The 119,836-nt window shown below is 42.5% G+C and overlaps 9 protein-coding genes and 1 pseudogene across 13 annotated transcripts; 6 read left to right on the top strand and 4 right to left on the bottom strand.

Moving 5' to 3' along the window:
• Positions 1-22,811: 22,811 nt before the first annotated feature.
• Positions 22,812-32,866, bottom strand: tmem120aa (transmembrane protein 120Aa). 2 transcript variants are annotated; one of them, XM_084564724.1, is made up of 12 exons: positions 32,625-32,866; positions 30,955-31,073; positions 29,335-29,466; positions 29,158-29,217; positions 28,976-29,071; positions 28,807-28,896; positions 28,209-28,274; positions 27,994-28,055; positions 27,559-27,654; positions 25,637-25,701; positions 25,335-25,403; positions 22,812-23,751 (listed from the first exon to the last, which is right to left on the bottom strand). In XM_084564724.1, exons 1-12 carry the CDS (start codon positions 32,700-32,702, stop codon positions 23,638-23,640), a joined length of 1,047 nt encoding a protein of 348 aa, XP_084420850.1. In that variant the 5' UTR covers positions 32,703-32,866; the 3' UTR covers positions 22,812-23,637. The 2 variants fall into 2 exon arrangements, with proteins under 2 accessions (XP_084420850.1, XP_084420851.1); XM_084564725.1 differs by having other exon boundaries at positions 27,559-27,651.
• Positions 32,867-33,720: 854 nt separating this feature from the next.
• Positions 33,721-37,374, bottom strand: styxl1 (serine/threonine/tyrosine interacting-like 1). The gene is made up of 8 exons (XM_084564728.1): positions 37,100-37,374; positions 36,934-36,995; positions 35,958-36,057; positions 35,748-35,881; positions 35,120-35,265; positions 34,935-35,038; positions 34,630-34,742; positions 33,721-34,036 (listed from the first exon to the last, which is right to left on the bottom strand). Exons 1-8 carry the CDS (start codon positions 37,200-37,202, stop codon positions 33,902-33,904), a joined length of 897 nt encoding a protein of 298 aa, XP_084420854.1. The 5' UTR covers positions 37,203-37,374; the 3' UTR covers positions 33,721-33,901.
• A 955-nt stretch (positions 37,375-38,329) lies between these two features.
• LOC311502481 (hepatic and glial cell adhesion molecule-like) lies at positions 38,330-44,655 on the top strand (the record flags this gene model as incomplete). The annotated part of the gene is given in 8 exon segments (XM_084564723.1): positions 38,330-38,357; positions 38,360-38,455; positions 39,742-40,083; positions 42,655-42,936; positions 43,363-43,456; positions 43,539-43,609; positions 43,710-43,783; positions 43,995-44,655. Coding segments are annotated over 8 exon segments (1,173 nt in total). The 3' UTR covers positions 44,181-44,655.
• A 1,319-nt stretch (positions 44,656-45,974) lies between these two features.
• Positions 45,975-61,073, bottom strand: ap2b1 (adaptor related protein complex 2 subunit beta 1). 2 transcript variants are annotated; one of them, XM_084564715.1, is made up of 22 exons: positions 60,868-61,073; positions 59,066-59,120; positions 58,849-58,954; positions 58,301-58,436; positions 57,950-58,195; positions 57,585-57,775; positions 57,239-57,460; positions 56,878-56,998; positions 56,567-56,662; positions 56,122-56,237; positions 55,747-55,912; positions 55,476-55,574; positions 55,045-55,304; positions 54,708-54,897; positions 54,048-54,089; positions 53,108-53,260; positions 52,453-52,598; positions 52,234-52,363; positions 50,425-50,509; positions 50,020-50,106; positions 49,339-49,493; positions 45,975-47,845 (listed from the first exon to the last, which is right to left on the bottom strand). In XM_084564715.1, exons 2-22 carry the CDS (start codon positions 59,100-59,102, stop codon positions 47,771-47,773), a joined length of 2,859 nt encoding a protein of 952 aa, XP_084420841.1. In that variant the 5' UTR covers positions 59,103-59,120; positions 60,868-61,073; the 3' UTR covers positions 45,975-47,770. The 2 variants fall into 2 exon arrangements, with proteins under 2 accessions (XP_084420841.1, XP_084420842.1); XM_084564716.1 differs by lacking the exon at positions 54,048-54,089.
• Positions 61,074-64,482: 3,409 nt separating this feature from the next.
• Positions 64,483-70,677, bottom strand: mks1 (MKS transition zone complex subunit 1). The gene is made up of 18 exons (XM_084564731.1): positions 70,280-70,677; positions 69,989-70,110; positions 69,363-69,415; positions 69,012-69,179; positions 68,146-68,246; positions 67,784-67,912; positions 67,334-67,438; positions 66,951-67,059; positions 66,780-66,836; positions 66,646-66,688; positions 66,478-66,540; positions 66,324-66,394; positions 66,165-66,234; positions 65,979-66,086; positions 65,580-65,713; positions 65,379-65,461; positions 64,875-64,972; positions 64,483-64,689 (listed from the first exon to the last, which is right to left on the bottom strand). The coding sequence occupies exons 1-18, from the start codon at positions 70,354-70,356 to the stop codon at positions 64,586-64,588; spliced, it is 1,695 nt and encodes a 564-aa protein (XP_084420857.1). The 5' UTR covers positions 70,357-70,677; the 3' UTR covers positions 64,483-64,585.
• An 816-nt stretch (positions 70,678-71,493) lies between these two features.
• On the top strand, positions 71,494-78,419 carry zw10 (zw10 kinetochore protein). Its single transcript, XM_084564717.1, has 16 exons — positions 71,494-71,665; positions 72,449-72,583; positions 72,707-72,808; positions 72,973-73,050; positions 73,575-73,734; positions 74,065-74,217; positions 74,327-74,524; positions 74,624-74,760; positions 74,921-75,103; positions 75,191-75,414; positions 75,623-75,694; positions 75,796-75,965; positions 76,245-76,375; positions 76,506-76,637; positions 76,872-77,074; positions 77,636-78,419. The coding sequence occupies exons 1-16, from the start codon at positions 71,561-71,563 to the stop codon at positions 77,754-77,756; spliced, it is 2,304 nt and encodes a 767-aa protein (XP_084420843.1). The 5' UTR covers positions 71,494-71,560; the 3' UTR covers positions 77,757-78,419.
• Positions 78,420-81,253: 2,834 nt separating this feature from the next.
• LOC311502479 (G protein-activated inward rectifier potassium channel 3-like) lies at positions 81,254-83,078 on the top strand (annotated as a pseudogene). The gene is made up of 2 exons: positions 81,254-82,495; positions 82,873-83,078. The product of its transcript is annotated as a G protein-activated inward rectifier potassium channel 3-like (transcript).
• A 1,405-nt stretch (positions 83,079-84,483) lies between these two features.
• Positions 84,484-92,871, top strand: pom121 (POM121 transmembrane nucleoporin; the record flags this gene model as incomplete). 2 transcript variants are annotated; one of them, XM_084564713.1, is made up of 13 exons in its annotated part: positions 84,484-85,055; positions 85,534-85,740; positions 86,623-86,772; positions 86,881-86,961; positions 87,092-87,263; positions 87,347-87,435; positions 87,517-87,596; positions 87,819-87,940; positions 88,041-88,140; positions 88,267-88,539; positions 88,671-90,152; positions 90,421-90,522; positions 91,020-92,871. In XM_084564713.1, the coding sequence occupies 13 exons, from the start codon at positions 84,484-84,486 to the stop codon at positions 91,127-91,129; spliced, it is 3,540 nt and encodes a 1,179-aa protein (XP_084420839.1). In that variant the 3' UTR covers positions 91,130-92,871. The 2 variants fall into 2 exon arrangements, with proteins under 2 accessions (XP_084420839.1, XP_084420840.1); XM_084564714.1 differs by having other exon boundaries at positions 84,490-85,055; positions 87,062-87,263.
• Positions 92,872-93,994: 1,123 nt separating this feature from the next.
• tbl2 (transducin beta like 2) lies at positions 93,995-98,467 on the top strand. The gene is made up of 7 exons (XM_084564729.1): positions 93,995-94,141; positions 95,768-95,889; positions 96,188-96,372; positions 96,688-96,839; positions 96,922-97,048; positions 97,252-97,404; positions 97,878-98,467. Exons 1-7 carry the CDS (start codon positions 94,015-94,017, stop codon positions 98,335-98,337), a joined length of 1,326 nt encoding a protein of 441 aa, XP_084420855.1. The 5' UTR covers positions 93,995-94,014; the 3' UTR covers positions 98,338-98,467.
• A 1,151-nt stretch (positions 98,468-99,618) lies between these two features.
• On the top strand, positions 99,619-115,484 carry mybbp1a (MYB binding protein (P160) 1a). The gene is made up of 27 exons (XM_084564712.1): positions 99,619-99,838; positions 100,251-100,346; positions 100,708-100,791; positions 100,880-100,954; positions 101,247-101,354; positions 101,460-101,650; positions 101,769-101,936; positions 102,302-102,419; positions 102,670-102,953; positions 103,043-103,150; positions 103,235-103,360; positions 103,471-103,677; positions 103,774-103,882; positions 103,986-104,076; positions 104,523-104,683; positions 105,192-105,284; positions 105,363-105,554; positions 105,958-106,131; positions 106,229-106,386; positions 106,690-106,824; positions 106,996-107,077; positions 109,448-109,579; positions 109,671-109,739; positions 111,823-111,936; positions 113,016-113,117; positions 113,195-113,319; positions 114,892-115,484. The coding sequence occupies exons 1-27, from the start codon at positions 99,662-99,664 to the stop codon at positions 115,247-115,249; spliced, it is 3,837 nt and encodes a 1,278-aa protein (XP_084420838.1). The 5' UTR covers positions 99,619-99,661; the 3' UTR covers positions 115,250-115,484.
• Positions 115,485-119,836: the final 4,352 nt, after the last annotated feature.

Raw genomic sequence — 119,836 nt, 5'->3', positions numbered from 1 at the left:
AGCAGTTCACACCAATTAACATTATTTATTTTGTTGGTTTAATCAAAAAAACAAACAACAAAAAGGAGTAAAAAGGAAAAAAACTGGTGCTATATCTATGTTGCCGACTATTTGCTAGCAGGCCTAAGATACTTCCTGAAGTCTGGTCATCAAGTTGCCAGGCAACCACAAGAAACTTAGGAAACTTCTCTGTCAATTAAATAGATTAAATGATTACCTACATAACTCTGAAATATAAATTTGATTACTATTGTTCTTAATGACATTTTGGGACATATATAGCGAGGCTTGCTATGTATAAGATGAATTACAAGCAGTTAGCCTAGCTTAGCACAAAGTCTAAGCACCAAGCGGCTCTGTCACAAGTTGACAAAATAATCCTACCAGCTGTTCTCACCAATTAACACTTGTTGTGCGGTTTGTTTAATTCAAAAACAAAAAAGCATAAAATGGAAGAATGTTGTGGTTTTAAGTAGACATACATTGAAGACTAGTTGCTTGCCGATCAAAGTGACTTGCGGGAGTCTTGTAGTCAATTTGCTGTTGCCAGGCAACCAGTAGACATCGTCAGGACATATTAAGGGAAATATGTTAATTGAGTAATTCTGCTCAAGATTAATAGCATTTATAGCCAGCAGGCAGTTAGCTTAGGATACAGTCTGAAAACTAGATGAAGCACTTTGCCTGACAGAAAAGGCTTTATTAATTTCCAAAACACACCAATGTATGGTCTTTATCTTGTTTTATTCAAAAGCCAATCCAAAAAAAAAAAGAGCATAAACAAATTACATTCATATCTGAAGATGTGCATGTCATGGACTATTTGCTAGCTGGCTAATGGGGTGTGAGTGACAAAAGCTACTTGTTTAGAGTTGCCAGAGACACTGTCACAGAGTTGCCTAATAGCCAGTAATCAACTAGCTTAGCTTAGCATAATGTCTGGGACAAAGTAAATGGCTCTGTCCAACGTCCTTAGAAGAAGGGGCGGTGGTGGTAATCGACTTTGCTAGCATAGGCTACTGACTAGCAATCCTATGCTGGCAACTACCCTCATAATGTTAACAACAAGCAACGCTAGGCTTGCAAATTACATCCTGTGACTGTATTCGGGTACATTTAAATATACACCATTTTATACAGGTTTGATGCAGATTGGGTAAAATAATTTAAGGTGAGAAAGGTAAGAAGCTGATAGAAACATATGCCCCTTTTATTTTTAAAGTCTGTCTTCGTATCATCGTATCGTCTTTTAACAGACTGGTTACATCACAAGTATACCTTGATGTTCATGACATCCCATCGCGGAGTTTGAGTGCAAAGAAATGTTATTGACAAGCTGTGAGCTACCATCCTCGTGTTGTTTTCACTTTTGTTGGTTAAAACTGTTGACACTAAACTGTGACTGCAGAGACAGCAACCTGGTGTGTGTTTGCTTGTCACTGCATGTCAGTTGAAGTTAACTGCTCTTTGAGTTACTGGTGCAACAGCTATTCAAAAAACAAGTACTCTGCAGCAGCTTGGAGTACCATTAACTAGATTTAGATCGCCAGCTTCTACTTTCTTCTTATCTGTAGTAGTATGTAGTGTTGTAAACATGAAAAATACAAGCTATCTGCTACTTTTACGGATCACTCTCAGCGCTCTTAGAGCTATGGGCTGTTGTCAAGTATTTGCCTATAAGGATGTACGGCTGTCCTATATCACCCTTCGGACTTTAATCGCCTTACTAAGGAAATTCTGGTTCTGAGGCTTAAAAATAACTCTGGAGATGGATTCAAGATCTATAGACATGCTCTGTAGGTCTGTAGACTCCCCAGAATAAAAGCTCCTGGTTCTGCAGCTCTCATAGTTACAGTTGCCGGCTGATATATCTTTGTTTGTACCCTTTTACACTGTTTATTCAACCTTCTTCCCACTGAGGGATAAACTAAAGGATTATCTTATCTCTTACTAATGTTTCCTTGGTCTGATTTTGTTTACCGACTTTGTTGTTACACCCATGTGTTGATTTTGTCTATCTATGAAACTCTCCTACTAACATATAAACCACAAATTGCCTTGGTCGTCCTGCAGTATGTTAAGTTATAAATTAGCATCCTCTAAGTAACACCATAGCAACCGTCTAATGATCAAGCACACCCTAGCAACAATTACCTTGAAGGATTAATAAAGTATTCTGATTCTGATTTAAATATGATGTTTTATAATATTTCCAGAAGTTTCCAGCTCGCCCAAACATTATCACATGTGGCCTAATTAATATTTTTCTTCATATAAAAGCATATCTATCAAGAGAATAAATTACAGACAAAATAAAGTAAAATAAACAGCTATGATGCAAAAAAAAATAATTAAAAAATCCAGTGTTCAGAGTGAGGGTTGAGCGATGTTTACGTGCACTGGATCAGGTTTGAGTGTCGGGTCACCTTGACAGCTGCAGCAGAAAAGCTTCCTGGAGTTGGTCACCCAGCTGTCCTACCTCCATCACAAATGAGCGCACAGTACAGCTGTGGACACAACGCAAGGATTAGACACGGAGAAGAAAATCACGCAGTTGCAGAGCACTTACAGCCCACTATAGCTTTACCAGAAAGTGCTTCCAAACGTAAACCAACCACAGGGCACTCATGTTGTGAAAAAGTGATAAGTGACACAGCAGCAAGTAAAAAATAATAAAGAAAAGTGTGTACACTGTGAATCTTGCAGTCACAAATCATCACCAGTCTGCAAATCCAAAGAAACAAACACAAGTTCCACGTCAGTTGTTTTGTTTGCATCGTTCATTGTATGAACAGCATCAGACTTATGAGAAAGTACCCACGCTTTGAGTCCGTTTGAGTGATGAGCATTAGTTCACAACAAAACAGCCGTAACTGATGAGTTAGATGGTAAATGGTCTCCACTTATATAGCGGTTTTGACTCAGAGCGGTTTACAGCCGTTCTCATTCATCCATTCACATACACGATAGACAGGAGCCGCCATGCAAAGTGCTCGTCTGCCATTGGAGACGACTTTGAGTTCAGTGTTTTCACTTCAGTTGGACAGAGATTATGCCGACAACCCTGCTCTAACGACAACATGCCTATCTTGAATATTTGATACTGCTTTATGGATGTAGTATTGGCTGGTTTAGGGGTATGAGCAGATCTGCTGTGTGAAGAAATCAGTTAATATGACTGTAAAAAGCTTCGAGTACCAGTAGGTAGGAAAGCCCTATTTAAATACAAGAGCATTTATCATTTAATCTAATTTTTGTTCTCATAATTGAGGGCTGCAAAGGACAGTATACCACAGTTTCTCACAACATAAGTATTAATTTTCTAAAGATATTCACAGGCCAGGCACTACTAGGATAAGGAAGGTGTTGGCACATCTTTAATTGAAACGGATCATTTAGATTTTAAAGTCTAAACAGCACGTTTGAAATATAAGTACCCGTGTGAAAGACTTGAACTAGACAAATGTGGACAGTTTTGGACTTTAAAATGTGAATTATTTTGTGGGGAGAAGCACCATTGTTCAGAGTTATAACATTTTATATAAGAATTGTATTTCAATTTATGTAAATATTCCAGGAAGTCTGGAGCCCAGGTAAGGAACCGCTGAACTTTCCAGTGCGACACACTTTCTGCTATGTCTTGATTCTATACCGGGGTATCACCTATATAAATCCTTACTCAATCTGCCTTTGTCTACTCAAAATAAACCAAATATGAGCTTCGTGCTGAAAAGGGCACAGCAGCAGCTGCGCACAAGCATAAAAGAATATCTTGCACCTCATATCTGGGTGAATTTGTTTTGGAGACAAGCCAAGTTCTTTAGAGGAACCCATCTCTCACATGAAATCTATCTACCACTTACTCATACGGTGATTCTAACCAGGCTTCACCCAGAAGAGTTTTTCTTTCTGTCAGCCCACACATTTTCTCTTTTGTTAATACCACAGGCTCACCATCCACCAGCTTCTCTCAGCCTCAGCCCAAAGCCTGCCTTAGCTACCCTGGAATATGTGAGCTCAGGCCTCCTTTGAGGTAGAAAAACCTTACACGTCTGACTGAAAATTTCAGAGATCTTTCATAATTAACTATATTTAAGAATTTCAACATCAATAGTAGCTGCTTCAAAACACCTTTGTTCCTCGGCGGTGTGCTCAGACAGATGCCATGCATTATTTGCCTGAATTTGACTGCCAGACAGAGTGTCTGCAGGAATCTCTCCGAAAGTCAAAGCTCACCAGTGACGGCTGCTTTCTTTCTGTAATTTCCCTTCCAATCCCCCTCACTCTCACTCTCTCCCTCTCTCTCTCTCTGACGCAGACTGACAGGCACACATTTTTCAGTAACTATCACCTTGACATCAATTTTTTTTTGCTTTATTTGCATGCCACAGCTTCCCTTTCAGACTCAGTGCAGTTGGTTTTCCATCAACACTGAGGCTCTCCCGAAAAAAAAGAAGCTCTTCAGAGTACAGACAGATGTGTGAGGAGCGCTCTCGCACTAATGCGGGCGCGGAGAACAAAGCGTTTCCATAATGATGACATATGACTTCTCAGGTGTTGTGTTAAAAAGCGTCTTTCATCGCTCATTTGAACACAGAAAGTACTTAACATCCCCAACAGCTATTGTAAAGTCAGTTGTCTTTGTCTGAGCCACCGTATTCTTCAGTTTTCTAATAGAAACTGGACAAAAATCTCAATTATTAATTTACGTTTTGCATTAAAGGCACAATAATCTACTGTAAAGCATTGTTTAGACACTGAGAGACGGATCCACGTGGTGTTTGCCCCACTTCTTACCAGATACTGTTTCCCAAGCCAAATAAGAAGCCAATGGGAAGATGGGAAGAGGGGAGATTTAACGCCTCTCCTTTTTTAGTTTTTGTTTTAATTGTGGGTCAAGAACTTTTCCACAAAGTGCAGATATTTCCTTAATTCTGTCTTTAACACTACTGACTTCAATATCTTCCTCACTTCTCGGTTACTTTGTGCACCGGTAGACATGTGGATATATATTTTTATATAAGACCAACCTTCTTCAACAAAATACCTATAGGCTAATATTGGATTTTAAACCTTATATTTTAAAGAATCAAATATCTTTAAGAGTTTTGATCTTATTTTCTATGTGCAAATAAATTTTTATAAACCAGATCCCAAGCCAGCACTGAAAATGCCTCCTTACTTGTACCTCAGTCAATCTAACGAGTCAATCGACTTCCTCCTACTGACTTGTGCAATTATTAATAAAGCCTTAACAGAAATTAAACTGCTTTCTGATCTGATAGGGTTGAGATTAAAAAAATAGGCAAATCAATAGGTGCTTTCGTTAAGAGACATTCTCATTTAAATGTAGGAATAGTGGTTAAAGGAGTTGGAAGGAAACAGGAAGTGAATAGCAATATAATAGTTTGGTTCCTGAATCTTTATTCAACCGAGGTTCTTCTACTCAGTTTAGCCATAAATTCCCACTACACTGCAGTCATTTAACTCCGTTGTCCCGGGATGGGTGTGGACAGGCATGTGCTACACCCGTTGACAGATGGCATGACCGGCCACTTCGTTCCACCTGCCACAGAAGAGGAGCTTCCACCGAGAGAGCATTGCATGCCGGAGCTTCCTTGCTTTCCACTCCCCGCCTCCCGCCCCCCAGCTGTGCAGGCGTCCCGACAAAACCATGTGCCCTCATAACTCAACTTTGACTAGATGTTTTCAGTCAGGGCTTGTGAATTTTTTTTTTGCCAGAAGGTGTGCTTGGGCATGTCCGTCTCCTCAGAAACATACCCTCTGATTTAAATCGTTTTAAACATCTAAAACAACCCAGTGTTTATCTGCTTTTTTAGCTTGAATGTTTAATTTAAATACAGCGGCAGGTTAAAACAATATAGTCACATGATATCCTTTATCCTTAGACTCTATAGTTTATGACGTAAGTAAATATTCCTCCCTAAGAGTTTTGAAAATGATGCCTGCAAAAGTGTTAGAGCCAAGGTGGCTGGGTTGAGTTGCGATATTGCAGTAAAACTCTACACTTTCCTCTTTAATGCTCAGATCACAGACATGAAGGGAGGGCCACATGAATATCACTGCCGCTCGGAAATGAGGTCTGTTTCATATGAGAGCGAAAAGAAAGCCAGAAACTTGTGGGAAATGGTCTTTGAAGTGGGCAGAAATCCCCCCGTAATGGCACTGGGAAGAGACAGAAAGAAAGAGAGATGATTCGCCCCTGCCAAATCTTTCTTCTGTTGTAGTTTAAATCCACCGTGCCTCTTTATTATATTCCCTCCCTTCAACTTTTTCCTCACTTCTCTTTTTTCCTCCCCACCCCACCCCACCCCACCCCCAGTCATCTCTGATGCCATTAAGTGGATAGAAAGCAAGAAGAGAGAGGGCGGAGGGAGAAATACTGTGTCACATGTCAATGTGTCAGACGGGAGAGTTAAACTTTGTGTACATGTAACCAGACCAGACAGGAGTCATGTGATACTTTCCCGTCAACATGCTGCTTTTCCATAAACGCAATAAAAATCTAAATTTACATGTTGAAATGTGTGAAGCTAGCTTTGGATGTCGTAAACCCAAATATTTTTGTCAAAACAAATGCTTTTACTTGATGTCTGACACCTTCACATCAGCCTGGAGACTTGAGGTGTAACCAACCAAACTTAATTTACCACATTATTCACCACTGACTCTATAAACATGTTGAAAATCACTTTGAAGAAATGTCAAGTTTCACCATGAACCAGTCCAACGCTGGCCACGGGTTTGAAGCCCGTTATCTAACCCTTGCAAGACAGCAGACTCTTGTTTTGATCTTGCATAAACCAGATGAAATACAATCACATCCTTAGGATTTAAAAAACGACACAGAAGAAAAAACTGGTATGAAAAGAAGAATCGACGCGATTGCAGATTTATACATTAATGGTACCTCTGATACGATTTGCCGCTTTTGGAAACATATCTAGAAAAATCTATGATTTTAGATGATGCTATGTATGGGATCATTGATGACGCGAAAATGGGAAGCAGATTTAGGTTGTACTTTTGATCGTACGAAACTGCTTCTCAGCTATTGCAGAGAGCTCAGACAAACATTGACAAATTCATCTACCCTCCATATAGATTACACAATGTTTACAGTACCCCACGTGTCAGAGATGCAAAATAACAAAAGGCGACCTCCTACACGTGCTTTACAGTTGCCCCGAGATAGAAGATTCTTTGGAGAAACTCTTATGGCTTTAGCTTCAAATGTAACAGGACTGGGGGACATTCATTCATTCATCTTCTGTAACCGCTTGTTCCTGTGAAGGGTCTCTGAGGAGCTGGAGCCTATCCCAGCTGTCAACAGACGAGGGGCGGGGTACACCCTGGACAGGTCTCCAGTCTATCACAGGGCTAACACAGAGAGACAGACAACCATTCACACTCACATGCACACCTACGGCCAATTTAGAATCACCAGTTAACCTAACGAGCATGTCTTTGGACGGTGGGAGGAAGCTGGAGTACCTGGAGAGAACCCACGCAGACACAGGGAGAACATGCAAACTCCACATTTTGCAGCCCTACTGGGGGACATGAACTGTGTAAATGTTAACTATTACAAAAGATATTTTAATCCGCAAGAAAGAAATGCATCTGAGCCAAATGGAAATGTGAAGATCTACCATCAAAAAAGACAGTGGATCAATCAATGAGATTGTGCTTCTCAAAAAAAAATTAGGGTAAGATGATTGTACTTCGAGCATCATTCAAAAAGTAAATCTTTGCACAAAAATAAAAGATGTCTGGACTGGTAAATTGTAAACTTGGCTGGTTTGTCCAAGAACAGGAGAACGATATAAACACCAGTTTGAAATGAACAACCCAAACTGCCACACTTACATGTCGTTCGCATGAGTCAAACCAGTGAAGGGTGGAAGCAGCCACATGAGGCCGGCAAGTTTCTTTGCTCCGAGGGGTTTGCCCACAGGTGAACGCGCTTCCTGTGTAGATTCTGTGGCTCCGCCCACTCAGGAAACCAGTGGAGGCGGAAGGTCAGAGTGGAGTTCACGGCGTTGTGAAAGAGTAGCTGCGTTTAAATGTGATGGAAATGAAACGAAATATGAACTCGTGCCTGTCTGATCTTGATTAAGAGTATATTTTTCAACGATTATTTTTAACTTCATTGTGTAGTAGATTGTAGTTTATTAAAAAAAAAAGGAAAAAAATGCATCAACAATGCAAAACATGTAAATTTAAGCATGATTTACCAGGTACATTTTTAAAAAATTGAGTTAAAAACAATGTGAATTTTGATTGGCTGCACAGTAGCATGATTTAATAGCACCTCTTTTCTTGTAATGTCTGCTGGGGTCTGTGCTATTAAACAGAAAATCAGCCGGAGGTGAAACGTCCTATCTTTCAAGGGTTTATTATTACACTTCCTGTGATCATCCTGCCTGACCATTATGTGTACAGTCACTGCCCCTTTAACATTATTAGCATCACTTCATATCTCGTAGAAATGTCTTTGTTCTTCCTCGTAACCGTGTCTCAATACAGTCTCCAGGACAGGGTTGTCATGTTAAGCAGCACAGGGTTACACACAGTATCATATCTATTAAATCCAGTGGTTTAACTGAAGTGGGTTTGAGTTGTTCAAAGTAGAACAGAAATTAAATGTGTGATCTCGTTCCGGCTAACGTACGGGTAATCATTCATTCTTTTGAAGTAGCCAGGATGATGTACTTCCTCCTCTTCATCGTGTCCCTGTAGCCCGAGGTGAGTTCACAGACCGGCTGCTACGCTCACACAGATTGGGGGCAGAGTGATTCACCGCAGGAGTGCCAGACAAAGTCAAGGACCGATGGTTCGCGCAGACCCCGTCAGACGAAGGGGTGGGAAATGAAAGGAGAGGTCTGCCAAGGGGCTTCAAGTGCGCACTCCTGGATTTTTATTTAGCTTTTTAAAATGCCGTGCGAGAAAGAAAAAAAAAACAAAAAAAAGAAACCATTCATGTCTGCGACGCCTTTAAAATTGCAGCAATCACACTAACAAGCTTCCAAATGGGAACGGGATGACTGCTCGGGCAGAAACAACACGATCACACGGGGGATTCTTGTGTGAATTAATCGCTTCAGACTGCAAAATATTACACAGCATTAAAAAGGAAGGAAGATGGTGCTGCAGGTTGCACAATATGAACCAGGACGTCCAGTTTGAGTGGGAAAACGTGAGAAAAATTCACCTGTCAGGCTTTTTGCCGGCTTTATTTTTCAGTTTTCCATACTGATACCATGTTTTATACAATTATTCTGCTACAGTTTGTTTTAGAGGAAGTGAAAAACCGATGAGCAGCGTTTATATTTTGTTGCATGTTTGCTTTTACCTTAATAAATGCATCTGTAAGAATCTAAGATAAGCACTTGCTTCAAACATCTCTTTACTGCCATTTGGTTGTATTTATCAAACCTAATAATGGTAATGCTTACATATTATTTGCATTTGACCCGCTGCATGCAGGAGCAGACCCGTGCGCTCACATGGGCCTTAATATGGAAAAATGGCGAGAGTAGACTTTAATTTGTTCCCAGTAAAATGCATTCACCCGCTGCAGACACTGAATAAATCACGTTAACAGCCTGAACTGATTCTGAGGAATACAAAAAAAATTACAACCGTGTGCCCTCTCCTCCAGTTTAGCTGCTGTGATTTTTGCTTGGCTTGCTTGGAGGCTTACTGGAGCCATTCAAGATAAAGAAGCCACAACGTCTGATTAGATTACAGTCGGAGCGTTGCGTGTTGAGGAGGCGTGCCGTTGTTTTTGTAAGGCGGAGGGGGCATAAACGGGTTATGGGACCTCAGGATGTTTTAAGATTGGGGGGGAGGGGTGACTGATTGGACCCCCTGCCGTTGCTCAGATCCGGTGACAAGGTTTGCCCTGAAGGAGGCTGTCATGTTACCCGCTGACCCCTTGGAAAGATTGTTGCCATGGCCACAAGACGCCCCTAATGAACTAATGAATCACTCTGGCACACCTCGGCCCCCGACACATCAGTGTCTCGTTGAGGGCGCAGAAGGAGGGAGGGAGGGTGGGAGGGAGGGAGAGAGGGGAATGGGGGGGTGGCGTCTGAGCACCATAGACACAATGCTGGGTTGGGTTGGGGACTCAGGTGGCCGATTGTACCCAAAATCAAAATCCGGTCAGGGCAGCTTTTAGCCACCCGCAGACAGCACAATTCTCGCTGATTCGCCTCTGATTACATTAATAAGATGTCCGAGAGTGCGCCATCTATTTCATACTCACATAATAGAGAGGCCGGGACCACTTATGTGTGCACTGTGGTACAGTATGTCAAAAAAAAGAAGAAAAACATACTTAATTATAAGACAGGTTTAGTACCTGTGGTCACACCTAGTCTCCACATGCTCTCTGTATGCAAATAAACACAGAGATAATTTGTAGAGCGTATAATATATAAAGCTGCAGTCTCCCTTTTTTACTATTTAGTTACAAGACATCACTTATGGTTCTTTTTCCTTCTCAGGTGTTCATTAATTGTGTGTTTTTCTAAATGAACGAGGCAAAGGGCACGCAAAAGCACCCCGTTGTCGAGTAGGTGGTCCAGGACACAATCTGTGTTCACACTACCAAAGGGACAAGGTCAAATGCAGACCACCTCCAAATGTTGTGTGAATGCGACCCATACTTCTGCTCTGGGCGGGCGTTAATGCGAGTCAGGGCGCGGTTAGCTTAGCACAAAGACGAGGAGAAGAGCGTTTGTGATTCAGCTAGACGAGCTGCAAACGTTTACTCACAGCTAAATCACAGATTGTCGTGGAGGTAAGTCGACATACAGCTGCGTCGGAGGCCGCCGTGACATAAAAGATTAGAGTCCCATGCTGAGGGCTCGAGCTATCAAGCCTCTCCACCGGCTCTGATTACCTTCTTATAGTATAAGTAATGTTATCCTACTTAGCGAGGCTGTAGAAAATCAGGCTACAGATGCCTTGTCTTGGTGTCTCTCTCTGCACTCCGTGATCTGCATGTTTACGTCCAATCCAATCAAATAGAAACGCGGACCACAAGACAGAGCTACGCATCAGTGGGAAGGGTCAGATGAGAGCAGTGAAGAAGCTGATCATCATTCTCAGGGAGTTTTCAGTGCAACAGAATCTATAGATTCAGTGTCCTTGTAAAGATACTGCTCAGACCAGGATGACCTCTTACAGCACACGTCAACTCAAACGATTTCTTCTAAAAATGTATAAATAAGAAGGGAGTCATGCTCAGGGGGGTGCCATCATCTCATCCATAATAGAGACAGCTAGAGCGATTTGCTCGTCGCCCATCGTTCTGTGGTGCGACGCCAGAGGACGTTCCAGCCTCTGGTTGCCTAGGTAACCATCTTGTGTATTTGCAACCCCCAATTTTTTATGGGCGAAACCAGCAGGACGTATAAATCTATCTATGCATCTATCTATCTATCTATCCGTCTGTCCATCCGTCTGTCCATCCGTCCATCTATCTATCTATCTATCTATCTATCTATCTATCTATCTATCTATCTATCTATCTATCTATCTATCTATCCGTCTGTCCATCCGTCCATCTGTCCATCCGTCCATCCATCCGTCCATCCATCCATCCATCCGTCCGTCCATCCGTCCTTCCATCCATCCAACCATCCATTCATAAAGCTATCTATCTATCTATCCGTCTGTCCATCCGTCTGTCTATCCGTCTGTCCATCCGTCCATCTGTCCATCCGTCCATCCATCCGTCCATCCATCCATCCATCCGTCCGTCCATCCGTCCTTCCATCCATCCAACCATCCATTCATAAAGCTATCTATCTATCTATCCGTCTGTCCATCCGTCTGTCCATCCGTCTGTCCATCCGTCCATCTATCTATCTATTTATCTATCTATCTATCCGTCTGTCCGTCCGTCCGTCCATCCATCCATCCATCCATCCATCCATCCATCTATCTATCTATAGCTATCCGTCTGTCCATCCGTCCATCCGTCCATCCGTCCATCCATCCGTCCATCCATCCATCCGTCCATCCGTCCGTCCATCCATCCAACCATCCATCCATAAATCTATCTATCTATCTATTCATCCGTCCGTCCATTCATCTATCCATCTATCCATCTATCTATCTATCTATCTATCTGTCCGTCTATCTATCTATCCATCTATCTATCTATCTATCTTGGTGTATTTGTTGTAGGAATCCAACTTGTGCATGGTGTTTATATATCAATCAGCTGTTTAAACCTCTTCCAAGCGGAGATAAATTCAACTCGGTGTCCGCCAACTTCACGTCGCCAAAAAGATTTTCCGCCTATCATCGCTACAACTCGCTGGATTTCTTAAACATTTCACGGTCTCCCAGTCTCTTCCCCTTCAAAGTCCCCAAAGCTGCCCCACTGGTGTTGCTCTTGAATGTTTGCACATGCTCAGTAATCCTGGTGAAATCTAATTTAGAAAGGGAAAAAAAACGGCATGAGGGCATGAATTTATTGAGTTAAAGCCTTCGGTTCGTTCAGCTGTTTACAGCTCTACAGACAAGAAGTAAGAGTTACACTTCCTTCTCACCGACCCAACCCTGCGCTCACGAAACAGAATCTATAAAATGTAAGCTATGTCTTAAGCAGACCTGCTGACAGACCTTTTAACATCTCACGGACTAATGCGAGGTACTGTTTCTTGTTTATGCACAGAAAGGCATGTTACAGGGTCAAGACCGGCCCCCTTGAAAGCGGCCCCCACTGCACGGCAACTTGACCCCAAGTGCAGTGGCTAACACAGTTAACCTTAAACCATTAAATTATCCAATCACATAAAAAAAAGTCAAGTGTGTTGTGTTCCCAAAGGTGCTAACGATTCGTGAGTTCAACAGGGCGGCGTTTTTAAATCAGGTCAACGTTTGTCTTATCCTCTCATGCAGTCATTGTATATTCTTCTTATCAGTGTTCATGCTGCAGGCTAACACAAGTTCCCTTTAACCTCTAACTATTGGGTTAGCTGAAAGAAGTCCTCCTGTTGTTATTCCTGACATTACAGCCTAAATCCCATTGTGCTGTGCTGCTGGTTTATATTGTACTGTTAGTTCAGCGTTGTAGCACTGTTTGGTTGCCCCGCCTGTGCACCGCAGGCAGCTGTGACACAGCAGTGGCCCCATGTCTGCATTGTCCGGAGGGCTTTTTATAGTGTTTTATAGAGCCTTGCAGCTGCCAGCCATTAAGTGTTTGCTTGGCATGTCATTTGTGGCGAGTGAGTAATGTCTTAGCCGCAACGTGCGATTTTACATAACTCGGCTTATTTACGTCTTTTAGATTTACTCGATTTTGCATAAAAAAAAGTTAGTCACCGACCGACTAAGTTTCTCCTTGAATTGTGAGCTCATTGTGCAAATCCTTCACCTCGTGATGTATGTGTTGTCATCTTTATGTGGCAAAGTGGAAAGTAATAGTCTGGAGGTTGTCTAATTAGAGGAGACTCACAAACCTTTTTTTAAACTTAAACCAAGAGTTTTAGCAGCTTAAACTAAAATATTTCCCTTTACACATGGCACAGAAAGCTAGGCTTTAAAAAAACAACAACAAAAAAAAAAAAAACGCTGGCACCGGACCAAAGGAAAAGTTCTGTCTGAATGCTATTTAGGATTTTGCAGAATTAGATTTGGACATAAAGAGCTGCCTACAGTACCTACAGCTTGTCCAGATCAAGATAATTCAGCAAATATCGACTACACCAGCATTACATTTGCTGTGGTAATCAAATTTCTGCAAAGAATAAATGCTGATGTTTCTGGTGACCTTTCCCGACCTGTCCTCGGGACAAGAAACACAATCGTGAGAGGAATTTTAAGGTCCAAGGCCAGATTGCCCTAAGATTTACAGATGACATTTCGTTCCCAAGAGGATGAAGTGTATTTGTTTCCTCGCCATTCACCCTGCATATTTCCCTGGATATTTTGTCATGTCACAAATTAGCACAAATTAGTGGAAAAACACTTAAGACTACATTAGTTAAAGGGGAACTACTGTTTTTTACAACCTGGACCTTATTTCTGGCATAAAATATGATCGTTTACTCACCCATATAACTTTTGTGTAGTTTGTAGTCCTTCTGAAGATATTTAGATCTGCGTATATCGTTACAGTGGGAGTGACTGGGGCACCGAAACGTGAGGTTAGAAGACATCATCCAGGGTTTGTAGGTCAATCTACAGACCCCGGATGATGATAACAGGTAACTCCGGACTCAACGGGGAATAGCACTAGCATACGATAACAAAATATTGGTGAAATGAACTAGTTTCGTGGTGGATAATGCGTTATTTAGAGACTGCGTTTCGGTGCCCCAGTCACTCCCACTATATGGATATACGCAGATCTAAATATTTCCCAAAGGAATACAAAGTACACAAAAGTTATATGGGTGAGTAAACGATCGTATTTTATGCCAAAAAATAAGGTCGAGGTTGTAAAAAACGGTAGCTCCCCTTTAAGCAGTTGGTATATTGGTAATTTATCTTTTTTGAGAATATTTGAGAACCACTATGCAAAAAAATTGACTTAATATTGGCGTGTCCTGGTGTGCACTGAGTAAAAAATAATTATGTTGGTGATGAGTTGACTAAAAGTATGAAAAGCACTTAGTAATTACCTTGAACTTGATGAAATATGTGCAGTTTTCTCTTATATTTTATTGTATTTTATTGTATAATCTGTGATATTCTAAATGTTGCACCAATTTTTGTCTTGTACACCAGTCTGCAAGCTGGGTACGTATGTTTCTGTTTCAGTTCTGGTTGCTTTCCCTTCTAACTGTCTGCAGGTTGAACACAGGTAACATCATTTGTATTTACCTAAAGTCTTTGTTATGAATGCTTGTTTTATTTGCATGTTTGCAGCTCAGCTCAGTGTGGGGCGCACAATGATTTAAAAGGGAAATGGTAACCAGGGGAAACTGGAAATAGCGGTGGGCAGCGTTCACCAACAATGGCAGCAGTGAAAGAAACAAAAAAACAAAACAATGAGGCAAATGGAGGTCTTTTCACACCCCAAAAAAATGGAGACAAAGGCAATAAACCGGACAGTGGAAAGAAAACCCTTTCAACAATGCAATACAAATGGGATATTTTAAACCTGTCACGGGAGGAACAATGTGAGCATTGCAGCCTTTCAGCATGTCCTGCGGTCGCTTGTTCTCTTAAAGTCCTCAGTGGACGCTCAAAGTTGCTGCATCACAGTTTTTTTTAAATGTGTGATGGGCTCCAGCCTCTCAGTAACCCTGCAGGGTCAAGTCCTCCAAAATTGTCTTTGGGAACATTAGGAATTTAAAGACAGGACAGGACAGCTTTACATTACCCAGCCCCCAAAAAAGAATGTGCTGACAGCGATTTTTTTTTTTTCCTTTAGAATTAATATCTTCAAATTTCACAGTCTTTAGGCAGAGACTATTAAGTTTAATGAAATTTTAATAAAGGCATGCCATAGCTCTAAAACACAATTATAATCCTGGCAGTGTGAGGATGACTTTGAATGAGGATTTACAGTAGATCATCACGGGGGGAAAAAAACAAAGAACGAACCATTCAACACTTAAAGGAATAAATACAACAGGAAAACATGTCACAGGAACATTGCTGCACACCTGAAACACCATAATCAAGATGTTAAATGAGGAAATGTGTTCTGGAGGGAGAGTTCAGCGAGTTCACAGGTGTCAAACATACAGCCTGCGAGTCAAAGCAGCCCACCAGAGGGTCTAACCTGGCCTGCAGCATGAATTTGTGTGAAAAATTACATAGAAGACTGCAATTTGTCCACTGTTTTAGAAAGAGAAGTGGGCAGAACACAACACTGAGACCCAGGACTAAACAGCAGACAGCAATGTGCACAAATTGCACTTAGTTTTCTTAACAAATTTAATTTTTACTTGTTCTTCTTCTTTGCACTTAAACAAATGGAAAAAGTCTGGAGTTGTCGTTACTTATAGGTTATTATTCTGTTATCTTACTGGTCCAGCCCCGCTTGAGATCAAACTGGGCTGCATGTATCCCCCGAACTAAAATTAGTTTGACAACCCTGCTCTAATGGCCAAGGAGAAGTGAAAGTTATTCTGGTCATGATTCTGTGTGTCGCAAAAACAAAATCAAAAAAATCTAATTTCAAACCATTTAAAAAGAAGTTTTTTAAAACGAACAATCCACTTTCTTCTCCATTTCACAGCTAAATCCTGAATAAATATATTTCTGGGCAACACAATAGAACAAGAGGTGGAGTAATGAGTGTGGAAGCTACACCAAAAACAGCCCGGGGCTCCTCATTCCTCCTCATTGTTCCAGAAAACTCAGACAGACGCCACTTTCAGAAATCGCCTGCTGACGTAAAAACTCATATGAGCCACGATTGAGAAAGAATCATCACGAAATGAAGTGTTACACAGAGCAGCGTAAGGCTTTCCTCTGGTGTTTCACCGTGGACTGCTGTGCATGTAATTGTACGGTGAACTTGCTGCACCTGACTGCTGGGGCGAGCTGCAGGGGGCTGCGGGGTGTTTATTCCGCACGGTGCGGGGTGATTGCATTCAATCAGACGGAGGACGAAATGTGTTGAGATTAATTTTTTTTTTTTGTCTTGGTTGAAACCAAATTGGCCATCTGGTTCACAAAAACACAGTGTGTGTGTAGGAGTGGGACCTATTGACCCACTTCATTCTTCATTCCTTGGCCCCTCAGGGCCTCACATTTCTGATATGTGGGTCAAGGACTCTGTGGGATGCAGAACGTGTTTGATGCCATATTTTAATATGAAATCTATGTATTTATATGGATATACAGCTTGAGCTTTGTCTATATTTGTGTGCACTGCTGCTGATGCACAGAAGTCAGAGAAAACAGCCAGAACACCGTTTCTAAATTCCTCTAAAGCCCAATATTTCAACGTGACACGTGCATTTGTGATTGTATGGGAATGGGTCATGACTGTGTGCAGGCCTGCTGCACGGATGCACAACCGTCTGTGCAGCCAGCTCCTTGAAACAAACCTTTACATGTGTCTGTTAACTCCCTACAACTGACTGTGGCAGTTCAGAGTGGTGATAAAGTATCTTCACCTACCTGTCCCGGTGTATTTATGTGAAGTTGCAGATGTTTCAACAGAAAGAGGAACATTATCACCACTCTGAACTGTCATACAGCTGTAGGGAGTTTAGCTACATGCAAACTTTTACAGTATTTCCAAAAGACAGTTGCGTGCAACAGTTCATCTGCCCCCCTCAGCCCTTATGTGCAGAGGGTCAGCTATAGTTCATGTTTGTTCTCCGGAAAGTCACAAAGTAAACGTCTCTTTCCTCAGCTGTTTGTGAGCTGGAACACGTCACATTGTTTTCTTAGATGATTATTATTCTCGCCATGTGTTCTTATGTGAACTTGCTTTAATATAAACTGATAAATATATAAACAGATTTGATGAATAGATAGATGGATTTTCAAGTCGATGCACTTTGCTGTTCAGGTGGTGGCCATTTGTACGCGTTCAGCTCACGAGTCCTTTCAACCTGTTTAGAGGGAAACTGAGTGAGTGTTTTGATTCAAATCTCAGATCTGGGGAGGAGATTCTGGAGAGCTGTCATGGTTTCTTGAGCTGAGAATTGTCTTTGTTCGTCAACGACGTGGAAAATGTTGACTACTGGGTTGGGGTTCATGCCACAACTCATAGTTCCAACCAGTCCAAAACACAACAGATCTTTCGTAACTTCCCCTTCCTTTTCTTCTTCTTCTTCTTCTTCTTCTTCTCCTTCTTAGGAGTCCAAGCAGGTTGATGATTGTAGGCTGACCTGAAAAGAGTATGGCTGGGAGGATTACCAGTCATGCTCAACATCGTCATCATTCTACTTCACCTGCTTCTTCTTCAGTTCCTGCTTCTTCTCCTTCTCCTGCTGTTTCTTCTTCTTCTTCTTCTTTTGCTGCTTCCTTTGCACCTTCTTTTTTCCTTCTAAGGAGTTCAAACAGGAGGTTGATTCTTCTTCTTCTCCTTCATCTTCTTCTTCTCTGGGTTCTCCTTCTCCTGCTTCTTCTTCTGCTTCTCCTTCTCCTGCTCCTGCTTCTTCTTCTTCTAAGGAGTTCAAACAGGTTGATTCTTTGTATTCTTCTCCTTCATCTTTTTCTCCTTCTTTCTTTCCTTTTCTGGTTTCTCCTTCTCCTCCTGTTTCTTCTTCTACTTCACTTATTCCTGCCTCTTCTGCTTCTTCTTCTCCTTCATCTTCTTCTTCTCTGGGTTCTCCTCTCCAGCTTCTTCTTCTGCTTCTCCTTCTCCTGCTTCTTCTTCTCCTAAGGAGTTCAAACAAGTTGATTCTTCTACTTCTTCTACTTCTTCTTTTCCCCTTCCTTCTTCTTCTTTTCCCTTTCCTTCTTCTTCTTCCTCTTCTTCATCTTCTTTCGTTATTGTCGTTCCCCAGAGGATGAATCCCTCTCAGGCTGATCGTCCTCTAACCTTTCATCCGGTGGCATCATCAGCTCAAACTTTTAATTTGTCCGGCGCACTTTGGACATAATCAACCTCAGCTTCACTTTGACCAAGAAATCATTAAAAATACTTTAGAAGTATTGTCAGTTAGTAGAAATTTCTGGTACTCTTAATTTAATTGATTAAATCAGTTTCACAGTTTCACAGAATAAAAGAGTTTTATCGCCACGCCTTTTTTTTTTAAAAGGCAGACCGTATATGTGTTTAATATAATATGACACAAATGTAATTTTCTTTTTCATCAGCGCTGCTCTGGTTGGATTTTAGGGTCTGACAAAGAAGAAACACTTTGAGCAGAAGAAGGCGCTTGGCAGCACCGAGCCTGTTCCAAAATGCTGTTTGATGGTTCAAGAGGTGGCGAAGGCGCATGCAGGCAAGCCGGGCTACTCCTTACCCATCTGCTTTCTGTGGTTGCTATAGAAACCCGCAGTCCAAACCCCAAGAAAGGCAGAAAGTGTGTAATCAGCTCGGCGGAGTGGGGGAAGTCCTGCTACGGTTACTCCCAAAGAGCCGTGTTGAAATAAAGATGAATTCTCTTTTTTCTTTCTAACTCTGCAGGCCATGAAGCTACAACTCTCCCTCTCTCCCTCTCTCTCTTATATTTCCTCATTCCTCATGCTCCCATTTAACAAGTGGATGCAATCATGTTCCCGTCTTATGAAATATGCATGCTTAATTTGTCTCAGTTCCTATTTGAAGAGGTGAAGGAGATGCTGTCGTGGGACTTAATTTACTAATGAGGAGGGTACAGATCTGAATCTCCTATCTGTCAGAGCATGTTTTCTACATCAGCCTTATTTTGTTGAATCGTTTACTTCAATTGAACTGCATGCATTTCACTTTCTCATCTCGCTGGCCTTGCATATAATCCATATGCATGGAAGACGCTCCGTGCAGACCGCTGGCTGCTCTTAACCTGGAGTTGGAGTTGAACGGCTGAAGCTGAACGGCCAGATCTGAACGCGGATTCTTTAGGTTATCGTGAGAGCACAAGGGCATGTTCACACCCGCTTGGACTCATGAAAACCACCAAGAATTTACCCCTCCGGCTTTTATGATTCGGCTCAGGAAGACTCAAAGGCGGCTACACGGTGAACTTGAATAGCTGCAGAATTGACAGATGCCTGAATATCGAGCTGGTGAATTATTCGAACCGTTCGCAGAATCGGCTTGTGTTTTTTTTACGGGATGGAGGATCAGCGTTTAATAACAGATTTCTTTGTTCACGTGACAAACCTGTCAGATACCTGCAGAAAAAAATATGATATCGTGTTCCTCTACCGCCGGTTTGCACAAGAACAGAAATTTTTAACACTCCCACATAAGTTTACAAGCTGAATTTAACCCCGTAGCAGCCACTTTTCCCCATTTGGCTTCATCCTACGAGTATAATAACAGATTTCTTTGGCCATGTGGGGGCAGCAGAAAGTTATTATGTGTTCAGGCCTGCTGAACCCTTGTTGTCTAGGAGTTAGAGAAACTGAACCAAAAAAAATCACACAAATCTGCACAACAGGAAGTTTTCAAGGAGCTGAAGAATAAACCAACATGTTATGAAACTTAATTCAGTTGATCCCCGGCATAAATCTAAACATTTTAGTGTCACTGGAAGCTTCTCCGCTTCTCCTGCATCAGCCTCTTTCTTCAGAATCACCTTCTCCTGTCACGAGCTACTTCCTCTCCTCCCCTCTCCGTTAATCAGCCTGTCCCAGATGGAGGCTCATCAGCGCTGCCCTCCTCCTTCATATTCGAGAGAAAGCTTCTGCATCTCAAAACCCATTCAACCGCAGACGGCCCCCTCGGCCTCCCCGCAGCTGCTCGAAGTCGTTCCCAGGCCGGGAGAGAAGGTGACCACAGATAAGAGGTCTTTATCTGGGCCCCGGAGGGAGGCAGGTTAAGTTGAAGGTGAGGGGTTTGACATGGCCGCCCGTCTGCTCGCCGTGGCTGCTCCCTCCCTCCCTCTCTACCTCCCTCCTCCACCTCCTGATGCGAGGCTCAGGCTCAGCCCCCCGATCCCCACGTCCCTGGGCTCATTCTTGACGGCCCCCACTGCTCCGGCTTTAATGAGAAAGATGAAAGAGGTGCAGAGGCTGGGAGAATACCCCCAGCACCCTCCCTTTTCCACCACCCCATTCACTTTGCTCCTCGTCCCGTTTGTGCAGCCCAACCTCGCTCTCTCTCTCTCTCTCTCTGGCCCTGCAGCACTTACACATCCAACACTTCTTTTTCTCGGATGGGGGAAGTTTTACTGTTATAAATTGGCAGCGAGGCTGGTTTCTATTTTAAATTTTTCAGGTATTATTCCCTCTGATCTTGTGTGCAAATTTTTTTCCCCATCCTTTATTTCTCTGTGGCTTTGCTGGAGGTATGTTTAAATCATAAAGCCCAGGAAATGCAGCTTTTTTTGGGGGAATTAGTCTTCTTTTCTTACAAGATCCTGTAAACTACAGTTTTATCCCGATGACAATAACAAAAGAAGTTGGTAATTTACATCGTGCATGAAATTACTTCAAAAATAACCGGCGTCCATGATTGGTAACGACCTTGATGGTGTCTGAACAGTAATTACTCCTCTTCATCACTCAGAGTCCCGCGGCACCAGATGGTAAACTGTAATCACCCTAAATGGAGTCATTTCACAAAATGAGTTTCAGTGTCTTCATATAACAAGACCTCAAATAAAGGAAAGTGTGATATCTAAAAGATAAAGACAAGCACACAAGTTTGGATGGGGTGAAATCTTATCACTGTCAGCAAACTACGACTCAATGCTGCCACCTTGGGGTTCATCTTTGCATGAAGACTGTAGTTTTTGTGCTCTGTTAGACTATTTTACTTGCTTTCATTGAATTGTTCTGAACTGTATTTGTGTGTGTTTTATTGCCTTAATTTTTATTAAGTGTATTTTATGCACCTGTTTTTAAAAATTGCAGTTTTTATGTTGCTGTGCAGGCTTGAAAAAAATTGTTAATTGCTCCTTTAAATGTGTGTTTTGAGTCCCACGTCTACGTTTAAAAGCAGAAACACCAGGACGGGATGAGGTCGAGACACAAGTGTCCCAGAGAATTCTAAGTTAATAATAAAGAAAAGTGTGCTGACCAAAAACATGGATTAAATCCACTCAATGTCAACAACTAAAATTCAGTGCCTCCACTTTGGGATCAATTTGCGTAAAGCACAAAATAATATAATATATATTGTCCTCTGGAGGGCTGTTGGGGGGCTGGAGCCTATCCCAGCTGTCATCGGGGCGAGAAGCGGGGTACACCCTGGACAGGTCTCCAGTCTATCACAGGGCCAACACAGAGAGACAGACAACCATGCACACTCACGCCTGCGGCCAATTTAGAGTCACCAGTGAACCTAACCAGCATGTCTTTGGACGGTGGGAGGAAGTTGGAGAACATGGAGAGAACCCACGCAGACACAGGGAGAACATGCAAACTCCACACAGAAAGAAAGGAACCAGATGGAATCGAACCCAGAACCTCCTTGGATCCAGAGCATGTTCAGTGCGCTACTACAGCTCAATTCTCCCACCTTGTGGTTAATGTATGTAATGTATAAACTTCATCTAAACTTGTAAGTGCAGCTTTGCAGGAAAACTGTTGGTATTGTCTTCCATCGTTGTCTCATACTGGAATCATGTTAGGTTAGGACGGGATCTCGTTACAAGTGGTATGAGCCAGACTAATTATAAACACAAGAAAAACTTATTTCCTTTGTCTGTTTTTAAGTCACTTCTTAAAACCCATCTCTTGTGCTGTAAGATACTGACACTAGTTTATTTTATTGTTTTAATTGTCTGGCTGCTTTTATGTTTTTTCATTTATTTCTTCTGTACAACACGTTGGTTAACTTCAGCGGTTTTTAAAGTGCTTTATAAATAAATCTGGATTGAATTAAACATATTTTGTGCCCATGTCTATATTTAAAAAACTCAAAAACTGCAGAAGGATAGATTGAGGTTATACCAAAGACACATTGCTAGTGTCCAAGGAGTGTCAGTATCCTTGTAAAACAAGACTTCTAATACATAAAGGCGACTGTGTTGTCCAAAAATTTAACTTTTGATGGATGAAATCTACTAATTCCTATTACAGCTGGATCCAGATTGCGCTCAGGAAGCCCCTACAACTCAGTGCCTCTATCTTTTAGTCGTCATTAAATGCACCTTTCACGAAGATAAGGTCCAAGGCTCCAAGTAAAGAAACAAAAGGCACAAAATAAGTTAAGTTTTGATGGTTGACAGCGTCTTAGTGTCTTAACAGCTGGATCCAAGTTGTGTTCAATCAGCTGATACAAATCAATGTCTCCACCTTGTGGTTAATATATGTAATGCAAATGTCCTACAACAAGAAGGTTCTGGGTTTGTATCCAGGTTGACTGGTTCCTTTCTTTCTGTGTGGAGTTTGCATGTTCTCCCTGTGTCTGCGTGGGTTCTCTCCAGGTACTTCAGCTTCCTCCCTACGTCCAAAGACATGCTCGTTAGGTTCATTTGTGATTCTAAATTGGCTGAATGGTTGTCTGTCTCTCAGTGTTAGTCCTGAGATAGACTGGAGATCTGTCCAGGGTGTACCCCGCCTCTTGCCTGATGAAGCTGGGATAGGCTCCAGCTCCTCCTGCAACCCTCCAGAGGACAAGCGGTTACAGAAGATGAATGAAAAGATGAATGATTCACAGGTAACGAGTACACTTTCCACCTCCGGCAGTGAAACCCAAAACACACCGAGGTACAGAGGAGTGTTTATTTCAGCAGAGCACTTTCTGTGAGGCTAAAATACATCACACATACATGACGGCTCCTGAGTAACAAAGATTTTCCTAAATAAATAGAATAATCAGTAACACTTCCTTCAGAAACATAAAAAAAAAGAAGCTGCTGAATCAACCTCACAGTGTAACTTAGACCCACAAAGTCTCTGGTTGATTTAGTTTTGAGGTCACGTGAAACATAAAATGAAAAGGACTCAGATAAAAGTAGCAGTACGTGTAAATGGTCCAGAGGGACAACGATCCTATCGCAGCTCTAGCGTATTAAAGTTCCTTAAGCAGGCTGGGTGACTGTTTTTGGTGATTCTGCGCTGTTCTTTGTACCTCTCTTATATGCTCTTGGACTTGTCCTGGTTGTTCATGTATTTCTGGTAAACCACAGCCAGCGTGGTGAAGAAGTTTCCCGTGAAGAGGACGAGGTACGAGCAGCCGCACATCAAGACCTACACGGCAGCATAAAGAAATACACATTTATAGACATATAATACTGAATAATATAAGATCTTATACAGTTTTAGACACAAAAAATGTTATAGTACTCTGTTTCTTAAGCTATTTAACTGCAATATACACTGACCAGCCATAACATTATGACTATCTGGTTATTGTAAGACCTGCCAATAGGTGGAAATTGTCAATTTGTCCTCAACACTGATGTTAGAAGCAGAAAAAATTGAAGTTATAAGGATTTGAATGACTTTAAGGGGGTGCTACTGGTCTGCAAAGGTCAGTATCTATCAAAAGTGGTCCAAGGAAGGAAAAGAGGTGAACTGGTGATGCATATTGGGGAGTGAAGGCTGGCCGTGTGTGGTCTGATCCAACAGACGAGCTACTGTGGCTCACACTGGTGAAAAAAATGCTGGTTCTGACCGAAAAGTGCATCACGGTTTATTTTTGTTTGCGGCTGTGTGGTTGCAGGGCGTCCATGCTGACCCCTGTCCACTGATAAAAGCTCCTACAACGCACATGGTGAGCAACAGAGCTGGACCCTGGAGAAATTTAAGAAGGTGGCCTGGTCTCAGAGTAACATCCACATAAAAGCCAGGACCCGGATTTCCCAGAAGAACTTCACGTCGTCAATTAGAGCATCAGCGTTCTGTGGTTTTAATGTTGTGGCTGATCGGTGTAGACACATACCTCACATACATAAATTAAACTGGATGATTTATTTGGATTTAAATCAAATTGTATTTGACCTACATCTCTGACCTACAATAAATCCGCTTCTGTTGCAACAAAGTGGAAGTACGACCCAGAATTTCTTAAGAGCTTTGGTTAGAAAAAGAGGCAGATGAGTAGAGGAAGGGTCAGTGGGGGGAAAAAAAGAAAGACAATGGTGTAGCTTCTGTAGAAAATAGAGGAAAACTCAAAAATAAACCAAAATCTGTTATATAGAGATGATCCCTGAATTATAATTCCCACGTCTGTAGCTCATCGTTCACGTTCACATAATCCTAAATGTAAGATCTTAAAGGTTTTCAGATCTTACAAGGAGATTTCATGGTCAAGAGTGAGTTTATACAACATGAGGATGAAATAAAAACGTATTGTAATCGAAACAGGAAGTCAGATAAGACGAGATTTAAATACTTAACATAAATTACCTAAAAAAGTAATTGGGGCTTTTATGATACTGTTTAGTGAAACTGCATATGATTTATAGATATTGTAATAAATGAATCATGAGATAAGATGTTATGACTCTATGAGGAAGTGGCTCCAACCTGTGGGTACTAGTGCCGCTTTCAAATGCAACTCGGGAACTCGTGCTTACGACATGAGAGGATGTGCAAACGAAATTGTTTGTCGTTCAAGTGATAAGATCAGCTGTGTGTCATGAGAAGACGCCTGCTTGGCACCAGCAGGACGTGTAAAAGCATGATAAAAGAATGACGCCGCTGGCTGGAAATTTTCATCAGACGTATTGTGAAATTATTCGAAAAACGGCAAGCAGCACATCCAAATTAGCTTTTGGAGACGAGGCACAAGAACACCTTTGACGAGGAAGCACTGAAGGTGTACAAACCTGCCACTCTTTACACTCTGGGAGTTGGAACATCTCGAAGAGCGTGATGCTGTTGTAGAGCTGCCAGAACTGTAGGAGAAGGAAGAGTCGACTAAGGGGTCAGAACACGTTACTACCTGCATGCTCCAAAAATGTGATGAACCCCTTCCTGCTCAACTAGTTTTGTTTCTGCTCGCCATCCGCACCATTACTGCTGTATGTCTTCCTGAATAAATGTCCACAAACTTTTGACAGCCCTGGTTTCCTTGAATACAAATCTACAGAAAGTAGAAGAAGAAGAAGAAGAAGAGGTAGCGACTCACGTGACCAAAGAACAAGAAAGGAAGGAGGAAGGTCAGGCCTCTCCACATCCACGACTGGAAACCCTCTGAACGCCGGCAAAGAGAAAAGAGAAAGACATGAGTTCAGATGAAATTAATCTGACGCATCGCTCCGCTGTTGTAGTGAATCATCCGACAAGAATTTAATTAGTTCAGGGTTTCAAGGCATAAACAGCAAACTGTGTATATTTTGAAACTGAGACTGAGACACCATCGATGACTGATTACAGCTTGTCATGAGGGGGAAGCACCAACTTTAGGTACTTCTGCGAAAGTCACATGGATTCATTCATGAAAATCCATGTGATGTTTGGGGACATTCAACACATGCTGTCAAAACTACAGACATACGTAGCGGCCACACTGTCCCTGTGACTTCAAACCAGTAGTTAGTTAATAGCAAAAAGACGAGAAAACGCCAAAGTCAGATGACAACAAACAAAAGACCGGACAAAGTGGGCCAGCTCCATCCTGGGTTGTCCTCTGGACTCAGTGGAGTAGGTGGGGGAGAGCATAGACATATATAGATAGACGCGTCATTGAGCGCTGCCGTCTACTAGAGCGGCGTGCCTACAGGGCGGCCATCTTGGAACAGGGCCACTCGCTCCTACAGTGCATTACATCTATGGAGGAATGGGGTTTCTACACAATAAAAGTGATCATAAATCTCTCAGTTCAAGTCCGGCATCTTTTCTTTACAATCCTCTGTCAGAAGCTAGTCTGCTGATAACATTAAGTAAAAATTGTATTTGGATAGTAAAACCATATTTTTATCATAGCTACATGTGTGACGTTTTTAACAGTTCAATACGTTTTGAAATCGGTCCAAAATTCAGCGAATAGTTCTACTTTGAGATTGAGGAGTACCTCTTTCCTTCGTATGTTCATGCACCACTGCCTCTGCGAGCCCTGTACCAAGATGGTGGCGCTTTAGGCACATCCCTCCATAGTCAGTGACACGTCTATCTATATATGTCTATGGGGGAGAGAAGGATGTTGGCCAGACTGTCAAATATCAAGAGCAACCCCTCTCACCCCTCTGTATGAGGCAGTTGGGACTTTAGGTAGCTCCTTAAGCCAGAGACTGCTGCACCCACAGCGCAAGAAGGAACGCTTCAGGACGTCCTCTGTCTGTCTCTTAGCAGTCAGACTCTTTAACATCAGCATTTCTTAGCTCTGCTGCTGCTGAGCTTCTTTCTTGGACATATAAAGGACATAATACATCTGTCGATACCAACTCATCCCTGTATTACTTCACGTCATTACCTCATATTGCCGTTTGTCTTTATCATGTTATTCATGAATGTCGTTACGTATATTCAGCCTCCTTTAACCACTTCAAACTAATTAATACTGGTTGGATCATTCAACTTTTTGGTTAGCTACTTAAACCTGATGCAACATATTTACTTTCATATAGTTTCTCTCGTCTTACCTTATTCTATTTTTTGTATTTTGCACTGTTGTTCCCTGCTGCTGTTAACACCTTAATTTGCACACAGGGATAAATGAAGTCCTATCATCTTATCTGATCTTTCATTCATTCATTCATTCATTCATTCATCTTCTGGAACCACTTGTCCTGTGAAGGGTCTCGGGGGGCTGGAGCCTATCCCAGGGCTAACACAGACAGACACTCACACCTACGGCCAATTCAGAATCAATGAACCTAACCAGCATGTCTTTGGACGGTGGGAGGAAGCTGGAGAACCTGGAGAGAACCCACGCAGACACAGAGAGAACATGCAAACTCCACACAGAAAGGAACCTTCTTGCTGTGAAGTATCAGCACTAACCACCACGCCACTGTGCCGCTCCTTATCTTATCTTATCACTATCAGCCTGCTCACGCTTTCATATCTTCCCTCATGTTGTTGACTGACATTAGTTTATGGTGCACTCACCGACCGTCAGGTCCATGTTATGTCTTTCTCCCAGCGCTCTCAGTCTGTACAAACAGCCACTCTGGTAGTAGTACTGCAGGAACTGGACAAAGCCTACTTTGCAGACAGAAACAGAGAAAAATAACATCTAAGCAACTGATTTAATTCAGTTACACAGCTCCCACTGCTCTGTGCTATTTGCCTCAGAGCAGAGAAAGGCAGTGTCTTTCTAAAAGGTAAAGTCAATTTATATTCTGGTGTGAGTCTTGTGCAGATAATTTTGGCGTAAAGTAAATTTATAGAATCCGGTTCTTCGTAATAGGGCTTGAGTATATTTACAGAACAAAGAAATAAATCCAGTTTTTGTCAAATGTTTTTCCTGGTGGTTGCCAACCTGCAAAGAGGTTAATGTATGACTAATGTCAGTACGTAGTGTGGATCTGTAACATCTCTTACTTTGGTACATGCAGTAGGTTAGAAACTGGCTCCTGAACATCTGGTAGAGCGTGCCCTCAGGCCTGAGAACCGAGACAACATTTGGTTAAAGCAAACGCAAACTTTTACAAAGTTAAAGAGCGTTTATTTTCAGAACCAGACCGACAGTATACTACTATAAAATCTTATACAACTGTGCTGAAAGCGCGCGTCACCGCTCGAATAACATCGCTCACCAAGTCAGCATGACTCCAGACAGGAAGGCTGACACGTAGTGATGGAAAACCCACCAACCTTTGATCCTGGAACAACATGGAGGACAGACAAGGTTATATAGTTTAAGTTATATTATTAGACCCAGAAAATACAAAGAAGAATTATAATGAGGAGAAGATTTTAATGTAATTTCTTATTTTTCTTCTGCCCCCCTGATGATTTTACACCATTTTTTTGGACTTGTTGGGTTTTCTTGAAGATGTTTTATCTAAGTAGCTTCTTCAGTTATAACTGACTGAGAGGAGGTTCAGTTGTGTTTTTTTAATAGGAACATTTCCTGTTTCCTGGTGATGTAAGATTGTAACTCACATGACCTGGGTTTGTTCACGATCAGATCCACAGAGGAAGTTGTGGTTCTCAAACAACCTAATAGTGGTGAAACATTTACTCCTCTTTTAAAACATCCTTCTTCTTCTTCTTCTGTGGCTAAAATGCAGATGTTGTTATTTAGAATTGAAGAAGCTACTTGGATGAAACCAAACTGGCGTTAGATTTAGCTTTGGATATAGCATGACCTAGATGAACCTTCACAGACACACGGGTGACATAGTTTCACACCTTGAGCCATTGCTGATGAGGATGCTCTCCCTGATGGTGAGCGTGCAGTAGTACCACACCAACAGGAAGTTGAAGAGAGCGTCAAGGAGTCTGAAACGCAACAAAAAGAGACTGAATGACATGTTCCACACTTTAAAATCAAACTGATCGTTTTCACAAACACGGTTACCTGTAGCTGAACAGAAAGCGACACGTGAAGGAGAACACGAAGAGGATGACAGTGAGGATCAGTTTAAACTTCTCGTATTCATCTTTGTAGGCAAATCTGTTTGGTGAAACGAACGGAAACAATGTTAACGCCATGCGGCACTTTAAAAATTATTTTTTAGGTGGAAATAAAATGCGACTTACTTGGACTGTTTGTTGAGGAGTGTTACGTTGACGTTTCCTAAAACTAGAGTGAGGTACAACCTGAGGAGGAGAAAGCGATTTTAAAATGTGTGTAGCTTATAAATAAACTGCACTGTGTAGGTATAATTTATTGTTCTCATCCAGATGCACGCAATAAATCTCACGACAGATCGTTACCCGTTCTTCTTTGGCAGAAAAGCTTCCATCTCAAAGAAAGTGTCCGTTCTGTCTTTGATGGAGTTCTCGATCTCAGCGATGCCATCCACCTCTTCTGGATCTAATTTGTGTGTCGGAAGGTTTTTCTTGCATCTGATCGGAGAAAAAAATAATTATTAGCTATTACACAGATCAGGCGTAACATTATGACCACCTTCCAAATACTGTGTAGGGTCACCCTTGTGCCTCCAAAACAGTTGTGACTCATCAGAGAATGGACATGGGCCTTTTTGTGTGTCTGCCTGTGTCAGGCTGCATCCTGCTGCCATCAAGGAGTGTAATTGCTATGGGGTGGGGGTGTCTGGTCTGGTCTAGGTGGGTGCTACATGTCTAAGTAACATCTACACCAATGAATGCCAGGTCCAGAAGTTTCCTAGCAGAACATTGAACTGTCACAAGATGGTCAATGTTATTTACTTCTCCTGTCTCCTCCTTATTCGCTGGGTTCTCATACATGAACGGGTATCAGGTTCTGATATGAATTTGGATTTATTTGTCGACGAATTAGCTCAGACACTAACATGGCTTGAGAATTGCTGGACAGATTGTAAAACATCCCCGAGACAGGTTTGTGACTGTGAATAAAACTAATTTGACTTGACAAACTGAATCTTTTTGCACACCGTCCATCTTTCCCCACTCGTTAACAGACTGATAGAAAACGTATAGGCGAGCATTACGAGCCGTATGACCCCGGTTACAATGACAGAGGGGCTAATGTCATCACTGCATGACAGCGAGCAGCAGTGTGCGCTTTTGTGGCCCAACAGGGACCAACAAAGGCTCTTTCTAAATCAGCTTTATTTGGGACAAGTGTGCACACATGCTTTCTTTCCATTTCAGCCATCCGTTCTCACACACACAAAGACTAGTGAGTGGACTCGGAGAAGTGACTTTAAAAAATCTCCCAGTTAAACTTTGATTCATGTCTCAATAAAAGTTTAGTCTGATCAGCTTAATAGTTCTGAATCTCCGGCTGTTATTTATAATTTCATAACTTTTGCTGCTTGTTCCATTTTCAGGTTGTCCAGATTAACTGGAAATACTAAAAAGCAAACCTCTACTGAACTTAAACTCTACACAGACACACTGCCTCTTAACACATGACCAATCTAACACAACCACTGCAATGAAAATGACCTCAGGGTCACAGCAATGCTTGTGTTGCAATAAAGTCTTATCTCGTCTTATGCTAGACGCACTTTCGATAGGCAAGTCTTCTTATCCATCATTACAAGTTCTGCTTCCTGTTATTGAAACTTTTTAGATAATTTGAATATTTCACAAAGACATAGAGCAGCAGAAAGGAGAAAGTAAATGCTAACCGAAACAAAAACAGATGCTGTTACCCTTTAAAGATGGACGTCTAATATATCATCAGGGCTCAGACCTTTAAAGACCAGGCGTAGAACTGGTAGAACAATGAAAAACTGAATTAAATGTTTAAATTTTAGAGCCTTTCCTGAATATGTCAATGCATGCCGGAGCAGCTGACGACATTTAAAACCATTAACGTGGAATTTAAAGTCGTCTACCAAGAAAACCCAGCATGCGCTCGGTTAATTTCTGATCAATACTCACTCTTGTAGTGACACAGTGAGCTCTTTCAGTCTCTTCCTCTGACGTGCGATGGCACTGGAGCAGCTGTTTTGCAACTTGGTGACTTCCTCAAGCTTCTGTTTGTATAGACGGTGGGTGTCCTGGGAGGGAGGGGGAGAAAGATCACACAGTAATAATACATAAAGACTAACTGTGCAGTGTGGTTGTCATGTAAATAAACTGACAAGTGGCTCTGTTCATCTGGCTTTAACATTACTGATAAATTTGATTGAATACGTGGTGATAACTTGATTTTGATCCATGCAGATTTGTTTACTTTTAGCACTTTCTATCAATAAGTTGTACAGCAACAGTGATGAAATGTAACCGAGTACAGTGCTACCATGTTTTTAAACCATTTTCAGATACTTTTAGAAGGATACGTGATCAGTTATTGGCGACACAATCTCTTTTTGTGGACAACATGATCATTAGTTAAATGAATTCTATAAAAGTGGGGTATAAATTCACTTTTAAGTCCTTGGCTTCATGTTATTTTGCCTAAAAATTATGATCATAGCAAGGTACGTTTGGAGAAAAGTGATCATTAATTTCCTACTGGTATTAGATATTGGTAGAGAGCCTGAACGAAGGTATAAGAATTTCAACTGGGAGAGAAAATCCCTACTGCACTTCATAGAACATATTGTAGGCTACTTCTGCAATACATATAATTGGCAGCTATAAAGATTACAGTTGTATGCAAAACAAAAAAGCAAACATTAAAACTGAGTATAAAGATCCTATACTTGTATGTTAAAGTATTAATAATAAACAAAAATACTGTAAAACAATACAAGTAAGAGTCCTTCATTCAAACAAACAACAAAGATGTCACCGGTCACTAAAAAGTCATAGTTCATGCAGCGTTTTATTACTGTGGCTAGATGAGGTGGAGATAGTTTTAACTACTTCATAAGGAGCTGGGCAGATCAATGTAGTGTTTTGCAACCCATATGGACATAACGATAAATCTAGATATGATTACTGGTGTAGGAAACAAATAAAATCAATATTAATGCCAAAATACTTTATCTTTAATCGATGATTTAAATCAAACCATCTGAGAAATCCAAAAGGGAAATGTCTCAATCAATGATTAACACATTATATTAGTGTATCGTATAAGTTTAGTCAATATTTTGAATGTATAATCTCAACCTGACAGTATTTTATACAGTGTTTTAATCTGATATGCTAAATATAAACCCAAAAGGGTCAAAAGAGTTTTCAGTTTTACACTTTTAAATGTTGTTGATAATAAAATGTCGTTTAAAGTGTGCTTTAAATCAAATTGAGCATTTTATAAATCACATTAATCACAGATGATTCATGGTTTTTAACGCCGAAAAAAAAATAAAATAAACAAAAACAGCTGGGTGCGCCCCCCAAAATAATGTCGTATTGGGACAAATGTGACAACGGTTCCGGTGAGAGGAGTGGTAGCTCTCCATGCTGTAATACTAATTAAAATATAACTGAGTTTTTTTTCCTTTTTCTCTTAGCTGTCTCAAGACAGTTATCTTTAGCTGCTGAGGGCGGCTCCCATCACCGCCTGTGAGCTCACCCACCCCGGCTGTCAGCTTACCCGGGGCAGGGCACACATCCATAGGTAAAGCCGTAGCTTCATAAACAAACGCTGCTTAACGTACCTGGATTTGTTGGTGGTCCTTCTCTAAATCGCCCCATTCTCGCAAACACTCGGACACACCCGTCGGGCTGGACAACATTTTCTACTCTGACATTAGGAGACGTAGCTGGAGTTGGGAAATACTCAAGCTCCGCTGTGCAACAGTTGTTTAGCTGTCAGTCAGTGTCAAGAGCAAACCGACGAAGAAGATGAACTTCCTGTTAACAACTTCAAAATAAAAGCCGCAAAGTATTTTCGCACCGTCAGTTGTGAAGCAAATTATAATAAAAATACATGTAAACTGTATGAAATGAGAAAAATAATAATTACAAACACACACACTTCGAGCTTGAGTTGGCAATTGCCCCTGGTTAAATGTTTCATAAATATTTCGTAGTGTTGTTTCATGTGGTGTTATTGTAACACAAAACTATTCACTTTACTGTATTGCTGTAATTAAACCGTCAGGTTTAACTGAATGAAACTGAAATTTATAATGTAATAGAACTTTATTTATTTACTTTACAATTTTAATGTCGTTTTAAGCGTCGGGACGTTGGTGCTTTTATATTTTAAAGGCATATCCGGTTCACCGCGACTAACGGTCTTACGTTGTGTTCGCTGGACGTGCTGCTTTGCCCAATCAGATTTCACGCTGATGATTTAGGTGAGCGTCTCAGCCAATCAGCACCAGCACCTTTAAATGACCTCATAGAAGATATCCTGCCCTGAGTTCAGCCTCTCAGGCAACGCCACCTCTCTTATAAATCTGATTACACCTCTCATCACAGCCACGTGTAAAAAGAAACGTTGGCGTTTTTGTGACGTATATTTTTCTATGCAAGGAAGGTGTGATATTCCCAGCAAGGTGAATTTTAGGACAGCAAAGTGGTCACACGTGTCCTGTGGTCTGTATTTTTAGAGGTGATGTTATGTAACTGGCCTCCCAAGTATTGTTAGCACCTCTGGAGGAGCCATATATGTACTGGACTAATGTGCAGAGAAACATGTGCAGAGAAAAACATTAAATATCACTTACTTTTTGCCTCCTTACAATTAGTTAATTCTGTCCACATTAAGGAACAGAATCACGGTGACACTGACTGACTTGTGTGCAAGCAGCACGGGTACATCAGGCAATGTCAACATTGAATGGTAAACATGGATTTAATCCAGAACCCAGACAGTTTTTCGTGAAAGGCTTTGTGTCTGATCTAGACATGACAAGGCTGCAGATGCTCTTCGTCTCTTTGACTGGTCGCCATGACAACACATCACAGTCTTCGCTGTTAGGTTCTTTCACTGAAAAGGAGGTCCAGAGAAGTCAGTCCGTTTGGTTCCCGTGGTGTGAAGCTCCCAGTCAGACAGCTGCTGCAGAAACCCAGTGTTGGGCCTCATGCTAGGTTTACATTTGAGCATGAGCCTCCAGGCCTCCTGAAAAAGTCAAACCAGTGACATTAAATGTTGTGTTTCCGTGGCCAAGTTCATGTCTACATACATATACTGTTCACTAGAATTAGACTTATGAGGCAGGCTGTTTCCTGCAGCCTTTTTATCAAACTCTCTTTCCAAGTGTTTCCAGTAAAATGCCAAACTATTCCTTCAAGTGAGGACCTGGAGACAGGAGGCAGTTAGCCTAGCTTAGCATAAAGACACTGAGTAAAGGGATACAGTTAGCATCTGTCCAAATTTCAGACATGCTCAAACATCTCAAAGGCTTGCTTAGCATTTTGTTTGGCTAATTCTTAGATAAACTGATCATGATATGAATGATAATCTGTGGTTTTGTGGGAGTTATTTACTGGATGAGCAATAGTTCAATAGTTTCAGGTAATTCCAACATGTAACTTCAACTAAAACTACAAATAGTCTTTCTTGTCCTGTTATAAATAAAGAAAATACTAAGTAGATTCTTGCCTCTGGCTTTTTAAACAAAAACATTTCACCTGAGCATTTCAAGACTCTTCTAGCAGAAGTAAGACCATAATTTGTCCACACACACTCTAAACTAAATGAACCCCACTTGCCTCCAGGGTGTATTTGAGGTGGTGCATGAGGAAGGCAATGGTGACAGCGCTGCAGCGGCTCCTGCCCTGTCTGGAAACTATCAGCACACGAGAGTCCATCTTGATGTGTGAACCTGAAACCAATCAACCAATCTATGCATCACATTTATGGTAAAAACTTAAAGTTTATTCCCAAATCTCTGAAGGAGACATCTTGGAAATACGGTGCACATGTAGGAGTTTGCATTTTGCATTTATGTCTGCATTAATACTGTTAACATGCTGCTTCTATCGATGAAGTCTCTTTAATTAAAGGGATCACCTACCAATAAAACCACAAATCCTTTCAAAACTTGAATATAAATCAGACGTCGCTGAGTCGGCCACCGGGATGTCAAGGATCGTCTGGTTCCCCTTTACGGACCTAGATCTAAAAGGAGTCAGAATTAATAAACTGAAATTAAATGTTCAGTATTTTCTGTGATACTTCAAACCTCCGGTCCTGCCTTACTCCGGAGTGTCGCTCTGCGAGATGCTGACGACGGCGCTGATTTTCAGGTCTTTGAGGATACTGGAGTCCATGCCTTGCTGCTGGTCACCCATATACAGCAGCCCTGCTATGATCTCCACTGGGTAAAGCTTCAGGTTTTCCAGCTCCTGATACAGAAAGATATTAAACTGTTGTTTTTAATCAGCAGCTTGAATCAAATGACTTTTGTTTGTATGTGAGAAACTGCATGTCACTTGGTTTGTGGTCATTTTGCGCAATTTACATCAAATATAGATATGTGACTGCATGAGTCTGGGTTAAAAAACATCTGAGCATTTACCATCTAGTGAGCCATTTGGTGAATATAGATCCACATGTAAACTGGAGATACTTGCAGGAATTCAGACTATGTAAACTATGTAGACTCTCGAGCCCTGTGGCAAGACTTCACCTACTTACAAGGCGCATGGAGGAGGACAAAAAAAAGTGAAAATGTCAGGACTAGAACAAGTCAGTCCAAATCACTGGACTGACAGATTCAGGTTCAGCGAAACGTGTCCCGCTTTCTTCTGACTTCGTGCCACACAGACCATGATAAGTGGCTCAATTAACGTCTGAATGCCCAGCTCATGAGTTTGTTTTGTCTTACTGTGATAGTGTAAAGGATTTTCTCCGTCCTTAAAAAAGGGTACAGAGCTGAGAACCTCTCGAAGCCTCCTCTTACTATCCGGACTGGATTGAGGCTCGCCTTAGCCAGGACCTGAGCACAGCCGGCTGCCCTGCCTAGAAAACGGAGAGAGATGAGATCACAGTGCAGACATTTGTGGCTGAAATGCATATGAGGAGCATCCAGGAGTACCTCGTTCCTCTAAACATTTTGTGTTGCTGTCGTAGACCACCACATGCTGCATGCTGTCCACCTCCACCGCCTCTGGCAGGAGGAAGTTACCACCTGAACCCTAAAAAGAGTCATACATTAATGCAGTTTTTAATGCAGTTAACAGGCTTAAGTGTTGGATGTTCAGTAGTCCAGGGATTTCAAATAAATTGCACTGCTTAAACTGCACCCAAATCCATCTGCTAAACCTTTTACGCATTTACAGTTCAAGTTAAATGAACTCCGTCCTCAAAGTTTTCAGAACAATCAGAGTCTGGGTGGATTTGTTTCCCAGCAGTTACACTGGATAAGTAAATGTTTCCTCAGAAAAGTTCTAACTTTACATTAACCCCCCCCCCCCCAAAAAAAAGACAAACCTCTTTATTTAGAATTCCTGAAAAGAGATCAAATCTGATGATGAGATCCTGATGCATGACTTTAAACTGCACTAACAGATGTCAGGACCTTATTCCAACTCTAACAATGTCTACAAACTGGAATATTAGATGTCTTTTGTAGGAGTAGGTGCATATTAAGTCTATTTAAATGGCTGCTCTTTGTACTAATCCTGAACTTCCTGCAGCATTTCAAACTACCAGACTTCTGCACGTCTGTACCCATTGGTCGTTGCGTCTACCTGTGCGATAACTAACTTTTCCTGGCCGACTCTTTTCTCCTCGTACTCAAACTTTTTGTAACTCGTACCTCCTAGCGCTCCAGGATTATTCCATAACTCAACGGCCAGATCTCCAGCCCAGATCTCTCAGCACCAACTCTCAGTGAGCCATTTCTCAGCCTTCTTCCTACCTGCCTTCACCTTAGCCCGCCTGCCACAACCAACCACTCCCATCAGTCTTGCTCAGCCTCGTCTTTAGCTTTCAAGATTAAAATAGATATCACCAGACGTCTGGATCTGTGTTTAGCGTACATCGGATACAGTGGTTTATACTGCACGTACCGTTTTGACGTGTTTAGCTGCTAAGATGTGACTTGTGTAGTAATCTTGGATTTTCCGAGCATCTAGAAAAAGAGATAAACAATACACAACTGAAGCATAACATATGTGGACACACACCCACCATGCTCTGGCTTGATTATTGATTAATGTAATAACCATCTCTTACCAATCAGACAGAGGTAGTTGATCTCCGCCAGCCTCGACACACAGCGGCGCTGGTTGAGGAGGTTGTAGAGCTCAAAGGGCTCACACATTAAGATCTGAGCCATCGCAGGAAGAAAAACAATCAACCAGAAACAAATATTAAGAGGAGGTGAGCGTGATCGTTGGGGGTAAACACACAGTAGCAGCTCCTGCAAGTGGGCATGCTGTCTTCACTGTTGTTGTTGTTTGCATGGGTTCTGTTGCCAAGCAACTCCGTGTCTTCCCTCATTGGTGGTTGGAGATGATGTAATGTCTTAAAGGTACAGCCACCAGTTTTTTGATAGCTTAAGACATTACATCATGTTGAAAGTTGAATTAAATAACAAAACATACACAATGCGTATGGTTAAATTTTAAAATTATGTCAAGATAAACTTAAATTCATTCATTCATTCATCTTCCGTAACCGCTTGTCCTGTGAAAGGTCGCCTGAGGGGGCTGGAGACTATCCCATCCCAGGTCTCCAGTCTATCACAGGGCTAACACAGAGAGACAGACAACCATTCACACTCACTACAGCCAATTTAGAATCACCAATTAACCTAACCAGCATGTCTTTGGACGGTGGGAGGAAGCTGGAGAACCTAGAGAGAACCCACGCAGACACAGGGAGAACATGCAAACTCCACATAGAAAGGCCCAGTTGACCCATGGATTCGAACCTTCTTGATAAACTTCAATATAATTTGAAACTGAGACTAAAACATAAATAAAAAGTACTCTAAAGTCATGTTTGTCCATCACTCATCCAAGAACTGAAGAAGCTACTTGGATGAAATGTCTTCAAATGTCTTCAAGACTTTTTATTTGTCAAGCCTTTAACTGTCTGGTCTCATTTTATGTCTTGTTTCTCCCGTTTCAAACTCTGATTGACCCATGACGACCCACCGAATGACTTTTAATAATCTCAGAAATGTCTGTTTGCACTTGACAAATGTCAAAGCTCATAATATGCCGTTCTAGTTTCTGAATACATTCACCCTTTCATCCTCGTATTGTGGGTTTGTTTTGTTAAAAAATAGTTATTCCGATAAAAATGCACAGCTGACACAACTCACAAAGCGGACGTCTGGACACACACACACACTTTTGTCCCGTCTCTACAGTGGCTTTCGAGAACAACACGTACTCAGTCCCAGCAGAGCCTTGAATGAATGACTGTGTCCTCCCGTCCTGCCCAGAGTCGCAAATCATGCTGGTTGTCCGGGAGGAAAACAAAGCTTGAGACCCAAGATGAAGGCAGAGAAGGACGCTCCTTCAAAAGCCAAAATAATTTACCAGATTTTACTGCTCGTATGTCTCGGTTTCTTAAATTCAGGTAGGTCACAACTTGTTAAAAACTTTAATATCTGATGCACGAATGACGAAATAGTTTTGCTGCTGTGTCCCAGGCATTGTGTCTGCAGGATTTTGTGAAAATTGAATTGCAAATCAGTTCTTTTGCACGCTCCTAAGTTTGTGCCGTGCAGATATAAATTTGGAAATGCTTATTTGCTTCTTAGATGTTTACATGATATTATGATTTCCAGCTCAAATTGATTAATTATTACTAGGGGAGAGAGGAAAATGCTAACAAGTGAAGCTAACTGGACTGTGATTTTATAGTTGCATCCTTTTTCTTTATTCATGTACAAACAGGGAATGTAAACTATTTGACACGGTGGGATGTGACCACAGATTTCTGGTCGTTTCTGGTATTTTGCATAATCCAACACAACTAAAATTGACTAAATTCCCTGAAAAGTGAACTTTGGAGCCCTCACAAAGGTAGTATTTGTCATCGGGGTGCTGGATTGTCTCAGACTGTGTGGGTGTTTATACAGTCCCGAGCCCACCCCCCTTGTAAGTAATACTGTAATTGTGCCTTGGGGGCTGTAGCAGAAGCAGCGTTTTCAGATGTTTTCGTCTGTGGCCGTGTGTCATCATCACTGTCCTGCCATTGTTGCGGTCAGCGGCGGAGCTCACTGGGCCGCTCTGTTTCTGCGGAGCCAGCATGGCCGTCTGGATTGCTCGCAGCGCTCTTTTCATGAACTGCCAAGAAGGAAATTTTAACAAACAATCCCCACTTTTGTTGGCCCATCCCAAAGACTGACAGCTGTTTCCATGGTGATGTGGATCTGCCATGAAAACTGGCTCCAGTGTGCAGCAGTGACGGGGCGCGGTGCCCACGTCGTGGGTTTTACCACAGAGATAGTCAGGAAAAAGACTGACGTGCATTAAAGACTAACTGTTCATAAAGCTTCCTGCAACAGAAAGCCCAGTTTTCCTGCAAATTAAAGCTGCAATTTAAATATAAGAGGATATAAGAGAAAGTAAGAATGTGCAGCTTAAACGGCACACCAATATTTCAAGCTCAGGACATCAAGACTCCTGAACAGTTCATGCAACTACCTCACTTTCCTGTAGCACAATGCACAGAGCATTTTCTTTCTTTCTTTCTTTGTATTTATTGTTTTTTGTAAGGTTGGCTTGCAAAGTAAGAATTGCACTGCATGCTCTGAGCTGCTGTTTTTATCGTGCATATGACATAAAACATCTTGAATCTTTGCAGAACTTCCCAGTGTCAGCTTTCGTCCGTGACCTCTCTTCTTTGTTCCTCTGCAGGTCAAGTGCTGGCAGTGAACATGACTATCCCAAACGCTCTCATCAGAGGCACAGTAGGAGGGGAGGCCCTCATGTCCGTCCGCTACAGCAGCTTCAGCTTCGACCCGCCGGTCATCAAGTGGGAGCTCCGGAGGGAAAAGGCCGTCACGGTGGTCCAGTCGATCGGGACGGACATCATCGGGACCCTGAGGCCCGAGTATCGCGACCGCATCCTGGTGTTTGAGAACGGGACTCTGCTTCTTCACAACCTGAGACTGTCTGACGACGGAACTTATGATGTGGAGATCTCCATCACGGACGACGGCTTTGCAGGAGAGGGGAGCATCACGCTGACTGTGGACGGTAGGGAGATAAATGCTGTTGCGTGATTCTGCAAAGTTATCACAAGGGTATGAGCACATTTTACGTCATGGGCTCGTCATGCCTATCCTAGCCTATCCCAGCTGTCATTGGGCAAGAGGTGGGGTACACCCTGGACAGGTCTCCAGTCTATCTTAGTCTATCTCAGGGCTAACACAGAGAGACAGACAAGCGTTCACACTCACACCTACGGCCAATTTAGGGTCACCAATTATCATCTTTGTGGGTTTCTGGGAACTTGCAGGTTTTCATTCTTCCTCTCCAAGTTCAGGAGTAGCATCTGGATTATTGCAGGTTCTGGAGGTATCTCAGACTAGACTCAAATATTTCTGGAACTGTTTTTCTGGACCTAAACCTACGATTTCCTTCAGTCTGACTCCGAAAGCTGAATTGCTCCACTGTTCTAGCAGATCTTTCACTCACTGCCTCACATTTAAAGGCCTTGCTCATCCACAGAGGTGTCTTCTATTTGGCTGGTTGTACGTGGGTGAAGCTATGCTGGGAGTCACACGAGGTCGGGCTCCATGAATCGGTGGCGGCGCTCCATTTGGCCGTACTCACAGGTTGTTTGTCACATAGAGGATAAGGTATTGTTAAATGTGGATTTTAAATAACCTTTAGTTTAAGTTTACATGGGTAGCACAAAACAACCAACACAAACTGACGTAACGGCCCGAGTGAAGGTCACCTGGAGAAGAGTAGGAGGGAGAAACAATGTCCCACAGGAGACATTCTGTCCAAAAGACCTTTTCTTCTTATTTTACAGCAGAGAATTTAATCCCCTGCCAAACGGTGACATAACGACTTCAACAAAGGAATACAATACGAACATTCATGTGAAATGTCTCCATTTGCATTTCGAAATTTACTTTTGACTCGCGTAACAAAAGACATGGTTCGTCCTCTGTGATGCATCCTACTGTGAGACGGGGACTAAACAAAATGCAGGACAGCTCCTTGTGATTTATTTATTTTTATCCTTTGAGTTTTCCAGCATGTGTGCAGATAAAATTTGAAGTTTACACATTTGAAGACCCAAAAAGTCCCAAAGATGTAGATAGATAGATAGATAGATAGATAGATAGATAGATAGATAGATAGATAGATAGATCGATCACACACAGATGAGGAGTTACAGACTGATGGCTTGAGGCAGGAAAGATTTCCCGTAGCATTCTTTGAGATGTCTCCTGGAGAAGGTGCTCTGTTGTCTGTCTATTATCTGGTGGAGAGGGTGGTCAGGGTTATCCAGGATTGATGAGTTTATTTAGTGCCCTCCTCCCCACCACCACTTCTTCAAGAGTTTCCTGACTGCATCCAATGACGGAGCCAGACCACAGCAGAGAAAAGGGCGCTGGTCACAACAGACTGGTGAAAGATCTCCAGCGTCTCACAGCACACGTTAAAGGACCTCAGCTTCCTCAGGAAATAGAGTCTGCTGCAGCCCTTCTTGTACCCATCTGTAAATAGGGATGCACAGGGATAATTCAATTAATTAATGCACAGGATTAGATGTAACAATCCCTTGTGCCAAAATCCCAGGCAAAACACATTTAGAGGCCCTGTCCAGCTGAGAAATCCTAACAAACCTACAGTCATATAATATGACGCTTAACCTACAATCTAAATAAACTAAGTAAATGCTGCTGGCTTGTATGGTCCACTCAGCAGCAGACGCTAACTCAAACCTTGTGAAATATAAGCTAACGAAATGCTACTGGCTAGTTTAACCTAAAATCTAAATAAACTAAGTAAATACTGCTGGCTTGTAGGCCCACAGAGCAGCACAGGATAATTCAAACATTGTGAAATATAAGCTAACCTAACGCTGCTGGCTTGTATGGCCCGCTCCGCAGCTAACCATAGCTACTAAACAATATGAAGACATCAGGAACCTGGCCTAAACAACAGCAGTATGCAGCATGTCATTGGGGTTTTCAAGTGGGCACCTCCCTTCACCGATGTTTCGTTAGCAGATTTTGAAGGAAGCATTTTGTAAGAACCCAAATAAACCAAGGGCCCAATGTGGATCCTTGGGGTACACCTTAGATACACAAGCAGGAGACTATGAACAATTATCAATCATTACTGAGAGCAGACAATTAAACTGGCATGGTTTATTAGTAAGAATCACAGAAATGCAAATTCAGAGATTGGAGGCATGTTATTAGGAAGATCAGGTCTAGGTTTGGATTTTTGACAGAAGGTCAAGAAAGAGAGAATAAAGACTCTAAATGAATACTAATTTTGCAGATTATCCACTGGGTGTTTGAATTAGCACTATGCAAGCCTTTAAATATTGATGATGGTGCTGTAGTGTTGGGTCTTCAGCTTGTTCATGATGTCCAAGGTGGCCTAAAACCTGCCAGTACATGTTTATCAAGTAAGTAAGGGTAAATCATTGCATGTGAAACCACAACAAGCATCTTCTGGTTTGTGAAATGACTTTTCAATCTTTTAGGAGTCACCAGATCATAATGCATCAAACAGCAGTTGTTATTTTTGTCTATTTACATGTTAAAATTGCATCTTCTGTCCCTCGTGTACATCCAGAACTTATATCCAGACCCTACATCGACATGGAGACCTCCTCGGTGCTGGAGCTCAGTCAAAACGTCGTCCTCAACTGCTCCCACGAGAACGGGACCAGGACCACGTACAGGTGGTTCAAAGGCGGAAAGCCGCTGACCAACGAGACGAGGTTCGTGTTGTCCGCTGACCAGAAGCTCTTGACCATCACGCGGGTGCTGATGGCGGACGATGACGTCTACATCTGCACGGTGGAGAACCCTGTGGGCAACATGACGAGCCTGCCCATCAGACTGACCGTCTACAGTGAGTTATGCTGTCTTAGTTTATAAGTCGCAGCACAATCTTGTTAGTTGTGCAGGTATTTAGTTGTGGGAGGGATTTAGTTTCAGATTTCATGACAAACCAACTAATAGTTGTTGAAACATTTCTGCTATAGGGCCCAAGACTGACATCCATACACGCATGGTAATACCTTTGCATAACGTAGCTTTACTCACAGATTATTTTAATAAACTGTGTGGTTTGCATGTTCTCCCTGTGTCTGCGTGGGTTCTCTCCAGGTACTCCAGCTTCCTCCCACCGTCCAAAGACATGCTAGTTAGGTTAATTGGTGATTCTAAATTGGCCTCTCGCCCAATGACAGCTGGGATAGGCTCCAGCCCCCCTGCAACCCTCCAGAGGGGGGAAGCCTGATGTGATCTGATCCTGTGTGTTTCTGTTTCCTACCAGAAAGAAGCTCCGTCTACATCATCCTTTCCACTGGAGGCATCTTCCTCCTCATCACTTTGGTGACAGTATGCGCCTGCTGGACGCCCTCTAAAAAGTAAAAACTGACTTTTAAAACAACTCTAACTGATTTTTTTTGAAAAAGACAAAAACATTAATGGTCAATTTTGTCTCGATAGGCCCAGACATCCACCTAGAAAGTCCATCTCCAGGTTATATGACTCTCGCCCCGTGCCAATCAATCACACAGGTGAAGCTTCTTTGTCACAAACTGTAATCTAAGAATAATAAATAACGAGGACAAGGAAATAAGGAAATGTGCATAATGTGTGTTTAATGTTTTGCTGCAGATGACGTGCTTCCAAAAATGACTGAGCATAATGGAGTAAATGCGGTGACTTCACTTTACATCCTCCAGCAAAAGGTACGTGACATCTACAGAATAGCATCCTTCTCTTGCTCAAACTGTTGTTGTGTGTTTCTGTTCAATCCAAAGAGGTATATAAATATTAAAATAGCTACTCGCACACACCGGCAACAAGCCAAAGCTGCAAAGACTCTACTGTTCTGTTTAATTTAATGCAACATGTTAGTTTGCTCGGACAGAATTGAGCTCATGTCGTCTTGTTTTGCAGGATCCCTCCACGGACGACTCGTCCAGCAACAGCATCGGTTCTCCGTCTGAACTTGACAACCCGCCGTGCTACACCATTTCCCCCAAATACTCTGGCCCCCTTGCCCAGCCTGCTGGGTCCCCTGCTCGTTCCCCCGCTCGTTCCCCCGCTCGGTCCCCTGCTCGTGGCTCACACAGATATACCTGAACAAAAAATAAATAAATAAAACGCAGCCTGTGAGAGGTCACGCCGTCCTACCGAGGTCTGCACCTGACTCTGAATGGTCCTGCACATCCGGTTGGGAGTTTGGGGAAAGATTTCAAATCTGAAGTTTTTATGTCATTACTGTCAGTAACTTAGATATAAGTTGTTTTTAAGGTGAGCAGCAAAAAGACACCGTAGACAGTAGAGCTTAAAGCCGCTCGTCGCCATTGTTGTTTGGTGACATTATGGAGTCTGAATGAAGTTGGTTGGTGGAATGACATAGTGAATTACAGAAATGCTACTCTATCACTGCTTTGTTTTGTGTGACACTTTCTGTTCTGTGAATTTCAGTGTGATATTTTGTGATATTTTTAGTTTTACTAGACGATTTAATAGCAACATAAAGACAGACGTTGGAGTGGGGCTCATGGAATTTGAATTTTATACTGTAGAAACTGCAATAAAGTACAGATTTTAATAAAATGTGACATTCTCTGTTGGTATCTCTGTGTCCGTTATGAGCTCTGTCCCTTCAGCTAAGGTAAGTGGGAGCTGGTGTAAAGCCTCAGCTACTGGTCGCGGCTCATAAATAGACTCAGCAGCTCTTAGTGACCCCTCAGGTTGTTGTCTTCAAGAAACACAAGCAAGACCAGCTGCTTTGGTTTTAGCACTAGATAAAACTAGTTTTAGAAAGATCTTTTTAATTGCACCACGTCTGTGTGGTCTGTATTGGACTGCATGTGAAATAAGGCATCCAGAGAAAGTCAGCTAGAGGACTGGGTCTTTCAGATCAGATCAGTTTCTGCATCAATGCACGAGTGCTCTGTCTGCACAATTTGATAGTTCAGTTGCTAGAGGAGAGGTATGCTGTAGAGGTATGAAGGATGCTGCTTTGACTCCGGCTCAGTGGATGAGAGTTTAATATGTGAGGACACTGATACAGCCTTCAGTCTGTCGGCCTCGGGCTGGAAATGTCTCGACATGCTGCAGAAGGGTGTTAGTGGTGGTACTGACCAACTTAGAAATGTGTAAACTACAGGATTAATGAAAGCCTCGAACCATGAACGTTCAGCTCCGGCCCCAAGGAAACAGCTTTTGATTACACAACACACAATAACGTGCAGTGGAATAATCCTAATCAAGCCTTTACCAACTGAGCTATCGATTACAGACACTTTATTCATCCCGTGGTGAAATTAGGTATCCGGTCGCATCGTTACAGAGTCAGGAGGACTTAGTCAGCAAAAAGAGAACAAAAAGTTTGAATCAGCTTTTTTGCATGTGTCTCTTTTCAGATATGAAAATATGTCGAGGTGCTACTACTACTCATTTCCACAACCGTTCTCATCCTCAGCTTCTCGCTAACAGCTGTTCGTCTTTTGCATAGATTCAAAAGAGGCCGTGATCCTGACGTCATTGAGTCAAAGGGTCATTGTAAAGCAAAAAGCTGGCAACTGACCAACTTAGAAATAAGTAAAGTACTGTATTAACCCCTCTGATTTGGAGTTTTTGACCAAATAAGTCGCTGGTTCAACTCCAAGGATTTGTTTTTGACAGGCAGAATGGCTTTTTTTCCTATTGTTGATTGTCTTTGAACTTCACTTTTTATGTTTCTTTCAAGCTTTTTACATGCCACACCTCCAACAGTTTACCTCAGGTGCAATGGAAAGAAACTAATCTATACCGTCACGTGTTAAAAGCTCTTCCTTTGAGCCGGAGTCAAACTGAGGACCAAGTATCACGATGCACCTACGTACATCTGTGGTCAGAAACCATCAGTGTAAAAACCACACAGGACGTGTTTGACAATTTATTGACATAAAGATGTGATACTATGACAATAACAAATCATTTACAACAGGGTTACAGCGATGATGCTAGAAACATTTCATTTCATAAGATGCTATGACGGATCTCACCGTACGCTCCGTACTTTTAGCGACAGTCCTGGAGACGAGTCTATTCGTGGGAGTGCTTTGGGGGGAAAAAACATGAGCTATCTACTGCGGAGGCGTCGGGTCGCGTTAAACTGAAGCAAATCCACAGGCGGAGTGAATAAAGGATAAAATGACAGCGAGCGCATGCAGGCACATTAATGTATATAGCGCTGACCGTTGAATACGTGAAGGCAGTGCTTCATTTTTATTTCCAGGGAAGTAACAAAACATTTTAAAGTCATTAGCTACACAAACTACACCATCACTGGACACTACACTACAGCTCTGCAACTTGGTATGCATCCTAACGCTTACATTGCACACACACACACACACTACGCCAACTTCTGGAGGCTATAATGACACTGGAGGAGCGTTAAAACATAAGCTTGGCGTTAAATTTTGCCGCGAATGCTTGGTCCTGTGAGTTTGGTTTGGCTGACCTGCCACAAATTTGGACTGGCATGAAGATTACATGAGAAAAAAAACAACAAAAACAACACTGGCGTTCAAAGAAAGTGTGATTTTTTTAAAGCACAGCACTGAAGAAGAAGCGACTGCAACAAAAGGAAACACACAGAGGTAGATGCACAATAAATAGGAATGCCGTTACAGGTGTACTAAGCCGTGTATGTGGTTGCAGTGAACGGGGCTAAAGGGCGACACGTGGAATAGATTCTTGAAAAGGGAGTGGCACTGGTGAGATGACACAGAATCAACAGCTGTGGCGGTTTATGTAGTGGTCGTAAAAGCGGTTGAGTACAATGGCGACATCAGACAAGAATTTGAATTCGCAAATGTGGCGCCTGCCCGATGAGAAGCTTCTCAAACGTCTCTCCTGCTGCACGTACAGCCTAAAAGTTTATTTAACTTTTAAAATTCACAGTTTCCCACGTATTTGCTTTTTTTTTAATTTGAACCTTAAATCACCAAAAACACCAAGTAGCTGAGATGAAGTGTTAATAAAGACAGCATGTGATAATAATGCCTGTTAACGGGAACAGATGCTTCTTCTTTTTTTGTCACGTGAACCATAAACGCAGCCAATTTTACATAAACCTCAAATGACAAGAGGAAAACAGAGCAGACTGGAGTTACTCAAGCTCTTACTCGCCACCTCTGGTCTGCATTTTCTCTAAAAAGTTTTGTTTGAATCTAAATTTTAAATGATCCCATTAAATCCGAGAAGACACCCGCGTCTTCACATCAACGCCAAACATCAATCACTGGAATTACTCTGAAGGTACAGCGGAAGCAACGACGGTATCAAAAATAAATCAGAACCGAAACAGGTGCGAGCCACGTTGAGTACAAAATAAAATTAAATAAAATAAACCAATGGCTTCATGGAAACTGGAGAGGACAGTTTTATCATCGGTCACATCTGAACAACATTAAGACACTAAGTTAAGGATGGAATGGAGTTTTCTCTGGGAGGTAAAAATCTAAACGTGGAGTCGAGTGAAGCTTTCAGCTGCCAAAACAAGGGAAACACGTGTGTTTAAAATGTGATCACGACACCGTTAATTACCGCCCCGTCCGGATTATTTAATATTTTTTATCGTTTAGCATTTGGATTCTCTTGTTTTGGCAGTGAAATGATAAAACACTGTGGTTTGCTGTCAGGGTGAAGCAGGATTTGCCAAGTGGAGCAGATCAGTTCTTCAGCACTGAGTCGTACATCTGGTAGACGTACTGGGACACCTCAGGGGCCCGACACTTGAGAGACAGCTGTGGAAGGAGAGAGAAGACGCACTCAGTCATACATAGAGTGAAAACTTAACTGTCTAGAAAGTGTTGATCACCCGGATGTGGGAGAAAACGGGAGAAAACAACAGGGCTGACTTTGTCTTCATCGGCACAAAAATTGAGAAACGCATTGACAACAAACCATTTAAGTAATTACGTGAGGCAATATGAATATTGGTTGCAGGTCAGAAAGAGAAGTAGGAGTCTGTCGTCTAAAAACTGTTAGTTAAATCCCATCCTAGTGTCAAAGTGTCCTGGAGCAAAGCTATAATTCTGAATAAGGAATTAAAGTGCAATACAAATGGAGTCCATTTACAATTTTAACATGAATCTTACATCCCACGTTTCCTCTAATATCTGAAATAACTGGATCTATCTCTCTTCTATGTGGAGATGTGCTGCTTTTCGCTGTTTTAAAATCAATATGAAGTAAAAATGTTTGGGTTTTGGAGCGTTGGTGGGACAAAATTAAAGAACGCTTGGAGACGCTAACGTACAGTAAACTTATCGAAACCCAAGACTCGTATTAAACAGATGAGATGTTTTATCCGTCCAGCAAAGTCTGGGGTCTCCTCCCGCTAAACTCCTAACGAGACTCGTTGTCATTACCTTTGTCGACCTTCGTTACGCGACTGGCACGGTCAGGGGGCAGAATTCTTTGTGTATGTGTGTTTTTTCCCTCCTGTTCTCCTCTTCCCCTCCTCCTTCTCACTCCTCTCAGGTTAACTTAACCCATTTAAGGACACCTGTGGATCACACCTGGCCAATCACCCCGGGTTCTGCTATAAAAGGACCGCGCCTGCAGTGACGCTCGGTATTCTCTGCCTGCCTGCATTGTTGGTTTCGTGTTCTGTGCAGTACTTCATTTAGTAAACTTCGTAGGTAAAAACAATAGGTTTGTGGAGTGAGTAAGTTTGGAGTACTCTATACATTTTCTCATTCATGTAGTACTTCCTTGTATTTACACACTAGGTTTTAGGGTTGGTGCCACTTTTGTATTTATTTTTGTTAAACTCTATTTATAGATAACAGAGACAGGTTATTTGTTTGTAGTTTGTTTCAGTTGTAGCCTCAGTATTGGCCTAGTTTTGTTGTATGTTTCTATGATTATTTGGCACAACCACACTGTCTCACACTCCTCCACAGTTGTGTTTTTGTATTAGTAGTGTTGCGTGGTTAATAAAGCATTTTTCTTTTCTTCACCACACAAACTCTGGCATCATTTATTTTGATTGTTGTGTTTATAGCCTTTAAAACATCTAAGGAGACGTAACAACCTTTAAAGCTTTTAGATTTTATAGTTTTTATATCAATAGTTAATGGTCGACCTTTTAAAACCATGAAATCCCTCTCAGAGTTAGATTTTCTGTCCCCTTCTATCCGAAAAAACACACACTGTATGGGTATATGGGCATGGTTCCACACACAAAGCTGCAAACAGTAAAAGCTTGTCACAAACAGTTTGGACATTATACCGTGTAGTTGGGGTTGCCAGGCTGAATGCGGAGCTCGGCCAGGATCCAGATGCCGTTGGTCAGCTTCAGGGACTGGTAGAGCATGTCCTGGCCTTCTACGTTTCTTTTGGCGATGGTGTAGATGTTGTTGTTCTGCAGCTTCCCTGACACTGTGTCTGCAAGACCAGAACCAAGTTGTGAGTGCACCTCGCCACCTGGTGCTATCATCGAAGTACCGAGAGAAGAGACGCCACAGGAAACACACACACACACACACACACAAACACACACAGGAGGCTGTATTCACTGGTGACACTAGAACTAACGTGGGCACAAACTAACGCAACGCTACTACTAGAAAAACGCAAACAAGCTCTATGAGGATATTAATGAAGTTTGTCTGACCAGCTGTTCTAACTGTAAGCTATCCTGCTGCCAGCGTGACAGCAGCACAGTAGCTGGCAACTTCTTAAAGGAAGTCAGGTAAAAAGAAGGATTGTCCAGAGATGAGCATGTGGATGGAGAAAGAAAAAAAAACACAAAGAGAGAAGTGTAAGGTCTTGTAAGGAGGTGTAAGGAGAAACATGTTGTGGGAACAGACGTGACTTGATTCAAATAATGTGAATGAGGCAGGAAAACAACCAGATCAGCTTCACTCTTTTGTTGTTTAAGCCGTTTACGCTGACTAACAAATCCACCAACCTGCATTTAGATGACACTCCTTTATCTGGTACTGCAGCTCATTCTCATTGGGGATGTCTTTCCAGGTAGCCAGGAACACCTGTCGCTCTGTAGAGGGAAAAACAAACAACCTTATCACCGTGTGCGATATTAAAATTCATGGACGCAATAAAATAGACAGTTTTTTCACATAGCAACCGTGCTGTAGTAGAAGTTCTTCCCGAATAATAAAGTTTCAGTTACACATCTTGACTTTTAATCTTTAATACTTTCATTTAGATGCTGACATTAATAATCTGTAGTTATTAAACTTCACTATTAGGTGTTCAGTTGATCGTACGAAACTATGAAGTATATTCTATCGACCATTTCAGACGACTCAATAAACATTTACGACACACTGTAGATTATATTTTATTAACATACCCATTTTTCCATCCTCAACAAAGAATATGTTGAGAGGGATGAGTACGCTGAAGTAGAAAACATCAATGCTGTTCTTTACGGCCACCTGTAAACAAAACAGAACGAGGGATTAAGATTAAATCTCTTGGGTTAAACAGCTGCAGTAAGAGAAATGTACGTGTAAAAATGTGAATTAAACATCAGCTACCTAAATGTTAAGTGTTCTGGCTAATGAAGGAGTGTTAATATTTGTTAATACTAATGTGGATAATGTGGATAATGCTGGATTCTGGACTTCCTAGAACGTCAGGATGGGGGACATAACATCATCCACCCTCATCCTCAACACCGGCACTCCACAGGGCTGTGTCCTCGGCCCTCTTCTCTACTCACTATTCACCCATGACTGTGCCACCAACACAATTGTCAAGTTTGCTTACGACACCACCGTTGTAGGACTGATATCTGTGTGTCCACATCTCTGCTGATCTCACCTGGGCTTCACACATCTCCCACCAGGTGAGCAAAGCACGACAAAGACTCTACTCCCTTAGGATGCTACGGTACGTTCACCTCCCCCAGCGCCTCCTGACAGATTTCTACAGGTCAGCTATAGAGAGCATCCTGAGAGCTGCACAGAGGAAAACAGGAAGGACCTGCAGCGAGTGGTGAGGGCGGCTAAGTCTAACCCCACTTAAAGACATCTACACGGGCTGGCTCCAAAAGAAAACCAGTCACATTTTATTGTGTATAGCTGCTATAGTTTCTATTTTTATCTTTATGGTGCTATAGTTTCTATTTTTATTGCTGCCAAACTGTATTTCGTTGTTTCTCACCGGATAATGACAATAAAACTACTTATTCTCATGTTTATTTGAGCTTGCCTGCGTCTCTACTAAACGTACCTATTGCGTTACTGCTAGCAGCTTCCCAAAGCTTTTAATCCTTCTTCATTCTAAGAGCTAACACACGCTAAAAGATTTAACCGTTAACAACTGCCATATCAAGCCGACGAGTACAGGTTCCTGTGGCTGAACAGCCTGAAGTGAATGCTGCGTTCAAGTGGCATCGGTATAATCGGAAAAACAACATTCTGGCTGGGAAAAAAAATCATTAAAATACTCCCTCATGTCGGAAAACAACTCGTCAACTCGGTCATGATTTTGGTAGTAGCTGCCATTACCCAGGATGTTACACATAAACCACAGAAACATAAAAGGTCGGAAAAATGACTCTAAAACCGGGAACAGGGAACTTCCGTCACCACTTGAATGCAGCACAACGTGCATACGTTTGTAAACAAACAACATGGCGGTGGCGGCGGTGGCGGTGTGGGACTTTTTCAAAGTTTCCGAGGATGACGTTTCTCTGGCTGTTTGTAATAAATGTTTAAAGAAAGTGCCACGAGGTGGAAAAATTCAGCAACAGCTTTAATACCTCGAACATGAAAAGTCATTTTAAACGTAGCCATCGATTCGACGGGGTTTTGAAGGCGTATGAGGACGCCAGCGCGGCTAAAGAAGGTAGCAAGCTAGCCGGAAAGAAGACACCTGGACTTGTACCCATTGGTACATATGTTATCGGTATCGGCATCGGCCTTTGGAAGCGGAAAGTTATCGGTTATCGGTATCGTTTTTTTTTTTTAAAGTTATCGTGCATCCCTAGAAAGAACTGTACTAAATGGAAGAAATTACTGGTTCTGAGCAGATGTTAAGCAGCTTTCTTCCACTGACTATCTCCATACAACGTGCTCAGTTGGAGGCTGACTGACAGCGTTGTGTAAATGCTGTATGTGCTGCTTAAAGGTGTGTCGAGTGAGTACGTCTGTACCTGCAGATTGTTGAGCGGGTCCATCTTCATGACTGGCCCAATGGTGTTAATAGGTAAAGAGATCTCAATGCTCTGACTGGGCATCAGTGGAGTGTGAATGGGCAGAGGACTAGTGGGGATCATCCCAAAACTGCAAGGAGGAAATAAAACGAATCAAACATTAGCGGGCTGCACCTCGCTAAAACTAAAACGCCGACTCCTCCGAGCGACCTCACCGACCTGTTCTTGTTGAACTGGACAGCGAAGTCGGTCATGTGTTGCAGGGCCTTGTTGGTGAAGGTCATGTCCATGTACATGTGGCCCTGACGGCGGGAGAAGGTTCCAGAGATCTCCAGTCCCTTGGCTTTCACGGCAGGCAGCCACACCTGTAAAATAAAAACACAAAAACAGTGTAATCAGTTCTCTAATTTATGCTGGATAATCTCACATTTCTACAGAAGGCTGTGAATGTTTTCAGGTGCACCACCTCTTGTTGATTTAAATGAGTCATCCTGTGTGAAATATTTCAAGGCTGTCTGAGAGAAAAATGCACCTGTCAGATGGTTTAAAAAATAGCAGCACCATTCAGCAACACACCATGTTACAGAATAGCTGAACTGCTTTAGCACCTTGAAAGTGGCCACTGTATTTTATCTCCTGAATAACACCTGAAACAACAAGGCCACATAGATCTGCTAAGAAATTCATGAACCAATAGGGAACATGTATTTTTATTAATTTTAAAAGATCAAATCAAACACCTCTCGTTTCTGCGGCTCCATTTACGTCATCATTTTCACTCGGCTGTCAAAATCACTTCATTCGTGTGCATGCGCGTTCACTCCTTTCAGCGGGAAGGAGGGTGTTTTTCGGGCTTAACAACGAGTAAACTTACTGCCTTCGGCGCAACGTATCCGCCAGTGGTGACGGCCATGCCTGTGGAAAGCTCAAACAAGTCGTTGAGGCCGCTGCTGACGGCCGGAGGCGCAGGTGTAGGCGACGGAGCGAAAGTACTGGGGACGGATGACGGGATGAAGTTCTGTCCCACCTAAAGCAAACACACGCGCACACACGTATATATATATATATATATCTGAGCAACGGCACTTTTAAGAGGCATCACAGACAACTACACAGGTTTACTATAAACCTACAAAAAAAAAATAATAAATCACACTGAGAAGCATGCCAAAGAAAGAAATGATTAATAAAAGTGATTAGAGGAAAACAAGAATTCAACAATATCAAGACTGTGACTAGCCAAAACCAGAGAAAAGATGACAAAGACCAAATTTGAGGTTAATTTATAGCACTATAGCTGCGGTTTGGGATGTTTTAGCCCATTAATTAACTTAAATAAAAGTCATATTGTCCCTATTATCTATGGACGACGGTTTTCCAGATTAAAACTAGAAGCAAATTAGCAAATTTGAAGGGGTCATCGGATAATATGATGAGTCTAGAGCCAAGCTGAAATAGTTAAAACAGGTAGACGCAACAAAAGGCTTAACATGGGAAGTAAAAGTGGGAACTAGACACATACCAACAGCTTAAATGACTGTTGGCTGGTGTAAAAAAAGATTATTTTGAATCAAGGAGAAATCTGTCAGCCACCTACAGAAACTTATCCTGTTTCAGGTTCATGTGTGGCCTCCCCACACCAAGATGGGCGCCAATGAAAATGTTGGGCTGCCATATCCGAGCCAGAAAATGGGCTAAAACATCCAAAACGCGTGTGTGTAGCTATCTAACCGTGTGTGTGTGTGGTGGGTTAAATTCTGGAAGCATGCAGCATGCAGACAAGCAGGCGGGCCAAACAGAAGGGCTTGACTTACTGCTGGACTTCCCCCAACACCTCCGCCCAGGTCTCCCCCCAGCTACAGGAGAGAGGAAGAGGGGGCCCCCCCGCCCAAAAAAAAAAAAAAAAAGACAGCGTCCAAACGTCACAGACAAGACCAAACACAGAAACACAGACAGAGACAGAGACTTCCTTAGCAACCGCAACCCATCATGAGCAGCCCTCGCTGTGCTCTGCATGGTATGTTAGACAATTAATCTGCCAGAAGAAGAGTGTGAAGAGGTCCAGATATTCCAGCAGCTTGGGAGGCACGTCCAGTAACACAGGAAAGATATTTAGGTTTGTGAACAAACGTCATTCATGGTTTAAGATATTTTAAAGCATTTTTCGATATATTTGTTAATATTTTATACAGAAAAGGTACAAAACTATTACTTAAATGAATTTTCAAGCATACTTACATGAATAAAGGAACCACTGTGGAATGGACTTTAGTTATATTCAACAGTAACATAAAATCTACTATATTAGTCTGTCAGTGAATAGTTTTCTGACTTTCAGCTGTAATCAAATTATTGATAAAAATACTATTCAAGGTAAAACACTCCCATTGGTGCAAATACAAGGAAGAACAAAAGCCGATTCCATCTTCAGCAGCGGTACAGCAGAATAAATAAGTCGTTAACTTCAAGCTCACCAAACTGTCCAGGCCTCCTCCCAGAAGGTCCACCGCCCCCATCTGCATGGAGGAGACCTGGGGCACATTGACCGGAGGGCCCAGGTCCAGGTTGAGCAAGTCTCCCAGCAGGTCGCCCTGGATGGGGATCACATGCTGCTCCATGTCGGGTGCCGCCCCGCTGCTCACCGGGCTCTCGCCTGTATCGATGCTGTCAGAGGAGAAAGAGAGAGGCGTTTTAAAAAAAGCTCAAAACGTCCTGCATGGAAAATATCAGACTTAACGGGAAGTTGCGAGAGGATGCGGTAAAAGTAATTTGGGTGTATCGTGACGCGCACGGAGGGTTAGTGTGTCCGACCTGCTGTGCTGAACGGGGAGGTGTTTCCGGTGGATCCCGTGGCTCCCCTCCACAAAGGCGCTGGGGGGTTTGTGGTAGACGGAGGCCAGGGAGCCGATGTGGCAGATGAGCTCGTCCAGTAAGGTGGGCTCGATCAGGTCGGTCTCCTCTGAGATCAGGGGCTTCTCGGACAGCACCACCTCTTTGGCAGTCACGGGGTCAGTGGACAGCAGGCGCCAGTAAATGTATCCTCTGTCACGCAGGTCAGGGTTGTCAGAGTCCTGCAGGAGAAGAGGTGGACACGTGTGCTTTAAATCATATTGATTCAGAGTAGGAAAGAGATCTTGAAGACCTCAGATGGATGAGTTATTATGGCAGGTAAAAGGGGTCCCACTTAAATGAAATAAATGCAGTGTGTGTTTATGTGAGCTAAGGAAAAAGATGGCACTCACCTGAGTGGCCAAGCTGAGGACCTGCTGCACCAGCTCCTGGGTCTCTGATGGCTTCTTAAGGAACAGCTTCACAATGGCAGTCAGCAGAGTGAGCTGGACCTGCAAATCAAAGCACAAGCTGTCACGATATGGTCGTCATTTCCAGGGTGCAGAGTCCAACCCCTCGTCATCGCTGTGAGAGATCTAGCCATCTAAATGAGCATGATTTAAGCTATAGACAGCCTCAGGTTTAACGAGAATAAATGTTCTTGTGTCCTTTTTGTGACCCCACCTGGGTGCTCTCATCATGGAAGCCCTCGAGGAAGCTCTCCAGCAACTCGTCGGCGTTGTCGATCCTCTCGGCGTACTCGCCAACAATCCAGATCATGGCGGCTCGAGCGTCAGGCTCGTCCAGAGAGTCCAGATTCTCACACAGCGTGGCAATGATGCTTTCATACCTGAAGAACACCAGCAATTCAGTGTGGTCAGAATGACACCACACAAAATAAAGTATATTTAACAGTAGAAGGATGTAGAGGTCAGAATATATACGATTGCTAGTCAGATCCCCTGATAAATGACCTGGCTGGAGTACACTCGCAATGAAAATTCACATCAAGGACTAAATACTTGCTTGTCTTTCTCAGGAGCTCAGTGACAAACGTACTTGTTAGGGTACTTGCGGAAGATGTCCCTGATGACCACGATAGCTTCCTGAACCACATAGTTGACCTTAGTCTGGATCAGGTCCAGCAGGGTGCTGACGCAGCGCTCAGCCGATTGCTGTAGAGGAACATGACAGAAGCACAATGTCAATGTGGGAGGAAAAGGTCACGATAACTCAGAACATAACAAAATAATCTGTTCAGCTGTTCTACACTGGTGCCGCCAGCCACGACCTGACAAACCTGATCCATGAATCCCATAGTCTCTCAGGAGGATTAGAGCATCTCTTCATGAAATCATATACAAATTCTAATCACTAATCATTTGGTACTGAGCCTCCTGCATTATTACATTCCCACAGGGCAATTCTGTGGTACTACACTCTTGTGCTGAAATGCTCATGAGAACTCTTCAGCGTAGAGATAAATAAAGACGGCATTTATCACCTCCACTTTGATGGCACAGCGTCCGATGGCACGTACAGCCTTGCGCACAAAGTCGACATCTACCTCCGTGGCGTATTCCTTCAGCTCAGCCAAAACCTGCAGGTGACAAAATGATTTAGAACACGGAAAACGTAATCTATTTATAAAGAAATGCTCAAATCTTATACTTGTTTGCTCGCCCTGATATTCAACATATCTCACTCCCTCCAGTCGTGCACAAATCAAAAGTTTGTTTATCACTGTAGATTGTTAAAAACAGGAAACTGCTCATCATAAAAAGTTCCCATGCGGTGGCGTTAGGTTTCAGGTACCTGGGCGATGTTGGCCTGAGAAGCCAAGCGGATCATGATGTCCAGTTTCTCCAGTTTCACATAGATGGGATCGTTGTACTTGACGAAGAACACCTTGATCTCCTGCTTCAGGATCTCGGGCCTAAACAGAATCGGCACGTAACACATTAGACCGTAGAACCTGAACCCAAAGGAACAAGACCTGGAGGAATCTGCTGAGACTGTGCTGAATATTGATTGCTCTAAATATAAACATTTCTATTTAAATGCTTTGAAAGGAGCCACTACCAGCTGTTTATTCACTGTGATTTAATTCAAATGCCACAATGTTTAAAATACTTTAGTAGGAGCAATATGAAGTTTGCTCTTTGCAGTTACACACCTTTTCTGCACAATGAGGTTGATGTTCCTCAGAGCCACATACTGGACCTCTGGCTCTCCAGAAAGCAAGGTGACCAAGGGCGGGGATAACTTCTTCAGCAAAGTGTTGTAGTAGTCAGAGTCCTTGGGCAGCAGCTCTAAGAACTTCATCAGCACCTTGACGGCTGACAGCACCACCGCTGAGTTGGCGTGAGAGAGCCGGGGAGTGACGCGCTCACAGATGCTTTGAGACGAGAAGTAAATAAATCAGGTATGAGCTGGGGTTTTGCGTCTGCTCTTACGCAGATCTCGATCACTCTTCGTTAACGGCACAAATTCACGCTGCGTTTTAAATCATTTCATCTTACCTTTGAGCCTCACGCTCGTCCTTTGGGTTGTAGTTGGACAAGCAGTCCAGGATGAAGATCTGTCCCCACTCCGTGCACTCGTTGAGAGCCGTCAGCAGCTTGTTGATGTTCTGAGGATTGAGGTCCAGCAGGTTGCTGTTGGGGTGAGACTCGCTGATCTCTGACAGGGCAGCGACGGCGTTGGCCACAACCTGAAAGACAGAGGTGGAGCTAATTACACGATTCGGATTTCATCAGCAACTTCTCTGTAAATCAACACATCTTTACGGATTCAAGGAGCATTCTGCATCCAAGTAAGTGGGTTTGATTTAACAATAATGTCTTTCTTGTCATGGATAAAATAAGTCAAGGCTACGGACACCTACCATTGGATTTGAGTCAGCAATGAGATCTCTCAGGGAGTCCAGGAAGCCCTGGTCCTCCACCATCTGGGCATTGATGTCGTGAAGCTTAGCAACACAGACGGCTGCCGTCTTCCTCACGTACGGGTCCTCGTCCTTCAGGCACTTCCTCAGCGGCTCACACAGGTACTCTGTGATCTTGTCCACCCGGATGCAGCCCATGGTGCGGACGGCCAGAGCCCGGATCAGAGGGTTGGGGTCCTCACAGTCCTGGAGGGCAGAACAAGTACATTTTTTACTGGGGTATGTTCAATTCTCTGTCCTTAAAATTCATGATTTTAGTAGTGTCATCACATAAACTAATCAGGGCCTTGCCTTGACAAAGCTGTTGACAGCCATGATGGCCATGTCGGGCTGGCTCTTGGCGTAGTTCATTAAGTACAGGTAGACCAACTTCTTCAGCTCCAGGTTGTCAGTCTGCATGCAGTTGACCACATCTGGGAATAAAGAACTGATAGCAAAGCAAGAGGTCAGAGATCGTAGCAAGAGGCTTCAAATATTTTGCTTTCATCTTACACTCAGAAAAGCTCAGCCTTCAGACAAAAGTCCTAATTTTTGTACAACAATTTCCTGATTTGTTCCCGGTATCTGTGTGAAGGCCACTCTGGTGATTACCATTGTCGAATTCCTTAACTCATTAACTTAATCTGCAGTGGCTCCTTGGATTTCACCTTTCTATTTTATTTTTTGTCTACTTCCTGTGCCGTGTGCACTGGAGAAGGGCTGAAAAATTCTAGCTAAGGGTTAGAAAGTTATATGCTAAACACATAACACAGCTAACTGATCTGCTGGACACACCACAGCCTCTTGATACGACTACAGAAGTGTCTGGTTTACGCCAGGGTTAAAACCGTCTAGTGTACCTGACATCCTTGCCAACAGTCATAGCAGCAATGACCTTCTTTACTGCCTCTTTTCTCTTCTCCTTCTTCTCATTGTTCAGCTCTGCCTTCAGTTCAAAGATCTCCCCTGGAAGATGAATCACAGTTTCAGTAATAATAATCTTTTCCAACCTTCAACCTGCACAAATGAAAGGAACCATTGCTTAAGGTGAAAACGACAGAGGAGGAACTTTCTCACCTTTTTTGTTTGTCGTGAAATATTTGGAGTCCGTCATGATTGTGGTCCTTCAAGTCTGCGTAAAGGGAAAAAAAACACACATAAAGTTAATTTCTTAATCCAGGACTGATTGGGTTTTACTCTTCCCTTCGCCCTGATCTTCCAGCTGGCGTGGCGTTACACTGACCACAGAATATTATAAGTTGCTTAGATGAAAACTGAGAGAACCTTCCTAGTGTTTTTAGTCTATCCTTCAGAAGTGTGAAGGGAAGTGTGTTGGACATCAGTAACATGAGCAACATAAAGAAATTAAATCCAGTCATAAGAGGGACTCTCACTTAATGTTTTCTTTGACAAGGTCAGTTTATTTTAGATTTGTGCTTTTGGTTGGTTCGCTCCTGGTTTTGTTTAGTGCAACTGTCCGGCCGGTGTTCCTGTGAATGCCACACAATCACTCAGAAGTCAGAGAGGAAGCACATAAGCTCAAAACTACCATACGCTACGTCAAAATGCCAGCTAGAGAGAGTGGAATAAAGCACATCGACACCAGACCGAAGAGCACAGGAAACATTTTGTGCGGAGATGAATCTAGCAGTATGATGGCGTATTATTAGTTTGGTTTATGATACCAGGGGATCACTTCTAAGACCAGACCACCAAGTGAAATGAAGAGAAACACCAGCTGTGGCCCCTTTTTATTAGGTACACCAGTGAAATACAAATGCATTATAACAGGACAGTCCTGCACTAAACCTTATCTTTGGGCTTTGATTTGATTAAAACAGCACCAGAAAGAAAGGGGGGGGTGGTGATTTAAGTCGTTTGTGGTGCAGCTGAATTAAAAAGTGTTTCTGTTATTATAGCCACTGACTAGAATGGGGGTTGTCAAAATAACAGGAACAGGTCTAGGTACAACACAATTCAATAGCTACAGCCTTCAAAATGAAAACACAGTACCATAACCTTCATTAAGCTGAGATTCAGTGCAGGACCATTATATTATATTATATTATATTATATTAGAATGCATGTATTTTCCACTAGTGTACCTAATGAAGTGGCCAGTCAGTGTAAATGACTGTTTTGAGGTGACAGCTTCAAAAAAAAACAAAAAAAAAAACACGTAGGTGTAATGTTCAAGACTCCACGTTCTTTCGGATATCTAATTAAATGTCATAATTAGGTTGAAATTACCAACACAATTCAACACAGGCAATAAATGTGGGAATTATTTTTTATTTTATTTGATCAGACGCTAGCTAGCTTGCGATAAATACCAACGTTAAGTAAAAGTAGCTAACGTTTAACAGTTAGGCGGCGTCAACGTTTATTTTAGCAACCAACTGCCAGTTCAATGCACTTTATTGTTAATTATGTTAAAGTCTATATTAACCGTGGCGTTTAAAACCGTTTATATTTGTGTGCTACAACGGTTTGGCCTCTCTCCAAAATCAAATTAACCGGAGCAGTTAGACTTTGCTAGCGTTAGCCACATGCTAACCGCATCAGCTACCTCAAACAGACACTCCACAGCTAACAAACCGAAGGCTACAACCCTTGATCGGCTGTGGGGATTCATTTGGTACAACAACTGGCTTCCAGTCGGGTATTGCATATATTTTTATTTTTTTTCATTAAAGCATCATGTTAAATCTGAAAAAGTGACCAGCGGCCCAGTTTCACTTGCAGCTCGCTGACAGGAGCAACGTTAACGTAAGCGAGACGCCGATGTGCCCAAAAGCAAACCAATCGACACGAAATCAAACCCCCCTCTCCCAAAAAAAAAGCACAATAACGTTATAGATTTAAAATAATTCAGATACCTTGTTGGAGTGTATGTTAGCGGTGAAAATATTCCACTGGGAGGAATGCGCAGGTTGGTCCTTTGCCTGGTTGGAGGAAGATGGAGAAATCGGGATTGCGATGGCGCGTTCAAAGTCGTGGGAAATTGGACAACTTCCCTCTTCATTGGAGATTCTGAGGAAGTATTGCACATCAGGATGTGCTGTAAAAAAAAAAAAAAAAAAAAACGAATTCGGCATTTTTGTGCTTTATACGCCCCTTTGTCATATTTGATGTTTCCTGTAGTAAGGAATACATTACATATGCGCACAAATACGCGCACAAACGAAAAACAGCAAAGTCAGTAGCAACGTTAAACTTCATTTAATCGACTCTAAGTAAATTGATCGATTAGTTTATTTGTCATTAAGGTGCAGAATTAGAAATTAACCTCTTCAAAGTAAACTAAAATTGGTATTTACATTTATATACAACTAAAATCGGGCGTGACTGGTTGTTAAGTCACAATTTCCTACCGTTACAAACGCACCACGAGTGCTTGGAGCCCACTGATGCCACATGGAAGTGGAAAGTAGAGAATCAATCAGTAATCAGTGTCAGTATTTGTATCATAAAAATACATGTACACATCACAGTGAACTGCAGTTTTCATTGTGGGATAATAGTACATCCTGTAGCTACTGATTTATATTATTAGACTATTATTACTGATGCATTACAGTACTGAAATAGTCCAAAATGTTATAACTACTATTACTACTATTGTTCGGCGGAGCAATTTATAACAACATGAGTGTGTTTTCATATACACTATATTACCAAAAGTATTCGCTCACCTGCCTTTACTCATTCTATGAACTGAAGTGCCATCCCATTCCTAACTCATAGAATTCAATATGATGTCGGTCCACCTTTTGCAGCTATTACAGCTTCAACTCTTCTGGGAAGACTGTCCACAAGGTTGAGGAGAGTGTTTATAGGAATTTTTGACCATTCTTCCAAAAGCGCATTGGTGAGGTCACACACTGATGTTGGTCGAGAAGGCCTGGCTCTCAGTCTCCGCTCTAATTCATCCCAAAGGTGTTCTATCGGGTTCAGGTCAGGACTCTGTGCAGGCCAGTCAAGTTCATCCACACCAGACTCTGTCATCCACGTCTTTATGGACCTTGCTTTGTGCACTGGTGCACAGTCATGTTGGAAGAGGAAGGGGCCCGCTCCAAACTGTTCCCACAAGGTTGGGAGCATGGAATTGTCCAAAATGTTTTGGTATCCTGAAGCATTCAATGTTCCTTTCACTGGAACTAAGGGGCCAAGCCCAGCTCCTGAAAAACAACCCCATACCATAATTCCTCCTCCACCAAATTTCACAGTTGGCACAATGCAATCTGAAATGTACCGTTCTCCTGGCAACCTCCAAACCCAGACTCGTCCATCAGATTGCCAGATGGTAAAGCGTGATTCATCACTCCAGAGAACGCGTCTCCACTGCTCTAGAGGCCAGTGGCGGCGTGCTTTACACCATTGCATCCGACGCCTTGCATTGCACTTGGTGATGTGTGGCTTGGCTGCAGCTGCTCGGCCATGGAAACCCATTCCATGAAGCTCTCTGCGTACTGTACTTGGGCTAATCTGAAGGTCACATGAAGTTTGTAGCTCTGTAGCAATTGACTGTGCAGAAAGTCGGCGACCTCTTTGCACTATGCGCTTCAGCATCCGCTGACCCCTCTCCGTCACTTTACGTGGCCTACCACTTCGTGGCTGAGTTGCTGTTTTTCCCAAACGCTTCCATTTTGTTATAATAGAGCTGACAGTTGACTGTGGAATATTTAGGAGCGAGGAAATTTCACGACTGGATTTGTTGCACAAGTGGCATCCTATGACAGTTCCACGCTGGAATTCACTGAGCTCCTGAGAGCGGCCCATTCTTTCACAAATGTCTTGTTTCACAGTCTGCATGCCTGAGTGCTTGAATTTATACACCTGGGGCCAGGCCAAGTGATTAGAACACCTGATTCTGATCATTTGAATGGGTGAGCGAATACTTTTGGTAATATAGTGTATGTAAAATCTGAATCTGTAAAGAAACAGCTAACTCCAGCTGTCAGAGGAATGTACAATATTTCCTACTGGAATGGAATACATAAGTATTCACTGCACAGAGCAAAGTCCATGCTTCACTGAAGGTCAATCTCTCAAGTGGCAAAGATTAAAGAGGCTGACTACGGCGCAGAAAGTCACATATTAAATGTTTTCACATGCATTTGTGTTATAAATGATTACAAAATACTGAAATGATAAATAGACAGACATACTTGCCCAAATTAAAGTGCATTTTGTGCAGACAAAATGTGGTACGGACTACGGTAAGTAGCACGTTGTAGCTGTTCAATCCTGGGCTATAAAAAAGCGCTGTTGAAAGCATGATTTAAAGTGTTTATCAGCTCATTGTTTTAGTATGCAGTTGCTCTGAATGGTCACATAATAGAAATCACATAGCTTGTCATAGCTTGTTATGCTGCTATAGGCCTAGGCTGCTGGGGGACGATGCACCAAACACATGTCCTCCTTCTTTCTTCTCTCTCCTCTCTCGCATCCTCCACTTTCTTTTCTCTGGCACAGAGCTCTTGCCCTCTAATTTCCTATATACTACTAGTCATACAATTCTGTGCTATTACTATGTAGAATGTTTACTGCTGTGTGTGTCCCACCCCCCTTCCCCCTCCCTTCCCCCCCTTCCCCCCTCTTCTTGTGAGTATCTCTGGCCTGGAGTGGTGTGTTTCCTGTGGAGCTCTATACTACATCTGTTGTCGTGGTCTCATCAGCCTGCCCAGTCTTCATGGAATCCTGCAGTTATCCACTCCTACCTGAATGAACAATTCTCCAACCTGCCTATGATTCCTCTTACATTTTCAAACTGTCATGTAACATCATCAGTTTGTATCATAAGATTCCACATGTACACTTTAGTCAGATATGTGTATCTATGACAGATGTATGTTTATCTTGCTGTTCTCTTCTCTTCTCTCTTTGCTGTTCTCTTCTCTCTTTCTTCTGTCTGTACCCGGCTGGCCTTAGGCAGATGGGTCCCTCCATATGAGCTGGGTTCTGCTCGAGGTTTCTTCCTGTTAAAAGGGAGTTTTTCCTTGCCACCGTTGCCTTCAGGCTTGCTCTGGGGGTTTCAGGCCGGGTTTTTGTAAAGCGTCTTGAGACGATTTGTATTGTTATTGACGCTATATAAATAAAATTGAATTGAATTGAATTAAATGAAATCCTTCTTGCTGTCACATTTACTGAGAACGAGATAGAAATATCTGGATGACCCTCAGCTATCATGTACCAAATATACTGCATGTATGGCGCATGTACAGGCTATAAGCAAAAAGAGAAAAAAAAAATACACAAAGGTAGAGTATAAAACTTTTGTATTACAGCACATATGATTGTTGTATTTAAAATAACCAATGGAGAATATAAAAACTATATTTCAAAAAGTCAGAGTAAGTAAAAATAAACTTTCTGTTACACCTGAATTTACAATCTTCACTTTCTAATGTCAAATCTATAGTAACTTCACAAAGAATGCATTGCCAGGTAAAAACATACTTATGCTGGCATTACCTCGTATTAGCTACCACCTACTTAAATTATCAATCTGCCCAGCTTCAAGCATGTTAGCTGTATATACATAAAACAAAGTATTATTAAAACATTGTTTTCTTCTTTCAGCAGTTGTCAGACCTATGTAGAAGACTCGATTTGGAGTTGGGAAGTGGTGGTGATGAGGTCTTTTGGAAGACTTTCTCTGGCGTCTTGCATCTTTTTCCTGGCCCTCTGGAAGGCCTCTGAGGGAGAAAAAAATACTACTAAGCACTGTGTAATAGAAAAGCGTAACAGTACAGTAAAAACTAAAAACAAGTTATTAATAGATAATGACAAGTATTTGCTTGTTTGTCTCGTCATTTCTCACAAAACAGGTCTAACACAATATGGTTCACCGTATTTCTCTGTCAGTTCTGAGTTTCTTTACCCAGGATGGTGCAGACAGCTCCTTGCTGACTAAATCCTCCCAGTTGATCAAAAACTTTCTGTCTCCTCTTCTTCATCACGGCAGCATCAACGAAGGCCCTGAAACAACAGCATGGACACTTTAAACCACGCTGAAAAAGGAAATTAAAACTTGAGTGAAATATTTCGCACAAGAGCAGTTTGTAATTTCAGCATCTACACTGACACCTTCTCTTTACAGTGATGGTGTAATAAAACCCGTTTGACATTTAATATTTAATTAATTTCTTCCACATAAGCAGCAAGCCCAGTGAGCCAGAGTATAGACAAAGAGTCTGTCAGGAACGTGATCTTAAATGTTGGACATGACTCTGTCTACAAGTTAAGTTGAACAATTCACTTGAATAATGCATTTCTAACCAAATAAATTACTTAAATTTGTTGAATAAATCAAAGAAACGTAGTGTTATGTTTTTGCCTTCAGGGCATGCATAATAAGACACAGTTGAATCCACCTTGTACTTACTTGGCTTGTTGAATGCAGTGCAGATTAAAAGTGACGCTTCCGGACGCTTCAGTGCAAAAGCCGAAGCGACTCAGCCTCTCCCCCTGAAACCATATGTGGAAGTATTAAAATACACACTTAACATGTAAATAAATACTGAGCATTCACAATATTTAAAATGTATGAAGACTCCAGAAAGTGTCCGCGGAGTTGTGAGCCCACCTTGAAGGTCCCTGGTATCCTGACGTAGCTGTGGTCTTCGAGCTCCGGGGAACCGCCGATAAAGAAGCGTCTCAGTGCGGAGACTGTCCCGGTCTGAAGGGGTCTCCACGTGTGACAGGTCACTGTATGTTTACCTGGCATATACACAGACGAAACATGGTGGTTAGTTAATAGAAATAATCCCAACAATGTATTCTGACAGTAAATATCCAAAATCCTACATAATCTTCAATTCAGAGAAATCATAATCAGACCTGTTCCACTATTTCCTGACATGAAAAAAAAACCTATCACTGATTAAGCAGAAAAAAATCCTTTAATCCTTTCTAAATAATTAGAAAAAAAATGTTTATTGCGGCCCTAATTTAAATCCTCTGCATTTAAGTACACACAGCATACCCGGCATGGCAGGAAAGAGCAGGTAGCCGTAGCCTTCAGTTCGATAGCGCTGCCAGGAGTCCAGAGAAAGAACCTTGAAGTACACCACTGGCCACTGAGGAATTGATTCTGAAATAAAGAAAAAAATAATAAATCAGTCTAATCTTTTAAATAACTTAAACATGGCATTAAAAGGCCGATACTGACCCTCACTCTCTTTTTCAGTCATGTAAAAAGCCTCAAAGCTGAACGGGTGGCTGAAGAAAGCTACGTTTTCCTGTTGACAGAGAGAAAATTAACGGTTTAACGAAACCAAGCACAGGTGCTCTGAAGCTATTAATCAGTTTTTTTGGATTAAATACACACTTTTCCTACTGTTTTGGTCCGACAGGTCTGGGTAACCCCTGACAGAGACTGGAACGGCAAGCTGGACCAATCTTAAACAAACACATATGAGCTAAAGTGACAAATCCATACATTTGGTATCAGAGCACGGTATCATATGCTATATATGACTTACTGTTGGGCAGTTCCATAAAGAAGTGGATGTATAAATTATCATATTCAAAGCCTTCAGCTGAGACTGATGGAGAGGAGAAGAAGAAGAAGAAGAAGAAGGTCACTTAAATGCTAAACATTTTTAATTGCAAAGGGAATCTGTAACAAGCAGCTCAACCTTCCTACTCACCTATCTCTCCATTCATCAGGTAGCGCAGAATACCAGCAGGAGGCTAGAGGAGAGAGATTTTGTTTTGACTGTAGGTCGGACAAAACAAGAAATCTGAATGTGTAACAAAGAGCTCTGGGAAACAATTAAATTACCATTTCAAAGTCCTGTCCAACGAGGCTATTGAGGTAGTCCTTGTGCCTTACATACAGCTAGAAACAGAGAAAAGTTAACGTGTTCATGTCTCTCTCCGTGTCATCTGAAACATGAAGAGTGCATATTATAAATATCTGGTCCTGAAGAAGCAGAGACGAAGACGAACTCACATCTTTGTACATGTTCTGCTCCCTGTCCTTGTCGTCCGGTTTCATGGTTGTGGACACGTTCTCCACAGTGAGACGCCAGATTTCTCTCTTCTCCCCTTCCATTACAATCCTGCAAAACGCCGCGGACATCACACTGGCTTTAACATGATTACTAGTGTAAACTAGCAGTAACGGTCAATTTGGTTTTAACGGACAAAACTGGAAAACCTTTAGCTGCTAATCATTTTTATTCAGGTTATACATAAACACATTCAACATTAAAGGATGTTGATATGACACTATAACCAAGGTTTGTCTGTTTGTCTGTGTGTTTTATTTTAAGTTAATTTTGTTAAAATTAAAAAGAGAAAGACACTGTGTGCCCGGTGCTGTTGTGATCTTGCCTGTAGGGCTCTTTGCCCTTGTTGAAATCAGGTTTTGCGACGATCGTTCCATTGCCATCTGTTTTTATGGTTACCAGCAAACACTCGTTCTCTTTTTGACCCAGCCTGGGAAATAAAAAACACATAGAGAGGACAATCACAGGTTAAATCTCTGTTATCAGATGCTGCCAGTGTAACCTGGCAATACATCAACCTATCAAGTAGCTACAGATGAACACTTCCTCTGAAAAGCACAAAGTATACTGACGCAGGATATTTACCGAAAAGACATACAGTTCCATCCTAATTTACATAAATATACAAGATAATGTCAGCAAGATAAAGTTGATGAGAATGTTAATACCTGGTGCAAATCTAAAGGCCTGAAATAATATGTAATCGTTCATATTACATATCAAAATACTACATGTAATACAAGGATGGATGTGTCTGGTTTGTTTACAGTCTTACCTTCCATTGGGGCCCAGGTCTCCCATGATGTGCATGGCCTGCATGGCATTATTCACCACGTGACTGTTCTTCACAAACTCTTCTGTTGGCTCCCAGTTGACGATTTTTGTCTTAGGAATACTAGAATCCCTAAAAACAAAACAAAAAACATGGCAGACCATTAAAGCACATGACTGTTTAAATCAGTTAACGATGCATGTCACACTTGTTTAGATGAAAATTTAGTCTTAACTCTATGTTCCACAGCCATAACTTTACATTACTTACAAATGAGGCTCCAAACATTTTGAGAAATGGCAAATAACATAAAGACAATCAAGGTTATAGTTTCATTTTAAAACATTAGCTGGTGTTTCACGTACATGGTGCGTCTGTCTTGACGTCTGTGTCTCACGTGGGCCATCCTTTCAGCCAAGAAGGTGGGGCTGGATTTGGTTGTGGTCAGTAAGTCAGTGGCGTGCTGCTTCAAAGACCAACAATAAAACACAACTTACGAACACAGTTACAGTTTTACATTCATTTTGACAGAAATTAATGTAAGTGTTAAGACCAAGGTGGCAAACAAAGTATAACTATTATAACATTTTCACAGGGAGCAGGAAAAACAAATAAAGTATTAATTAATTCAGGACGTTTCTTGGCAGTAAAAAAAAATATTGAACACCACCAGCCGAAGCCTTTAACTTTTAAAAACCTGTGCCTTTGCTGCCACACGTTGTGGTCTATGTACAACATCAGTCAGTCACAGGCTAACAAGGTAGTAAGCCTTCATGACAAGGAGACACACACATTTCGATAAACACAGTAACCTTTTCTGAATCTACTCTTAACTTTGTATTATTTAAACTAGTGCAGTGCCCGTCGGAAGTATGTATTCCTATAGTGGGAGCCTACAGGTGCTGTGTATGAGGATTAGTGGAAATATTAGAGCGGAGAAAATCTATTTTACCGATATATTTTTTCATTTCTTATCCAAACAACGTCAAACTTAGCAGTGCACATCTTCGTGCCCGTAGCGAGACACCTGCCCAGTTTCAAATCAATCGGGCCAACGGTTCGCGAGATATGCGTGCCACAGACAGACACACAGACGCTTCTTGATTTATAGATAGATATATTTATTAACATATTCATTTATTAGTATTTCAGATACAACAATTATTTGTTTAACTATTTAATTGTGCAGTACGATGACAAAGTTGAAACTGAAGAACGCAGCACAACTTACCAGTTGGTGGAAAGGGAGACAGTTGGTGTAGCGGTCATGATCAGTGTACGTGAAAATCCTGTTGTTACGTCGACCCTTGCCCCTGTTGAGGGCCTTGACCTCCGTGTGGTACTGACGGTCCAGAGGGGTCTGACACGCCGCCTCGTTCTGGAACAGCTCCATCTCATACTGGAGCCACAGACAGAGAAAGACAATGGTGGAGGAGGAGGAGGAAGAGGAGGAGGAGAGGTTCATACAAAGGGCAAACTAATTTCCGTCAAGTAAATTTTAGAGTCAATTATTAATGGCAAAAATGTTTTAAATCTTTGACTCCTGCTAAGGGACGAGAGTACTAAACATTTAAAATTGTACCTGACTGAACAGTTTCTCCTGCCAGCCCACCACCAGCTCCTCATCATTATCACCTGGTGGCAGAATAACATAAAAGTCAAGTTATTAAAGTATGCGTTGAGGAAATATTCAAATGCAAGCTAAACATAATCTCTGTTACATTCTTCGTTCCTGTCCTGGTGTTTGATGATATACTGTGAGCTAAGAAATAAAGATAATGATATGTATGTGAAGATTCTCCATCATCCAGGTCATGGTATATCTAAAACAAAGTCAAATGGACTTGCTTGAGTTTTTAAGAAGACTTTTCACCACTCATCGAAGAAAACTCCAGTTGCTTTGTTTTAGATAAGATTATGCAACAGTACATATATTTATGAGAGGCAGGTGTGTGTTTTTTAGCTGAAAAAGGGGGCTTCTGTATATGGACAATCACTTCCAACTTTTATGCAAAGTCACATCAAAGGGGAGACTTGCATTTTGAATTCTCAAAAGACGCCGGCAGACACCGGTTCGAACAGACTGTGACTCAGTCAAGACATACATTGTTTTTGTGCTAAATGTCTAGCTTAACCTACCCAACAGTTAATAAATCTTGGCACGTTTGTGAAAGGATCACACAGCATCACTATCAGAGATAATCTTACCTGTCTGGTTTTGTGATGTGAGAGTCTCCATTTCAATGGCCCCTCTGTCTTGCTGGGACAGGACCTGCTGCTGGAGGTGCTGAGAGAGGGCTGCTGTGGAGGTCACCCTCTCTATGCGCACCCTAAAAGCAGGAAAAACAAATTGATACAGCTTTGAAATAACGTGGCTTGACGCTAGTAGAAGCAGAATAAAGCGACAATAAAGCAACAATACAACCCCTACGAATCTGAGTAACGCTAACACATTTGACGGGAGCTAAACTAATGTATACGTTACCATTAGCTACTTACTTTACTCTCAGGTTTTTGACAGCATCCCTGGACCGATACACAGCTTCTCCGGTATCTGTGTTCCAACAGTCTGCCATGAATATTTATTTACCAGGGCGGCATTTACAAAAGGCTAATAGGTTGGTGTTAGCTATCACCCCCCTTTTTCCCCCTTTTTTCCACTTGCAATGGGGTAGTTAGACGCTCGTAGCGTTTGCAAATGTAGTCAATAAAAAAAAACGATAGAAAATAAAACGAAAAAAATGTTTATAATGTTTATGAAGCGAGCTAACAAGCGTTAACAGTCAAACACAAAACACGGCTAATGGATAGTTGTCGTTGCCATAGAGATTTTAGGCCTTTCTTCTTCGTGGTTGGATTTGCCGGTGGCTGGCAAACCAGCTTTTGCAGGAGCATTACTGCCACCTATTGACATGTAATGAACAGTGCAACGACAGACAACAATTAGTTTCTGCTGATTATTTTAAAATCCTGTTTATTTTTTAAATAACTATTTAATAATTATTAATAATGAAAATGAATCGTATGGTTTGTGTCCGTACGTTGCTTGGACAAATTTTGCCTGCTTACATCAAATGTGTACACTGGGTGTTGCATTGTGTGTTGTGGTGAAGTACAATCGTCAAGTATGGTACTGATAAAATACAGACAGGTAGGGGTTTAGTGAATAGATGTTCACAGAGTGTATTATGCGGAAGTACTATGACTGATGCAAGATTTTAAATTCGCTTTCTCCTGAACAGTGACTGTTGATTATATCTTATCCTGTCGTTTTCCATTTAATTATATCCTGTTCTAGTGTATTTATTAAACATAATGTTGTTAATGCATAAATTATACTCCTGAAATAAAGTTTATTAGCAGTAGAAGTATGTACCTATATTGCATACCTGTTCCTCTGCTGCCTTCTTACTTACAGAAATACGTATTTGGTGTTTTTTTTTACATCTACTTTCTTGTTATATTACTGTAATAGTTTTTGAAACACTTTTTGTATCTGTATCTTTTATGTTTTGAAGATAAAACGTTTCTGTTCACCAGAATTGATCAGGCAGACCTGTAATACCCAATCGCAACCTCTGGTGGCGCTGGTCGAATGATATGGTAGAACATAGTCATCAATTAACCAACGAAGAAGAAGACGGCTTGGGGGGCGGGTCCAGCCGCCGACATCTCGGAGAGTCACGGCCAATCAAACCGCCTGGCGGGTCCTGGTCCTGAGTTGTTGTTGTAGCCCACTGTCATAGTTTTCTATTAATATTTTAACGTTCCCGGTGCAGCATGGCGTCGTTTGTGACTGAAGTGCTTGCCAGCTCTGGCAAACTGGAGAAAGAGGACTTGTCCAGTAAAATAAGCAAAATGTCGCGCAAGGTGGAAGACACGAAGGTAAAAAACCACTGGCTAGCTTAGCATGAGCTAACGTTGTGCTGAGTAAAGTTTGAACTAGCGCTAGCTGTTAGCGCCGATCATCGAGCCTTTGCGTGCTGGCTAACCTTAGCTGGTGTAACGCTGCTATCTGAAGTAACACTCATCTGCAAATAAATATTAACCACAACGTTAGGTAAAACAGAGCAGACTGTCCAGTCAGTTCAAAGTTGAATTACTGTATTTTCGTTAGCATGGCTGTTAGCTAGCCATATGTCGCGCAGACGCAGTACTGACACATAGGCTACGTGTCTCCTTGTGTACAATGCGAGGACATATTTGAAACCTTAAGAAGCTAGCTAACTTTACCTAAATAACAAGACATAGTATATTAAATGTATGAATTTAGCTACTGGAAGACATGCTTGCTACGGAGACTAAATAATACCTACGAATAAACTGTTAAAAAGTATTTTAATCTAGCCAAAATAAGTATTTAAAAGTCTTACAGTGGCATAACTGTAATCAAGCAAGTAGAGGATCAGTTGCTAAAAGAAAAAGATTTTCTATTGTCGAGGAATGCACGCATGATGTCAAAATGACAAGGCCTTGAGTCATTGGTTGGCTTTGACAGGACACACACACCATAGTTTCTGAATACTTAATCCTTTTTATATTGATAAGATGTGGTCAACCCAAAGTAATAAACACTTTAAATGTATATCAGCTTTTGTTTTGACTGAGCTCCTTGATCCATTTTAATCAGATTATTACTGACCAGTTTTGTCGTGTGTTTTTCCCCAGGAAGAACTATGTGACATGCTTAACAAGAGGTACAGTGACTTCCTGCCCAGTCTCCAAGCATCCGAAGAGCTCATGGTGCAGGTGGAAGCTGTCTCGAAAGAAATGGATTCTCTTAAAACGTACATTGAGACTGAGGTTCGTATGAAAGCATTTATACCAAAGCACATCAGACTGGGCTCAGATCTACTCAGGGTGGGGATATAAAGTTGTTTTATATGTTGTTGTTTTTTTTTTAACTGTTTGTGTATTTGAACACAGGTGCAGCAGAATTTGCATGTCGCTGTGGCCGAGCATACCAAGTTGAAGCAACAGCTGGAGAGAAACACGGTCATCATAAAAATGCTAGAACGCCTAAAAGAGGTACAGCATGCATGGCAATATGTTAAATCAGTGTTTGTTTAATGTATATCTCCTGATAACTGATGTTATTCTGTACATTTTTCTGTCAAGAGAAATAAGCTGTATGGTTTTGGTTGTATTCAGAAAGCACATGATTGATTTGACGTGTCTTCTGTGTTCCTCAGTTTCACAATGCAATGGAGGAGTTCAATAAATCTTTACAGGAGAAGAAGTATGTTGATGCAGCCAAACAGCTCGAAAGGGTAAGAAGCTGCTTACACCAAGTCCACACAACCTTATCTCTGCTGTGAGTCAGCCCTGCGATTGATCGCTTATTCAGACGGTTGGTCAGATCCCCCTGTAGTGCAACAATAAAATCATATTTCACCTCACAAGTTCAACAAATCACTGTCATTCAGTGCTGTATGTTGTGTGTGTCTTATTTCCAGACACAAGAAATTAGGATATAATTAATAACTAACACCCAGTCTGAAGCCTTAATCTGAAAAGAGGCTTTAACTTAACTCGGATGAATAGCAGAGCAAAACAAATCTCATATAAATACTGATAGAAAAGAGATCATTGTTATGAGATAAGCAGAGGCAGTAAATGCATACCTCTAAATGAGGTAGATAGAAATCTGATTAAAAATAGAGTAAATATAAGATTTAATGATCTGTACAGTGCAGCATGTTTTCTTATTGCCTGTGTTTAACCTGGTTTCTCTGGTTTATTGAATGTACTGATTGATGGGTCATATTTCTTTTTTTTTATTATTTTCCCCCAGGCTAGGGGCAGTGTGGATTCACTGAAGGAATGGGAGACTTCTAAGCTGCCCCTGCTCAGTGCGCTCAGCTCTGAGTTGACAGTGCAGAGAGAAAACCTCATTTACCACCTGGGGGATGAGTGGAAGCGCCTCGTCATTTGGAGCTTACCGACTTCAAAGGGTAAGACATCCTGGTTAAAAGTGGTTAAAACACCTGTGTGGTACAAATACAACTGTATGAAGTATGGTCAGTACCTTAGCGGGAGTAGAAGTGAAATAAGATCATGAAATCAATTATTATTTGTTATCTTAAAGCCACATGAGTCAGCTTTTCTTACATACAGACCAGTTGTTACTAGCTCTTATGTTTCAGCATGTGCCTGACTTTTCAGGGTTTGCTTTCCGTACACAGGGGACACATTTATAAGACAGCCTTTCTTGTGTATGTTTCAAAAACACGACTACAAACTTATTCGATAGTTGAGCCTGACTGTTGGATGTGTTCCTCCAGAACCTGCAGGCCCGAAGTCCTTCCTCAAGGTGGAGCTGAACCTGAGCAATGCTGCCAGTAAGGACGACGAAACAAAACCTTCCGCTCTGCTGCGCTGCGTCCTGCAAGCTCTCGCCATCCAGGGAGACCTTCAACACAAGATCAAGCTTTTCAGTAAGAACTAGAAAGACGGCTCATGGTTAAATAAGCAGCTGATTTACCGGCGTAGTTGATATATAGATCTATATAGCACGGTGCATTCAAGGTGTTTCTCGTTGTTCAGGTCAGGTGCTGTTGAAGAACATGTTGAAACCTCTGGTGATGTATGCGTCGCTGTCAGTGAGGGTAACAGAGCAGCAGGCAGAGGGAACCACCCTGGCCTTACAGTGTTTGGAGGACAGCAACGAGGAGCGATCCACCCCTTCACAGGTCTACAGCAAACTGCTCATCGTACTCACGACGCTGCACACACACCTGCTAGGTAAAGCATAGCTGGACTTGCATAGAAATGCTAAAGTGACCATGTTTACAACAAACCTTCTGTTGCTGAAAGTCAAGTCACCTGTCTGGTATTTTGCAGATGTGTCCATTGGTGACAGAAAGCTTTCGGCCGACTTGGGGGAGCTGATTTGGGTGGAACTGTCTCAGTGCATCATCCATGAGTGTTTGGTCTACTCCATTCCCAACAACAGCAGCCAGCTGGAGAAATACAACACTGTAAGGACCTATCAACTGTTTCTGCATTATAAGAATAACATTTTGTGCCATGTGCAGTGAATATAAAGAGATAACATCTTTTTGTCTCGATGCTGAAGAGATTACTTTTCCAGCAAGGTCTGCTGTTTAAAGATGCATCTTTTCTGAATTTATTTTGCAGGTGATCAAGGAAACGGAGGAGTTTGAGACGTCTCTAAAGGAGATGGACTATCTGCAGGGTGATTCCACAGACCTGCTCAAATATGCCAGGGATGTAAACTGTCACTTCGCCAGCAAGAAGTGCAGGGATGTCATCGTGGCGGCGCGCAAACTCATGACCTCCAAGATGCACAACACTGTCAAGGTACTGCACAGGGATTAAATCTGCCCGTATCTTTGCATCTTTTTGTCAGATGTCTTATTTACTTTCCATTCTTTCTTCCTCCGTCAGATCACACCGGACTCTAAGCTGCGACTCTCCAAGCTCCCTCCTCCAAGTTCAGAGGTGAAGGTGAAGCAGGAGACGACAAAGGAGGAGGTGACGATGGAGAACTCAAAGCAGCTGTCTGCGTGGAGTCTGCGTCTGCCAGCGTGTCGCATCAGTGAGTCGGTGCAGCAGCTCATGGACTTGGCGCTCAACACCCTGCGTGAAGCCGTTGGAAGCTCCACACAATGGTATGTTACTCAGAGACCTCCCTGTCTGTTGTAATGACCTTGATAAGAATCACGGCGTCATCTTATTGTGGTTTTCTAAACTGAATTTATATTGCCTGACACAGATTCTTTGTTGCAGGGTTTTCTTTTATAAAGATCAAAAAGTTTGAACTCTGTAGGCACGAAGCATTCATCATCTAATCAGTCCTCATGTTGTCGTTCTTTTCAGTGCCTTACAACTCTTCTTCACCGTGAGAAACATTTTCCAGCTGTTCTACGATGTTGTACCAACATACCACAAGTAAGAAAGTCTCAGACTCATTTACATGTACCTCACCAAACCAGCACGTCTCCCTCCAGTCATAAATTGTTCTGTCGTTTCCCTTCTCCTTCTCCGTCCAGAGAGAACCTTCTCAAGTTTCCTCACCTAGCTGCCATCCAGCACAACAACTGCATGTACCTGGCTCACCACCTCCTCACCCTGGGCCACTATTACAGAACTCACCTACCGCAGCCCCTCAGCGAGGGAGTGGCAACTTTTGTAGACATGGTGCCCGGATTCAGGAAACTGGGTAAGTGAGGAGGAGTTCTGTGATGGCCACATTGTTATTGGTGGTTCCCAGAAGCAATTTAGTTCATTTCACCACCAACAAAGAGTCTTTAGAGCAAATTCTATTACTAGTCTGCTTTCCAGTACATTTACAAGTTGTGATTAGTTTGTGTCTGCAGCCGTAGACATATAAAACTAAATTTCCATCAACATTCTCTTCTCCAAGTGTAAGAAATGTTTTTTTTGCAGATAAATAATAGAGCTGAACCAAGCATGAACCCTTTCTGTCATTTTCCTGTAGGTGCCCAGTGCTTCTTAGCGCAGCTGAATGTTCAGAGAGCTGAGCTGCTGGAGAGACTGTCCACCGCTCACAACTTCAGTAACCTGGATGATGAGGACAACTACATAGCAGCCAGCAAGGCAGTAAGACAGGTGAGAGCAGAGACTTGTTGTGATTATAAGAGTTTTAATTAAAAAAAAGCAGAAACTCCCCTTCTTTATTATTATTAATTCTTTCATGCTTTCGTGCACTGATTCTCACTCATGCGTGTGTTTCCTGCAGGTCATTCATCAGTTGAAACAGCTGGGCACAGTTTGGCAGGACGTCCTTCCGGTCAACATCTATTGTAAAGCAATGGGCAACCTCCTCAACTCAGCCATCACAGAAGTCATTGCCAAAATCATGATGCTAGAGGTTTGTCTTTTTTCCGTTGGTGTTGCTGCAGACACAGTTTCCTGGAAGACAGCCTAAAGATCTAGACCGAGGACCAGAAGACACATATTCTTATATTCTGGACTAAATCCATCAATGGGTGTAGATTCTGATACCCAGTTTCACTTTAGTAGCAAGTTCAGGTTAATAAAACAAGTTATGTTGGTAAGATGTAAAGACCCATACTTTATATTATCCCTTCCCTGTTCTGTGCAGGACATTTCCTCTGAGGACGGGGAGCACCTACACACTCTGTGCCAGAGCATCATTGAGGAAGGCCCGCTGGTCTTCATCCCTCTGGCGGAGGAAAACAAGAACAAGAAATACCAGGAGGAGGTGCCGCTCTATGTGAAGAAGTGGAGTACCTTCAAGGAGCTCGTCATCGTGCTGCGGGCCAACCTGCAGGAGATCGTCGACAGGTACGAAGGAAACTTCTTAACACGCACAATCAGCCACAACATTAAAACTATCTTGTGACAGTTCAGTGTTCTGCTGGGAAACTTTTGGACCTGGCATTCATTCATGTGGATGTTACTTAGACATGTAGCACCCACCTAGACCAGACCAGGCACCCCCACCCCATAGCAATGACACTCCTTGATGGCAGCAGCCATCCCCAGCAGGATGCAGCCTGACACAGACACACACACACAAAAACACTTTAGGAACAACTCAACCTGGCCTCCAAATTCACTAGATCCCAAACTGATCAAGTGTCTGCGGGATGATCCCCTCAAAGGCCCCCCACTTACAACATTTTGTTGCCAGACACCACAGGACACCCTCACAAGTCCCATGTCCATTCTCTGATGAGTCACGACCATTTTGCAGGCACAAGCGAGACCTACACAATATTAGGAAGGTGGTCATAATGTTATGCCTGATCGGTGTTGCGTGAATGATATAAATAAGATAAAGCATCGTCTGGCGTCTGTGGAAATAACTCAATTGTCTGCTCTGTCTGTTATTCCCGTCCACAGGTGGGCCGACGGTAAAGGTCCGCTGGCGATGGAGTTCTCCAGTTCTGAGGTGAAGAGTCTGATCCGAGCCTTGTTTCAGAACACGGAGCGGAGAGCTGTAGCTCTGACCAAAATCAAATAGATTCTCACAACAGACGACCACCAAGAAGAAACTATAGCACTTTTTCCTCTGTGGGAAATAAGAGTGACGCCTTTATTCATTTCCTTTTCCTGTTATGCCCGTAAAACATAAACATTTACCGTACATGTATTTAGGATGAACACAGAGACGTGGTGCTGTCGATGTGGATGTAATCTGGCTGTAATGAGTCTGATGGTTCCTTCGTTGACTTCAATCAGTCCTACGGAGATTACACAAAGGCTTCTTTACATCAGCGTCACTCATTCGTATAGTTCAAGGGATTTTCCAGCTACAAAGCCAACTGTGGTTGTGTAACCAGTGGCTTGCCATCTGTTCTCGTATTCAGGGTTAACTTTGCTGCACGTTGTTCTTAAAACCTCAGCTGCAGATTGTCTTTTCTGCACTACCGTCATTTTAGGGGAGAGAGTTAATTCACACGTTTGAACCTAAACGCCTCTAAATGACCATGAAATAACACCCTGGACCTTTTCATTTCTTGTTACGGATTTTCATGTACATGCCATTAAACTGACCGCTTCCATAATGTATTTATTGGTTGTTGAAATAAACCAAAAATAATTAACTTTTCACAAGCTGTTTCTATTTAATTCTGTCATGATCTTGAAGCTGACTACAAATTAAAAGAAAAAAAGCTTTTTGTAATTTTGTCTGTTTTGTCTTTTTGTCTTCTCTCTGTCTTTCAACAGACATAAACTCATCTCTAATAACTCCTAATGTGTATAACAAGCACCAATGAGAGATTAAATATGTTATTCACCCATATAATGTAAAACTCTTCAGCTTCACCACATAAAACGACATAATTTACAAGTTTAGACACATCTTTGAACGCCTCAAAACTTTTAGACTACTTTTCCAGTCCTAGATAAAACTGTCTTTTCATGGAAAATAATTTTGACATTACTGCTGAATGTTCAGGAACAGGTAAAGTTAGACTAGTAAGGGGGAAGTATGTACGCTGAAATGCTCTGAAAGCTCTCTCTGACTTATTTAATTCACTTTATTACCATCAATGTTGGTTTAAGTTGTTGGGTTCAGTCTTGTCATTTGCTCTGACACATTAAAATACAGTATATTCAGATTCTTAAACCTCTACAAAAAAAACCCATAGCTGCTCAGATGTATTTCATTTATTTGCAGCGTACAATGTCTGAGAAGTTATGGAGAGAAAATTCTGTAATACCATTAAAACTAAATGAGAATACGACAAGATGTTTGTGGGATCCTGAGAAGACTTTTCATTTCAGGGGCTTGATATTCTCTTTCTTGTTTCTTGTCTGCAGCGTCTCGCCGGGGATTAAACTAAAAATACTACACGTACTAAATGTACTGTGAACATTAATGCTCCCCAAATGATTATGCATCTGAACGAGTATGTTTAAGATGCAAAAATGCATCCGAAACACAAGAGAAATTAAATTTAAAGGAAAGATTGCAATGACATTTGTAAAGCACATTCATGCTCGCCATAAGAGGAGCCATTTCCCTTTTGCACATTTAGTAAACTCATTGAAAAGAACATGCAGAAGAACTCCAAGCATTTAAGAAGGCAACCTTTAAGAACAGTGACATTCAAATAAAGTGAATTATTACTGTTCTTAGCTGTCAGTCTGTGCAGTGTGCTGTTACTGACGCAGGAGGAGGAGGAGACAAACATCTGGACGGTGACACAGCAGCAGCTCGTCTCCTCAGACTCCTTCATTCAATCAACCCCATGACTTAAAGGGAGTTGCATCCTGCCGGCAGCCGCATCCTCTCAAAAAAAGATGCTTCGCAGGGGTATGTGACGTTTATTCATTGCCTCAGCTAAGTTTGCTTTTGTTTTTAATTGTGTTGTTAGTTGAACTGTTGCACGTGACGAGTAATTTGGTGCCGCTTTATTTAACGGGTCTGCAATCAGTGCTATGGCTTTTTTATCTTCAGAGAGGCGGGAAGCAGAGTAGACAAACTCTTAGTCAATTATTAGTATTGTTGGTTCTAACTTTCTTTTAATTGTCTTATTGATTAAACTACTTTTATTTGCTCTGAGTTTCTTGGAAGAAACTACTAGAGAAAGTATACATTCGCAACTCTTCCACTTTAATTTCAGTAATTCGAGGTAGTTGCTTTCAAACTAAACCTGGAGAGTTTACTTTAAGTTTTTACTTAATTTTAATTTGAGCTTTTTCAAGGAAACTCCTTTTTTACCTACTTAAAAAAAAACATTAGTACCATTATTGTTATTTTATTATAAGTATAAGGTCATAAAATAGTTCCACCCTATTTGGATTTATCATTATCACACCAGTATTTAATATTTTTATAACAGTGCTTTTATAGTTGGTTTGCATTCATGCCTTGTTTGAAGCTAATTTTAGTTCTTATTTTAGTTTATTTCTACAGTTTAGCACCTTTTCTCTGTATTGATTACCAAATATATTTTAATTATAAAGAACAGCTTCCATTTTTGTAAAGATATTTTTTAGAATTCATGTTTATGTGTGAGTAGGACACATATAAATGTCTCAAGATACAAAAATCTAAAATTATTGTGGCTCCAACACGTTAATCCAGGTACAAGTGGCTCAAAATCATCCAGCAATAACCCGAGTAAGAAGAAGTTCTGTTTCTTTTTTTATCTGCCTGTGCCCTCTCAGTAAACTCCTGGCCGTCAGGTTGACTCTGCTCAGTAGCTGTGTACAGATGTTACAGATGTGACTGCAGCGAGGTCCTCAAGAGGCTAGAGCATATATTTACTACACTTTATTTGTCCACATCTGGACAAAACTTACTCTAAGCCTTGAGGCAAGCACAGCCGGTAATCTTTTCAAAAATCCATTGCATTCCTTTGGTGTTTCTCAGATTAATTTTGAGGATTACAGATAATCCCTGCATGTGTAATAAGACCCGAGACACTGATCAGACCACTTCAGACTGATGAAAAGAAACGTTTAACACATCACGGCTCAGGATCACTGTCAGGGCTTTTTTTCCCCCTGGAAGTACAGCTGAATATAAATAAGAAGTTGACAATGAAATGAAAAGGAATCTTTCGAAGTAGCGTATCTTTCTGGATGCAGCATTTAAACACTTCATTTAAAAAAATGATTGTGTTCGCTTTCCTCCTTTGCTTTGCCCAAACAGAAGCAAAGTTTGAAAATTAATCCTGGAGCTGGGTGATGATCTGCACTGTGATATGCAGCAGAGACACACTAGAAAATATTCAGCGCAGCAGGAGCTCCATTGCTCCGACACGGACTCTCACTGCCAAACATCTGCTCAGATCTCACACACAATCAATCCATTACACTCCCTACAAGGTATAGCTTTCTCTTAAGGCCACAGGTCCCCACTATTTCTGTGCATTTTCTCATCAACATCAAGACAAGTGACATACCAGTGATGCTTTTTAAGATGCAGATCATTCCCTGAAAGGGTTCTGTAGACGCTGGTCACATCAGAAGTTTCCACAGTCACATTTCTCCGCCACAGTTTGTAGGAAACTACAGAATAAATGAATTGCATTTTATGAATATTATTCCTTGTTCTTCATTTCAGGCCGCAGCTAACTCTACTCTTCATGGCCGCCACCATGATGATCACAAAAAGAGCCTCCCTGGTCCACAGCTACATTACCTGCCCATCACTCTCATCCTCCCAAGAAGCTTCTCCCGCCCACAGCCAAGAGCCCGCTTTGGCCAAGCATCAAGAGCTTCCCCGGCAGCCCACTATCCAAGCAGATCCTCCGGAAACAGTACAAGAGACCCCCAAACGTCAGCACTCGCATCGCAGCAAAAACCTCAAACGTTTCAGCTCCAGGTGGCAATCAAGATGCTCCACCAACGTTCCTATCACTACAACAGAGAGTCTCAACGTTGCAAAGAGCCACAAGAAGCGCTGTAAGCTGCTGGGCGATGAACACTCAATACACATTACTACCAGCAATCAGCGGCAGCGTTACGTCACCAAGGATGGAAAGTGCAGGGTCAACCTGGGGCGGATTGAAGACAAGAGTCGCTTTATCTCTGATATTTTCACCACATTAGTTGACCTTAAGTATCGCTGGTTCCTTCTCGTCTTCACTATGTGTTACATTCTCACATGGGTGGCCTTTGGTGGAATTTACTTCTTTGGTGCCTGGCTGCGAGATGACATTGCACATGTCCACGACCCCCAATGGCCGGCATGCTTTGTAAATGTAGACAGTTTCCTATCAGCTCTGCTGCTGTCGCTGGAGAGCCAGAGGACTATTGGCTATGGCTACAGGATGGTGACAGCTAACTGCCCCGAGGGTACGCTGCTCCTGATGGTGCAGTCCATCCTTGGCTCTATGATCGACGCTCTGATGGTGGGCTGCATGTTTGTTAAAATCTCCCGGCCGCAGCAGAGAGCCCAGACGCTGATCTTCAGCAAGCACTGTGTCATCTGTGAGCGTGACGAGAAGCTGTGCATGCTCTTCCGCATCGGCGATCTGAGAGCGAGCCACATGGTGGACGCCAAGATCCGGGCCAAGCTGATCAAGTCCAGGCAGACCAAAGAGGGCGAGTTCATCCCACTGGAGCAGTCAGAGATCAACCTGGGCTATGACACCGGGGGGGACAGGCTGCTCCTGGTGGAGCCCCAGACCATCACCCATATCATCGGTGAAAGCAGCCCCTTCTGGGAGGTCGGGGCCGAGCGTTTAAAGAGGGAGATGTTTGAGATCATTGTCATCCTGGAGGGCATCGTGGAGGCATCAGGTTTGGAGAAGTTATTCTTGTGTTGTCGTATTATAAGGCGGCTACATTTAGTCTTCAACTTCTACTAACAGTCGTTGGATGGAACAATCATGCTTGGTCTTTGTTCTATCTACTCCAAATCTCTCTGTGTGTTCGCCCAGTTTGTGTTTTAGTGTCATCAAACACATAGCAGGTTTATTTTCTTTTAAATCTGCATTCACGTAAAAACTTCACATCATCTTAACGCTGCTTTTCTGAGTGGCTGACAATAAGACAGCATCTTAGAGGCTTTCAGACAGAGAATGGATTTCGGCTCAGGTGTTTCCAATGTATTTGTCAGGTGTTTTTCCTTATAAAGTAAAACTTTAGTGACCTTCTGCTGCTTCATTGTACTGCAGGTATGACGTGCCAGGCGAGAACATCCTACACAGAGGACGAAGTCCTGTGGGGCCACCGATTTGAGTCGTGCATTTCTTTGGACAAAGGGGCGTTTCGCGTGGACTACAGCGCATTTAACAAAACCTTCGAAGTCCAAATGTCTCTGCTCAGCGCAAAAGACAGAAGCACGGCAAACAAAAACGAGAAGTTGTGTTTCAGAAAATGAAAATGGGTTTTGTTAACATATTTATGGATACTTTGAGGAAACTTTAACTCGTTGCAGCCATTCTCTGCTTCCAACACCTCTTTCTGTACGTCGATAAGTGCAATATTCCCTGACTTATTGACAGTCATATATATATAAATATTAATCTCAGAGTAGCCGTCATTTCTGTGGTTTCTCTGTAACTTGTAATATTATTTTCAGTATGTTTTTAACATGCCATTTGATGCCAATGTTACATTAAGAAATGTTTCATATTTCAGAATGAAAATAAACATCATGCTAAACCCAAATGTCTGTGGACTTGTCTGGGTAGTTGAGAAAGTATAGTGTGACAAATAACAGTCTCGGCGCAAAGGTCACTTTCCATTTAGTGTATCCAAAAACAAACTAAAACAACGTTGTAAATGATAAATTGCAATCTAACCACCCTTTCACTCGGGTAAATAACAGGATCAAAACAAATTCCTTCAATTATAGGTGAAGATCCGGTTGTTGTCAGAACCTAGTCATGTAAGTTTGAGATGGCTATCATCCACAGATGTTCCTAATAAAGTCCTAAACTTCACACCAGTCATTTAGAACTGAAGAAGTCACTTAGATGAATAGTAAGGTGTTGAGACCTAGATATAACATGTATTATTTAATTTACATTTTTATATTTTACATTTTTATCATTTAGATGCCAGTGAGTTGTAGAACTGAGAAAGTAAAACGAAGCCAACTGTATTTTCATTTTGTTTATATTTTATATTTTTCGGACTGAGGTCATAGGTGACGTGATGTCGTCAGCCGGCGCGCAGCAGAGTTTTTTTTGTTTACATCAGAGAGTGTGTGCTTCCCTGCGTCTGTGTATGCTCGTTAACAGAAAAAAGTGAAACGAACCGGGACGAATAAAGTTGCCAAACGTGAGATGGAGTCATGTCTGCTTGAGAGTGCAACAAAAGCATGTTGAAGAAGTCCAAGTGCCTTTTTTTATTGGGATATATGATGACCTGGATGAACGAGAACCTTCACAGATACTGGATTTTTATTTATTTTTTAACTCCACCAGGTTAATTTTAATGCATGAAAGTTAAAGTAGTTGTCGGAGCAGTGTTTTATTGCATTGCTTTACAGATGGGCACATTTATGTTTATTTATGGATTTTTTGGAACGGGAAAACATAATTAATTTTTCCTAATGAGCACAACTGTTAAATAATACTTATTACTTACTTATGTGTAGTTATTTATTTGAATATTTTAGTTTTTTATTTGGTCAAACCATCGGGTAAAACCTGTTTTTGGTGGTTAAGTTCTATCAAACGCCTGCTCGCAAGATGGCGCCGACGCACGTAAACAATCAGCGCGAACGCCCTCAATTCCCATGAAGAAGAAGAAATGTCCGGAGAACAGCATGATGGGATATGAGAGTCCTCCGGCGGCGCGTTGCCGCCATGTCACCTAGGGAGAAACATTTAGCGCTTCTCTCTGCTCTTGGCGTAGTTAGTCTGGCTTTTTATTATATTCCCGTTTTTCTTTACGCAACTTTAATTTTCGCAGGTTGTTGTTTTGCTTGTTATTATCACAGCGGAGAACCCCCTACCGCTAGACTAGGCCCCAATCCGCGGGGTGGACTGAACGTTCCAGGCGTGCTCCGGCGCTTGTTTTGGGGTTGGGGGGTGACCGGCGTGTCGGTACCCGCACGGGGGAAAACGAAGAGCAGCAGCAACAGAAACGAGCACCGGGAGCCAGAAGGACACTTTAGACAAAGACTCGGCGAAACCGGAATCTATCGAAGGGAAGCATTAGCAAGTGACTCGTTTCTTTTCAGCCCCCGGGATTTCCTCATGGGGAGCTACATCGGGAAACCCGAAAGTCCAGCCGCCGACTCCGGGAGGCCGAGACCCGTGAGAAATCCCCGAGAACAACTGCGGGAGAAGCTGGCCAGACCCAACCATGCTGTGTATACTCCGAACAGGAGGCTATCGTTTGCTGGGTATGTTCAAATCAAAACACGTTGTGTGCGTAAGCTAGCCCCGTCCGTTGGAGGCGGTGGTTATTGCTATTCAAAGTACGATTCAACTTCTTGGCGGGTTTTAATTGTTGACTCTGGAGCCTTTACAGATATCTTTAACCTCATAAACAAGGAAGTATAAACGCCTTGGAAGTGGTAGATAGCTATAAAAGTCTCTACAGGTTAATCAAACCCTAAACAGTAGGAAAATTAATGAAAATATGCAGTACTTTAAACATATTATCTGTCGTTTATTTTGCTACAGATATTTATAAAATGCTACTAACAACATGAGAAGCTTGTAGTTCATATAAAAGGCTTTATAATTTAAAATCTTCCAGTTTATTGGCTATATTTGTGTGTATTTATGAAACATAACAATCAGTTTCTACTCTGTGTAGAATAATAAAGTCTTGCCCACTGATATTCACATTGCTTTTTTTTTTCTCCACCCCCATAGGGAGCCACCAGGCACAATGAGCAGGTTCACCATCACCCCCCAGCGTCACTACCCCCTGCAACAGCCCGGTGTCTCGTCAGTGGGAGTGCTACCTCCCGTGAAGTGGGATGGCTTCAGAAAGAAGAACATCCTCAGCCCTCGAAACTCCCCGGCTGCCCTCAGTCCTGTCACGGTCAAGATCGCCAGGCCCGATCACAGCAGCCCCAGGTCTCTTACACGCGTGTTTTCATCACATTGATGTGCAGTGTTTTTCTAAACAGATTATCATCTTGGTAGTGTTCGTTATTTGTGAGGGCACTTTTCAGAATCCACAAGTTTATTTATTTTTTTATTGAGCTACGTGATGTTTAGGGATGTCCCGATCGTTATCAGGGCCATGCCATTTTTAAAATGATCACATCTTTTGTAGTTTTGTAGTTTGTGTCCTGCATGTCCCTATAGCATCAATGCTACTTCTTCTGCTACTGTTTTAATGATGGTTGACTAGCATCACCTCTGCCAAAAACTGAAGGAGAAGAAGAACCAAAATAATGTCATTAAACATATCAGTGAAGTCAGTCAGACAGCCGTTTGCAACTTGCATAATGCAGATGTTTGGTGAGGTGGTAGAAGATCAACATTCAATACAACCAACTTGATTTAACACCTACAAAAAAAGGCTGCGCCAAAACAACAACAAACCAAGAACGGTGTGTTTATAAGAAGGGAAAAGTTTCCTTGAGACGCCGTCAAATAGAAAAATATTCCAAAGAGGGTTAAGGAGTTCATGGCATTGGATGACCAGAACATTTCTGGAGTCAAGGTACAAGCTACCCCCTTTCACAGCGCAATACAGTCACACAGTGCACATGTGATCTTGGAAAATACAAGTAATTTAAGAAAAAAAAGCTTTATGAATCTCCAGGGGAGGAAAATTTGTTTAAGACTGGATTGTGGGGCTTAAAAACTTTATCAGGACGTCTTTAGTTAAATTCAATTAAATTAACATGCTTATTAAAATCCTGTTTCATGGTTTATGCTCTTATGTGGTTTAACTATTTGAGTTTTGAAGCTGACCACCGCTGCGCCATGTTCCCGTTTTGTTTTTAGTTTTGAACACCTGAGCTGTGCAAGCCTTGCCAGGGCGCCCGCGGACCCCTGCTCCAGAGAAAGCGTCCTCCGGGTGTTGAAGGAAAGCCGCAAGAGAGAAGTCGAGGACGAGGACAGGAGCTTCACGACTGAACAGAAAAGCAAAAGAAGGTACCAGAATTAAACAGTCTGAATGTGGGCTTGGCTTGATTTACTGAGCTTGAGTCATACATTAATTCGAGCACAGCACGTGTTTATAATCCATTGTAATTTCTCAAGGCGTAACGACAGCGGTGGAAGCGCACACTCTGCTTTTGAGCCTCTCTTGCCCAATGGGACGCCGTCACAACTTGTTCCTAAGTGAGTTCAACTTTGCTACAGCGCCGTCTTAATTCCACCTTTTGTTTCTGAGAAGCCCATAGCACTGAGGGCAGTGTCATGTGACTGTCTAAATGTGTAGCTGGAAATTGCCGTCCCTTCCCTTCTCCAGGCCAGGAACCCTGAAAAGAGGGATGATCTCAGTGGCGGAGGAGTCTTTCATGAAGAGGTCTCGCACCTCCTCCATCAGCTCTGGCTGTGCCGTTCATTCCCCGAGAGGAACTCCAGGCACCAGGAGGAATGCCATCCAAAGCTCCTACAGCTCTTCACTAGGCCTCAGCCAGGTAACACTTACCTGCTTTAGTACAGCGCAACGTGTCCTTGTAGAGGCAAAGCAGAGTTGTGACACTGTGATTACCTTCCGCAGTGGAAGAAACGGTCAGCACCCAGCTCCCCTCTGTCCAGCCCGGGATCATCTCGCTCTCAGACTCCAGAAGGAGCCTCCAAAAGACCCAGGTATGTCGCTGTCTGTCTTTATCTAGTCACCCACATTTAATATAATACTACAGTTTTTTTAATTTGTGGTTTAATTATCAGAGAGGACGACGGGCAGTCTCCCAGCTCAGCGTCTTCGGTGAGGTCAGATCATACAGCTTCTGACAAGGCTCCTGTTACTTGTAAGTATTCTTAATCTGCAGTAGTTGTATTATTTTTATGCAAGTAGAGATTGAGCCGCTTAATTAGAGTTACATTAGCGCAGTTACTCATTCAGCTCATTGAATCCGTCACATTGAACTTTAAATCAGTTAAAAGACCTAAAAATGCTTTGTTGCATTATTTTTTGTCTTTTAAAAGTTGGATTCAGGTTAATTGTCTGTTATTATGTGATGACGTTACAGCAAAACTGACACCAGTCCCCAAGGTCCCGGTCCCTACCTCATCAGACTCCACTGGTAGTGGGGGTAAGAGAAAACGAAAGATCCAGCTGGTGTCCAGCCACAGAGATGATCAGATCTCTCTGGTAAGAAGAGCCCTGTGCTCAGACTCTCTTCGTATATACTTGCAGATTACGGTTTGCGGAGATTTCTTTTATTTTACTGTCGATGCTTGTTCATGCGCAGCCCCCTCCTCCTGAGCTGGGCTACACGATCACTGCGAAAGATCTGGATGAGGAGAAGAAGGCTGCAATCAGTAAGATCCACAAGGTCCTGGAGACACCTGGTGAGTAGAAGCAGCCGCGGGAAAACATTTTAAATCTTTCTCTTTGATGCTGCGATTCAAAAATTAAAGGGATTCACTGCCCCCTAAGCATGTCGGTGACCCTCTTGTTAAATTATTCCTTTGTAGCTCCAGAGCCAGAGAAGTCTGCGTCACCCCCGGCCGCCACTTCCACCCAGCCCGCCGCCTCCACCATCTCTACCACCACCACCACCCTGAGCAGCCTCCTGGCACTTCCCCTGCCTACATCTTCCAGCTCTGCCATCCCAGTCATTAACCTGGATCCCAGCCCAGGCAGCAGTGTCAGCACAGCACCTGCAGCCTCCAACCCACTGCTGGAGGCTCTGAAGATGAAGATTACATCTCCTGCTAGCTCCCCGTCAGCTGCTAGTGCGACTACAGGTATGGTGATCAATAAATTTGATTTATTTAATTAAATTTGTTTGTGCTATTTGGCTTTTTTTCCAATCTGTATAGTCACATTTCTCATGCCGCTCTGAATTTGACGTGATTTTCCCTCCTTTATCTTTCAGTGTCTGCGTCAACCACACCTGTACAGTTCAGTGGCTCAAACCTGAAGACATTGACTACAATGAATTCCCCAAAACTCCCTCCTCCCTACCAGCCTCCATCCTCTTCTGCTAGTGGGGAGCTGCCCTCTGCCTTCACCCAGGTCCTGACTCAGGTCTCCAAGGCTTCCAGCAGCGCCCCACCTGTAGCAGGAGCAGGCATGTTTGGGCTGACCAGCCAGATCGGCGCCCCTTCTGCTACGTCGGCCTCTAACCCCGTCAGTGCTGCTGCTGCCCCGCCCAGCAGCTCTCAGTCGGTCAGTAACACCAACCCTCTGCTGTCTTCGGGGTTCAAGCCCATCTTTTCTGTCACCACCACCACCTCCTCCTCCTCAGCTATGTCTGCTTCGGAAAGTAAACCTCCGGTCCCAAGTTTCAAGCCCATCTTCGGAGATGCCCCAGTAGGGACTGGCTTTGCACAGTCGGCATCCCTCGCAGCCGCCAACCCAGCCTCTACAGTTCCTTCAAGTAGCACATCTTCAATGTTTGGTGGCTCAACAAGCAGCACCACAGCAGCCTCTTCTGTTTTTCCTGGCTTGACCAACACCCCCACTGGCACAGCCTCCATCACCACTTCACAGCCCGCAGCCCCTCCAGCTGTGAAGTCCCTCTTTGGAAACTGGTCCACACCATCCACAACAAGTTCCAGCTCCACAGCCTCAGCCCAGGCCCCTAATATCGGGAGCTCATTTCAGTTTGGAGCTGCTGCTACTACCACAACTGCCGCAGCTGCCCCCCCTGCTGCTGCTGCTGCTGCCGCCACAGCCCCCAACAAGGGCGCCTTCACATTTGGTAGCACACAGCCGGACCCTCAAGCTGCCAGCCAGAAGAGCTTTGCCTTCGGCCAGGCTGCACCCAACCAGAACACAACTTCCGCTTCATTTGGAGGCTTTGCCATGGCCAACACAGCCCCCACCACTGCTGCTGCTCCCACCACCCAGTCCAATTTCTTTGGAAAGTCAACATTTGAAGCGCCAGCTGCACAGCCAAACTTCGGCTCCTCAGCGGCACCGCCCAAACCATTCAATTTTGGAGGCAGTACTGCAGCACCCGCAGCTGCCGCTAACCCTGCCCCACCCCCTTTCGCTTTTGGGGCGGCTGCTGTCACGACAGCAACCACATTTGGGACCCCAGCAAAGCCGACGTTCGGAGCCAGCACCTCTGGTTTTGCGTTTGGTGGCACCGCTGCTCCCTCAGCTGCTCCCTCGGCTCCACCGAGCTTTGGCGCGGCGACCCAGACTCAGAGCTCCTCCTCAGCCGCCTTCACATTTGGAAGTGCAGCTCCTCAGCCGGCCGCCTCAGGTCCAGCTCAGCCAGCGCCCGGTGGATTTAACTTTGGTGCTGCTATGCCGTGCCCCCAGTTTGGAACACCAGTTCCCAATAATCCTGCACCACAAATGGGAAACTTCAACTTTGGAGCTGCGGCTGCTGACAAACCAGCTTTTGGTGAGAATGAGGATAGTTTTTTTTTTGTTTGCGTCTTAAGCTACAGAGAAGATTTGGAGTATATTCTTGTTATAAAATAATGAAATGATGTGAATGAAAATGGTGAACTTTGATTCCCGTCATTGTCGACAACACTCCAGGTTTTATTTGACCTTTTCCAGCGTTCCAACTTTCTATATACTCCTCTGACATTATCATCCTCTTTGTTTCTGTCATAGTAGTGGTTGTTTGTTCGGTTTAATTCAGCCGTGCACTGTTTTCTCTGCAGGGACGTCTACTCCGTCCTTTGGCCAGGGCGCCGCTGCTGCAGGTCCAATTCCCTTTGGAAGTCCTGGAACTCCAGTCCAAGGCTTCAACGCTGTTCCGTTTGGTAAGACGATTGATTGATGCAGGCGAACTACTCGCAGTGCTCTGGTACTCCTCAAAATGTCTCGCGTTGTTCACGTTTCTCAGTGGACGGACAAGCACAAAGAATTTGTCCCTGTCTCTTTTCTGTTGGAGTAATTTCAGTAAAAGTAGTAACTGTTGTTTAACATTTATTATTGTGATATTGTAGTAGTTTATCTCTAGTTTCACATCTCATGTCTTTGCTTTTGTCCGGCTCAGTCATGTTTTGGATCCCCTGCATGTGGATTAGTGTCACTGTGCTCCTGCAAGATGTGATTAGTCTGCAGTGAAAGGATGCAGGGAGTGGCATGTTGATATCGTATCTTTCAAGAGACGATTGCTTTAAATCGGAAAATTGAAATACCCAAAGAAACTACAAGTGTAAATCCATACAACGTTGTGCCTCACTACAACATAGAGTCCGCGTTGACCCGTCACACGAGTATAAAACAAGCCTAACATATCTGTTTTTTGTTTCAGGTGTTACAGGTTCTCCAGCAACTGCCTCCTTCTCAATCGGAGCCGGATCAAAGCCGTCTGGAGCTCGCCAGAGGCTGCAGGCCCGGCGGCAGCACAACAGGAAGAAATAACCTGCCACACGTGTCCCGACACCGCTTTCAGAGGACTCCAGCTGTTGCCGCCACGGCTAATCCGGCTAACATTGCTCTGTTCTAAGCCCAACATCCCCCGAATCAGGCCGCCACCATGCCCTCTGCTTCCTTCCCTTCCTCCAGTGGGTTGTGCTGGCCCAAAGCGTTGTGTTTTGCGGAGGAGTTAGAAAGAGCACACCAGCTTGCTGAGTTCATGCTGCCTGGATGACTACGTGTCCCAGTGAGGGAGTGTAGCCGCGAGGAGAGAAAGAGAGAGAGAGAGAGAGAAACCGTAACAATGTACTGTACTTGAATAGAGAGGAAAGACGATTGAATAGTTTGAACAAAAGCATATCCAAAGTTCTGTTTCCTTTTTTCAGTGTGTGGACACTCCCATTGGTTCGTCTTAAGGAGAAAGCTGAGTCGGGCAAAGACACAAGAGTCTCAGCTCAAACATTTATTTTTTTACGTGAAGTGCTCACTGGTTTGTATGTTACCAAATGTTTGAGTACGTTCTCTGAATGAGTCCAAATAGGGGTGAAAATGCACAGGCGGTTCGGATGAGGTACACAAACTACAGTGTAAATGTGAAGTGATGAGACGTTTGCATTTAAATTATTTTTTTAATTGGCTCTCTGACCCTGTAAATGAATGTGTATGTGTGTTTCTGCACTTAAAGGGCAACTTAGTAAATGTCTTAATGTAGTGTGTGCAGACCCTGGTGTTCTTGTTTCATACTCTTTTTTGTCATCGCAAGCATTCCCAGAGTCCTCCTGTGGATGGCTTTTTTTTTGTTTATCTTTATTTTAATTTGTTTTTTGATAGCGATTGCCAACACTGATGCAGTTTAGCAGGTCGGTGTGTGATTTAGGATGACTACTCTTGACTTGCGCTGACAAACCAAAGCCAACTCTTCAGCGTCATGCCTGCGAAAAGAATCTGTGACCATCTTTAAATCCTGAGATGTGTGCGTTTGTGCCAGACTACCTCTCTTTACTCCCAGGCACTGAATCCTTGTTAATTCACTGAAGAAGAAAAAAAAAAAAACAACGAGAATCGATTTTACCTTCGACTACTGTCAGTTCAGATGTACCGTAGTAAATGGCGAGTTTTAAATAATTGCACCGCATCATTCTCACAACTGAAACATCGCCCCCTTTCCTCAGATTACGCTGCATTAATCTACCATCAGATTTACTAAAACTATGTTCTGTTTTGAATTAGAAATCTTCACCATGATGCAGGGATTTTTTCTGTTAACTCTTTTTACTCGTACCATGATTTCAGCAGTTCTTTTTTTTTTTTTTTTTCTTTGTCAAGCAAACCTGGTAATAAATCAGTTGTTAGCTGTTTTTATCAAGAATAACCATCTCTTGTTGTTAAAGTGAGCAGTATATCTGATGCAGTTTTTGATGGTCAATTTTGAAATAATAAAGACTGAGTTTTGGATGTTCCAACAAGAAACCACTGAAACCTTCGAAGTCTCATTCAACCACAGAGTAATATACACCCATAACATTATGACCGCTGGCGGGTTAAGTGAATAATTAAAAAGCAAGACATTTAGGTACACTGCCCGGGGCTGTCTTGTAGATTTATTTGCATGAAAATACATCTTCATTGAGCATTATTATGACTGGAAATATTTGCTCAGGTGATGTGATTTTTAACTTGAGGCGTACTAAACTTTTTCTGGAGATTTCAACCAGACGAAACGGACAGAAACAATTATATTTCTGGAAAGTGTTAGCCCTATGTTCAAGCATTGTGTTTCAATCATGTCAGTCTCTCCACTGACGGATAATGTCTGTTTCTGGACCAAATGTAATGAGAAATTTATCAAACTACTATTTCCAAGGTTTAGAATGAATACACGCTAATTATAGCAGATGATTCTAGCATATTTCTACAGTAATAAAAGAGGAGCTGGCCAGGATGAGCTGATACAAGTCACATTTTTAATATCCACAGATTTTGATGGCCTGTTCTTTTACAGTATATTTGTTGGGCACTTGTATGTTTTGAATGAGGGAGGCTGTGTCATGCGAAAGATTTGCGGGATTTGAAGAAACATGTAAAGTCCAAAAAGACTTGTTGCATCTGTATCATTTTAGTTTTCATGTCAGGGTCATGCCAAACCTTTTAATACGCATGGGATTACAAAATACTGCTGTTCAGGGAAAAGTTGTGGGCCCAGAATATTTGTGTAGCTCTAATAACCCAGTGCAGTGCTTTTTAAGAATATATTTAATGGCAAATATTTTGATTAAATTCTGAATTTACATACATTTACTCAAATAGTTTAGTTGAGAGTTTCCATAGACTAGAATATATTTCAGATATATCCTGCCTAAAGTACACAACAGTAGGATTTTGAATGAAGGATAAATATTTGTAACTGAGTGCTTTTAACATTTTAGTAGTGAAATAAAGAATGTGAATACTGCTTCTACTATTAAAGAAACACACTTTTAACTCCAGTCCGGTAGGTGGCGATAAAGACTGGCGGTGTTTGTCTTTTAATGCTGCATTCACTGAATGTCGGAGAAACCGACAGTAAGCGATGACAAGTTAGAGTCGACGTTGATTTTTAATTTGACGTTACGTCGAGCGGCAAAAAAAAAAATATGCCACTATTATGCCAACGTCTTGTTGACATGTCGATGGCTGTTAACATAAATCGCCAAAATTTTAAACTGCATATCGGAATTGGAGGTGAACGGGTATTCTTAGGTGAGCGCGATTATTTACGATTTATACTATTTGAGTGAACGCAGCATTAAACGGGAGACGAACGCGTTAACGCATGCGCAGTGGCCCAGTAGTGAGGGGCTAGCCAAGTAGACGTTAGCGGTGCAAAAAATACGTGGCAGAAAGATTTCGACATGGAAGTAGCCGCTCTGGTCGCCTTGACGTTGTTGCTGGGTGCGCTGGTAATGCTCGTCGCGTTGGCGGTGGGCAAACGGAAAGAAGAATTAAGAGAGGAAACGGAGCAGGCAGCGGAGTTTGCCGGTAAGAGCCATGCTAGCTAGCGTAACTCTAACTAGCTAACCAAGCAGTGAGTGTCGGGTTTGGGTGAGGGGGGCGGGAGGGGGGAGTCAGCGACACTGACGGCCACTGTGGAGTCATTCATTCATTCATTCAGGACAACAGGGCCTCGTGTTCTCTGCTCATCCACACAAACACAACACAACAACTTTAAAACACGTTAACAACTAAAGCAACTTTTGAGTCATCTGTCGCTGGACTGTCGGACCAATAGGATCTCTGCCTTTTGTTGAGTCATAGCATCATTTGATAAACTTTATTGATCACAAAGTTCATTACAGTACTGAGAACATAAGGTGTTATACAAGTCATGTTTGAATACATATTTGCTATTGGTAAAGTAACTGTAGTAAAAAAAAAATAAAAAATAAAATAAAGCACCTGAATTGCTTCAATTATTAAATTAAAAACCAAAATCATTATTTCATTAACAAATTTCAGTACTTCTGCAGGACTAATTAGAGAATTAAAATTGTGTGTTTTTATTGCTGATTGCAAACAGTGTTATTTATAATGTTGTCAGTAACATTTGATGGAGATAACTTTATGAGAATGAGGCTAGAATAAAAAACAAACAAACAAACAACACATCATTTATTCTTTAAAATTGAAATTACTTACTTCAGATTTCTTTTCTTAAGTTGCTAATTAGGGAAAATGACCTGAAATATTCATTATAGACTTAGATAAACTTTATTCACCCACAAGGGAAATTGCTTGGTCACAGTAGCTTAGTTGCACATAAAAAAAAGAACCACAAGTAAAATAAAATATAAGTAAATAAAATAAATGTACTATAAGCCAAAAATGTACAGAATTAGCATATGAACAAATGTACAAGATATAGAGACAGAAGAATATATATTATATACATGATCATGTTTACACCTTTTGTGCAATAATGAACATTTAGGACGTCCAAACTAAACTTTGCGACTACTTTCTGAAAATACATAAAGATAGAAATCCCTAAAGACATCACTTAATTATGAGAAGTTTCTCTGTCAGTGAGCTAATTGCTTCTTGAACTCGTTTTTTTTCCCAGTCCTGTAATAAGCAGATCATCGTAGGTACGGCGACTAAAGTCATATACCCAGTATTAATTGTCAGAAAATGTTTCTTAAGCAGCTTTTCCTTCAAAATATTAAATGAGCACAAACTATAACTCATGTATTTCCAAAGACTGTGTTCAAATGAACATTTTATCATATCCTCTTAAATATTTGGGAACTAATAAAGCAGAACGATGTTGATTTTAATTTATTTCTACCTGTTCTGCCTCTAAGATTGTGACTCATTGAATTCCCACTTGCCTTTATGTTTGTATAAACTTGAATTCGAATAGAAACTTTAATCAGGTGTATAACACTTAGAGACAGATGGGCTTAGACATCCGGAGGGAGTTTGGAGTAGAGCCACTGCTCCTTTGCATCTAAAAATTAAAGTGGAGGTGGTTCAGGCATCTGTTGGCCGGCCTTTACAAACCTTTCCTCTATTGTTTTCCTGCTGTAGAAGCTGGTTGGATTTGTTGTCGATTGCAAGCTGTGAATTATGTGCGATTGCTAAGTTCTACTCCTGTTCGTCTTTCAGCCGAAGGCAGCGCTGTGAAGGGCCACGCGTCCAAGAAACCGAAGCAGGAGAAGCAGCGCATTCGCAAAGATAAGCCAACGCAGCACACTTTCAGCCATCCACTGCTGGCAGCCTCACTGAAGGTAAATAGAAACACACACACACGTTGTAAGAGCTTGTTGTTGATGGACATTTCTCTGGATCGAAACCACTCGGGGGGTCCACGAGGGCCCGGTTTCTGTTTAACGTCCCGATTTAGTCGTCACTCGTTGATATAAATGGACGCAAAACTAGAAAACATTTCTCTGGTGTGCTCTTAAACTGCAAGTAATGAATCGACATCGTTCTAAATTAGCTTATATTTAGAGTATATTTCCTTTTATTGACCTTTTTCCAAACCCATTCTTTGAGAACGTGTGTCTGTGTCTTCGTGCTCCTCAGGGCCACAGCGGGAACATCACATGCCTTGATTTCAGCAGTAACGGGAAGTACCTGGCGTCCTGCGCCGACGACCGCACCGTCCGGATCTGGAGCACCAAGGACTTCCTGGAGCGGGAACACAAGTGTCTGAGGGCGAACGTTGAGCTGGATCACGCCACGCTGGTCCGATTCAGCCCAGACTCCAGGTCCGTTGCTTTTGTTCGTCACTAAACTAACCTCAGCCATCTTAACTCCAAGCCTAAGATACAGGAGGTAATCTTAGACGGTTAGAAGAAGCTACTGAACGTCCTCATCAGTAGACGCAGCTAAGGTCGCAAATTAATATGACAGTTAATCCTTAAGAGATGTTGTGTGCCTCTATAGATGCATTGTTGTTCTTCTTGTCCTGTTCTAATGGGTTAATGCTTACAGTATGATTTCTTTCCAGACTTCTCTCTGAACCTAAATGTTGTGTCTTAGCCTCAATGACATGAGATTTATTTATTTTTTAACCCCCTTAGGGCGTTTATCACCTGGTTGGCCAACGGAGACGCTATTCGAATCTTCAAAATGACCAAGAAGGATGACGGCACTCTTAGCTTCAAATCCGCCCCCGAGGATTTCCCACCAAAACACAAAGCGCCCATTCTCAACATTGGCATCGCAGAGACAGGTACAGAAAGTCGTGATAATCTAATCAGATTTCTAGTTTGTCATCCACTTTTTAAGACCGAATTTTTTTCTCTTCTCTGCAGGCAAGTTCATCATGAGCGCCTCCACCGACACCACCATCCACATCTGGGACCTGAAAGGAGACATACTGGCGTCTATCAACACTAACCAGATTACCAATTCTTATGCTGCGATCTCCCCATGTGGCAGGTCGGTCCCCTCTCTCCGTCTCTGCAGACTTTACACACACAAGATCAAATAGGGAGCACACAGCTCTATGAGGATTGAGGCATTCAAAGACACTGCATGTTTTACTTTCTTGAAATGAAGAAACGTGTGTTCAAACTGTGTGTGGCTCAGGTGGAGCTGTAATTTGTAATTTGTTTGCTGTGTGTGTGTGTTTTTGTGCTCAGGTTCGTGGCGTCTTGCGGCTTCACTCCCGACGTGAAGGTGTGGGAGGTTTGCTTCGGTAAAGGAGGAGAGTTCAGAGAGGTCGTGAGAGCCTTCGACCTGAAAGGACACTCTGCGGGAGTTCATGCGTTCGCCTTCTCCAACGATTCTCACAAGTAAATGAAGCTCTTCTGATTACATTGTGGTACGCCTGCCTACACACCCTCCACTGGCCTCGTAGTGGCAGGGGCAAGTGTCTTTCGCTGGTACATGGGACTTAGTTGCCTTAATCACACGTGGATAAAGCTCTCGTCTGCAGGAGCTCTCGCCACGTTGCTTATTTGTCCCAGTGCGATTTATTGTTGTAACTGTGATGTCCGTCACTTTACGTTGCAACCTCAAGAGCTGCGATACAAAGTGGAGACAGACATCAGAGTTACACCACCTCAGACGTGGTTGATGGCGGCAATCAAGGCCATGCAGCAAACAAAGACACTCCACTGCAAGGCCAGTGGCGAAGCAGAGGGACAATAATTGAGTTTAGAAGACTGTTTTCTTTCTTGGTGACAGATGAAAAGATTGATACCACTCACATCTCTTTAAAGCAGTTGCATGCAACTGATTTCCTTTCTTTCCTTTTGTTTATCAGAATGGTAACTGTCTCCAAAGACGGCACATGGAAGCTGTGGAACACAGATGTTGAGTATAAAAAGCAGCAGGACCCCTACCTCCTGAAGACGGTTCCCTGCTCCTCATCTGACGGCAGCCTGGTGGCTTTGTCTCCAGACGGTCGGGTGGTGGCCATCAGCGACGGCTGCAACGTGGCCATGTACGACGCCGCCAGCGGCAAGCTGGAGGAGGAGCTCCACGGCGTCCACAGCATGGAGATCACCGACCTCAGATTTGACGTTAACGGACGCTTCTTGGCGTGCAGCGGCGATAAGGCTATCCGAGTGTTTCACAACGCCCCGGGCTACCGGGCGGGCATCAGAGACATGCAGGACATGCTGAAGAAGGCCCAGAACGAGGCCATGAAGCAGAGACTGCAGCAGCAGATCAAAGAGGCTCAGAGTGCTCTGGACACTGTGCTCGCTGCTCCCGTCGAATGAAAGGACCTTAATAAAAAACAAAAACAAAAAAAAAAACACTCTGATTGTGTCTGACTGCTAATCTTTTGTGGAAAATGGAATTCGCATGAAGTTTTAATAAAGAATATCTTTTTATGAAAACTTAAGATGCTTTGAGTTTGATGTGTGATCTCGTTTTATTTGTTTAATTTTACACTGTGTCTCTTGGGCAGCTGTGAAACATGAAAACATCCCACAGTTCTGTAGTGTTTTTAACGTCATATGAAGTCATATGAACAATCTCTGGGTGGAAAGATGACTGCTTGGCGACTTCCCTATTCTTAAAATACCTTTCTCTTGGAAAACATTTTAACATTTCACACGAGAACAAAATGAGTTTAAATGAGAAGAGTAATCATGGGTGAATTCCTTCAGGTTCTTGTTGATTCAAGTCCTGCCAGTGTACATTCAATTCAAAATGTCTACAGAGGTTAAGAGTGTGAGGCTTAGCCAGAAAGAGGCACGACAGGAAAAGGGGCTCCCTGAATCTTTCTTTTGAGAACAGCTGCATTTCATGTAGACATGGAAATATTGACAAGAAAAATAATATATATATTTTTTTAATGTGGAATTAGACTTTCAAGTAACGGGTCAAATACCGTGACTGATCAGACTTTATGTCAGGTTGAGACTGCGTTGCACAAATCTGGGAAACACTTGAAATTTTATGATGAATCAATAATAATAATGTGTCCAGTGAAATAAATCAGACCAGAAGAAACCTGTGTGATTAAACTTTCAATTTGACAAGTAGTTTAATACAGTGTTTGTATTTTTATATCTTCCTTTTTATCATCATCATCTTCTAATTATTATGTTTGACATACCCTAGTTTTGGATTGCTCAATAAAATTTCTTCTTCTTCTTTTATTATTATTAGACTTAAATAAACTTTATTCATCCACAGGGAGATTGCTTGATCACAGTAGCTTAGTTGCACATAAAAAAACTCTAGTAAGAACCACAGATAAAAAGAAAGATTAAATGAAATAAAATAAAAAATAAGTGAAATCAAATCTAGTAAAATAAAATAAAAATAGTATAAGCAAAAATGTACAAATTAGCGTATGGACAAGTGTACAAGAAATAGAGACGTTAAAATATGTATCATATACACATTATTATTATTATTATTAGCAGTAGTAGTATCTAATCCCATTGTTTTGCATAGTTCAATAAAGTTTTTCGTGAGTTACAAAAAAAAAAAAAAAAAACAGAAGGCGGAAGTGACCCGGAAGTAATTCCTCTGTGCGTGAGGCACGTTTTCCTCCTGTAGCGGCAGCATGGACTGTGGCTGTTAGATGAGATGTCCGTAGAGATGGTGGAGGTCTCAATGAAAGCAGCGGAGCCGCTCCGGCCGACGGGCGTCCTCCAGCAGAACCGGGTCTTCCTCGACTTCTTCTGGGACTTGGCCAAACCGGACCAGGAGGTCCGACTGAATGCGATAGAAAACCTCATTAAGTACCTGAAAACAGAAAACAAGGTGAGGCTGTCAGTAGGAGTGTAAACCCAGCATGGTCCTGTAGATGTACTCAAGAGGTTTTTCAGTATTAGGACAAACATTTTAGTCATATAGTCAAAGTATTTTTTTGGGGGGGAAGCCTCTTGCTAATAAATGTCCTAATTATTCTGTTTTATTAAGAAACAAAACAACCCTCAAGAAGTTCACAAGCACTGGTGTTATTACTGATCAATACACATGTTGACAGAACTTTTAAGCAGCGGATTAAGTAAAAATATCAAATCACAGCGATTTCACACATAAAAATATTAGAAGTTTATGTGTCCTACTTTTAGGACATGCTGTATTCAGTGTATAAGTTGTGTACTAGGTGTGAGCGAAGGTAAAGCTGTGTATCCTGACATCCTGATCTCTCTCTTTCGCCGTGTCGCAGGCAGATGAGTTGGAGTACACCTTTAAACGTCTGGTGGACGGACTGGCTCACACCAGGGAGACGGCGAGACCTGGATTCAGTCTGGCTCTGGGACAGGTGAGGGGACGGACGGACTAGGTTTCCTTGTAAAGGTCACATGTCATGCACTCATTTGCCGGTTCAGTAGGTACACTAGTGAAAACAAATGCGTTTTAATATAACAGTCCTGATCTAAATCTCAGCTTTATGAAAGTTATGATATTGAGGATTCATTTAAAATCACAGAGAGCTGTTGATTCAACTGTAGTTTTATTATTTTAGTCAGTGGGCTAGGTTAAATAACTCCAAAATGACCCTACAGTTAACAGAAGCTGTCGTACCGTAGGTGTAAATAAAGTGCTCTTAAATAACTGATTCAAGGAGTAAACAATGAACATGTGTTGGCTGAAGAGTTTGATGATGGGTTTTTGTTTTTCAGGTCTTGAGTGCCTTTGAAGACGTCTCTCTGCAGACTATACTCGACAGGATTAAAGAAAAGCACAACCTGCAGTCGGTGAAAAAGGTGAGCTTTGGTTTTGTCGGCGCCTTTTAGCACCGAAATCTTTACGAATGAGATTTTTGAACATCAAGCTCTTGTTTTGTTTTTTCAGAAACTTGCCAGAAATGCTATGTTTGGGAACTTATTTGGCGTCCTCGCCCTCCACCAGTCCGGCCGCCTCTCTAAAGTAAGTAGTCCCACCGCCGCTCATCAGCTTTTAAAAGGATGCCCCGTTTGTTTGCTGCCCCGTGAAGACCTGGAAAGAGAGGAGACAAAGAGAAATGTGCAGTTCTTTAGTCAGGAAAATGCAGAAATGTAGAAAATTCAGATGGGGCGCAAAAACTTTTAAGCAGCGATGCATATAGCAAGGACAAAACACAAAAGTTACTCTCCAGATCTTCCAGGATGCATGATTGTCCAGCAAATGAACATAAAGTTTTATTTATTTGGTCTCTGAGCTCTGTCTCATGTCTCTGTAGGAGCCTCAGGTGGTGTTGGGATGTGTCCAGCTGCTCCAGAACCTCAGCCAGCACAGACAGCACCTGAAGGACCTGCCCACCAAGACCATGATGGACATCCTCTCTGAGGTAACGACTGCCGCCCAGTTACACCTCTAATAACACATCTCTGTGACTATAACACATATAAGGAGGCTTAAAACTAATGTGCACGATGTCGTCCTTTTTGGTCAGATCCCAGAGGAGGTGTTTGAGGAGGTCCTCCTGAGCTCTCTGCAGACTGACCTGGCCTCGGCCTTCAGGACTCCAGAGCAGCTGCAGCTGCTGCTGGTGGCGCTGCAACGTTTCCCACAGACGCTCAAACCCAAGAAACTCAAGAAGCTGCTGGGCTCCTCCACCATCATCAATGCCGACAACATCCCCAAGTAAGAGCTCAGAGATCGGCTCAGTTTAGATTTTCACCGGCCTTTCTTTGGATTGTGCCTTCGCCCCGTTTCTCCTCGTGCATCTGCTGATCGATGGCTTCTGTGTGACGTCTGGCAGGTTGACGGAGGTGTTGAAGATGGCGAACTTCTCCGTGAAGAAGGAGCGCGTCCTTCCAGCGGTGGCCCTGGACCTTCTGAAGCTCTCTCTGAAGGAAGGCAGCTTCCAGCTCTTCTGGAATAAAGCCATTATCGAGGGCATGTTAAAGGAGCAGGCCGGGCCGGCTCAGTGAGTCCTTTTATAGAGTGATTGTAATAAAGACAGTTTTATAGAACAAAAAATTATTATAGTTGACTTGAGACCTATTTCTAGTAAGAGTAATTTATAATAATTGCATTGATTTTTTCTGTTTCATTGGTTTTATCAAGTAAAATTGAGTCAGTGTTGTGTTTACATCTTGTTGTGCTGCCTCCTAGTGGCCAGATTCAAAACATCCACGCAGGTTTTACAGGTGGAAATAAACTGTCCAACATTTTCCCTCCAAAGTGCCTTTTATAGAACGACCTGCAGCATTTATTCCCCAATTTCCTTTAATTTGTCTTTATATTATAACTGCTACCCCCAGTTAATTAAGATCCTCCGTCTGTGTCCAGTTACCTGAGCTTCCGTCTGCTGGGCAGCGCCCTGCCTCTGCTGTCGCTGTCCCAGCTGAAGGAGGTGTTGTCCGGAGAGGTGATGATGCAGTATGGGATGCACGTGGTGTCGGCTCAGGTCAGTGTCCCTGCTCTCTGAAGAAGATGATCTACTCACATGTTGACTCTGTTAGTAGCAGTCAGTTATAACTCATTTGGAAAGTGTTTATTATATAGTAAAAACATTAATTATTGTTTATTTATAAGAGGTAAATCTATATTGGTTTGTCGAGGTTAATCCATTTGATTAAATTTGCCACCCGTCTATCTTATACGACAGTAAAAAGTGTCCCTCAGCAGTAGAAATCTAATTAATGACTCTCTCCCAGAAACCGGACCGCTTCAAGCTGGCCCCAGAGATGGACACCTATGTCTCCGACTTCATGGCAGGCTGTCGGGACTCGGACAAACAGCTGGCAGTGATGGTGGCCTTCTCCTCGCTGACGGACCTGGGCTACCCCGTGGTGCCGTCGGTGTGGCGTGTGGTGCAGCACCTTCAGCCCGCCGCTCTGCAGAGCTACGTGGGGTGGCTGAAGAACGCGTTCCTGCGCCCTCAGATGGACGGGCTGTTGGAGACTCGCAAGCAGAAAGACGCTCAGGGCGGAGGAGAGCAGTGAGTCGCTGCGTTTGTGTAGTTGAATCTTGTTTTTTTAATGATCCGGTGACGGTGCGTGAGCGTAACTGTTGATTTTCCTTCGTCAGGAAAGAGAACGTATTCCGGCTGAGGAAGTGGATTGCTGCTCGGCTCGCCTCCATCATCGACAACCACTATGTGAAGAAGCAGGAGGATCTCATGATGGACGTGTCCAGGTGAGACTCGCCTCCAGTTGAGCTTTGTCTTATTGTTTGATGAGGAGACGGCTGTGAACCGGTGTTGTGCTGCTTCTCTTCCAGGTTTGTCTTTTTCCACGCTTTCTTCAGCACCAAGAAATCCTCACCCGACATCGCGGAGACGAAGGAGACGCTTTCAGTCCCCCTGGATGATAAAACCAGAGGAGTGCTTGTCAATACTTTCTTCGGGTGAGAGGTCAAAATCCTACGAGGCTCTGTTAAAGCCAGTGGGATTCATTTATTTATTTCTTCAGTTTGAGCTCTGCCGTGCGTCTGATTTCTCTCTGTCCTCCATCCAGACTCCTCATGTCCTTGCACCACATGCCGCAGCCCGACGACTCGGCTGAAGGCGCAGCTGTCAACCAGAAGCGGGTTCTCGGTGTGACGGCCGACGGCACCATGTGGATCTACCACCTGGTCCAGTACGCGCAGGTCCTGCTCAGCCAGCCAAAATACGTCCAGAGCAGCCGGCCCTTCAGTCCTGAGCAGAAACAGGCCTGGGACAGGTAGGGATCTCCTCAAAGTGTGTCCACGTTTCTGGACTGCACCTGCGTTTAATGCAGAGTTGATTCATTTGGCTTGTTGTTGTTGTTGTCGTCCAGCATGCTGGAGTCGGTGGCAAACCTGAGGAAGAAAGCGAAGAAAGGCCCGACGGCAGAGAGCAGCGCGTTCCAGCAGCTCTTCCTGTTGGTCGGCTTGCATCTGTTCAAGGTATCTCACTCTTGTTATTGGATTATTTTAGCCTTGATGTTGCAGGGTAGTTTAAATTGTAGTCAACAAACTACAACTAAATGTGTGTTGTTTTACTAAAAAGGCCCCTGAAGAGCTGCTGGACATCATGAAAGACCTGCAGAGCTGTGTGGACAAAGCTCAGGAGAAGAAGGCCAAGAAGAAAAAGAAAAAAGGTGAGGCAGGCACAAAATGTCCTTTAACTACACCGATCAGCCACAACATTATGACCACAGACAGGAGAAGTAAATAACATTGACCATCTTGTGACAATCACAGACACAAAAAAGGTTTAAGAACAACTCAACAAACATGAAGAACAGCACAAGGTGTTGACCTGGCCTCCAAATTCACTAGATCCCAAACTGATCAAGTATCTGTGGGATGATCCACAGAGGCCCCTCCCACAGACACCACAGGACACCCTCAGAAGGCCCGTGTCCATTCTCTGATGAGTCACAACTGTTTTGGAGGCCCAAGGGAAACCTACACAATATTAGGAATCATAATGTTGTGGCTGATATCGGTGTAATTCACCTCAAATTGGTTGAGACCAAAAGCTAATAGGACGGTCGCGTGTAAATAGGCAACTGTGATCATGTTTAATGTTTCCCCGATGCAGCCACGGAGCAGCCCGAGGAGCCCGAGTGGGTGGAGGTGATGGTGGACATCCTGTTGTCCCTGCTGTCCCAGCAGAGCCGACACATCAGGCAGGTCTGCAAGACGGTCTTCTCCTCCATCTGCCCCCACGTTAACGCGGCCGCCCTCACCGCCATCTTAGACGTGAGTAACACGGGGACGGGATCGGCCGTTATCCGGACTGTAGAAACGGACGAAGGAGTAAAGAGTAGATCTGTGATAGTATTTTAGAAACAAAGATTTTGCTGGTAAATAATTTTGTTATTGTGCTGATCTGTCTGATAATACACTAAATTAGATATCAGAATTCTCACAGATCCTGTTAGCTTTTAGCAGAAGTTACTTAAATAGGAGTAGAAAAAAAAAAGAGTTTGTTTGTTGAGGACTATATTCATCTGACGTTCTAGTGAACATTTACAACAGCAGGATGACGCACGTGGGACTGACTCAAAATAAACTACGGCAGGCTGTTTGTATTCTTAAATTTTTAATCGTTTTTGCGCAACAGCGGAGCTCAAGAGAGGATTCTGGTCTTTAAATGGGTTTCAGCAGTTTTTATAAATATACTTAGATCATATCTAGATGGTGAGTTTACAGAGCATCAAAAAAAACAGAGAAGAGGATCAGTTGTAATGATGACGCTCTGTTGCAGGTTTTGGACCCAGAGAAGGACGATGAGGACGCTGTGGTCGTCACTGATGACACAAAACTAAAGGATGATGATGACGATGAAGAAGAGATGGAGGTTTGTGAAGTCCACCCTTAAGATTCCTCTTTTATCTACATGTGAGCGCTTGTTGATGGTGGTTACGTGTCCCGACAGGAGGACAAGTCTGACGAATCAGATGAGGATGAGGAAGACGAAGCGATGGAAGAGGAAGATGACGAGGAAGAAGATGATGAAGATGACGAGGAGGAGGAAGAGGAGGAGGAGGAGGAGGAGATGGAAGGGCAACAAGTCGACCAAAGTTTCCGGTTGGAGCTGATGAAGGTTCTCCAGAAGCAGAACGCTCTGGTGAGTTTTCAAGCTTTTTAAAAACTGAGAAGCCTCTGAACCGAACTGTAAAACCTCTTGAATGATGGAATCATGTCCTTGTTTCTTATGTGGAAGAGCTGAAGATGATGTCAGGTCACAGCACATGCTACTAGGGATGTCCCGATCAAGTTAATATCGTCTGATCTGATGTTAAATATCCTAAAGTTCCTCCCCTGTAGATTCAGTCCAATAAATACGTCAAAGTTAATGTAGTGTGGAGAGGGTAGCTCGTACCTTGGCTCCAGAAAACCTGTCTTTATGGCAGACCTCAAACAAATAACTACAAAAGATCAGGCTTAGCTGAAGCCTGATCCCGATCCGATTATCCCTACACTTAACTAACAGCGGTGTTAACATTAAAGCTCTTCTGCTTCACATTCAGGCCACAGAGCAGGACGCCAGCAGCGACGAAGATCTGGATGACGACGCCATGATGAAGCTGGACAAGAGTCTGGCGGCGCTGTTCTCCGAGCAGAAGAAGAAGACCCAGGCCAAGAAGGACGAGAAGACGAAGCTACAGAAAGAGAGGACGCTGGTCCGAGACTTTAAGATCAAGGTAGCTCAACGTCTGTTTGGGTGTGGTGTAGCCTGTAGCCTGGCTTAACTCAAATCAAAACTAAAAGTAATAACCCCACTATAACCTTTTTCTTTAGGTGTTGGACCTGGTGGAAGTGTTCGTGGCTCGGCAGGCCGGCAGCCCTCTCGTGCTCGGTTTGGTGGAGCCTCTGCTCACCCTCATCGAGAGAGGAATGAGCTCCACCAGTGAACAACAGGAGCAGGACTTCCTCCGTCGGGCTGCAGACATCTTCAGGTACAAATCTCATCTGTCCTCTCACAACATCCGTCCTTTGTGTTTCATTTTATTGTGCCATGGTCTGAGTCATTATGTTTTTGGACACCAGTAATTATCCAATGGGAGGCTATTTGCTTAGTTAAATCCAGGTGGAGACTGTTTTTTTGACCAGGCAGTGTATGTTTGAGTCAGGAGGAGATTGTGTTCAGAAAACTGATCAGGAATTAGACAAAGAATTGGGTCGATGGGCAGAATTCACAATGACGTGCATATTGATAAATTCTAATCAAGTTCCCGTCTCTTTTTTTATTATTATTTCAGGAACCAGCTGTGCAGATCCAAAGTTTACTGCAGGACCGCTGGTGACAGACAGGGGGAGCTCCATGACCTGCTGGACAAGCTGATGACTAAAACCCAGAAACTGTCCGACTCCTCCGTCTGCCTCTACTACTTCAGGTACACAACGTTAGAGTTTGATAAGAGAGATTAGTAGAAAAAAGCAGTGTGACAGTAAATAAATCCTCATGGATCCCGTGTCAGGATGTTGAAACAGACAGGAAACATGATTTGTACTAAAACCTGTGTGTTAGTTTTGCATTTTTCTAATGTTGTCTTGTTTTTTTCCAGTGCGTCTCTGTATGTGGTGAAAGTTCTGCGAGGGTCTCCACCTACTGAGACCAAAGAGGAGCAGACGGCTGCAGCGAGCGACGTACGTTCACACAGACACACGTTGATTTCATTCACTAGACAAGACGCCGGGAAATCAATCCCATAATAACCTAAAGTGACGATTTGTTGTTACTCCATTTTTACCAAAACAAGCCCTACTTCTGCAGACTTTCTTTCTTTTAGATCACAAGGCTGCTCTGTAGACAAATAATACTTAAATATTTATACGGTATGCAAGTTATTGTTATATTTTAATCTCTTAATAATTTTTGTGTTTGCACCAGATACATTTTAAAAGCCTGTTCTTGTATTTCTACTGGGTCAGGAAATGTCCTCAATAACGTGGCCCCCTTTTTTAAAAAAGCAAGATTGTCTTCATACAAGTTGCTCATCAGTTTTTAAGCAAAGTTGCCAAAAAATATGTAACTGCAGCTTCTTAAACGAAAGAATTTACATTTTCTCTATTGTCATATAAATCCTCTACGTGAAGACTGACCTCTACATGACGTTCGTTATCTCAGTGAGCGCTAATGATTTAGCCTAATCAGTCTGACTTCATTAGTCCAGGTTTAATGTGAGACTCGATTAACTTAATGTGAGATTTCTGCCTCCACACCAAAATATAAATGAGAAGTTGTGTTAATGCTAAAACCGGTCAGCCACAACATTAAAACCACCAACCGGTGAAGTGAACAGCACCGATGACGGCATTCACGTGACACCCACCACCACCTCGGCGTTGTTGCAGACCAAGCACATCACCATGGCAACAGCACACAGGTGTTATTGCAATCGTGATGTGTTCACACACCATGTGTTCCCTACTTAAAGGGGAACTACCGTTTTTTACAACCTGGACCTTATTTCTGGCATAAATTACGATCGTTTACTCACCCATGTAACTTTGGTGTCATTTGGAGTCGTTCAGACGATATTTAGATCCGTGTATATCCATATAGCGGGAGTGACTGGGGCACCGAAACGCAGCCTCTAAATAACACATTATAGTGTGTGCTATTCCCCGTTGAGTCCGGAGTTACCTGTTGTCTATTCGCGGACATGCAGCGGTTTGTTGTTCTTTGTCCAGCTGTTCCTCTCTCTGCCTCCGCATCCTCCTTTCAACGAGCTTCTCATCCGTATACTCTGACTCAAAACGGTAAGGACGTCCATCGTAAACAAAGCCGGTGTCCACAACCTCAGAATCGGAAAAATATTCAGCCATGTTGCAAAAAACTAGCAGTAGCAAATTACAGGTAAACAAGCCGACCGTCGCGGGTGCGCACGGCGCACAGAGATGACATCATCCAGGTCAGAGGTTAGTAGGTCAAGCTACAGACCCTGGGTGATGATAACAGGTAACTCCGGACTCAACAGGGGATAGCACTAGCATATCATAATAAAATATTGGTGAAATGAGCGAGTTTCACGGCAGATAATACGTTATTTAGAGGCTGCGTTTCGGTGCCCCATTCACTCCCACTATATATACGCACATCTAAATATTGTCCGAACGACTTCAAATAACACCAAAGTTATATGGGTGAGTAAACGATCAGATTTTATGCCAGAAATAAGGTCCAGGTTGTAAAAAAACGGTAATTTCCCTTGAAGCAGTGCATACCATCCACATGAAACACATTTCATCAGACCAGACCTCCTCCTCCTCCTCCTCCTTCCATTGCCCTGTGGTCCAGTTGTGTCCATTGCAGGAGCTTTCATCAGTGGACAGGAGTCAGCATTGACACCCTGACTGGCTCTGCAGCTGCACAACCTCTCACAAAACAAACTGTGATCACTGTGGCAGAACCAGTATTCACGTTTTTCACCAGTCTGAGCCACAGTAGCTCGTCTGTTGGGTCTCGGACCCCATTGTAACCGCTTTTAGGTACTGACCACTACAGACTAGGAACACCTCACTAGAGCTGCAATTTTAGAGAAACTGTCTGTCCACACGGTTTGTTTTTGCCAGAGTCGCTCAAATTCTTCTATTTCTCCATTTTTTTTCCTTCTTCTAGCATCAACTTTGAGGACAAAATGTTCAACTTCATCAGAGCTGTTCACTTTTAATGTTTTGGCTGATCGGTTTGTGTCTTCAAATCGCAAATTTGCTTTAAGGGGCTTTACACAGAAAACTCGGAAAAATAAAGATAAAAGAAAATGGGAGGAAGGTTGATGAAATGCCAGGAAGGCGTTCTCCCGGGAGAGGTTGTGTGCACAGAACAGATCTGGTGTTTTTGTTGTTAAATTCAGTCGAGCATAAAAACTGCTGCAATATTTATAGATAGTAGAAAAATGTGCACCGAAACAGGTGGATAGAAAACACACTTATTGTGACAGCACGAACAAAACAAGGCTCTTGAAACTGAAGTAGCTTCGCCTGATTTTTGTTTTTATTTGTGTGTGTGTGCAGCTGAGGTATATGGGGAACGTGGACGTCGATCGGGTCTCCGCGCTCTTCAAAGACGCCCTGTGCTCCTTCATGAGCAGGAGAAAGAGCCCTCTGACCGCTCAGATGTTCACCGACTTGTTCACCAGATTCCCCGTGAGTAGTGCAGACGTCTGAGCCGGAGGTCACCATGGAGACGGAAGCAGCAGCAGCAGTGTCTTATAAAACTCTTGTGTGTTATTTCCAGGTTTTGTGTGTGAGCCTGTTGGACACGGCGGTGCAGCACATCACATCTGGGGTCAGAGATCACCAGCAGGTAAATTGCAGTCATGTTTTTGGTGTTTATGTCCCAAATAAACCTGATTAGTTTCTGATTTAGTTCAGGAGATTTGATCTTGTGAATCTTCTAGTGTTAAACAATATGATATTCAGTATTTATTATACTGTCACATAAATAATATGACCATTTTCTTGCGGCTCTCCAACTTTCCTACCCTAATGGAGGTATAAATCTTTGAAAACAGCTCGCTGAAGTATAAATAAGTATTTAAAAGGGTTCGGAAATCTTCTAAAGCCGAAGGGTGCTGGAAACAAGGACAACTGGACTTTTAGAGTTTCTTGAAGATGTTTAATTCAAGTCTTCAGTTCTAAAAGACTGGTGGAGGGTTGGGATTTAAATTGGAACATATGTTGGTGTTGCCAACAGAAACTCGCATGATAAAGGTCTATTAACGACCAGATACTTACGTTTTGCGACTTTCTGATGAAACGAGAAACTCTACAAGTCCAGTTCCTCTTGTTCCAGGTCATTTTGTGGATATAGCATAACTTGGATGACCGAGGTGGCCTTGGGTTAAAGCACATTTAGTGTTGTAGTGAGTTTTTACTGCAGGTGGAGGGCGAGCGTTCGACTGTGTTCACGTCGACCATCTTCTTTTACAGATTTTTAAGTAGAAAATCAAGATTAATTAATTTACCATATATGCTTCCTTGCTTTTAAGCTGTAAACTAATTTAAACATGTATTTTGGACCATTAGAACATAAGTGCTGATTCAGGCTCTTGTCAACATTATCACATTAGACAACATTAGGCTACTTCTTCCTGGTACCTAATACAGCAGTTATGCTCAGTGTTCATGTAGAGGTGGACCTTGCAGACTACATTGGACCTGAGGATGTTTCCTTGATCTTCAGTTACCATATATGGTTCCTCGACCCATAAAGGGTTAAGAAGTTCCCCTTTGAATAAGTAATATAATCAGATTGCATCCTTTATCTGTAATGACCGTGCACCTTCCCAGAAATGTAACTACGTGTAACTAAGAGCTGTGATTGGTCCGCTTGGCATGTTTCCCCTTTAGTGTTTCTGGCTGCTTCTCCATCTCCGCAATTTTCAAATTGATTGTTTTGGATCAATAAAGATGGAACACATCGAGGAAAGGTTAACTGAGGAGGTTCAGAGATACAAACATTTGTACGACTCATCTTCGGCAAAATTTTGGCAAAAGTTTCAGTCGCCATTGTTGAAAGTGAAGCAGGATTTAGAAACAAAAATTAACCAGATTGTCAAAGACACAGCAGCAACTAGTGTTTGGGTGGCGTTTTTACAGAGTGAGCCGGACTGACGAGGCACAAGTATAAATGACTCGCACCGGTGTAGGCTACATGCATAGGTTATGTACGTAGATTATGTACATAAGTTACATACGTAGGTTATGTATGTAGGTTTCGTACGTAGGTTAAGTGTGTAGGTTACGTACGTAGGTTTTGTAAATAGGTTACGTACGTAGGTTATGTACACAAGTTACGTACGTAGGTTACGTATGTTGGTTTCGTACGTAGGTTTCGTACGTAGGTCACGTACGCAGGTTTCGTACGCAGGTTTCGTACGTAGGTTAAGTATGTAGGTTTCGTACGTAGGTTACATACGTAGGTTACATACGTAGGTTAAGTACGTAGGTTTCGTACGTAGGTTACTTACGTAGGTTTCGTACGTAGGTTAAGTATGTAGGTTTTGTACGTAGGTTAAGTATGTAGGTTTCGTACGTAGGTTACATACGTAGGTTACATACGTAGGTTAAGTACGTAGGTTTCGTACGTAGGTTACTTACGTAGGTTTCGTACGTAGGTTAAGTATGTAGGTTTTGTACGTAGGTTAAGTATGTAGGTTTCGTACGCAGGTTACGTACGTAGGTTTCGTACGTAGGTTAAGTATGTAGGTTTTGTACGTAGGTTTCGTACGTAGGTTATGTAAATAGGTTACGTACCTAGGTTAAGTATGTAGGTTATGTTATCTACGTCCCGCTGTACCCTAAATGAGCCTTAACACACATCATCTCATTAGACTTCCTGCTCATTGATTTAATATTTTTGTGTGTGTGTGTTTGTGTGTGTTCAGGGTCAGGCGTGTGTGTTGGTGTTGCGGGCGATGCAGAGCAGGGAGGTTCAGCAGCTGCTGAGCGGTCCTCAGTGGACGGAGCTCTGCGAGAAGGTCTCGGAGCAGCTGGCAGCGGTAAGTCAACACAGATCTGAATTTTACCAGAAAGGAGGACACCTCTGCATCGTGTTTGGATACAACTTGTATACACTCACCTTTCCTTATTTAGGCCTTATATTAACATCTATTCAGGGGAGGAAGTGACCAGCTTTAAGTGCAGGTGTGAACACATCCAGGACGCATTTAAGAGATCTGATCCCACCACATTTGGAGCTGGTCTTTGTAGCTATACTGCTTCCAGATGGCCAGGAAGTGGTTTTATTCAGATGTGAAGGAAGACTTAATTCCCCTACTATTGGACACCAGAGTATTACAATCACTGTAGTTGGTAGGGACACACTGATCCGATTTTTCTCCTTTTCCAATCCTCTGCTTGTCCTCTTCCCAATTTAAATTCAATGAGCTTCTGCTTGTGGAACAGATTGAAAGTCATATTTCTGTGTGTATAATGTAGCCGCACGTCATGTCTTCACTGTAAGTCCAGACGTTCCTGCACCGGCATGCTTTGGGCTCGTTCGCATTTTAATTGTATTATTCCGAGAAGGTTTATGAGATTGCTCTGCGCTCTGCTGTGATAAATGATGATTAGAGCCACCGCTCCTCTCGCCGTCCTCCGTGTGTCCTCTGGAGAGACGGCGGTGGCTAATTGCACGCTTCTGCAGATCTTCCCCAAATAACTTCACCCCTCGTCCCGCCTTTATCCTCCTAGATGAGAACAGACCGGATAAACCACATAACCTAACTGTAGCGTTTCTTTTGTTGTCTTAAGATGTAAAATCTTAATTTCTCAGTCCGAGTGACTGTAATCCCTCCATGTGGGCCTCCATATGTAGAGGCTGCTGAATAAGAACTGACAATATAGCATTAATAAAGACTGGAAATGTCTTTAAATCTTCTATATCAATTTGTTTAGGGTTTGAAAACCGATTAAAATGCTATTTACAAGTGGGATGAATACCGTTATCCCAACAAACATCATGCACATGGCTCTAAAGTGACTCATCCAGGCTTTAAGCCTTCAGTCAAAGTATGTCATAGATGGATGATAACGGCAGGATGGGTAGAAGTCTAACCCCGGCTTCTTCTCCTCTCAGAGTCTCCAGCAAGTTGGTCCAGCCGAGAGCAAGGTAGCCAAGGAGAAGGTGCTGAAAGTCCTGGAGCTGTGTCAGTTCCTGGTCAAACACATCCGCCAGCAGGTGAGTCATCTCTGAGTGGAGGGGGGTGCAGCTGATGTGGATATTCGGTCCAGACTCTTAACTCCTGCTCTGTGTAGAAGCTCTCTGTGGATCTGGATCCTCTTCAGACGGTCCTGCAGTCCCTGACCGACACCATCACGTTCAAGAAGACCGGCAAGATGGAGGACACCTACTGGGCTGTGATGAAGCACTTTGGAGTGACGTGAGTTATCGCCTGTTTCCGCGTCTCTGAAATTAAAAGCTGTAGAGGAGATCATCGTGCGTAAACCCGATTAGTGGGAGAAATCTGATTATCTTCTTGCATTATTGTGGCTCCGTGGGTGACTCATTTTAACTTGTATGAGCGTGACGATACATGCTCGCTGCTCTTTTTCTTCACCATTAAAACCCAGAGGGGAAGCTCAGGCCAAAGGTCTGTGGACTTTTTGGTGGTCTTCAAATATACCTTATTTAAAACAGAAAGAAAACTAAACGAGGAAACAGATGATTCATGATCCATGTCTGTGAGAGCAGTGTGCAAATATGAACTTTCTGTGTATCTGGTGCCTTTCTTTCTTTGTGGAGTTTGCATGTTCTCCCTGTGTCTGCGTGGGTTCTCTCCAGGTCCTCCAGCTTCCTCCCACCGTCCAAAGACATGCTGGTTAGGTTCATTGGTGATTCTAAATTGGCTGTAGGTGTGAGTGTGAATGGTTGTCTGTCTCACTGTGTTAGCCCTGCGATAGTATGTGTACCCCACCTCACGCCCAATGACAGCTGGGATAGGCTCCAGCGATCCTCCATGGGACAAGCAGATACAGAAAATGAAAGAATTTTTTTATTTTTTACAGCATAAATGAAAGTTTTATATTTATTGCTTTTAAAAGCAAATTTGACGTATCAAAAAATGCACGGATCTCCAAAACAGTCAAGTTAAATCCTATTTCCTGCAGGAGTCACGCTGTGCAGACTTCTCAGTTTGTCTTGCCGTGGATCACTGATACGTGACTGGTTTTCTTTTCTTGTTTTGTCCGTGTGAGTCAGAGGATCGGGACTGATGGTGACAGGACGCGCCCTCGTCTTTCCTCCCAATGCGATTTAGTCAGACTTTGAATTGATTTATTTTGAATACTAGGATGCACTGCTACATGTAATAATCTTTGTCTCAGCCGGACACTGTGATACTCTCCCTGTCTGTGTACGTGCAAATAAAGGAAAAACCCAGTTGCACTTAAAAAAATCACCCAATAAAAAAACAAAGCTATACAGTAAATAATACAACTCAACTACAAAGTGCATCTTGTACATCAGCTCTTGTATGCGGCAGCTTTAGCACAATACATATTGTGCACTATTTGGATTATTATTTACTCCTTGTCACAGCTAGCCCCTCACATACTTTAGCTAGTAGTAGTAGAAGGTAGTTTTCTTAATAGATATTCAGTCTATTTCAGTTTTTGAAGATTTAATTCATAAATAACTATTTTATTTTCCGGTCAACTGAATTGTTTAGAAATCCAATAAAAAAAATACAAAAAAATACTCTTAACTGTTAAAAAAAAGAACAGATTTTTACTAAATAATGTCAATTAATTAAAAATATATTATGTAAAAATAAGTCACTGCATGAACATTCACCTCCTTCAAGTGTGTTGTATTTAGTAGATGCACCATTGGCTGCAGTGACATGAAGCTTGATGCAAAGATTATATCCTGACATGTGTGATAAATAATTGCGGCATGTATTTTTCTTTAAGCCGCCACGTTGACCTTGTTTGTGTTCATGCTCATTCTGCAGCAAACCCAAAGTTGAGAAGACGAAGCCTGACAAGGACGCGGCCCAAGAGCCGGCTCCCAATAAGAAGAAAGGTTTCCTGCCAGAAACAAAAAAACGCAGCAAGCGTAAAAAGTCTACTTCGGAGACGGCAGCGGCGGCAGCAGCAACGGCAGACAAGTCGTCCTCCGCAGACAAGCCAGAGAAAGGACAAGCCAAAAAGAAACGTGACAAGAAAGCAAAGCAGAAGCGACCGGCCGACGGCGCGGCGGCTTCACAGCCCGACCCGGCCAAGAAGAGCAAAACACAGTCTGAGAGCAAAGCGGCCAAGAAGAAGAAGAAGAAACCCAAACAGAAGAAAGCGGGAGGAGGGCAAATGTGAAGTGGACGCTGCTATTTAAAATGGACACAAAAAATCTTTTGTTATTTCCTTTTAAAGATCACGTTTATGTCTGTTAAGTTTCCTGGCGGTTGACATGGCTGCCGCTTCAGTTTGATATGTTTCAATATGAGATGAAGATTTTTGATGTGTGAGGAGTGAGCTAAGAAAGATTATTTTTTTCTAAACTACAATAAATGTACTTCTCTTCCTGGAAGTCCGTCAACTCTGCACCCTCTTCAAAGCTATCGTCTCAGTTTTGTTCTGCAGCAAAAACGAGAAAAACAAAGCAGCTGGATGAGCATTATATTGATCAGAGCTCACAAACAGGGTCCCACTGGTCTGTCCAAACTACAATTGATATATTAAACTGTTGATTTCACTTTTACTCAGTTGAAAGTAGTGAAAATGTGTTTGAACAGACCTAGAACAGATCCCAGAAGATAAAGATATTTAAAAAATAGGTCCCCCAGGGATTTAATTTGAGTTTATTTAAGCTTTTGTTAGATGCTGGGGGGATAAAGGTAAAACCTAGAGCATAGATTTTACTGCCATACCACAAATGTAAGGAAAAATGTTCATTATTGATTATAAAATTCAGTTCTTGGCCCTATTTCTCAACTTTCTCAGACTTAAACTACTTGGTAAATGGTTTTGTATTTATATAGGTCTTGCTAAATGACCCTTCATCCATGTACTAAGGGCTATACTTGTGATTTATTAAAGCATTGCAAATTAATGCAAAAAGTTTCATCTTTAAGCTTTCAATGTTTGATTTTTTCGGACTCTGGGAGACATCAGAAATATCTTAAGACAAAGGCCTCTGGAGTGTCTTAGTTTTCCTGAAGACGTTTTATCCAAGAGACGTCTTTAGATCTAAACGCCTGGTGGTTAATGGTTATTTATTGTGCAAATCGGTGAACAAATTCCTTTAATAGCAAGTGAGTTTCTGGTCGTTATCTGACCTCTAGCTATGTGAGTTTTGGATGAATGCCACTACCCAAACTCTGGATCTTTGGACAACAAATCACACGTTAAAGTACTGTGTCTGTGGAGCCCCAAGTTCTCTGGTTCTTACATAAAAATATATGAATCTTTTATAAGTTGTAATAGTTTCCTAAAACATCCGGGCACTGTAGTTTTTTTAGCAAACGTCACACAAACGAGGATAAATGGTGCATTTTTTTTTTGTAGAAATTTGATTTTCTGCCGTAATGTATGACTGGCATGCTTTCAAATTTTTGAAGACGGATCTCTGTTAGTTGTGTAATGGCGCACAAAACTGACGGTTCTGTGCGTATCTGAGTTTTGGAGTCAGATACAGGCAGACGGGCAGTTTTTGGTATTTATAAAAATAAAAAAAATCACTTAAAGGTGTCTAATTAGCCAAATGTTCCCCCATTAGTGCACTGATACAAATAAAAACATCTGTTGTAAAGAAGTATAAAATAAAACACGTCTATTGAGACAAGTGCAACATATTCATAATTAAATGACCTGTGCAATTTTAGATTTATAACCAAATAATTGTTGGTTTTAGTCTTTTAATGACAAACATAGAATATAACCAGACTTCTCCTTAAAGTCATAGTCTGTGTTATGTTACAGGCTTGGCCCTGAAAGTTTAATCTCACCTGTGGGATGAAGTATTTGTGCCAGAATTCATCTTTTGCTTCCACATGTGTGGGCTGACACAGATGTAAATCAGTTATGTAACATCCTTAGGAGGAAAAATGTCACCAGCCTCTGCAGACGGCATGAGGTTGCAAGCCTTTTTGCTGTAAACTAAGGTGAGCAATCACACACAACCCTAATTCAGCTGTCGGAAAAATGATGCAGTGTCCCGCGAATGGATTACTGTACAGGACATGAAGGCGTGCGGCCATAAATCTACGAGGGCGTTAGCGGGCAGCGGCCCCATCCATCAGCAATCTCATCTTAAAGCCCCTCTCCACCGCTGGAGCCGTCTGTGGAGGGTATCGGTGGCCATCTCACATCAGGGAAACATTCATTTAGCTTGATGTGAACAGTGCCGCGTCCTTTGCGGTCTCAATGACCGACTGGAATGTGAGCAAGGGCCCGAGGAATGTGAACACACAATAAATCAATACACATCATGAGTTTGTGTAACGGGGCCGCCGTCCGCCGTCCTTCCACAATATCAGGAGGAAGGGCTCGAATCAATACATTTTTTTAAAGCTGATCGATACTGTTTTATTAACTGTGGATCACATGACTGCCTGTATATGAACCTTGTCTCTGATATTTACAAGGTCTCAAGGAATTATGATTCAGATCTACACAACATTTTAGCCTCTTTTGTTTCGGCGTTTCAAATGAACTCACCTTTTCCTTCAGCAGCTATCGACTGCTTTGATAAGAAAGCCTCTGTTAAGCACACTGTACATTAATCATTGAGCATTTAGCTTTTTGAGAGCAAGAAACTTCACCCAGGAGCTGGTGAAGACCAAAAGCAGAGCAAAAGGAGACCAATTCTTGAGCATATAATGTTGGATGTCCAAACACAAAACAGCTGATTAAAGGTTTAGTGTGTAACTAAGCAGCAAATTCACCTTAGAAACGTCTAAAGATGATAATAATATGTGAGAAAGTTCTGCTTTACATATGTTTACACTTTCCCCAGCATTGCAGGTTGGCTACCCCATTAGCTTTTCTACTGTCTTTGAGCTTAAATCTAAATTTCCGGTGTCTTTAGGATTCATCTTAATACATCCAGTAGTTGATGGAGACTGATTTCTTTTTATCATTCATATAATTAATTATCTACTCCCTTTTCACTTACCCTGTTCCAAATGTGATGACCATGATTAGCTTTATCGATAACAGTTCTAGGTGAAGGGCAGGAAAATGACAGAAGAACCGTGCATGCATCAGATGGATCATGTGCAGTAGCTCAAGCACAAAGTTTGTACAGTAAAGCGCTCGCTTTAGAAAAATGTCTTAGCTTTGAAAGGCTTATTTTTTATTCATTGGAGGCGCTTGTCTGAATCTTCTGGTACTGTACCCTCGCAGCCACAGCTTGAACCTGCAGTAATGAAGCATATAAACAGACGCTGGAGGCGACAAATCATCCCCCTCGAACCCTGACGGCGGGCGTGAGAACGGGAGCTGTGGTGTCTGTCCTCTCCGCCTGACAGTGAACTGACACTTGTCATCGCTCTGGGCTGAGATATGGAGGCCAGAACCAATCTGCTAATGCAGCTCGGTGGAATAATCGGAGGGAGCTGTAAAATTGAGGGCAGAGCCTTATCAGTATGAGAAAGCTGTAGCTGAATGCAGGTCTGATTCATCCCTTCACCTTGTGAGATGTTTTAATTCTGCCCTGATTCATGCTGTATAAAACAGACTGATTTTCTTTCTAATCCATAACACAGTGGACTGTGGAGCGTTTATCACTACAGTTTTTTTTCTTATCTTCACCCATGCAGATTTTGGTAATGTGTAGCCCTTTGGAGGCTCATTCTCCCCAGCAGGCAAGTTGGCAGCTTTCTAGCCGAGTGTTAGTTTTACACTGAGTGCAGGACATTGTAGGAACAACAGGAGCTGAGTTAAACCACCTGCCTCTCGTGATGTTTTGAATTTGTATATTTAACATTAACTGACTAAATATATGCAAATGGAGCAAGAGGAACAAGTATGAGTTAGGAATCCGTCCACTGAAGTGTAACTCTATACAGTATGTTCAATTTCTGTAATGTTGCAGGGGCCTGGAGGTGGACGCCATCAGGGTAGTTGGAGGTACTATGGGCAATAAATCATCACCCTCCATCCGATTGGGGCTCATCTCTCCTGTGCATGTTTGTTTGAGTTATGCCAACACTGTTCACTGATCTACAGACTGTACTGATAGAGCCACAGCTTGTTGTATTGTTTTGTTGTTGCTTTTGTCCCAACAAAGACAAGACATGAGAAAATATAACAGAACAATAGAAACCCCTAAATCATTACTTGAACCAGTAATAATACCAATAGTGGCGCCAAAGCATTGCACAAGGATCAATATATAAAAATAGAACAGAGAGAAACTTGGAAGAGCTCACCAAATTACAGGAGCAGCAATTCTCCCCACAATGCTATGTAGCCCTCAATGCACATTACACTCAGCTATAATAATACTATAATAAACAGCCTAGAGGCCTAATCTATTCACTGACCAACCAACGCCTCTGCAAAGTCTTCCTGCTGCACAGAGGATCAGACCGCCTGGGACGGCAAAACCTTAAAAACTGGCCTCATTAGTTCTAAATTAGGTTATAGACAATAACTAGGCTATTCCCAGAGCAAACTTAAATCACAAAAGTCTCTCCCTCTGTCTTTCTAATGCCGCTCTATATGTGTTATACTAGACGACTGCCGCTGAAGGATGACCTCCATCCACTGCTTATCATTGAACACATTTATCCACCCATTGTCAACTACTGTCCTCTGAGCTTCAAACATTTTCAATAATGAATACCTGACCTCAGTCAATTCCCCTTACCATAGACTTCTTACCTCCATCTATTCCTAAACATTGACCTCTTAGCTCCATCTATTCTTAACCAGTGACCTCTTATCTCCATCCATTCC

Source organism: Chelon labrosus (assembly GCF_963514085.1).
Source record: "Chelon labrosus genome assembly, chromosome: 17".
Lineage (NCBI taxonomy): Eukaryota > Metazoa > Chordata > Actinopteri > Mugiliformes > Mugilidae > Chelon > Chelon labrosus.
Note: the sequence above shows the minus strand (reverse complement) of the source record. Positions and strands in the feature narration are given on the sequence as shown.

Bases quoted from the DNA above. Each gene is read 5' to 3' on its own strand.
- tmem120aa (XM_084564724.1), bottom strand. From the start codon at position 32,702: ATGTTGTCCAGCCCGACGGGTGTGTCCGAGTGTTTGCGAGAATGGGGC. The intron at 28,897-28,975 runs GTAACCGTGTTT...GTTGCGTTTCAG, and splicing joins CGCTTTCTGTTCAGCTACAG to ACTCCTTGACGCTCTCTTCA. The intron at 23,752-25,334 runs GTTTGTACACCT...GCTGCCGTGTAG, and splicing joins CAGAGTGTAAAGAGTGGCAG to GTCTTGATGTGCGGCTGCTC.
- styxl1 (XM_084564728.1), bottom strand. From the start codon at position 37,202: ATGGCTCAGATCTTAATGTGTGAGCCCTTTGAGCTCTACAACCTCCTC. The intron at 35,882-35,957 runs GTACTCCTGGAT...TCCGTTTTCTAG, and splicing joins AAAATGTTTAGAGGAACGAG to GCAGGGCAGCCGGCTGTGCT. The intron at 35,039-35,119 runs GTAAGGCAGGAC...GACTCCTTTTAG, and splicing joins TCGCAGAGCGACACTCCGGA to ATCTAGGTCCGTAAAGGGGA.
- ap2b1 (XM_084564715.1), bottom strand. From the start codon at position 59,102: ATGACGGACTCCAAATATTTCACGACAAACAAAAAAG. The intron at 53,261-54,047 runs GTAAGTCAAGCC...TGTTTGCTTTAG, and splicing joins GTGTTGGGGGAAGTCCAGCA to GTGGGACAGAACTTCATCCC. The intron at 50,107-50,424 runs GTATGTTAATAA...TTCCCTCTACAG, and splicing joins TGTTGAGGATGGAAAAATGG to AGCGACAGGTGTTCCTGGCT.
- mks1 (XM_084564731.1), bottom strand. From the start codon at position 70,356: ATGGCAGACTGTTGGAACACAGATACCGGAGAAGCTGTGTATCGGTCC. The intron at 70,111-70,279 runs GTAAGTAGCTAA...TCCTGCTTTTAG, and splicing joins GTCAAAAACCTGAGAGTAAA to GGTGCGCATAGAGAGGGTGA. The intron at 67,913-68,145 runs GTACGTGAAACA...TTTTGTTTTTAG, and splicing joins CGTCAAGACAGACGCACCAT to GGATTCTAGTATTCCTAAGA.
- zw10 (XM_084564717.1), top strand. From the start codon at position 71,561: ATGGCGTCGTTTGTGACTGAAGTGCTTGCCAGCTCTGGCAAACTGGAG. The intron at 72,809-72,972 runs GTACAGCATGCA...TGTGTTCCTCAG, and splicing joins TGCTAGAACGCCTAAAAGAG to TTTCACAATGCAATGGAGGA. The intron at 73,735-74,064 runs GTAAGACATCCT...GTGTTCCTCCAG, and splicing joins GAGCTTACCGACTTCAAAGG to AACCTGCAGGCCCGAAGTCC.
- tbl2 (XM_084564729.1), top strand. From the start codon at position 94,015: ATGGAAGTAGCCGCTCTGGTCGCCTTGACGTTGTTGCTGGGTGCGCTG. The intron at 96,373-96,687 runs GTCCGTTGCTTT...TAACCCCCTTAG, and splicing joins CGATTCAGCCCAGACTCCAG to GGCGTTTATCACCTGGTTGG. The intron at 97,049-97,251 runs GTCGGTCCCCTC...TTTTGTGCTCAG, and splicing joins GCGATCTCCCCATGTGGCAG to GTTCGTGGCGTCTTGCGGCT.
- mybbp1a (XM_084564712.1), top strand. From the start codon at position 99,662: ATGTCCGTAGAGATGGTGGAGGTCTCAATGAAAGCAGCGGAGCCGCTC. The intron at 102,954-103,042 runs GTGAGTCGCTGC...TTCCTTCGTCAG, and splicing joins GCTCAGGGCGGAGGAGAGCA to GAAAGAGAACGTATTCCGGC. The intron at 111,937-113,015 runs GTAAGTCAACAC...TTCTCCTCTCAG, and splicing joins TCTCGGAGCAGCTGGCAGCG to AGTCTCCAGCAAGTTGGTCC.